We start from the raw sequence: 106,228 nt of genomic DNA on the forward strand, positions 1-106,228 counted from the left end.
AAAGAACATCATCAGAGTACTGGTGCAGGAGGAGACAGGCCCTTCAGCCCTCCCGATGGAAATGTTCTTCACTTCTGCCTTTTGTGCACTCCTTGAAGTGAGATGGGACACTTCCAGCTACTCTCCTGTTAGCTATCTGCTTGATAACAGAAAGCTCGTAAGGACTCATGTCAGAAAGACGCAAAAAGAATGAGCTTCCCTAGTCTTTTTTCCACAGGATTTCCTGTGAAACAATGTGCTCTTTTGCTTGGCTGATGAACCAAGAAGGCTATTAACGGGAGCATTAAAAAAATTAATTATGCATAAAATCTGCAGTCTTGATTTGTGCATGAAATATGGCAAGTTTAATATAATGTCACCAAAGAGTTTTGTTTTACATTAATAGATTTAATTAGATCTTTCTTAAATAATTGTGAAAGCAAGTGTGGTAAGTTAACTTGGCCAACTCACAGCTCCCCCCCCCCCAGCCTTTCTCTCACTTCTGTTCCTTATTGAGAGAGGAGGAGAAAGTGAGATGACAGAGCTTGTGGGTCAAGGATAGGAAGATCGCTCACCGGTTCCTATCACATGCAGAAATGACTCAGCTTGGAGAAGATTAATTTAATTTGCAGCCATTTAATAGCAGAACAGGATAACAAGAAACAAAAGGAAAACTAAAAGCACTTGCCCCATATCCACCTTCTTTCCAAGTTCAACTTCACTCTTTCACTTCCAGCTGTTCTAGCACTTCTCCCACCCTGACTGGTGCAGCTGAATAGTGAACGTGGGCTGCAGTCAGTCCATAATATTTGGTCTCTGCTGCTCCTTCTTCACACTATTCCCCTGCTTCAAGGTGGGCTCCATTCCATGGAATACAGTCCTTCATGAACTGGTGTAGCATGGGTCCATACCAAGGGTGCAGACTTTCAGGAATGGACTGTTCCAGCATGGATCCCCCATAGGCTGCTGTTCTGCCAGAAAACACGCTCCTGTGGGGGTGTCCATAGGCTGGGCCTCCTTCAGGCCTCATCCACTGCTGCACTGTGGGCTCCTCCATGGCTGCACGTGGAGATCTGCTCCGTTTGTTGCCCATGGGCTGCAGAGGGACAGCCTGCTCTTCCATGAGCCTCTCCTGGGCTGCAGGGAGCTGCTGCTGTGTGCCTGGAGCACCTCCTGCCCTCCTTCTGCACTGACCTTGGTACCTGCAGAGTTATGTCTATCACATTTTCTCACTCTCTCATGGCTGCTGCATTGTCTTTTTTAGCCTATCTGAACTATTCTATCACATAGATGCCACCAGCTGGGCGGGTGGGCTCAGCTTTGGCTGATGGCAGGTCCTTTTGTAGCCAGCTGTATGTGTCACAGAGATCACACGTGCAGCCCCCTTTCCTCCAAAATCTCACCAATACAGAGAGATCTCAGAAGAGGGGGATAAAGAAATTTAAAGAATTTTAATCTTTAAGATAATTTTTTTTCTACCAGTGTTGTGCTTTGATTTCATCAGTTGTGTTTCTTTTTATAATGCCTTAATGTTTTACAAAGTTTGGGCCATTTAGCATAGAAGAAAGGGAACAAAATTAAAATATAAAATGCCGTAAGTCTTTTTTCTGATGGGGGCATTTATTTTATGCATGGCTGACCATGGAAATCACCTACTGAATTGCTTTTGCCTCCTCAGATTAATTCCCAAGAATGGGGCCTTGACATTTTTCCTAGTCGTCCTTTTGAACTTTCATGTTATAATCCATAAAGGACTTTGCAATAAAATCCTAACATTTTCATAGTGCTTTTTTGCAAATTTTTAAAGAAGCCCCAACTGCTTTTGTGTCATCCCTCTGTTGTAGGGCTGAACACTTCCTGCTTCCATCTTGGCCTCTTTGATAAAGAAAACTAGCTGAAAAGAAGTATTTTCTCCTGGGCAGAAGATTACAGTTGCCCAGGTAGACGGCTTTGAGGATCAAAACTATCTAGTGGCCAGCTGTCTTAGGGTGACTTGTAGCTGGGGAGTGGGTTATGTCTGTCTACGTACATCTGTCTGTGTCCTCCTCTTATTGCTGCCTGAAGAAACCGCGCCAAGCACGTTTTATCCCATGGAAAAGAAGAATCATGCAAAAGAACTAACATAGCCTTGGCTGTATTCACTTTTCAGAGGACTTTCTGATGACTGTTAGTAAGGTTTCAATCCCTCTCCTTTTCCATCCTACCTCTTTGCAGGGGTTTCTTTTATGAGAAATCAAGGAATACATGAAAGGATGATGCTGTCGTTTTGGTGCTTGCTGGCCTTAAGGAGATACAGGAGCTCAACAAAAACAACAAATGGTGTTAAAAACGTTGACATTAAATAGCTTGTTCAGATGGAGAGAGTAAAGAACAAAAGCATCCAACCCAACATCCTCTGGGGAAGATTCTGGCACAGATGTTTAATGCAGGCTTCTTATAGCTCAGTCTTCTGACTGAAAAAAAGACAGAAAAAGCTAGAGTGTAGCTAACAACTAAATAGGAAGGGACAAACTTGGAAGTGCAACCTCTTCATTTTTTGAGCCCTTTCATGGTCACATGCTTTCCTCAGACCTGAAGGGCCAGTTAAAACCAAGGAATCACTTCATAATTCAATGCCATGAAAGAACATGAATGTATTTTCCAAAAACCGAAGCTTTCTGAGACTTGGAGAGCTTGTGGTTTGGCCCATACTGCCTTCTCATTATGGTTATTTGCTTAGGGTGGCTTTTGCATGATTCCAGACTGACAATCAGGTACAGTTTCTGCCTCACTTACAGCCAAGCAACCACTGCCCCCAAGTGCCCATTTGAGAGCTATTTTTTAAGTCACAGGTTCAGAAGGTTTCACATGTATTTGAAGATCAGGTTAGAATTGAGGCTATCTCTCAGGCTACTGGCTATGCAATCCCAACCTGGCTAGCCCTGGCAATGGTTTGCAAGGCTAAATCTTCAATATCCTTTATATCCCATGAGCTATTCTCTCCTCAATGAATATCTATCCTCTCTAGAAACCTTGCTATGTATTTTTTAATAAAACTGTCTCCTATGGCATTGCTTTTACACCATACACAGTGAAGAAACACTTCCTTGAAAGCCATGTAATTGTCAAGATCTATGCCAGACTACCTTGCAGTTTTGGTTTTCTTTATACTATAAAACTAGATTTCCTTCCATCTTCACCCAGAGTAACACCTCTATATCATCCACCTTAACTACCCCTTCCCTATAAATTTCAACTAAAATCAAATGCACCCTTTCTACCTAGACAATATCAGTTTTCAGTGTCTGTTTTACCAGGAAAAACACATTATCCTTATAAGGCTCAGGCTGCCTCTTACCTGAGCAATTATCTCCCCAGAGGTGCTTTGATGCCTTACAAGCAGTGATTCTTTTCAAAACTCTAGGTTTGCCAGACTTTTCTGTTTTCCTTTCCTTTTTTATGGAGGCCCCCTCCAAATTCTTGTCTTTGTGCCCTATGAGTTAGTGAAGTTTCTTTCCACACCTTCCTGCTTTCACCTGCCCTTCTTTCCCATACAGAAGCTACTACCTCTTCTGTCCTCTTAGTCTCCTCCATAAAATGTCTCCCCATTGCAAAAGTCACCCTTATTCTCTTATTCTTCCTGCCCTTGCCTGGCTCCCTCATGGTAGGACAGATTCTGAGTATCATGATGGCTCCCATGATGTCTTTGTCACCTCAGCCAGCTTGGAGATGGCCACTGTTGTAGTCACTGCTTTGGGAACTTCTTGAGCAGATGGCCAGGCTGAGAAGTATCTTGGAATCAGAGCAGAAGGTGGATAGGGAACAGTCTGGGCCAACACCCGCGGACTGACATCCCTGTCCTAAGTCCCTGCAAGGTGAAGAAGCTAACTCAGCTTCCCACTTTGAGGAAGAAGATCACAGTAACATTCAAGATGAAAGGGGAATGGACCCTCATTGCTGCGTGGAGCAGAAGGAGGCATCCACTACCACTGTAGTGCCCCTGAGCAACAGATATGAGGCTCTGGGGCTCGAAAAAGAAGTGAGGCTGGATAGCAGTGTGACCCCAGGAAATAACAAACATATTAAGCAAGACCGGCTGAGAAATCACATCAAAACTAGCACCAACAAAAAAGGGTAAAGAGTCCTAGTAACTGGGGACTCCTCACTGAGGAGCACTGAAATCCCCATTTGCCACCCAGATAACCTTTCCAGACAGATTTGCTGTCTGCAACAAGGAAATTGAATATTTAAAAGAGAATTTGCATGACTTGGAAAGACATCGAAGGTATCAAGAGAAAAAGTAGTGTTCTCCTCTTTTCTCCTGATTGGCAGCTGAGACCCAGAAAGAAGGAAGAGATCAGGTGAGGTAAATGACTGCTTGAATGGATGGCAGCACGATCAAGGTTTCTTGGACAGGTCTTTGAGAGACCAGGCATCAGATGAAGTACAACTGAGTAGATGGGACCAAAAAAAAAAAAAAATCTGGGAAAAATGCTGTCTGGATTGATTACCAGGACTTTGAACTGGATTTGCTAGGGGAAAGGGATGGAGTTCTATGTGACAGAGAAAGGCCGGAGAATGTTAGCAATTTAGGAAACAGTGAGGAAATACCTCTGAATTGTCCCAAAGGATCTTGCAAGGACTCCTCAGAAAAGGTAACCTTGCCAATAGCCTGGCTGAAGTGCCTCTACACCAGTGCGTGCAACCTGGGTAATAAGCAGGAGTAGCTGAAAGCCACAGCACAATTCTGACCTAATTGCAATCACAGATGTGGTGGGATGATTCTCATGACCGGTGCACAATGATTGAGGGCTACACACTTATCAGACAAGACAGGCAGTAAAAGAGGGGCAGAGGAGTTGTCCTCTATGTTAGGGGTTGGATAGAGTGTGAAGAACTGCCTCTGAGAAATAGCCACAACCAGGTTGAGAGCTTGTGGGTGAAAATCGGGGACCAGACCAGACGTGTCAAACCTGTGGCCCATGAGCTGCATGCAGTCCAGCAAAGCCTAATCCAAGCTGTTCAACAATTCTATGATTCTAAGTTTCTCCCCATGTCAGAGTTGCCCATTTGTGCTACACTGCTAATGAAGTCTGATGTGACTTGATTGAATCTGTGGATCAGTTTATTCTTCTTTCATTGCCATTTCTCCTCAACCACGAGAGAAAATACTTTGAAGAGGCTTCCCAGATCTTAATTGGAGCAAACTGGAGGTATTGGCAATATTCTTGTAAGTTCTCATTCTTGTCCATTACTGTCTCAAGTCACATTTCATAATCTCAAGGAGCTGTGACAGACAATGCACTTTTAGGTGATGGCTGGCTTTCCCAGTAGTTAGAAATTACGACCACAGCAGTGGTATTTCTTTATGTCATCCCCAGCATGTTCTGTGAGAACAGATAAAGTTGAAAGAGTGAGAAATTCATTGCCTGTCATGTGGTATTGCTTTATTCAGATTAGCTGAAGGTAATTAAACACATTAATTTAGAGTGCTTAATGTTTCCTTTGTATTTAGGATAACTATATATAAATGAATTGATAGTATCTGAATCTCAGGCATCTGATATCACAGTTACATAAAACCAGCCAAGAATAAACACTACAGTAATATTTTCTTGAAATGAAGAAAGGAAAGAAGAGAGACCACAACAATGCTTTCAAGTCTCAGTAGATTTGTTATTTGTGCTAACTTGGCTGTAATCATCTCCTTTATCTAGGTCTATGTGTCCATCAAAAATGTTGGCATAAAAACCAAGGAAAAAATTAGATGGGTAAGCTAAAAGACTTTTTTTTTCCTCCGTGACAGAGACAGCCTAATTCTGATCCCTTATCACTGTTAGAAATTCAAAGCATCTGATTTAAAAGTTCAGTTTGTAATGTGTACACACACATTATAAAAAACATATGGAAACACTTTCCATATTCAGGCCAGTGAGTAATGCAGCAGCGTCTGGATTTCTCTCCCACACACATGGAGTGATTGAGCAGAAACTCTACTAGTGGGCTGAGCAAAGGGAAAAAAAAAAAAAAAAGTCCTGTTTTGTTAATGTGATACTTTGCAATCAGGTCAGCAACACTTCTGAGGCTGCTCTACCAATGACTCCCCAGTGTATCATGGCTTTACAAAGCCTGTCTGGAAGCAGCAAATAATTGCCAGCAGGAAACAGAGGACTTTAAGAGGAAAGAAAACGTGAAATTGGGTACCTATCTGTTCTGCCCAAGAGGCAGCCAGGAACCCTGAAACATGAAGCACTCAGGGGAGGAGGAATTCGGGGTGGAAGCCTCTGGAGAAAAGCTCCTGAGGGAGTTGCAGGGTGCTGCTGAGCAGCTCTGGCCCCTCTCACAAAGCAGATGCTCCTTCCCATTTCTTCCTCCCATCCTTTGATTTCTTTTGAGTTTTACTTCTCAGCTTCCTAGTATGCAGAATAAACCCACTATCCATGGTGTTGTTTTTATCAAAGTTAATCTGAAAGTCGGAAGGGAACCCTGCATTTTACAAAGACTGGAGAAATAGAAGGCCATAATGCCACATATGGAACTCTCTCCTTCCTAAGACAGTGGGCATTTTATTCTGGAAGCTTCTGCAACATGTAGACAAAAGATCTGTATGGACTCAAGGTGCTCTTTAATTCCATATACACAGTGCAATATAGAAACTAGAGATAAATATTTTACAAGGTTTTGTAGTCTGCACTGCTGCTTTCCATAAGATCAGCATTTCCTGCTACTTCCACGCTAATTAGAGCTAACAAATGACTGAGTTTTACTCAGCATCTTTGAGAAAAAGATGCATCTGATGTGCCTGAGACATGACACAATGGTAAGACGCAGGGAGGAATGGGGCTGCTGGGAAGTGCTTTTCTAATGGACGGCTCTTTCACTGAGGTTGGTGAAGCAGGGAAAAATCCCTCACATGCTAAGGCAGCCAGGGCATGTTATGTTGCATAAGCGACTCTGACTGCCTTCTCCTAGCTAAAGCAGTGCTGTCCCAGTGCTGTCAGGAAGTGTTACTTCCAGAGCTGTGAGCCTGTTGGTTATCCATTTGTGTTTCACACATAGCTTGCCTCTCTAAACAGACAAGTCTATTTCCAAGCAGATAGAGTCTCATTAACTACACTGTCTGGAAAAGAAACAAGCATTTATAATTTACACATAGTTGAAAAAGCAATTGTAAACTCTTAAGTATTCAGCATTGCAGTTTGGTTTGGGTTATGTTACATGATGGTATAAACTTCAAAACAAATTCAATTGCAGTGTCTCTTTGTTTTGCAGTATTTGAGTATTTGATAGCATTAAAGATTTCCACCCTCTTTGCTAGATGTCAACCAACTACAGCAAACCAACTTTCTAATGCATTTACTGTCAAAATGAGAACTGAGCTGCGTTGCACATATTATGCGTTCCCTTTCTGTACTATAATGACTTATGTGCAGGCCAGACTTAACATGAATAACACAAGCAAGCTTTAAAGACAAAAAATAGATTGCAAAATGTAAGCCATGAATGAATGTTCTAATCTTCTAGCAGCAATACCGTAAATGGGATCATGTACTCCAATGTATCTTAATTATATTTGACTTTCCTTCAACTAATTACCAGCTAATTTACTCAGAGGTAATAGCTGATAGACAAAGAATAGTAAATTAAAAAGCACTTTCTTATTAGCATTCTCTTTCTCATTTAAAAACATGGAAGGACCTTTCTTCCAACCCACTGTCCTGGTTCTCTCTGTGCACCTCACAGTTTAACTGCTAGGTCCCTTGCTGCCTCCAAATTCTGGGAGTATGCACAAATACCTATGAAACATTTATCAAAAACCTCAGATGCACCTGTTTGAGTTCAGCTTCTGTTCAAAATGAGCTGCAGATCAGAGGGATGTTCCACGTGTTTCATTAACTTTTCATCAAATCTGGGCACTAGCTTTCTCCGCTAGGTTTTTACTTAATGAAAAACCTTACTATTCACAGCCAGCCTTTCCACTCCAAACTCTGCTCTGTGGAAACTGTTCCAGTGAGGAAACTGTATAGGTGCTTGTGGTAAGAACTGTGGTCTCCCTTCCCTTCTGGTGAAAGACAAAACCGTGCAAATGTGAACAGTGTGGAAACTGGAATTGTTGCTCTGGGATGTTAGCCAGGGAAATCTGGATTAACTCAAACCTGCATCTAGTATAAAAGGAAGAATGTGTGGTGTATCCACATAGAGGATGATGCACACAGAAAGGGAAACTCTTTTTGAACCTGAATTTGTAGGGCACATTTTGCTCTTAGGCCTTGTTTTGATTCAGGATTTAAAGGAAATCCAAGGTTGTTACTTAGTACTGTGAGGTCTTCTCTCCTTTGCATCTCAGGGCCACCGGTCCCATGAGGCCTTCGGTGTGCAGGTGAGGTGTGCAGTGTGCAGGTGACCTCTGGAGAGCAGTGAGCTCCATGGAAAATGCACTCGGGCATACTCACCCAGCCCAGAGACATCAGGGGTTGGAAATTATAATTTCCTCAATTTGTTTCTGATTCAATGTATCCTTCGTATTCCGACACGCTATAGCAGCCCTCAGCTGACTTGAAAGGCCTGCTCACAAACACATTTGTCATCAGTGTTATCCTCGGTGGTGAAAAAAAGAAAGAAAAGAAGAAAGAAAAAGAAAAGGGAAAGGAAAGAAAACAATAAGAGATTTTACTTGAAACCAGGAATATTTTTCTGCAGGTAAGAAAGACATCTAAAAATCATCATACCTGATGAAGAAAAAAATCTTGTCCAGTGAAAAGCAAAAACATCCAAAAGGAGTTAAGCTATTTCTGATTTGGCATGAATATCATTTGAACATGTCACTGCCCAGCATGAAACAACATATAGATAAGTTTGTCTGTTTTAGTTTTTATTACATGAATGGGACAGAAGACTGAAAGTCTCCATAGTGAAAGGACAAGGTAGAACGGTTTGAGACTAAAAGAAGCAAGATTTAGATTAGATGTCAGGGAAACTTTTTGCTGAGCATGCAGAGAGGCATGGGCCCAGGCTGCCCAGAGAAGCTGTGGTACTCCATCCCTGGAGGCTCAAGGCCAGGTTGGATGGGGCCCTGGGCAGCCTGAGCTGGTGGGGGGCAGCCCTGCCTGTGGCAGGGATTGGGGTGGATGGGCTTTCAGTTCCTTTCCATCTCAAGCTATTGTGTGATTCTATGAAGACCATAGATTATGATGTCTAATATAGAGACTGAAGGTGCAAACTATCATCTCTGAAAAAAACATCATAGAATCATATAATCATTTGAGTTGGAAGAGATCCTTAAAGGCCATCTAGCCCAACTCCCCTGCAGTGAACAGGGAGATCTACAGCTTAGTCAGGTTGCTCAGAGTCTGGTCCAGCCTGACTTTGAATGTCTCTCAGGATGGGGCTTCCATCATCTCTCTGGGCAAATTGTACGAGTGCCCCACTACCCTTATTGTAAAAAGCTTGTTCCTTAAATCCAGGCTAAATCTCCTCTCTTTTAGTTTGAAACCATTTACCTTTTTCCTGTCACAACAGACCCTGATAAAGAGTCTGTCTCCTTCTTTGTTACAGCCCCCCTTTAGATACTGAAAGGCCACTTCCAGAGCCTTCTCCTCTCCAGGCTGAACATCTTCAACTCTCTCAGCCTGACCTTGTAGGGGAGGTGTTCCATCCCTTGGATCATTTTTGTGGCCCTCCTCTGCATGGCTCTCCAACAGGTCTACATCTCTCCTGTACTGAGGACTCCAAATCTGGATGCAGTACTCCAGGTGAGGTCTCACCAGCACAGAACAGAGGGGCAGCATCACCTCCCTTGCTCTCCTGACCATGCTTCTTTGGATGCAGCCCAGGTCACAGTTGGTTTTCTGTGCTGCAAGGACACATTGCTGTCTCGTGTCCAGCTTGCCATCCACCAGTACCCCCAAAGTCCTTTTTGTCAGGACTATGCTCCATCCTTACATCCCCCAGCTTATACTGGTAGCAGGGATTAACACGACCCAGGTGCAGGATCATGCACTTGGCTTTGTTCAACCTCATGAAGTTCAACTGAGCCCACTGCTTGAGCCGGTCTGAATGGCAGTCAGTTTCTGATCCATCCAACAGTCCACCTTTAAATTCATATCATTCCAATTTGGAGGGAAGAATGCTGTGGGGGACAATGTCAAAAGCCTTACTGAAGTCCAGATAGATAGATCAGTAGCTCTTCCCTTGTCTACTGACACAGTTACAACATCATAAAGAGCAACAGTGTTGGTCAGGAAGGATCTGCCCTTGGTGAAGCCATGCTGGTTATTTCATATCTCCTCCCTGTCTTCCACATGCCTTATAAGCATAGCTTTCAGGAGGATCTGTTTCATGATCTTCCCCAGCACTGAGCCGAGGTTAACAGACTAGTAGTTCCCTGAGTAATCCTTTCTACCCTTCTTAAAAATGGGTATTAATTTGCTTTGTTTTTTTTGCAGTTACTAAGGGCTTCACCTGACTGCTATGACTTTTCAAGTATCATCGAGAGTGTTGTGGTGACTACATCAACCAGCTCCCTGAGAGTTCTGGGATTCATCTCATCAGGACGCACAGACTTATGAATGTTCAGGTTCCTCAGGTGGTCACAAACCTGATCTTCACTTACAGCAGGAAGGGTAGTGCTCCCCAAGTTCCCACCTTCCAAACTATCTGCTTGCAGGCTATATGTAGAGCAGACAATAGTAAAGATATTTCTGTAAGAAGATAACTTCACAGGGTCACAGTATTAGATCCATAGGGCAACATGGGCCAGTGACAGAAAAGGCAAGATGAGGTCTTCTGAGTATCAGGGAAAAGGAACCAAGAGTCGCTGGGATTTTCGTCATCTGCATTTGGCCAGGTCTTCTTCTGACCTGTTAGTCTGTGAAATCTGTGACTTTGGCAGTGACAAAGCTTCTTAAATGTAGGTAGTTAGGCATTGATTCAGCAAGGTCCTTAAAGCATGTGTGATTTATGTTCTGAAACTTATTTCACCAGGATGACAAATAAAAAAGAGAAGCTTGTCTCATTGGGATGCTCTACATTTAGGCTTTTGAGCAATCATAACACTTTGCAGAAAAGACATTTTTAGGCTATATCAATATTAGCTCTTTCAGAGAACAAAAGTTCTGGCAGCAGTTCCACTGAAAAACCTTTAATCAAAGTAAGTGACATGAAAAACATTGTCAAAGCTACTGTAAATGACATTTTGTTTGGCATGACCATAATTTCACTCTTTGTCATTATTGTGGCCATTAGAATAAAAGGCTTCACAGTGCATTACCTTTTTTTATATTCAGCCACATTAGTGAAGCAACTGTGCTTTTTGTGTCTAAATGTACAGTAACCTAATAAGGTATTGACTGGTTCCTGGAGTTTGCTGCTAAGCGTGGAGGAAAACTTCACAACAAATGAACTGGTAAACAGTTATCGGTGGAGTTCTTCGCAAGGAGCTTTTGGGTCAGCACTGCTAGACCATAATTACAGCATTTCACTGACACAACACTAATATTTAGAATGTGGAAGTTTTCTGGGTCTGTTTCTGAAAATACATTTGCTAGTGACTGGCAGCTTGGTAATGCACAAAATGACTACAGCTATCAACACATAGGGCAGCAAGAGAAACAGAGTCTATCACCCAGGCAGGAATAAGGACTCCCAGGCATCCCACCAAAGCTAGAGGTTGGATGAAGTGAATCCCCCTGGGAACAGGAGCAGCTCCCTCTGACAAAGCTCTTGCTCCATAGATGTGCTGGGATGCAGCTAAATATAAATCAGTATAACCTACCTGCTGCAGTGAGGATACTGTATATCTTCCTCCTGCTTACGCAAAACACACCTTTGTGTAGAAAAAGAAGCAAGGGGAGTGGAGCTGGCAGAAGGAAGAGATGTGGTAGTGCAGAAGCCCACCCTCAGCAATTCTTCTTTTACTGGTGGGGCTATGGATGAACGTTGGCAAAACTGTCCCTCAGAGTTTTTAGGTAGGCCCAATATGCATGGTGTATGGTTCTGCAAGTAGTTTCCTGATGCTTTCCTCCACCTCTCCTTCAGCTTTTTCTGACTTTGTGGACCTATCATTCAAAACACACTCTCCAATCCTTTGAAGTCAAGAAAGTTTTTTTCCTCTTTCTTGTGTATTCTACTCATGACTTACACAGCTATTTTATTTTCACATGCTTTTATTTCTACATCCTACCACTTTTTTACATTAGTCTGTACCTACATACTGTTCGTATGGCATCCCTAGTTGAGGAAGTAAATACTTGGGACTTATAAAAAACGGAAGTCAGCTTAGCTGTAGAGGATACAGAAGAACACACCCTGGCAGCAGGGACAGTTAAAGCTGAGAAAGAGAGGCAGCATTGGCAGGATCTGAAGATTTCACTAGCCACTGCTATACGTTTAGGTGTGAATGGTTAGGGACCTCAGCTAACATATTGAAAGAAGATAGCACTCCTCAGGTCTGTATTTCCTTTTCTTTCCCCTCTGATACTTGTTTGAGTGCATGCTGCTTGCCATGCAGTGCCCCAAGCATATCCAGCCCTCTTTCGTAGTGTAGAATCTCCTTTAATAATGCATTCTGTGCAAACTGCAGGCTTGAAAACTGCAGACTCATCACAATGGCAGAGGCACAACAGAAGTAGGTGTTTTCCTCTTGTAATCCTTTCCTATCAAACAAGCCAATACAAAATCTTCATTTGCTTTGAGACTCCCTTTGGCAAAGCAGATCACGCTGCCCTTTTCCTTAGTTACAGCTGCATCTTACACCTGCAAGATTAACAACAATACTGTGAACTGGGGGTGTCTGAACTGTTAAGGATTGCTTGCAGTCATTGCTAGCCAAAGTGCAGCAGTGCAGTGATAGCTGTAACAGTGTTTATTAAGAACAGCAACTTCCTCCTTGCCATTAAAACAATCAGTGTGCAGCCCTGGATCAGTCTGTGTCAGGGCCTGACACCCAATTCATGTATGATGCGGAAGGATGCGCTTCTAGGAAACCATTTCTTTTCTCCAGGGCAGACAAGGTGATGTGAGATAAAAGGAAAGTTTACTAGACAGCATTGATTTAATAATCTTAACAAACACAGCTATTAGTTCAATTACATAAAAGCAGGTTACCCTGACACCCCTAATACCAGGAGATGATAAATGCAGATTCATTTCAGCTTTTTCAGTCTTATTCCGTTCTCCTGATAGGGAATGAAATGTCTGAGTTGATCTTTTTGTAAATGTCTCATCGTTTAATTCTGACTTATAAATGGCTTCCTGGCCAGCAAAGGAAATTCTTTCCTCTCCTCTCAGTTTGCAGTTACCTATTGGTTGAGAACTTGATGCGGTCTTCCAAGTTTTTTGGAAGGTTCCTCCAAAACACAGCACTTAGCCTGTCTCACAAGCACTGCATTTTGTTTTGCTCTGTTTTGGAGCTTGGCAAAATGCTCAACTAGCTGCTCCAGCACAGGGGGATGGATACTCAGGGCCCAGCACATCCTCCACAGTGTTCTCGTTACTGTGAAGATGCACCTTTAATTAACTGCTTATAGCTAGTTTTGAGCCAGGAGTGAGAATGGAGAGGACATCCTGTCCCCTGTTTGCACTCTGCCTAGAGTTTAGATTAATTTCTTGCAGGTACACTTTGTCCCTTGATCCTGCCCCTCAGTCTTTGCAAAACAATAGTGGCCACCCCAAATTATGAATCTGGGAGTAACCAAAGCACTGAATGAATGGTACTAGAAAGCTAAGAATAGACAGGCCATATATGTTGATTGATCTCACAACCTTCCTGTTTGAAAAACCACATGCAAATGTGAGAGATGCAGTCCATACTTCCTCTTTAGTAGCTTTGATTAGATTTGACAGGACTTACTGAGTAGTTCAAAGCTGATTTGTTAGTGGATGTCCTAAGACTTGGTAAAAGAGCTTTAGGTCTTGAGCTGTGAGAAGGCAGTTGACAAATAACTTCTCCTGTATTTTTTTCTTTTATACCTCCTTCATTCCCATGCCAAGCTCTCTACTGTATTGTCTGTGCTTTAGCATTTCAGACCCCTAGCTGCCTCTCTAAAAGCAACAGTATTAGCCACAGACCCCCCTAATCATGATATCAAAACAAAAATTCCCACCATTTCACAGAATCACAGAATCACAGAATCACAGGGTGGGAAAGGACCTCAAGGATCATGAATCTCCAACCCCCTTGCCACAGGCAGGGCCACCAACCTCCCCATTTAATACCAGACCAGGCTGCCCAGGACCCCATCCAATCTGGCCTTGACCACCTCCAGGGACGGGGCATCCACAACCTCTCTGGGCAGCCTATTCCAGCACCTCACCACTCTTTCTGTAAAGAATTTCCCCCTGACATCCAATTTCATCCATTTCAACTGCCTTTAGGTCATGAGACCTTAGATGAGAGGAGGGACAACTAGAGACCATCTCCATCAGGACAGATATTAAGAGGAAGTTTTTCATTCAAAGGGTGGTGATACACTGGAACAGGTTGCCCAAGGAGGTTGTGGATGCCCCATCCCTGGAGGCATTCAAGGCCAGGCTGGATGTGGCTCTGGGCAGCCTGGTCTAGTGGTTGGCAACCCTGCACATAGCAGGGTTGTTGAAAGTAGATGATCTGTGAGGTCTTTTTCAAACTAGACCATTCTATGATTCTGTGATACGCATAATCTATCTCACACCCCAGTGCTCCCTTGTAACAACTCCACTCAAGGCAAGTGCAGGAAGCACAGCTAAGGCCAACAGCAGCCATGGCTCATGGAAGGGTCCTGTATTTTGGACAACTCAGAACTGTATAGATGGCAGACAGGACGGACTGTTGATTCATTAGCAAAAAAGTAATTTATTTTTAGGGTTTCCCTTGGTAAGGCTGCTTTATGCAACCTCTCCAGCCCATCAATAATTATACTGGGTCTGGCTGGGTTGGAATTCACTTTCTTTATAGCAGCCCATATTGTTCTGTGATTTGTACAAGGGCTAAAGCAACCTTGCTGACACAACAGTGTTTTGTCTATGACTGAACAGTACTTGCACTTGACAGGGCCAGGATGCCCTGTCAAAACCAAAGATGCCAAAGATGTCAAAAACCAAGACGCCACTCTGCTTCTGAAGGGGATCTTGTAAATAGTCTTGCTTAACAAAGTTACTAATTTGTTTGAGAGAATCAATTAGAATTTAGAAAAAGAAGTTTGACCAAGGCTGCCAGGGAGATAGTCACGCATAGGATGTACGATTGGGTAGGTGAACTGGGAAGGTCAGTGGGTAAAGAGGAGGGTCTCATGAGGGCAGGAGTTAGGAAATAAAAGGAGTTGTATCTTCTCGAATTTTCGAGGGATTCCATGGGAGTTTGTGTCTGTGGGTCCACTCTTTATTTGAATAAAGTTACTTTCGCAGAACTCTTCAGTCTCTTCTTTCAGCACCAACCTCTGGCAAACAAGATTTTCTTTTCACTCTGCATGAAGGCTTTCCCACTCTGGCCCCAACAAGTTCTATGATGGTAGGCAGGAGATCAGCAGGGGACACAGCCAGGAAGCTGACCTGAACTGGCCAAAGCAATATTCCATAACATAGAGCATCATGCTCAGCAATAAAACTATGTTAGAGGCAGACAAATTTCAGGTATTTTTTGCTTCAGATATGGCCATTCTAGACTGGCTAAGCATCATTTTGCTTGTGGGAATCAGTGAACAATGAACTGCTTTTTCTTTACTATTATTTTTCCTCTTTGCCTATTAAACTGTCTTCATCTCAACTCATGAGTTTTCTTGCTTTTACTTTTGCTGTTCTCTCCCTGTCCCACTGGGACTGGTAGAGTGGAGGAATGGCTGTACAGCTGCTTGGCTACGGGTTGGGTCAGCCCACATCAGTAGCAGAAGATTAAAACATGTAGCCTGACCACCAGCTGCTCCAAAACCTATCACAGCTTCCCTTCTGCCCGTCTGTCAGTGATCTCCAATGAGGAGGGCTGTTCATGGCCTGCGGTAGTACATATCTGGGGGTTAAAGGTGCAGGAAAGTGCACTCTGGATTTGTAATGCTTCATTCAGAAAATGGAAAATAAAAGATGCAATTGAATAAAATGATAAATCTTCACAGGTATCAAGTGCCCTTGCTCACATTTGCTTTTAAAGTAAGAGAACAGCCAAACTCCCCTCTGATTCAGGCTTTCACATAACCTCCTTGAAGAAGTTACTTAACATAATATCACATAGTTCATAAGTTTTTAATTAAATGAGCCAGTAAATACGAGGTGGCTGACCCACTTTACTCTCAGCAACTATGTGGAGTTTGCTTTTCATGTGCCCAAACTGCAGTAGTGTGCATTGGTTTGAACTCTGTTTATTGAGGTTTAAGCTAAAGGATGCTTTTGCACAGCTGCAAGATGATTAAGACCTCTGTGAAGATATTTAGAAGGACTGAGCTAAAGGAAGCTGACTCAGTGAGCATGGTCACATGCCTACATTTGGTCGAGAATATTATTCTCCTATCTTGCTCTGTGTTCAGCACAGCACTCTGGTATGAAGCAAATCTTGTCTTCTCCTCAGTATGGAGCTGGAGTACTCACCCTTTGGGATGAAAGGATTTTATTGAATTGGTGGAAATTTTCAGAAGTTTGCTGTTCTTAATACAAGGTTTAGTTCATATTATTATATTAAAATAGCATTTGTGACAGTATTTCTGTTTGGAAAGCTCCAGTAATTTTTCAGTAAGGTATAACCATTCTATACCTGACGCTGCAGAAAGGCATATTCTTTTAAGACAACCTGAAATCAAAAGTAAAGTTGTTGAAGGGCAGGAAATGTCCTAGAATCATGTTCCAAGGACAATATTTCTGCTTAGTGCAAAATCACTAACACTTTCAAAAGCAGTTACTAACTAGAGTTGCCTGAACAATATCACAGGTTGAAATGATCCTTGAGACTCAAAGCCTCTTTTTCTCACTGGATTTGATTTGTGAAATAAATGTGGTAAATTGATAACTGGCTACTGAAAGTTAAACATCACATGACACAGACTGTGCCTTTTTGGCTAAGAGAAAAAAGAAAAGTTGGATCGCACATAGGCTGAGGAAAGTATCCATGGAGAAGCACACAAATGGTTTGTGCGAATGAGGCCAGCGATGTACTCTTTTAAGTGTTATATACCCACAACTGATGTCACTAATAAGCATATATGTTGGTGCAATGTCCAGCCATTTCAACCTCATGAGAATCAGACCAAGATAATATAGTAAGTTCTCCATGAAGTGATGATATTCTGTGCTTTCGATTATCCTGGAATACTCAGTATATTTTTATTAAACTGGAATCCTTGATATGAATGATCTGCCTCTGGTTACATTTAGACCTTGTTTTCAGAAAGTTGAACTTTAAGATGTTTGCTAAGTAGAATGGATTTACTCATACATCAGTGATATTCAAAGTAAGCTTTTTGGATCATTCCTGTACTTTCTTATCCAATTGAGATGTATTCCCCAAGCCTTGTGAAACAGTGGGCTGATTTATTTCAGAGTTATTTCTTCCAGAAACCTTCTTCCTTCTCAAAAGTATTTATACTGTAATAATACACCAGTATTCTTCATTTCAACAGTCTGACAGAGTGAAATGCCATTATCTTCAGCTTTCCAAGCAGACTCAAACGAATACAGAAAAGGAATTTCTCTCTCTTAGCTTCAGCCATGTAGAAGGTAAGCATCTGGTCTATGCCTGTTTCATGTGGGCTCCTTCTGTACCTATTCTGGAAAGAGATCCCCTCAGAATTTATTAATCTCATCACTATGGCACTTCTCTTAGAGTGGCACAGTTTGCACCCTGGAGGTGCCTTGGGTGGGTGACATAAGAAAGATGTGAAAGAGCAGTGAATTAATTCAACATCTCTACCTTCCTATACAAGCACGCAAACAAGTGGTTCATGCTGACACTGTGGGTTTTGTACAATGGAATTTTGCGATTTTATGCAGCCTATTTGATTAATGTGTGGTTTTTCTGTTTTTTGTTTTGTTTTGTTTTGTTTTTTAAATGTACACCTTTAATTTTATTGTATTCAGTTTTAAATAGTGGAAACAGCACTCAGCAATCTTCACTGCAGTATTTTCAGGGAGTGACCAAGATGGGAGTGGATCTAGAATCTTGTATTTTTGTTAGAACTATGTGTGTTCAGAGGCTGCTTTGCAGCTCACAGTTCAATTCTCATTTTATTCTCTCTATGTACATATTAGAATTTACACAGGTATTATGCACTGGTAAACCGAACTGATAGAGCTCCTGTCTCAATATGCTGTGACTATGTGCACATTTACATGCACAGTAGTGTATGCACAACAACTACAAGACCATGTGATTGCAATCAGTGTCTGGATGCTGGGAGCCTTTCTTGTGCTCTTATGTTTGTAATTCCAGACCTGCAATGCAAGTAGCAATTGCATGCTAACATCTGTTTCACTATCTGTTGATAGTTAAAAAAAGTGGAATCCTGAAGCAGTTGCATGCCCAAACTTCCTTCTTTCCTGAACAAGAAAACTGTGTAATAAGGAGATACATATTTATATGCATCTCTATGATGGACTTAAATAGATGAAAGACATTTAAGGTTGTGGTAAAACTTTACAAAAGAACATGCTACTGCTACTCATCCATTGTTTTACAGATGTCCAACTTGCTGAAGTCCAGAAATAAGCACATTTTTTTTCTTTATATCAGTGAGTTCAAAATAATGAAATCAAAATTTGCTATGTCATTGCCCTACCTTGTTAACATTGCCACTGGAACTTTCCATCCATATTTTCACACTTCTGTTTATATATCAGGAAAGCAGTGAATATCTTGAGTTGGAAGGGACCCATGAAGATCACTGAATCCTGCTCTGGGTCCACACAGGGCCACCCAAAATCAGACCCTATGTCTGAGAGCACTGTCCAGTTGTTCCCAGAACTCCAGCACTGGTGGCCATGCCCACAGCCCTGTGCAGCCCATCCCATGCCCACCGCTCTGTGGTGCAGACCGTTTCCCTGACCCCCAGCTGCCCTTCCCCTGACACAGCTCCATGCCCTTCCCTCAGGCCCTGTTGCTCTCTAATGGTTTTATATCCTGTTGGAACTGTGGCACTAAAGACAAGTCTATCTATGCAACACAATTAATGGTCAAACTTATCTCCTTCGTTCTCAGAAAGTGACCCCTTGCTGAAAGGAGTGAGGCTCTGTGGAGAGAAAAGAATTGCACTAACTGAGCAAAAGGGAAAAGCAACTGCTGCAATTTCCCTGCTCTTTTTACAGTGCAAAAATATCCCTGACTGTACAGTTACATAAATGGATTGCCAAGGGTAAAGGGATTCATCAGCAAGGATCTTGTGCTGCAGTAGGAAACTGGAGGACCTAAACATATAGCTGTATACGCTCCTCAGCACCAGTCACAGTTAAGTAAAACGAGTCCCCTATGTAAGTGTTGTACTCTGACAAATGGCCTAACTTCCCTACCCCAGGTCCCACCCTGTGAATAATGGGAGAATTATGGCAGACATGCCAAGAGCAGCCTAGCAAAGCATGTTTGCTTTCAAAACACTGCTCCCTATGGATAAGCACTGAGCCTACTCGGCAGCTACGTGACGAAGTTTGCACTGATTATGATCTGACTAAACAAAATAATTTCGAGTTTAATGCATGCAAGGCAGTAACATTTCCCAGTGCTTGTTCAAACTGAACGAGAATGGGGGCAGCCCCAGTTAAGGTGTGACCACAGCTAGCCCCAAGTGGGACCTGCATGTGATTGATTGATTTCAACTCTTTGAAAGAGTAGATAACAGCAGGACAAGGGGAAATGGTTTTAAGTTGAGGGAGGAACGATTTAGGTTGGATGTCAGGGGGAAGTTCTTTACAGAGAGAGTGGTGAGGTGCTGGCACAGGCTGCCCAGAGAGGTTGTGGATGCCCCAACCCTGGAGGTATTCAAGGGCAGGTTGGATGGGGCCCTGGGCAGCCTGGTCTGGTATTAAATGGGGAGGTTGGTGGCCCTGCATGTGGCAGAGGAGTTGGAGATTCATGATCCTTGGTTCATGATCCAACCCAGGCCATTCTGTGATTCTATGATTGTTGCCACTTTAAGGAGGCCAGATAGAGAAAGTACAGCTTGCAGGGCTGGAAAGGCAGCAACCTTTCACTCTGTTCTGTTCAGATAAATAAATGTTGCCAGAGTTCAAGGGGAGGTGGCTGATACTTCACCTGTAACCATATTGACCTGGAGTAAAGAGAGCTATGACAGTGAATAGTAAATACGGGTCCATACAGGTGATATAACACCTATCCTGAGCAAGTGAAAAACAACAGAGGAAAGTCATAATCTTCTTGAGCAGTTTTTAAACAAAGCCCTGTTATAAGGAAAGCATTCATAAAGAACTGAATTTGGGCACTAAGTCTAGAACACATTTATTTGCAAGTATATACCAGGGTACTTTAACCACTGAAGTGTTTGGCTTGAGAAGAAGGGAATCAATGTCTGCTTAAGTCTATATAGTAGTAATATGGGCTGCCTTTGAAGATGGTTAGAGAAGCTCTTCTTGAGTGCATTCACATAAATACTTGTCTGGAAAAGCACACTTGTTTTTGATGAGCAGCTGCTAAATCCTTCTTCCAAAAAGGAAGTTACACATGTGTGGGTGTCCTGCAGAAGCACAAGAATGAAGTCTAAGCTGAATTCCATGAAAAAGCTATGCAGAACAATGCCCAGATTACAGCTTAAGATACAGGAGGTGGAGGTTAAGCCCAAGCTCTGCCGGATTTGAAGGACAGGTTTTTGTTACTGGGTGATCCAAATCATGGAGAGTAAAATTGAGTGCTTGGTTGAGACGAGGCATTATTTCACTGCATGTTAGAGAACTGCTGTCATAGAAACTATAGGAATGCAATTCTGAAAGCTTTCCTTTTCTGAAATTGCCACAACTGGCTCTAGTCTACATTTAACACATAATCGTGAGTGTGATTATCCAGTGTATTTGCTGTGTCCTCCTATGGAAACTAAGGCTCCTGTGTTAAACTGCTTTGCACAACATGTCGGAGAATGAGTCTAAATAATCCATAACGTCACTGAAGTCACGCCAGCCCACGATGAATGGCCAAAGAAGTGACACAGAACCTTCTGCTCCCCAGAAGTCAAGTCAAATCTGAGCTAATTCCATAGACTTTTGTTAGGAGAGTGAAGACTCTTTATCAGTGTAAGAGAGAATAACATAAATCTCCTGCCACCTGTGTTTTAATGGTGACAGAAGAGCTGATCTTTTGTAGGAAGTATCACAGAAATGACATATGCCCCCAAGAACAAGAAAAAATAAGAGTGAGGAGGTATGCCAAAATGTTTTGGTCAGAGTATTCATATTATGAGCGCTTTCACTGTGTAACAGCTTTTCTTCACTGCTAGCTTTCATATTTTGATGAAATAACACTTCATCATTATTATCTGTGAGATGAGTTTTGTGAGATGTTCAGAGCTGAAGTCTGTAGACCAAATCATTCAAGATTTTCTATGGGACTGATTCTGTACCAAGTAAATTAATGTGAATTTTATTGCTGACTTCTCTGGACATCCGATGCTTTTATCTTAGAAAGTGTTCTTATGAAACAAGGCTTGAAGTACTTTTAATATTACACTTTATTCTCCCAGTATGGTAATAGATTTAGATGTGTATTAGATGGTACAAAATTGTAGCCTCTGAGCAGTAGCCTGCAAGTTGCAAGCAAGAGTTGCAACAAGAGTAGAAATCTAAACTAATCTTTAAAAAAAATACACTTATTTTTATTGAAGAAAGGGCAGTTTGTACAAGTAACACATCAGACTCTTAGAATATGAGAAATAAACTAGGGAAATGTTCCCTGAAACTGTGGAAATACAAAAGGTATGGATGAACTCATTCTATCTTCCTTCCCTGTGCAAGAAATAGCAATAAATGGCACTGAGAATTTCTATACTATCATGGTCATAATGTAGCTTTCAGGTGACATTTTGAAGTGGTATACAAATTTTAAAGAGAGCATACTAGTCTCTTTATACTGATTGAATGGTAACTGTAAAAATAAAAAGATGTTTCCTCTAATTTTATATGTGTTGTTTCCTGTCATCAGCTGGTGTTGTTCTGCTGATTTCTAGGAAGACAAGTTGAGAAACCATTCACTGAGCTTTGCAAAATGAGCCAAGGTATTGCACTGTCTTCAAAGAGCATTCTTTTCTTCCTCTCTGTCACTGTTCATACGGTATCACATTAATAATATTGAGTAGAGTAGAGTAGAGTAGAGTAGAGTAGAGTAGAGTAGAGTAGAGTAGAGTAGAGTAGAATTCTGGTTCTGTATTTGTTAGAGTATTATGGACAAACTGAACAAGCCTTTATTGCCAGTGTTTGTGACAATGATTAAAACGACAAATCTCTGCTTTGCTCTAAATTGCATTTAAAAGGCTCCTGCTGTGTACAAAAAAAAAGGGAGACTTGTCATGGTGACATAAAGCCATAGAGCAGACTTACAGGTCCTTGCCACATGTGTGTGGGAAGGGCTGGAGGAGTGAACAGAGCATTGGAGCAGCAGTCCAGGGCTCCCCTAGGCACTGTCTGCTTGACTGGGCTTTGGCAGAGTTTCTATGGGCTCTGCATGGCTCCAGCAGCTCCAGCCTCCCTGGTGAGGTGAGACATTGAGGAAGAAAAGCCAAGTGTCAGCAGCTAGCTGGCTCTGGCCACTATTAATAAGCCCTCTGTAGACCATGGAGATGGATTTCAGCAGCTGTGAGTGTCCACTGTTGTGCACCAGAAAACCCCCTTAGAAGCCTTTGTAACTATAATATAGTGAGCACCACTGCTGAAATGCTAGCAACGCATATTGAGACTGACTGTGTTTCACATAAATGTTATATTTATTTTTTATATGGAGAGCTTTGGTTTGAACCAGGTGCCCATGGTATTCATTTCACATCTCAGGGTTTTCCACAGCAAATCTTCAGTCTCCTGGTAAAGGCAGTGCATGATTAAGGACTTTTTAAAACCAAAGAAAATACAGAAATACGGGAATTGCTCTTCATCTTTAGCATGCCCAGGCCTATTGTGATATGGCTTGATGAAAATAATATGGAGAGAATCAGGTCCTTAAACAACTAAAGGCTTTAAGTTTGAAAAACGGAATCTGACTGTTTTGACATGGTCCCTAGATACCTGCAGTTTGCCAGAAAGTCCCTAGATAGAGCTGTAATAGCCTCCAAAATGGATGCCGTCAGCAATCTCTGACAGATTTCCAGCACTGAACATGTTTAATGTTTCTCGAAGTATACCATTCAAGGAGTTTATGCCATTTGTGACTGGCACCGATATAACACAAAACCAGCATGTTTCACATGAGATTTGCAATGGTTTTGAAGTACTAGATTTCCAGCAACACCAACCATTTGTTTCTCAGACAAAAAATCCAATTTCAATTAAAAGAAGGACATTAAGCAGTTTAGTCTTTGTACGGACAGCACTGGGTAACAGCAATGGCAGTAGCGGGGTTTTCTAGTCTAGCTTGAGCTGTGTCAGTAACACTCCTTGCTAATGTAAGAAAACCCCAAGTGACAAAGCACAAAGTTCACGCAGATTGGAAGCAGCTGTCACTCCACTGATCACAGTCTTTAAACCAGCCTGTATCTTGCATCAGTCATCTCTTATAGGGTTGGATATTGTCAACAGATCACTTTGTGTCTCACTCTTTCTACGTGTAGAAGTTCCATTCTTTCTGCACACACAAGCATGTTTATCAAAATCAAGAAAATTATCCTGCCCAAGGTCTCTGGTTAGTTTGACTTCATTTCCCCAAATCATGGTACAGCACTAGAATTAAATCTTAGGTTTGCTGAAGCCCGGAGTCGCATACTGGGCTCAGCATCAGCCCAACACATCCCAACAGCCCAACACATCCACAGTCAGAGCATTCCCTCCTGCATCACTCTATTACCTCCAGTTCTCTAAGCAGGTGTCTCCAGCTTAGTGTTTGTGATCTGTGGAGAGGTTAAAGCAAGCTAATGCAATCTGGTTTCAGTTCAGCAGAGCTTGTAAGCACATAGCTTAATTTGATTGGAGTCCCTGGAACTATTACACTGTGTGTTATTAACCATGCGCTTACGTGCTTTGCTAGGCTGGGGAAAGACTTCCCAATTTTGAATAGTAGACAGTAATACTATCCAGACAATGCCCTAGAGCAATCATTACTTTTCAGTAGTTGTTTGGTTGAAACTTGCTTTCTTCATGTGTTTGCAAGAGACTGCCTGGATCTTGCAGTAAGCCTAATAGCCCAGAATGCACAGGGTTTACACAAGTTATATCACTGGATCTTGCAGTTCCAAGCCCTCTGCTCTGCCATCTCAGATGGAAGTTTCAGAGGAAGTTAATTATATAGCTATTTCAACTCTCCATCTGAGTTGGATTACCTTTTTCCTGCTCCATGTTTCATGACAATTCTGTGAGAAAAAATTGTGTTGTATATATGGTTTTACCAGATGGGTCAGTTGCTAACTTTTCTCAAGTCACAATGCAAAAACTGAAGATGGCCAATCCTTTAGTCCACAGATCTGCCTAAGGATTGTCCAGTGCAGGGTCACAAATATGATAAAGGGCCTGGACATCTCCTATATGAGGAAAGGCTGAGTAACCTGGGTCTGTTCAGTCTGGGGAAAAGAGACTGGAAGGGGATCTGATAAATGTTTATAAATATCTAAAGGAAGGTGGGAGGCAAGTGGATGAGGCCAGGCTCAGTGTTTGTAGTGATTGGACAAGGAGCAGGGGACTAAAAACTTGAACAAAGGAAGTTCCATACAAACATGTGGAAGATCTTCTTTATGGTAAGGATGATGGAGCACTGGAACAGGCTGCCCAGAGACATTTTGGAGTCTTCTTCTGTGGAGATATTCAAGAGCCAGCTTGGTGCCTACCTGTGCAATCCATTGTAGGGAACCTGCTTTAGCAGGGGAGTTGAACTTGATGATCTCTTGACATCCATTCCAATCCCTGCAATTCTGTGATTCAGTGATCTTGCATTCAGTTTACAAGTATTCCGTGCATTAAATAAACTGCAGAAGTGGAAAAACTGCTCTTGTAGTATTACATATAGTAGATTATAGTATTGAGTAGATGTGCTCATCTTCTTGATGGTCCTTGTTACCCACTTGTTGGGTGCTCTTCATCATGGATGCCTTGACTGCATCTTGAATGCCTCTTCATAAATGCCCGTGATGAGGTAGGTAGGTGCAACTATAAATACACACGTGCAATGAACATCCAAAATAACAAAGCACAAAAATAACAGCTCCTTCCTTGAAGTTTGCCACAGGCTTTTAAGATATGAAATCCTAACGCTAAGTCTTCCCATAAAAAATGAAATTTGTTCCAAGAGAACAAATATTAAGATTATGATTTAAAACAGATCAAAGTTACAAATCACCCTCAGAAAACCAAGTGACCTTGGATGTGCTGTGCTAGAACACTGTCCCATAAACTAGGAGAGGGATGTAGTTTTTAACAGCATTAGTTGTTGTATTTAGAAAAAGCAGTGCATTTTTTCTCTTCTGTGTACCAGAAATTGAACATTTCAGTGTGCATTTCCTGGTTGGTTGTGCAGTTTCAAAAGAGCAATTGCAATTAAAGCAACATATGATTTTATTTGTCCTTGAATGAGACATCTATAGTCCTCTGATGCAATGTTGCTGGGTATAGAAAGGAAAATCATGTAAGCCATTTATCTAAGGAAGATGGTGTCATACCAAATTAAAGAGCCTTCTAGCCATATGTGCTGATGCAAAACATGGGGTGAGAACTTCAGGTACCCATAACCAAACTCCTGTGATTCAGAACAAAAAGGGAAAGTACAGCAAAACTCTGGATATTTTTCTACCCTTTGAATCTTCATGATTCAGAATTGTCCCTTACATTGACCTACTTAGATTTTTGTGAATGTTTCACTCATTGTCAGTAGATACCAAAGCCTATAAAGCTTCCTACTTAGACCAGAAAACCAGTTGGCTACCAGAGATGTGAAGTGGAGCATATGGAAATGGCCTGGGGTATGGTTATGGGTATGCCTGGGTGTGTACACATGGAGTTGCGACAGAGACTGCCAAGTGATTCTTGCAGAAGGATCACACAGTTTATTTGGAAGGTCAAGGTTATTTTATGACTGATTTGAGAGGATGTGACTAGAAGAAATGAGAAGGAAGCAATACCAGAATGCTAGAAACTATAGATTTTAGATACATAGAAATTCAAGTAACTAAATTGTATTACATGCCTTTGAACTGATGCAGATGGATTGCATTTCCAAGAAGGCTGTAAACACAGAGCCATTTAAAGGGAGATGCCTTCAGAAAAAGGGTTCCCATCATATTTGAGTCCCTGGAGTGTGTCCAGAGAAGGACAATGAAGCTGTGAAGGGTCTGTAGCACAGGACTTAAGGGGAATGGCTGAGGGAACTGGGACTGTTCAGTCTGGAGAAAAGGAGGCTCAGGGGAGACGTTATTGCACTCCACAACCACCTGAAAGGAGGCTGTGGCGAGGTGGGGATCAGCCTCTTCTCCCACGTAACAGTGATAGGATGAGAGGGAATGGCCTCAAATTGTGCCTGGGAAGGTTCAAGTTGGATGTTAGGAACCACTTCTCGGAAGGAGCAATGAGGCAGTGGCACAAGTTGCCCCGGGAGGTGGTGGAGTGTTCCAAGAGCTGCGTGGGCAGTGGGCATGGTGGGAATGGGCTGGTGCTTGGACTACAAGGTCCTTCCAACTTCAATGATTCTATGATTCTATATTTCTTGAAGGAACAACGAAATAGGAATAGTTCCTTTCCAATTTCCTTACAAGAGAAAGGAAATAATAATAATACAAACAAAACACAATAAAGACAACAACAACAAAACAACAATAATATCACTAGAGTTTTCTAAGTGAAAGCGATACAGAGAAAACACCATTTGGCTTCCTTACACTTTATGGCAAATTCTGCATGTTTGCATTTGCAATTAGCTCACGGTGCAGCTGGATGGAGATAATGCGCCTCTCCTGCTGGTGGCGGCCAGCTGCAAGCAAACCCTGCCGCACGCTGACGGGTAGGGATGCGCAAAGCTGAGGATGCCACGGGGCTCTCCACCGCGGCGGATGGAATAAAGCCCTCCAGCAGGAGACGAGGTTGCCATGGGAGCTCGGGTGCTTCCAACGCAATCCGAGTACAAACGATGCTCTGCCCTTGCAGCCGGTTGGATCTTTTCTCTGCCATTGCGGACGACTTGACTGACTTTAAGGAATTCCCCATGTTTGTTCGAAAGGAGGATGGAAATTATTTCCTGCACGGATGTATCTATCTGTCTGTCCACCTATCTATTTATCTGGGGGAGGGTTTCAGCGTCCCCTGCTGAGGCAGTAAAAAATGGCTCAGCATTTGAGTTTACGCCCAAACGGTTTTGTAAACATCCCTGCTCAGTGCAAGTCGGGGATGCACACAGACTCACACCGCTGTCCAGAGCATTGCGCGGTGTGGTGCGGTGCGGGACAGCGCAGGATGGTGCGGGGCAGAGAGGAGCGGAGCGACTTTCCTGAGCCAATGCCGCCCCCTCGCGGGCTCCGCCGCCGTGGGGCCAGCGGGTGGTCCTTCCCAGGGCGGCGGAATTAAAAAAAAAAAAAAAAAAAAAAAAAAAAAAGAAAGAAAGAAAGAAAAAAGATATAAAATTAAATTCTAAAATAATAATAATTTATTTATTTGTTTATTTTTTAATCCCGGCTAGCCCTGATATCCAGTTATGGAGAGATATCCAGATATCCAGAGGCTCATGTGTGCAGACTTAGCAGAAGCAGCGTTTTGCTTTTCTGTTCTTTGATGAATTCGTGTCTGTATTTATGGGTTTAAGTGTATGCACCTCCCACCACTGGGATCTGCCGGTGTCATAACAATTGCCAGCACAGAGAGCTCCTGTCAGAGGCAACCAGAGCAGAAGATCCTACTGCAGATCAGCTGCAGTGTTTAATTAGAGGTCCGCCTGAACAGCCACTTTCTCCCTTCATTCTAACACCAGGCATTCACTGTCCTAGCTAGCTTGCTCTCACCGCAATGTGAGAGCTTTCCTATGACACCAAATTGTTACTGATTTCAGCCACCAAACGGCCCTGTAGATCCTGTGCCTTCTGGAGCAATTCTACAATAAACAAATTGTCCTTTTGGTAGCAAGGCTGTAAGAAGGGAAGCAGTCTGGGGCTGAGATTTCAAACTCTGGATATTTTGTCAAAGGAACAAGAAAGATCATGACCATGACAAAGATATTTTTGTGTTGCCTTATGCAGTGTCCATGTTGCTCTGACTTTACCTAGAATCCCAGACATGTCTGAGATGCTGAGCTGGGGCCTCAGACTCTCACCTGAAGAACAGGTGGAGTTATCGTAGAGTCACAGAAAGGTTTAGGTTGGAAGGGATCTCAAAGCCCATCCACCCTCAACCTCCAGCTGTGAGCAGGACTGCCTGCCCCTCACCAGATCAGGCTGCCCAGGGCCTATCCGACCTAGCCTTGAGCACGTCCAAGGAATTGAACACTTTACATGTACATTTTACATTTTCCTGATTGACCTGGGCAAAGATAATCCATTTCCATTGTCTTGGAATCTAGATTAAACACAAACTTTACTCAGTTTTACTTATGTACAAGTTGGATGGGCACATTTCAACAGCTTGCAGAGCTGCCCATTTCCATGCAGGTATCTGATTAATCCCCTTTCTCAGCTGGTTCCTCTCTCTTTCATCTGTCTGTCAGGGTAACGGCAAAGTAAAGACTGTGCAATAGAAGGACAGGTACTATGAAATGCCTCCAGTGATGATGCTACAGTCCATAACTTTTTCCCTATCTTTTCCACTGGTCAGTTATTGTACCCAGTACCAGTGATCCTGAAACCACCAGTTTATAGAAGAAATTCCCCTAGTGCTCCTTTGCTATTGAAGCCTGAGAATAGAAACAACATGGTCTTCACTCACTTGCTCTGCTGCCAAAGGTTCATGGCAACCAAAGTCAGTAGAGGCACATGTTTGACCAAATGAGCCTCTGAGGACATCTCCTACACATCAGTCACACCTCAGTTTGGGTGACCCCCTGCTAGGGCTGCATTCAGAGAATTTGCAGTGCCCTTCATAGAAGGCATTCTCTAGGGCTCGTCAGAATGGATTCTTCTGTGCCCTGTTTGGGTTTGACCCCAGTGTGCTCTCATTGGCCACTGAGGATTCAATCAAGCTTTCCCTGGAAATCTAATGCTGCAGCTTCTGAGGCTTCATCTTAAGAGCAAATCTTAAGAGCAATGCAACTCAGCTTTCCAGGACAAGCTCCCAGTATGTTGCTGGATCTGGACAGTACAACATGGCAGGATGACAGTAAACAAATGTGTCTTAGTATGAAAGGTCTGGAGGATATAGCCATGGCATTAAAAGGAATTTTGAATATTTTACACTGTATTATTTTTCCCCGGAATAAATTTAGCCCAAATGTAGTGTAGGAAGGATAGGAAGGCACCACAGAAATAACTCCAGTGTAAACAAACTCCCAATTGCCAGTGCTGAAAAAGCTCCACAAGTGTGGAGACTCTTCTCAGGGAGTTTATTGCTTAGCACAGGCAATAAGGATTTATTCCAATGTCTTCACTGTTAGATATAATAGCCAAATAGAGATGTGAAAGACCCAAGCTGACACTCTGGCTGAAATCTATTGCTCTACCTAAGCATTGTATAACAAGTCGTGGCTAAACAAGAAATCACCAGTGTGGCTATAAATTATATATTTGCATAAATAAATAAATAGGCAGCCTTATGCACTCAGCTTTTCCATTGCTATACGTGGTTTCCCTGAGATGCTTTTTGGGGCTTCCGACTACAGCTTCTTAAGCTACCAAATCTTCAATGACATCAGAACTGCCAGTTTTTCAACAGGTTGAAAAGCACCAACATTTTGTTTTGCTGAGTCCAGAGAAAATCTGTTTGCATTTGGGCACTTTGGAGAATTGGATCCAGACTACACATATGGGGAAAGAATTTTGATGAAATATAGAAGGGATGGCTTGGACATCGATGATCATAAAATAACCAAATATCCTCCTTTACAAAGACAGGAAAACTCATTACTGTGTTCCGGGTGCTGCCCAATCCCGCCCTACAAAATGAACCCCTCCACCCCCCCTTCTGCAGCTTTACTGTAATGTGTGGTTAAAAAGCTCCAGCTTTTCAGCCCACTGTGGAAGTAATTACTGATATATATTCTCATTTGCAGCACTCTTTGGTGTCTTTGGGGAACAAAAGATAGTAAATGCACACAGAATATGATGATTATCCATAGATTTCATATTTTCTGGATGAACGAAGGGAACAGCAGGTTACCAGTTACTGCTATATGAACCTTTACATTCTGTTTGCTCTATCCCTGTGCTGGTTTTGATTGATTTCCCTTTCTGCTGTTGCTTGATGCAGTGGACAATGTCGACTCTGATGCTTTGTAACTCCTTGTATAGGCTCAGTGCACTTTGGCTCAGGCATGCCTCTCTTCATTTCAAGGAGGAAAAGCAAAGTTAAGGGCATCTGCACTAGCGACTGACTCCTTCAAGTTTTGCTCTGAGTACTCGAGAATTTATTTAATGTAGGCCTGTAACCATCTCCTTGCTTTGGAAATGGCCCTTTGCCACAATTTATACCTACAGAATGAAGCATCTGTCCGTTTTTCCTACCTCCCTTCAAATTCAGCATATGAAAGTTCTAGGACCTATACTTTAAGTGGAAACGAAAAACAGCAGGAGAGAAATGGAGGCTTGAGAGGTCACTAAGGGAAAGATATTATAGCAAACAAATGAAAGATGGCAGATCTGGGTCCAGTTCATAGATACTTTCCGTTCTGGAGCTGCAGGACCACATACAAATATTTCAGTTCCACTTCAGTGCAATCACCTGCAAGTTTTCTAATGTCCTGATATGAGATACTTTCCGAAGTACACCAACACAGACTGTAGTCAATAATCAATTCTCAAGATGACAGGGCTTGGTTGCCCATCATACACTCTCAATCTGAATGTTTTGCCCCTGCTGCCTCATATCTACCTCAGTCCAGGACAAAGCCAACACTTTCTGCCTACAGCTCTTTGTCATCTTATGCCGACAGAGCATTCCATGTCCAGGCATCAACAAAAAACAAATGAAGGCATCAGATTCTCACCTTTATCACATTCCATCTTCCTGATGAACCCCACCAGTGCCAGCCATTTGATTTACAGACTACTTCATGCCTCTTTGCCAGCATGCTGTATAGCTCTGGATAGACACCAGCTGATTTTTCAAAAGCCAAACAGGTCTTCTCCTAACACAGATAAAATGTCTCTCCTCATTCCTTCTTATTTTAGCAAAGAAACTGACTAAATTACCAAGTCTGTCAGACTCTGTTTTCCCTTGACTTGGTTTATTTTTCCTGTTTCCAACCACATACCCACCAGATGCAGTCTGCTGCTAGTGGAAGGAAGTCAGGTGCTTTTTTACAGCATACATTGGCTTCTCCTTCCAGACCATCCTGTCAGGTAGATTTAGGTAAGATATACCAAAGAGAAAACTATTATCAGAAGCAGAATATTTTATTGATCACTGCATTCAGTTATGACATACACATTTGGGCTTTGAACAAAGGCAGTTAGACATTTAGATTGTTTTTTTTGTTTTGTTGTTGTTGTTGTTTGGTTTTTTTTTAGTGTTTTGTTTGTTCGTTTGTTTGTTTGTTTGTTTTTACCTTTACTCTCTTCTTTTCAGTAATCCAAGTAATGCATGTGAAATAAGGGTTAGGAATGTAATTTCATGCCTAATTAAGCTTGGAAATATTGGTGATATCCACTGACATATTACTAGTGGACGTTGATCCAATTCATGGAGTTCAAACATTTTTAGTTCAGCAGTTCATTAGCAACAGTTAGCACAAAGCATGTGAGACTTCAGGCTTTCTTCATTAAAGCGATTAGTTAACTTTCTGTATAGCCTACCAAGCAAGTCATCTCTGAATGTAGTTCTGACAGCATGGGCAGGAAGTGCTCCAAGTGTAGGCACAGAACAGAAGAGCTGAGGAGGAGAGAGCATACATAAGAACCTGTATTACTTAGAGCATTGCTACACAGCTGTCACTCATTGATGAGAACAACTTAGATTCACGGTCTTGTAGAATCATTGGAAAGATTGGAAAAGGCCTCTAAAAGCATCAGGTCGAGCTATCAGCCCATCATACTATGCCCACTGCCCACGTCCCTCAGTGCCACATCCACATGGATCTTGAACACCTCCAGGGATGGTAACTCCACCACCTCCCTGGGCAGCCTGTGCCACTGCCTCACCACTCCTTCTAAGAAGAAATTTTTCCTAACGTCTAATCTGAACCTCCCCTGGTGCAACTTAAGGCTATTGCCTTATTTCTAATCCGGGTCATCCTAGACATGTCCCTCCCTGTCCTTTCCTTCATGTTTGCTCTCACAAGCCATTAAGTAACTTCAAAGACATCCTGAAGATTAAAAGTGTGGGGACTCAATGCAGACAGCTGGTTGCACCTTGACCTTCAGCAGATGCATCTCCCCATGTTCACAGGACAGCACTGTCTAGTTTTCATGCCCCAGTGCTGAAGTTAAGAATATCACAGGACTAAGTATTTTTTCAATCAACAGTACCTTGACTTAGTATAGCCTAGTATAGCTACCTGGCCACTGTATGATGAAGTCATTTTGAAATATATATTAGAAAAATGCCCACTTCTAATTCTTATACCTTATAACCCCGAATAGGACCCTTCACACAAAACAAACATTACCAAAAACCTTAAAACATGATGTTAGACCACATAAGATAGTAGCATACACTGAATACAGACATCTGTGGAAAAAATTTCTCTGTTCCCTCCCCAAGGGAGCCACTAATCTCTGGAAGCCCTGAAAACTAAACAAGCAGAAGCGACCAACCAATTCCCATTGCCTGACTGCAATCCTTTCTCCAGACCCCTCTGCATCCCATTGCTTCCCTCTGCTCAATTCTCACATTGTGCCCTGGGCTACTCAGCTCTGCAGCAGCTGGAGCTTGACCATGCCTGTTCCCCTGCATGCCTGAATCCATGCATTTCCCTTGATGAGCACCTCTGCCCAAGCACAGTTAATGGTGCCATACATACTACTGGAGTATCAGTGGGAGGATAGAGATCTAATGGTATAAATCTAAAGTATCCCCAGACATTCTCTATCGGTATTAAACACGCTTTACAGTGCTCTTCTTAGGGCATTCTAAAGTGGTAAAATAATGTCCAATGCAGAAGAAGCTGTTTTAAAATACATATATATGTATCTGTGGGAATTAAATATTCAATTAAGATTGACTGGAGCTGAGTCAGTGATACTGGACGTTGTTCAGGCCCAGTACTTGAGAGAACGTTCAGATTCAGGGCATTGCTGGCCAAACTTTAGTTGGGATGCTGGACAAAGAATACCATCTGTGTTGCTTTTGCCATCTTTAAGGAGGCTTTCCAGGAGGTTTCTCAGAATCACAAGTTTACAGAGATTGTTGAAGAGAAAAAAAAAAAAATCACTAAATTTTTAGAAGTTATAAAAGCTTGCATAGTCTTTGTAGTATCAGAAATTGTCATATCTTTTGAAAGAGGTGATGGCATTTTGTCTTTCATTACAGTTTGTTCAATTCTTATTCTGTGCAGGAGCTCACTTGGGAAAGGAGTTTGAGTAACAGTATACACGGTATAAAAACAAACAAACAAACAAAAAAACAAAAAAACAACACCACAAGCCTTTTGTCCATTAATATCTGAAATCTTAATTTGAGTTTAAAGATCATCAGTGTTGTTAAAGATCTGGTACAACTCTGGAGTTTTGCTTTTCAGGCAGGCAGCCAACTGCGAAGGAAGATGCTGTCACCTTTACAGAATGATTTCTGAAGCTTTCAGAGAATTACACTTTGTGTCCTTAACACTTAAAAATGCCAGGTAATAAAATGTATTCCAGCAGCAGAGAGCAGTAGAATTTTTAAAAGCCTCACTATACAGCTCTTTATCCATCAGCCAAGGGGCCGTGTGCTCCTACACTGGAGCATGTCTTTCACAGCTGAGAAGTGACTCATTGGGAAAGCAAATGCCTTAACTTTTCCAGCCAGCTGATGAGGTGTGGCATGGGACCCAACAGCAGTCCATTCAGCAGCTGGATACTGTGGGATGTAGTGCCCCAAAACCCAACTTGTCTGCCTCCTTTCATGGGATAGAGGCAGAGTATGCAGAGCATCTCACAGACTGCCCTTCCATATGGGTCAGAGCCCTCCTTGTCCTGTGTTTAATAATTCATCCCTAAGGACACTTTAAGGTGTCTGCCCAGTAGAAGCAGGGACAGCATAATCTGTCCCTGTTCCAGTCTGTGAACACACACACTAACAAAAAGCATCAACCAAATAAAGCACCTGAAGTCAGTTTGACAAAAAGTGAGGGTAAGAAAAAAGAGAGAGAGAAAGCCAAAAGCACTGGTGCCAGCGGTGTCACGGTGAGCATGTTGCACATGGTCTCTGGGAAGATCAAGTATCCAGGATGGAAGGAAAGGTTTCTGAGGTGGAACAACTCCTTTTCCCTGTTGAAGTCCATTACACATGACAGACAGACAACATAAACTAGAAGGAAGCTCCAATGCAGCAGAAAGGTAGGATCAGAGAAGCACCAAGGCTGAGAAAATGGTTTAACATGTTTTTCAATTTTGTTTCTCAGACAGAATTCTCCCACAGAGTCACTAAGTGTTATAGGCTGGAAGGGACGTCTGGAGACCATCTGATCTAACCTCTGCTCAAGCAAGGATACCTGGAGCAAGTGGTTTAGGAACACATCCAGGTGACTTTTGAAGAACTTCAAGGAGGGAAACACCACAATCTATTCTATTGGTTAGTCACTCACACAAAAAGCGTTTCCTTATTTTCCCATGGAGCATCCTGTGTTTCAGTTTGTGCCCACTGCCTCTTGTCATAGCAGTGGACACTACTGATTCCACCTTTTCATCATCACTGTTTCAGGTAATTGTACTAACTGACAAGATTCCTTCAGCTTCTCCAGGCTGAGCAGTTTCAGCTCTTTCAGCCTTTCCATATTAGAGAAGTCATGGAATCATTGAATCTCTGAATCATCAAAAGGCTTGAGTTGGAAGGGACCATCGAGATGGGGCATGGCTGATCACCAACAAAATGCAAGCAACAGAATGGAGACTAATAGGTCAAGGACCAGGACAAGGAGCAAAAGAGGTGGAGAGTGACAGCCCATGATTCTGGATAACTATAATCACTGGTTTGGCTTAGATAGCTTCCTAGCTGTTAATTAGTAACTAGGGTCTACCACTACAATTTTTATTTATATTCTGGGAACACGAATGTTATTTTTCTTAGCTTGTGAGGTATTTATCATCCACTATTCAAAGTTTGTTACAGGGAGTATCTATAGCCCCTGATACTAAATCTGTAGGTTAAGCTGAACCAGCTTATAGTTTTATTTTTCAATGTCTACATATAAGTCACCAGTTCCTCCTTTGAGATAGTGGTTGTCATACAAGTACATACTCTTTTATTTCTCTTTCCAGATATAACTGAAATTGTAATATCCCCCAGGAAAGACTGTAATGCTGGCTAAATCTTTATAGAGACAACCTCTTTCTTGTATGTTTTACACTAGTAGTCTGTCACATACCTGCTCATTCCCATATTTTCAAAATGTCTTAGTTGCATGCCACTTAAGCCAAGGAGATGAACATCATTATTTGAATTAATAACTTCTGTGGAAGATCAGCAACATGCTCTGCTGCTGGTGAGATCTGAAACCTCACAAAACTTGTTCCACTTGTGTAAATCTTAGCATTGGTTGAATTTAAATAGAAAAGAAGATGTAGTTTCAGCTCTCACTCACTTTTCCAAGCAGCAGTTCTCATAGGTCTCTGTCACAGCCCAAACCCTAAGCACTGGAGCACTCTGAGGTAGGGAGCCAAGAGACTGTAGTAGCTTTCTTCTCAGGGCTCTTGAGGCTTTAGGACAATTTTCTTGGCATCATAGGATCCAACCCACTGCAACAGCCCTTCCATGAATATGGAAGGCCAGCATTATCCTCTACCTCAGCCCCATGGCTTTCTATTCCCACAGGACCACATCCCATCTTGGCCTCCACCACCATAGCAGTGGTGGGAAGGAGCATGGGATTTGACAAGAGAGGCTCTGGCAGGATCTACCCATCCAGGCTATGCAAGGGGCAGATAAAGGATGAGGAGGTAAATGAAAACAGTGCTGTAGTCAGTGTCCAGTTGGCCTGGGGGCCTGTTTTTGCTGTTGTCCCTGGGAGATAACTTGCTGTTTGGTTTCCCAGTTGTGTCTGCCCCTGTCTGGAAAGCAACACCTGCTTTATAGTACCTGTCTTGTAATACCAACACAAAACAGTAAATGGATCTTGAATAATGTATTTGCAAATATTGTATAAATATTTTATATGTCATTCAAACTGTGACATGGTTTGGAAAGAAAAAAGGAAAGCATTTATTACACTTGAGTATAAGTGCTGCAGATTAATGTGAAAGGAGATCTGTATTTTTAATTGTCATGAAACATCTTATTTCCAGAAGCTTGCTCCTGAGGGTGCCAGACATTTTTATATAAATGATTATGCTTGGGCAGAAATCATAATTGCATTACTGGAAACGCTGTATTTTTCTACCAGCTGCCTCAGGCTTGACTGTAGAGAAACAAGAATAAAGAAAGCAACACATGAAAGCTCAGGATTTCTCTTCTAAGAGGCATGCAAGAAATCTGGGGTATTTTCTCAAAGTTACTACAACTGCTCAATTGTCCAGAGGGGCATATGTCTGAGAGGCAGAGCAAGTACTGCCAGTTCTTGAGTCCACCAAAATTTCTGTGCTTTCTAGATTTTGCAATTAAACATTTAAAGCCTCTCCTCTCCTCTCCTCTCCTCTCCTCTCCTCTCCTCTCCTCTCCTCTCCCTTCTGCCTTTTCCCCCTTTCCCCTTCTCCTCCTTTCTCCTACCCTCCCCTTCCCTACTATATCTTTTCCCTTTTTCTTTTTCTTTTTTCTTTTTCTTTTTTCCCTCAGAAGTTTTAAGACCATTCCATGACTTTGCAATACTGTCCAATGGTGTTTGGATAGATGCAGTCTACACTACTGGAAACTGTGGGAAAGAAGCTTCATGTACCCAAATATTTGGGAGCACCTGATGCCCATGTGGATCCATTCTGCCACCTGCCCACATCTCTGGTCATCAGGCTTCACTCATCAACAGCTTTTTGCTGGGCACAACAGAGATACCTCCACAGCAAAAACCATTCCTTGTCCTGAGCTTCACCTTCAAGGGTATCTGGAAATGACTGCAAAGCCACAGAGAGATCCTTCCTCTCAGCAAACAAATTGTCATAGGGTCTGGAGCACTGAGGCAAGGAGAACATCGCATTCACAGGTTGCTGGGCTTCACAAATGCTCCCAATAATCCTTCCAGAGCACCAGCAGAGAAGAGGTATGAGTTAATGCAGACTCTCCATGAAAGGTGACTTCTCTGTTCTCCTCCTCCCCAGCATGCAGACCAAACATATTGCTTGGTGATGCTAAGCCTCTGGAATTAAACATGGTTGCAGATGCCTGCGAGATAAGCCATCTTTGTTTAATATCTCAGCATTTTATGTCCAAAATTTAAGGAGATGAAGCATGTCTAAAGGTGCATAAAAATGGAAAAATAACTGGGGAGAATTACTGTGTTTATAAACCTCAATTGACATTACCATGATATCTGGCTTTGTGGAAAGCCATTGGTTACCTCCAAATTGGGATTGTTCTGATGCCATAAGGTTTGTGCATGCTGAATTATAAAAGGAGAAGTGCCACCTTATGGCAGTGCATCATTAAATCACAGCTTTGAATCATCAGTTTGATTATTAGACATTAGTCCTGCCTGTTCAATACCTAAGATATTGTGTTTGCTACAGAAAACAGGAAGGGTAAGGAAAAATACATTTTTATTGCTTTTACAATAGTATGTATTGTGGGAACATATTCATGGAAATGAGAGAAAGGTTCAACTAAATGCTGCATTAATTGCTCTAAGAAAGGGTTTACAGCTTCTAACAAAAATTCAGAAATAATAACTTTTAAAAAATGAAATTATCAGTTAATCCAGAATTTAACAGGTACACCAGGATTTTGATGTTTTCTACCTTCATGCCATGACAGCTTCAAGACTAGACAGGAGAAAAACTTCTTTGCTACTTTCCTCTCCCTTACCTTTTTTTTAGTAGGTGCTTAAAAATATCTGCCTGAATAGATTTCTGCTAGATAGCAAGAAAAAAACATTAACTACCTGAAATTCTGTTTGTTAATGCATTGGCTTATTTATTATAGTCTTTTTCTTTTCTGAATCAACATTTTCATTTGACTTTTTCAGTTTCCGGTGTAACGGATTGTGGAACTCCTACAAGTACATGAGCATTGTATATCCTATATTTCTTTTAATGTGCCTTTGAACCCAGAGGCTTTGTGTGCACAAAGGCACACGTGAATAACTTTTTTTTTTTTTTAATGCACTTGCAGTCTCTCTGCTACAGGAATTCAGGAATAAGAATAAGATTTTGGCTTCAGTCATCACTGTCAAGTGTTCACTAGATATAATCTTTTCTCGCAGTTTGACAGTCTGATAGCTGGCAACTATCAAAACTCAGGTAAAACTAGAAGCATGGAAGTTGGAGAGCTACCTGAGCCGTCCACATATTTCAAACTAAAAACCAGTCCTACCTGATTTATTTAGACAAACATCAATGAAGAATTGTCGAGAGGAAGAACAATAAAGGCAGCCAATCTTTGTTGGGGACAATAGCGGGAAGGAAAATAATAGTAAGCAGGAAAATACAATATACAAAAATATACCTATCTCTCTGTGAAACGTAGACAGACAGCATGTCTTCTTGGTAGACAGGTAGTTGGGTGAGGTGGGTTTTATGCAGTCACTCTCTCTAATTTGACCAGACCATAAGGGAGGCTGTTGTTTATGGTTGTCCTAGAAATTAAGCAGTAATGCCTTTTCAGATATGGGTTTGTTGAAACTCTTTAGTCCATTCAGGTACTTTAGAAAAGAAAGCCATGCCAGCTGGAGATGTGAGGCAAGGTCATTGCAAAGTGCCAGAGAAGCAGTCAGCTGAATGACAATCCCCACATCAGCCTGATGGCTGAATGGATCCAGGTCTGTAGAGGTTTTCCTGAGACTCAGTGGCTCAGCCCCTATGCGATGGGGGAGGTGGGGAGGTTGTATGGCTGGGGAGAAGGAAATCACACTTGTCCTTACATGCGGGAGTGGCTCCTGGACTCAAGCTGTTTGGTGTTGCTTGTCCTTCTGCAGCCAGACAAGAATGACAGGGAGATCACAAATCCATAGCTGCTCTCTGGTGCTTGGCCACTGCAAGCTCCCGAAATATCAAGCTGGGGCTGCTCTGCCTAGGCAGCCATTTCTTTTCAGACAACCTTAATGTCAGCTCTACATTTGTACTGACTGCTGGCTACTAACCAGCAGGATAACCAAATCTTTGGTATCTAGAAAATTTTCATAGAATCGTATACTAGAATCACAGAACCACAGAATGGTTTGGGTTGGAGGGACCTCAAAGCCCATGCCCCCCAACCCCTGCCGTGGGCAGGGCTGCCTCCCACCTGCTCAGGCTGCCCAGGGCCCCATCCAACCTGGCCTTGAGCCTCCAGGGATGGGGCAACAAAGCTTCTCTGGGCAGCTGTGCCCTCTAGGGAAAGAATTTCTCCAACATCTAGCCCAAATCTCCCCTCTTTTAGTTTAAAGCCATTCCCCCTCATCCTACCTCTATCTACCCATGTATAGAGTTGAATTACCTCCTGTAAATTATCTCCCTTTAAATACTGGACAGTTGCAGTGAGGGCTCTGAGAAGAACTCTCTTCTCCAGGCTGAAGAAGCCCAATCCCTCAGCCTGTCTTCATAGGAAAGGTGTTGCAGCCCTCTGAGTATCTTCGTGACCTTCCTCAGGACCTGCTCCAACACATCCTACTTGTGCTTGGGGCCCCTACTAACATCCACCCTGTAAAACCAGGCTGCAGATGCCCTGTGTGTCCCTCCACAGGGCTGGCAATGTGGGGGCATAGCATTGTAGTCTCGCAGGTACCTTGTGCTCTTGGGCCACTGGAGAAGTGCATCTCAGCAGAGGAGAGGCCCAGGGCCCTCTGAACACTTCCTGCAGACTCACCAGCCTGTAATAATCTGGGGTGCCCACCTTGCAGCTGCTTGTCTCATGCAATACAACACTTTGGTGTGAAGACTACTTTTGCGTATCATTTGCTCAATGCTTTAGTAAGCATATACCTTATGAAATACCCTCTGGATTTTGCCTTCTGACCTTTTTCAATTTTTCTATCTTGAACACAATAGAGAGATTAAAACGATCCTACAGCAATAAACAGCATGGCATGTTTCCTCTTAGTGTGAAAATGCACTTTTTGAACTGCGGAATCATCACATATGTGAACTTTTATATCTGCCTGAACTTTTGACCTGCGGAGCATTTTATCTGCAGGCACTGCAAGTTACATAGCAGTAAATCAGAGTCTCTTGAAAGGAGAATTTTACCTCCTCTGCAATTGGTCTGGCTTTCAAACATATTTATAAGGAGCTGACACCCAGTTACAAACCTTTTCCTGAGAAAATATTCACGTAATGGTGGAACAGCTGCTGACAGGAGATTCATTCAGTAAAGACCAGAACAAGCAAAACTACAATAAATCTTGGGTTGTAAAACTCCTGTGTGTTTATGGGCTAGAACACTGGCATTAGTGTGAGCCACTCCCAGAAGATTCTGCTGCTTTTTTTCTGTGCCTGTTTGAACCACAACTCCATAAAAGACCTGGGCTTGTTTGCATTGTACTAGGAACTCTTTTCTAGTTTATACCTGGATCTCCCCAGGCTCTTTGTTTGTCTAAGGTGTGCTGATCACAGTTAGATCTCTTAGTGACTAATCTCATTGGAAATAATCCCATTTATTAAATATTTTTCTATCAGGTTTGTGCTAGACTTTCTATGCTGTTTTCCCCAGAAGAATAGCTTTTCATCTGTTATAACCTGTGATATCTATGGACTAAAACATGTAGATTACGTGCAGTGTTGAGTGAGGTTTTTTGGTATATATGTTGTCCAGTGCTATGCAATAAAGTGGGAAAGTGACTGTCCCTCTCTGCTCGCCCTTTGAGGCTCCATCTAGAGTACTATGTCCAGGACTAGGACCCCTAGAACAAGAAAGACATGCTGCTGTTGGAGTGGGTCAAGAGGAAGGCCATGAAGATGATCAAAGGCCTGAGTGCCTCTCGTATGAAGACAGCTTGAGTGGTCTGGGCTTGTTCAGCCTGGAGAACAGAAGGATCTGGGTAGACCTCACTGTGACTTTCCTGTCCTCAAAAGGAGCTTATAAAAGCAGCAGGGAGACCGACTTTTTTACATGGTCTGATAGTGACAAGACCAAGGGGAATGGCTTTAAACTAAAAGGGGAGATTTAGGTTAGATGTTAAGAAGAAATTCTTCATTGAGAGGGTGGTGAGGCGCTGCCCAGAGAAGCTGTGGTGCCCCATCCCTGGAGGCACTCAAGGCCAGGTTGGATGGGGCCCTGGCAGCATGAACTGGTGGGGGGCAGCCCTGCCCATGGCAGGGTTTGGGGTTGCTGGGTGCTGAGGCCTCTTTCAACCCAAACTATTCTGTGATTGTATGATTTGGTAACAGCAAAGTCTTTGCTGCCCAGACCAGATGCATGCCCTGGTATACACACATTGTGCCGCACGCCTGTGCTAAGGACAGCAGCAACACATAGATAAAGCTGCCTCCTGCTACTGCTGTACATACATTTCATGTGGCATTTAGCCCTAAGTAAATCAACATCCTAGAGGCAAACAGCTCCTATTTGAGAGCAGTTCTCTTGTCCTCCCTGTCACCTTGATGCTACAAATTGAACTTTGATTTCTCTGCTGCCTGTATCCTATGCAGCCCTCTGAGGCCCTGAAGACTCATGCTGCTTGCTGTGTATAATTGAATGCTGCAGGGCATCAGCACGGCTGCATACTTGTTTATTAATCACAAAGGTTTATGCAGCCAGCCACTTCCATTCACCTTCTGGGGCGATCCTTTTAAAGCTGGCAGAGGCTACTAGTCTGAGAAGCTACATAAAATCATGGTGTCAGTGGGTATCAGCATAGGATACACCCATGTTTTTTAGGTTTTTGTTCTTAGACTGGAAGCATGTTGCCAGGATTACCTTGATCAGAGATTCATTTCAGGTTATTTTTTTCTAGCTTTATTTCCCCTCCAATCTGCAGCCTTATCTGAGACACCTTTTCTCTGAAACAGGCAATAGGATTAATTGTTTACTAACTGGCATAGTGCAAAATAATTGATAATATTCTACAGCAGGTTTTGATATCACCAGATAAGTGATAGTAACCATCATAAGTACTGCTAAGGTCAAATATTTACACCAGAGGGCAATAACAATTACTAGAAATTTTTAGGAATTCAACCATTTTTTCATAATTTTCACTTACAGAATCTGCTAATTTTATGCTTTGGCCTAATAATTTATTATCTAAATTTCTAGGAAGAAAGTTAACTCTATCCCAGCCAAAACCAAGACAGAGTAATTTCGCCAGACACAAAGGATGTGCTTTTCTCTAAGTCAGCCTTACAAATGGGTATGATGTTATTCCCATTGTCTATTTTAACACCTCAAATTACTGTTTGGATGGATAACACTGTTTTAGGGTCTGGGATTTTCTATTTTGGTTTGCAAGCAGGAAAATAGACATTATTTATTCAATTAAAAAAATGTGATTCCTCACATCACACTAGAAAGAGTGACGAATCTACAGGATAACCTCCAGTCAAAAACTTGTTGAAAAAGCTGAAATGAGCCCTTTTGTCCATCTCGGTTCAGCTGCCTGACAGATCTGGGGGAACATGTCAGTGTGCTGGATTTCTACCTGTCAGTGCTTAGGGATGAGTCCAGCTAACCCATGCTGAGATCAATGTACAGGCCCAGGAGAAAGGGATATGATCCCCCCAAATCCCTGCAATGACTTTGTTTCCTGTGGGAGGTACTGGGAGTTTATGTGTTCAGTGAATTACTCACTAATCTAGAAGGGACACAGAGCTGTCCACATGGCTTCAGCTGACTAGTTCCTATACAGGATTTGCAGAGAACAGCCTTTATTTCTTTTTGGATGCCTTCTATATGTTTCCACCTCAATTTTATCTGCTAGGGAGTGTGAGGACATGACCAATTTCTCTGACCTACTTTAGCAGAAGTTTTTGATGTATTTTGTTGTCTCGAAGGCTAGAGTTCAGTTGCTGTAACTGGACTCATTATTCTGTCTAGTGCTTCCACCAGGCTTTTCCTTACTCTCAGATCAGATTTTATTGTACTTCTCTGCTTTTTAACTGTCTCCACTAATGATCTCCACTGATCTCCCTATATCCCTGTAATGGCTGTTCTGCTTCTAACATCCTGCTCAAACTGCAGCCAGGCTTTGTGATCTCTAACCAATTCTGCTTCAAATGGATTGTCACAGATTGTTGTTACATCTTATGCAACCTTTGATCTTATCTTGAATTATACCAGCAATCCATGAGCTGTATACAATCTACTTTTCTATGGAGCTGGTACTTGGAGGAACATTTTCTTAGTATCAGCAAAAGTGCATTGTAAAACTGATGTATAAGAACAATCTGATAGTGTGTTGGTAGTGAAGGGCACACAAAAAACTTCATACCAGCTGTGACCAGTATAAGTCTGCTTCACGTGCCCTAATGAACATGAGCAAAGTTCAGCTCTTCACACATAGCTATATCTGCTAGCTGGTGCATGCATTGGGTAATACTAGCACTCTCCCCTCCAAAGGTCAGAAAGCATGCATGTGGTGAATGTGCATGTGAAAAACAAATCTAGGCAATTCAGCAGTCTGAGCAGTGCCTGGACCCCAAAACTAACACTAAGTATCCTAGAGGACTTATTGAACTTCAACTTGTTGAAATCATTTCAGAGAGCTTCTTTTGTTTGAAAGCAAATAAAGACACATGTATACATGAAATTCTTGTAACTACGGTCAACAAATGCATTTTGTCTCAGAGTTATTAAATCTCTTTATAGACAAATGAGTTATAAAAATAAATTGGAGAGAAGGGGAAAGACTTCATGTCTGTCTTGACAGAACTAAGATAGAAAATTAAAGACAAAAGCTAGTGAGTTAAACAGATTAAAAAGGAGTTACCAGCATTATTTTTTGAATCATACCTACTAGCTTTAACTTGAATTGCTTCCATGTTTATTGTTAGCATGAATCAGCTCTCTTAAACAATATTTCTCTCCTGCCTTGTGTTAAAAATAAAGTTTATGTGGGATTTGCAAATTTTTAAAGGCATCAGTAATGCTTGGTGATTTTTAAAGGCATCAGTAAAGCTTGGTGATTGTACAGCCCCCACAAGATGTTTATCAAGAGGTTTTCTGAAATCTGTATCTTGCACTGTAATGGAACGTAACTAGTTATTACATTCTAAAGAGGCTTAAAAAAAATAGTTGTTTTCTTTCAGAGAAGCTGTAATAGGAGAAGACTCAGTCCTGGGAATGAAAAATGAGCTTATTACACTTCATATACTTCTTCCCAAGTACGGTATCTTCACTCTACTTACAACCATTTGGAAGAACCACTTCTTTGTGAGACAGCTGCCTAGGAATATTGGAGTTCTTCTGATGTATGTAGATTTTTGCTATGTGTCACCCAATGATGCAGCCTATCCAGTTCTTATAACATGTTGCTTGAATTTTCAAGACCTGTATCAGTTAACAATATTTGACAGTTTTAAAACTCACACAAAGACAAGAATTTGGTGCTGTTAAAAATCAATAACAACCTTAATTACATTGGACAACCACTCAGGAAGGCCACTTTTAACTTTTTTGATAAGTAGTTCAGTTTCCTGTCCAGATTATCTTATGAATGCTGATGCCCCATGTGTCTAGGTATGTTGTATTATAAACTGAAATATGGTGTTGGAAATATTTTACAGAATGAAATTATTGATAATATACTATCACTAAAAGAAAACATACACATAACTCTTTGGTGGTTAAAACTACCTAAAATCTCTAATTCTAGTCTACAGTTTTGAGGCAAAATATCTTTTGGTGAAGACTTTTTCCAGTCAGTATGTAAGAGTTTACTCTGGGCAACAGTGAACTTCAATGTGTGTGTCTGATGACTTTTCCCTTAGGGCATAAGCCTCAGCCAGCACTGTTATTCTATCCTTTCTGTCACAGAGCTGGACTTTTAAATTTGGATAAATGTTTTAAATATATTTGAGTAGGTTTCCTTGTGGACATTCAAGTCGACCTTTTGATCATGGCCTTAAGAAAATTCCTGACATCCAGTCACCTGTTCTCTCCATCCCTACCCAAATCTTCCAGCTTCACAAACACAGCACAGCCACATGAGTGGTTCATTCTGCATCCAGCACAGCAGATGGGGCCAGTGACTCTGAAGCAGAGCAGAAGATGGAAAGCAGATGATTTAAGTTGAGTACAGATCCATCCTTGAAGAGCAAAAACTCTGCCAATGGTGGGGACCGGCTTAAAGCCCCTCTCTTCCCACAGCCCTACTGCCATCCCCACTGTGCTGCATCCCACTGCCACTGCCTCGCACTTGGGATAGGCAGCACCTGGGAACAGAGAGGGTAAGAAATACACGTCAAGAAAAGGGTTAAGTACTAAATTTTTATTGCCTGCAATAATTGCCTGGGTTATTCTTCAGAAGGTTATGGTGATAAAGAAAAAAAAACCAAAAAAAAAACTAATCAAATTGTTAATAACCACGAGTGATGATAAATTGCTTCAAGATGCTTATTCATTGATTAAAGCTTAGTGCAGGGCTTGAAATAGTGATATTCAGGAAGCTGCAAGCCCCTATAATTGTTGAAAACATGCCAGTAAAGATGAATAATGGTGAATAAGCACGTCCCAGCCATGTCTGTGTGCAAAAGCCTTTTTCATAGCAGTTAAGACTATTTTACCATATGGGAATGGTGATTATTTCCTGATAGTTTTGAATACATGCCTAAGTAAGAAAGTGGACTTGAAAAGCCAGGAATATACAACTCAGTCAATAATCGTGTATTAATGCTCTACAATACTGTTCATATCTTGATTCTTCCCGGTTTTTCTTGCATAATCTCTTTATCATTCCCCTCCTAAGACTGTTCCAGTTGACTGAAATACTTATGTACCCAAAGAACCAGAGAGAGCCAAAGAGATGACAAACATCCCCCAGGATACTCAAAGAGGACATGGGAATATGAAGGTGTAAGTTCAAGCCCCACTATCTAGTGTAATGTTTTTAATAGTTCCCAAAATGCCTCCAACAGAAGAGTGCAAGAGACGTCTTTTCCAAAACAGCCAAGTAGACTGTTAATCAATACAGATCATTAAGTAATGGTAAAAATTTAAGCTGGTGGTAACACTGAAGATGGAACGTTCTAGGATATTTCAGCTGTCTCTGTTGACATTGTTAAGATACAGGAAATACTTGGCTTTAGAGGTAGCTAAGTGGCAGCTATTCTGATCTTAATGACAATCAGTCTTCAAGGCGTAATGCATTTTTGCCTTACAGCACTAAGTTTCTTTGTATTTATCTGTTGAAAGACACTGTTAAAAATAATTAATAAGTTATCCACATGAGTCTACAACAGAGAATTTTTTTTTTTTTTTTTACAAAAAAAAAAAAGAAGTTTATTTTAATGCCAGCATGTTTTGCCAGATTTGTGTTCTGATATTCAAATGCATTGGCGAAATACTGTAACTGACAACAGGAAGAAGTACAAAATATCTGTGCCTTCTCAAATGATTATGGCTGATTTTACTCATCATTCGAGGTAATAATCAGATAGAAAAATAACACGTGACCACAGCTACTGATAACGTAACCTGAGACATTTGACTTGCTCACATCAATTACTGATAGGCAAAACACACTTAGAACAACAAAGAACTTAATGACAGCATTTATTTTTGAATAATTTTCCTTGTTTGACTAGAAATTGGTGCATTTTGGCTCATTCTTACATGACCCTTTTCATTGCAGACATAGCTGTGATGTCAAGTGAAAGTCTTGCTCTGGATGTTCCACTGTACTACTCAATACCTCTATGTGTGGGTTGTTTTTTTTTATTTATTTGTTTTCTTGGTACATATGAACATCTATGTCAGTCTTGTCATACTGTATACCTTCATATTACCAATTATACATGTTCCCCAGGCTCAGTAAATAATTACTGCAACTCATTCACTGAAGCAGACAGGATATTTTGCTAGGTGTGATTTCAGCAGCAGTAGTTTTCTACACTCACCCTCCAGAGCTGCTTGCTGGTTTGTTATTTTATTTATTTTTTGGTAGTACAAAAGGAATGGGGGCCATTGGTGAGCATTTTTTTATTACTAATCTCTCTGTTCTAAGCAACAATTAACTTCTTTCTAAGTCAAATTTTACCTGCTTGGCTAACACAATGTGTGTATTTTGTACTTTGATGTCATTTCTCATCATTAGAGCTGCGGTAGGTAAAGCCATGTGAATCTCTACTGCTCTTAAACAAGCCAGCTGCAGCTGCATTCAGCAGCAGAGATTTTTTTGGCAACCTCATCTATCATCCAGTTATCTAGATGCACACAAGTTTCCTCATTAATGAAGAGGATGTTTTTGTTGCTTTTCACCAAACTTGGCTTCTGGATATCGAGGGAAGTGACACTTGGTGACACTTTTTGTTTGTTCAACTCCTGGTGACCCATTCAACAGGACCGGCAGAGCTATGAGAACAGTTCTCCATACCACTCTCCAGAAGCAGAGTTGTTTTCCCCCAGTAAGCACAAACTGTTGGTGTGTTGCATGTTCTGCTCCAAAATACCTATCAGTAACCATCCTGGGCTGTCCCCTCTGAGTTCACTTTACTCTGGCATGAAGCAGCAGCAGTCTCAGTGACAATGAGTGCTATATCAATTAGTGGTCTCCCTGAGAGCTGTCTGTCAGTTTTGCATTAATATCTGGCACTTGTGTGCCTTCACCTCATTGAACTAGCTCTGCACACCCTCCTTTTTATAGAATAGAATCACAGAATTGTTTAAGTTGGAAAGGACTCTTAAGGGTCATCTGGTCCAATTCCCCTGCAACAAACAGGGACACCTACAGCTGCATCAGGTTGCTCAGAGCCCAGTCCAGCCTGACCTGGAGTGTTTCCAGGGACAGAGCATCCACTGCCTCTCTGGGCAACCTGTGCCAGTGACTCACCACTTGTATTGTAAAAAAAAGTCTTCCTTTTTTTAGTTTGAAAGCATTTCCTCTTGTCCTATCATAACAGTCACTGCTAAAGAGTGTCTCCTTCTTTCTTATAGCCCCCCTTTAGATACTGGATACTTTTAGATAGCGAATACTTTTCCCAGTACCTATTTTTACTTTGAAAGAAGAACTATTATTCTGTGTCTCCTACTCTTGATCCTCATGAAGATTAGTGGTTTCATACATATTTTTGCCTCTGGTCACTGCTGTCTTGCTTTGGCATAATTAGAACAAATCAGAAGCCCTAACTGTCTCAGCTGTGGGAAAGCCAAAGCATTTCTGTGGGCACTGCCTGTGTAGCATCAAACTCCCATTCATTCCTTTGGTCCTTCTCAGGCATGGAGGTGATTGTGGAATCCAACATCTCTTGGAACTTATATCAGTATTTATCATGAAGTGGCATTGGGATTTCCTACAATTATGTGAATTTTAAAGGTCTTCTGTGCTTACCTGGAAGGCAATACACAGGCAGTCTGCCTATTTTTTTCTACTTAGCTGCCCGGAGATGACATTTACACTTCAGCAATAAAAGTGGGCAAGCTGCAGAATGCACCACGACCTCACCACCAGAGCATAGTAGTACAAGTACAAACAGAACCGGTATTTTACCAACGAGCTGTTATTGCGGGCATCCTCGTGGGGAATACGTGAAGGTTAACGCTTCATTCGGCGGCTCACGAGGGCTGTTTGATTCTAACAAATGCTCAGGCTTTGCTGCTGCCACCTGCAACCTCATTTCCACGCATCTCCAGGTATCCCATGCTTATTGTCAGCTCTGATCAGCACAGTGACAACAGAGCAGACGCTGCGTCACCCTCGACCCCCTCGCACCGCGCCCAAAGCGGGACCCGACCGCCCCGTCGGGCCGGGAGCGTGGCAAGCAGCGGGAGGGGCGTGGCTTATCGAGGCTCCGCCCCCTGGCGGCCTCCCATTGGCGGGCGGGGCGGGCGGGACGGCGCGGCTCCGTCCGTCCGCCGGGAGCCGGTCCCGAGCCGCCGCCGCGGAAGGGCGGGTTGAAGGCAACGACCGGAGCGAGCGGCAGCAGTATGGCCGAGCCGTACGACGTGGTGGTGGTCGGGGGCGGTATCTCAGGTGGGTTCGAGAGGGCGCGGCGTCGGTCTCTAGCGGGACATCCCCGCCGGGAGCGGTCCCGAAGCTCATCCAGTGCTGGAGGACGGTGCCTGGGGCTGCGGAGCGCCCGCCTGAATGCCCGGGATCTCCCTTTCCATGGGGGCATCTCGGGGGAATGAGCGGTCGTCCATGTGAGGTCAGGTCTGCGGTGGCTCCGGGTCCACTTGGATGGGAAAACCGGAAAAAAGAAAAGGAAAAAAATCCCATGTTGGCGCCTAGGATGTGTCCACTTCCAGTGTTGGTTTGCACATTTTGCTCGTCAGAGGGAAATCTGTAGGAAAAAGTGACTTTCTAACGTCTACAGGTGTGGAAGTGTGCAGGGATACATGCTGGCGGGCTTGCATCTCGAGAACGATGGTGTTTTTTATCGGTGCTTCTTTGGGTAGCTCGTGCAGTGCGGGTGCTGGTAATCTTTTGCTAAATGCCGCGGAAAGGCGGCTGGGAATACCCGCACTGACAGATCGGTCGCTACAGGTGGTGTTGCTGAGAGATGCGCCCTGCAGACGGCTGAGTTCCCCACAGCGATGGGTGCTTCATTCCTTACCAGAACAAAAGTGCGTCCCAAAATGCGGCTCAGATCCACTTTCCAGTGAAGCTGTGGTGCCCCATCCCTGGATGCGTTCAAGGCCAGGTTGGATGGGGTCCTGGGCAGCCTGAGCTGGTGGGGGGCAGCCCTGCCCACGGTAGAGGTTGGGGCTGAGTGGGCTCTGAGCTCCCTTCCAACCCAAACCATTCTGTGATTCTGTGATTAAACTGCAATGAATTTATAAGCAAAGCAGCATGGCTTTTTGGTTTTACCAGGTGCCTGGATATTTTCCTGGTAGCACAAGTCATTTGCTCTTCATCTTTAAAGTTCCTGTAAGGCATGCAGTTCACTTAGGGAATTACCACCCATAATGTGTGATCTGAATATGGTTTCTAGGACTCTGAAGCTTTTCATCCCTGGAGGGCACTTTGCTCCTCTGGCTTTCCAATCTACAGTAGTGTTTTAGAAATTACACTGGGCTTTTCTATTTCACATCTTGACTCATAGTGTGAGCATCAGTAAGTTAGTTCAGAACAGTTCATGGATTAAAGCCTACTGTCAATGGAGCCCAGCTGGAAATTTCAAGGTGTTGCAATCCATGAAAATTTGTCAGAGGAATTACAAGGACAAGTAAACATCACAACCCTCTTGAGGTACAGGAACACTTTCCTTGCCAATTGAAACCCTTATGTCATGCCAGTGGCATAGTTTACCTCTTAAGGATTAGGACATATATCACTTAAAGAAAGAGACTGTAGAAAGATGAACACTAAATGCCTTATTTCATAATTAATCCATCTCTAGTACAGAGTACCAATCGTAGCTGGGCACAGTAATTCCTATCAGCTCTTGATTTGTTTTAGTTTTCACACAGCTGCTCAGTCTGTACTAAAATACCTATACCTCAGCTACACATGAAGTGCTGATTTCTGCTCTTATAAGTGCATATCTAAGATTTCAGTTCTGGTGAGATAAACAGTAAAATATGGTCCAGTATGGGCAGGATTTCCCCTTCTACATCTCTCTTATCCCAGAACTGACTTGCTGCTGCTTGTTTCTCTGAAGATACATTTGCAGATGGCTCATCTGGTAAGGTTACTCTCTCCTCTGCTACTGTTACATCCTTAATACTCTTTACTTTATGCTTACCAGAAATGATAGGAAACATTAGGGTAAACCAGTTCTTTAATACATGAAATGTATATGAGGGACATGCTTGCTATATTGTGAGAGCTTCCCAGATGAGACAGTGGCTTTTTAAAGTATTCATACAGTGCCTAGCAAAACACATTTCAAATCCTGACTGGCACCTCTGGAGGTAACTGTCCCTTGGAGTGAGGAATGGTCTTGAGAGATAGTGTCTGTAAAAGCCAATGCAGTCTTCTTGCCCATCCTCCTCCTGGCCTCTGCATACACACATCCATATGCAGTCACTGCCAGGGTTATGAAATCAGCTCTGCACCTGTAGGAAGGGTGTAAGCTGGGCACCAGGAGTGCTTCTTGCATTGAGCCCTTTGTGGTGGGAAGAACTCTTATAAGAACTCTGTTTTGGTGGCTTCTATTACTGGGATCTTTCTGCTGTACTCTGTAGAGTTGTGTTCAAGCTGTCCCGACTGCCTGAACAAGTACCTCTGGACCCCTGCAAAGAGGGAGCTGCAGAGCTTGGGCTTAATGTGTGTGTGCACATTAGAAGGATGGTGGCCAGTAAAAGCCTCAGGAACATGTTTGCATCATGCTTAATGGATAGTGTCCACCTTTTACAGTTAATGGTAATTATTACATTTTATAATCAAGCATCTTACATAAATTAATACACGGAGTTACTTTCCTCATACCCATGGGGAATTCATCTGTATACACCTAGAATATTGTTCCCTTTTTCTCTTTAGAGGACTTTCTAATGAACTGAAGATGCTCTTCTGATTTGAACAGATTGTGACTCTTCAGTTGTGCATTTTGGTTTAGACTATGACACCCCGTCATTTGTCAAGGACAGTAAACTGACAGTGTTTGACCCACCATGAACTTGTATCTTATTAGCTAGCAGTATTCAGGTTAGAGATTAGGAAACATTTATTCTCGGGAAGAGTGATGAGGCAGTGGCACAGGCTGCCCACTGAGGTAGTGGAGTCACCATCCCTGGAGGTGTTCAAGGACCATGTGGATGTAGCACTGAGGGACGTGGGCAGTGGGCATGGTGAGGATAGGTTAGTGGTTGGGCTAGATGGTCTTAGAGGTCTTTTCTAATGTTAATGATTCTGATTCTTTAAGTTGTTGTCATACCTGACACACTTTCCCAATCCCATCTCCACTACTTGTTTCCCAAGCTAAGTCCACAATTACAGGGGTCTCAGTTTTCAGCTCTGTAGCCCTAGGATGAAGTGTACCCCATTCTTTTGATACATGAAGTGGATTGCAAGGAGCTTCAGCATACTTGCTCACTCCTTAAAGACTGCATGTTAATGGTTGAGCAGCCCTGAGCGCTCTGAGAGGTTACTGAACACTCAGATATTTCAGCTTTTAAGAGCTAGAAAATGATCCTCAGAGCTTTCTAACTAACCTAACTGGCACATATTTTCCTATGGATAACAAAATGCCTCATATTGACTCAAAGGCTACCTCCTTGCCAAATTTCAAGTTGCTGCTGCTAGTACTTCCAAAGTAGGAAAAAAAAGTAGAAAATACTTGTTTTAAAAACATTGGAAGGATGTTTCCTGAATATTTAGAAAGCCAATTTGACAAAGATTTTCCAGCCAAAAAAGAATCAGCATAAGAACCACACCCTGAAAGTTCAGGATTGAATTGAATTGAAGTAATCCCAGATATAAATACAGAGTGGGAGAAGAACGCCTTGAGAACTGCCCTATTGAGAAGGATTTAGGGGTTCTGGCTGATGAAAAACTGAACATGAGGCAGCAGTGTGCTCTTGCAGCCTGGAAGGCCAATGGTATTCTGGGTTCCATCAAAAGAGGGGTGGCCAGAAGGGTGAAGGCAGTGATTGTCCCCCTCTGCTCAGCTCTTATGAGGCCCCATCTGGAGTACTGCATCCAGGCTTGGGTTCCCCAGTACAAGAAGGACATGGAGTTCTTGGAATGGATCCAGAGGAGGGCCACATCAGAGAGATGAAGCATCTCTTCTATGAAGAAAGGTTGAGGGAACTGGGCTTATTTAGCTTGGAGAAGAGAAGGCTCCAAGAACATCTCAGAGTGGCCTTCCAATATTTGAAAAGAATGTATAAACTGGAGGGAGAACGACTGTTTACGGTGGTGGATAGTAATAAGGCAAGGGGGAATGGTCTTAAACTGAGACAGGGGAGATTTAGGTTAGATATTTGGAGGAAATTTTTCACTCAGAGGGTGGTGATGCACTGGAACAGGTTGCCCAAGGAGGTTGTGGATGCCCCATCCCTGGAAACATTCAAGGCCAGGCTGGATGTGGCTCTGGGCAGCCTGGTCTGGTGGTTGGTGATCCTGCACGTAGCAGGGGGGTTGAAGCTAGATGATCTTTGAGGTCCCAGGCCATTCTATGATTCTATGAAGACGGGCTGAAAGAGCTGGGCTTGTTCAGGCTGGAAAAGAGTAGGCTGTGGAAAGACCTTAGTGGGGCCTTCCAGTATTTAAAAGGAGTTTATAAGCATGAGGGAAATCAACTTTTTACAAGGGTAGATAGTGACAGGACAAGGGGGAATGATTTTAAACTAAAGGAGGGAAGATTTAGATTAGATGTTGGGGAAAGTTTTTTACTGAGGAAGTGGTGAGGTGCTGGCACAGGCTGCCCAGAGATGTTGTGGGTGCCCCATCCCTACAGGTATTCAAGGCCAGGTTGGATGGGGCCCTGAGCAATCTGTTCTAGTGCTTGATCTAGAGATTGGTGACTCTGCCTGTGGCAGGGGGGTTGGAAATTTAGGTTCCCTGAGGTCCCTTTCAACCCACGCTATTCTGTGATTTCTGTGATAAATAGTTCAAAATGGGGAAAAGAAGGATGTAAGCAAAATGTCCCAACTTTTTCACTAGGAAGTTTGGACTGTATTTACATGCCAGTCTCAGTTTACATATGAACTTTAAGACATTGGAAGCCCAGTTTATCAAACATATGGATAATTAAGGCTGATTATACACATAATGCAGAACAGGTATATCAGATATGGACAAATATAGCCAAAAGCAAGCAAGTTGAAGGCAACTAGCATGCAAATATTCTGGAAGTGTTTTCAGCACATTGCATTACGAGAACAAAGTACAAGGGAAACACTGCCACAATTGAAACTTGCACTGAGGACTGTCATTCTTTGACACAGATAGTTCTTATTTCCAAATAAAAACATGTTTGTTCCTAGCTAGAAACAAGGAGCTCTCATGGCTGACGAAAACAGATGCTTAGATTTGCCAGTCACAGGAAGGAATCAGCAGTGTTTTCTGTTGCATTTATAGAGGAGTCCAAGGGCCACGAATTGTAGGGGAAGCTGAAATGTAAAAATGCTAGTAATTAGTCTTTATATTGAAATAAAACATATGATATGCTATGTGATTGGTTTTATTATCCCTTCCGTGGAAGAATACTTTGGCATTTCCAGCTTCATGATTTGAGATCAACAACTCCATTACTTGAGCTACCTACGCCTTGGCTGTAGACTTGGAATGAACTACTGAATAATGAGATGCAGATTTTTCCTTTCTTGCTATATTGGCAGCACAATTTACACTGTATACTGCTCAAATTGTTTTGACAGCATACAAACCTGCTGGTGGGTGGTAGTGTCAGATAAACTGTCAAACACACAGTTACTGGTAGAAGATAAAATTCAGTTGCACCTGTGTAAATCTGGAGTAGTTTTCTATAGTTCTTTTTTCTAATGCTACCTCCAGAATTTGTCCTTGAAAGAATGCAGTACCTGCCTCCTAAAATGTGTTTCTCTTTTTACATGTGCCCTGTGCTGGGCTCTGGTTACATGATTTGTTCCTGCTTGCTTTCGATATCCAACAGAAAAAGCAGCAGTCAGTGATAATGTTGTCATTCGGAGTGAGACATTCCTCTGTGCCGTGTTTTTGGATGGAGGAGTAAATGTTGCACAGAGCTCTCTGCTCCCTGTGTACTGCTAGCAAGCTGAATGTCATTAAGTGAAGAATTTACTGCAGGAACAGAACAATGGACACCTCTCCGCCCATAAAAAAAAAAGTATTAAGGACATTATGTACACTGCTTACAAATAAGCAAAATACAAATTTCCATTTGTCTCTTTTCTTCATTATATGTTCCTATGTTTTGCTACCACAAATACAAAATCTTATGACTATGGGGCACGTTTTTTTTTTTTTTTTTTTTTTTTTTTTTTGTGAAGACATGCCTTTGTGTTATGCTCACTGCAAGATATTTAGTATTGGCCAAAACATATTTGGGATGCCAAGTACAGAAATATTAGAGAGTGGTGAGGCGCTGGCACAGCTGCCCAGAGAAGCTGTGGTGCCCCATTCCTGGAGGCTCAAGGCCAGGTTGGATGGGGCCCTGGGCAGCCTGAGCTGGTGGGGGGCAGCCCTGCCCACGGCTGGGGTTGGGGTGGGTGGGTTTTGAGGTCCCTTCCAACTTAAGACATTTTGTGGTTGTATGACTCTATTTTGTCTTTCATCACATTCTTGATGTGGTTTTCTATGGCAGATGTATCATTTATAAACTTCACCTAATGGAGGTGGTAACCTAAGTGATCACATCTGTTTCTGTTACTGAATGAAGCATGTGCTCCTTTGGTTTCTGGTAAAAATATAAAATAAAATAGTATATACAGCTGTGTGATTCATTGATTAGCAAATTCAGTGTTCCTAGAAGCATGCTATAAATCTACGGTTTGTCATTGGGAAGCAGGTTTTGCATCACGCTCTAGGCTTAGCTGCAAGTTGTTGAAAGGTGGCAAAGAATGCTCCTGTTAGCTCAGTTAAGACGCAGTCTTAAGAGCGTTATTTACTCCAGCAAGCGAAAGAAACAGCCAAGTTGTTAGGGCATATATGAAAATATGGTAGCATAATAAAAATAGGGATGGGACAGGCATTATGTCCCTCCCACGAATACTAGTGTTGATGTTTTCAGTATTTGTGGTAATGATATCAATCACGGTTTTGCAGCAATTTTTTTTTTCCACAGATTTATTTACCTGACAATTACTGTTTCACTGATAGAAATTTATTCTGCCTGCTGATCAAAGTAAAAAGAACTAAGGTGCATGAGCACCTTAGCTGTTTCCATAAACTAGGTGCTGCCAAACTATGAACATTTTCATGTGAGGAGGAGAATGCTCCCTTGTAAACTCTGTGCTAGCTAACCTTTTTCTGCCTCTATATTTGGGGCATACAGGAAGTTATATTGGGGAGATAAGTTTACTGCAGCCAGGTTTTGGACTTGAAAATTGCATGGGTATGTATGTAGGAGTGGAATCATCCTCTGAGTACAATTTGCTCTTCTTCATGTGCACTGTGTTTCTGTTAACATTGTCCATGAGAAACTGTCTTTGTACCCTCCAGGACACAGTTTGCATCTGTTAAAAGTATTTGGACAGTAGTGCTATTGAAACTAGCCAGAGTGGCTTGCTCTTAGTTAAGCAGTGTTCTCTGAGACAGAAAATACTTGTTCCTTTATGTGGAAATCTTAAGTGAATCAACTGGATTATGTTTGATGGAGGTTGAGGGGGAAAATTGATATATACGAAAATCAGAAAACAAGAAAATGCAGAAGTGCACCCTCATCCCCAGTGCCAAATACACTAAAACAGGGATAATGAAAAAGCTCACAGAAAGACCAAATGCAGTATCCAACAAACAGGAAGCTAGCAGTGGCATTCTGGTGTTAGGCAACGCTGAAAGGAGAAATGAATATAGGCATGTGATCAGTGCTGTGTATTCTTGCTGTTCTGTGCAAATTTAAGGGAGTGTAATTTAATTAATAAGATCTTTTACTCAATTTCAGTGGCAGTTTTAGATCAGACAGACTTGTAGTATGGAAACAATGCCTTCATTATCAGCCTTCTGTGTGTTGCTGTCCATTAGTGATTTCTCTGAAGCCAGTTTGATGCAATTGAGTACACTTTGCCTATATTTTAAAACTCAAGGTGTACCAAAAATTTTCTGCAAAATCTTGTGGGGAAGAAGGACAATAAGGAGAAAGGAAGAGAGATTTTACTCTATAATCATGATAAAATGTTTTGCATCTGTTATTGGCAAGTTCGTGTTTACTTGGCAAGGTGGCTTTGGGTTGAATAACAAGACATAATTCTTAGGTGGCTGTTGCCAGATTTAATTACTCAATTGTATCTTGAAAAAATTAGACTTTCCATTAGTGGAAGAGAAGCAACGATCTCAGTGTTAGCATGCTGTTACAGTGGAACTTTAATGAGGATATATTGACAATTGCTTTACATTACTGATGTAAATTAGAATAATGAGCAAAAAGGTCTATCCCACTGTTAAGATCAGGAAAATATTAAGACTTTCCATAATGATTTTGTCCTTAAGTTATTCAATTAAAGCTTGCTAGAAAACAACAACAGTGAGCTTGTAGCCTTTCATAGAAGATAATGATCTCACTTCATGTATGGAAGGGTAATGAAGAAAGATTTAAAGAAGGAATATTTTATTAAGTTGGTTTTGGTAAACTTTCACCCTGCCATTGGTTGCATAAAAGGCAAATACACTTTGTGTAAGAAACCAGCAAATAAATAATACATCCAGAAAAACAGCAGACAGTTGCCTTTTCCATGGTAACAGTTAATTTTCTCTTTGTTTTGGAGTGCTTGATGTGACACAGCTTGGCCTCAGTTTGAAAGGTTAAAAGCCCCTGAAAAATCAGGCTTCTTTAATACACTGAAATGCCTCATGTACTTAAGAGTGCCTTCCAGACTTCATGCCCATAGCATGATCTTTTTCACCAGGTATATGAGTGCCTGGAGGCAGTGTAAGAGGTTTTACAAGGCTGTGCTGTAGTGAACTTCACGCTGGCTGCAGCTAACCAAGGTAGAGCTCATGGTGAGCGAGCATGACTTGTAATAGGGAAGATGGAGCCTGGTGAGAGACACGCAGCCGTGCCTTGCAGGATATTTGTGATAGAGTGGAGTACCCATACTGTAGAGATCGGCCTCTTCTACCAGGTAACAGCGATAGGACAAGATGTAATGTTGTTAAGCTGTATCAGGAGAGCTTCTGGTTGGATATTGGGGAGAATTTCTTCTCAGAAAGAGTGGTGAGGCAGTGGCACAGGCTGCTCAGGGGGTGGTGGAGTCATCACACCCGGGAGGTGATCAAGAGCCATGTGGATGTGGCACTGAAGGACATGGGCAGTGGGCACGGTGAGGATAGGCTAATGGTTGGACTAGATGGTCTTAGAGGTCTTTTGTAACATTAATGATTCTATCATTCATGCATAGTGCTGGTGAGCTGGCTTTCAGTTTAAATATCTAGTTGTTACTCAGCTGATGCAAGTTATCTGAAGAGAAGGGAGAGGGATCCAAAACTTTTAGCCTTGGTGTTGTGATGGTCAGAACTGTTCTCTGCCTGGCTTGGTGACGTTTTCATGATTTTAGATTGCTCCCACTCCCTTTCATTGTGGACACTGCCCTCATATATTTTGCAAATGCTCAATATCCATCTTGTTAGAAGTGCTGTCTCTAGGACAGATGCTGGTAATTTTTGCCTCCTATCATGACATCATGGGATCTGTTTGGTGAACTGGATTTACAGACTACATATTTCGAAAAGTACAATTACTCTTCTGTACAATTCTATCACGTTTCCAATAAAGTAACATCTTTTTATGATTTTTTTTTTTTTTTTTTTTTTTATCTCACACCATTGGTGTCATAGAACTCTGTTTAGATGCCCCATATTAATCCTTATAATGAGGGAACTTGGAATGATTCTAATTAATGTTTCTCATACAAATGCTTCCCTATTTCATAGGGAAACACTTCCCATGTTACATGGCTCTGGTGGGAGTTGAGTTGAAGTCTCTTAAGCCCCAGCCTTGGACTCTATCTGTAGGGAGGATCTTTTCTCTCCTATCAGGTGCAGGCATGCTGTGTAGTATACCCATAGAATCATAGATTCATAGAATCCTTAGAGTTGGAAAGGACATTTATAGGTCATCTGTGGGAATACAAGAAAAACTATTCAGAGCAGCAGCTGTGAAGCAAGACAAATAGTAGTCATCTAGTCCAACTTTCCTGTCATGAACAGGGGCATCCACAGCTAGATCAGATTGCCCAGAGCCCAGTTCAGCCTGGCCTTAAGTCTCCAGGGATGGGGCATCCACCACATCTCTGGACAGCTGGTTCCAATGCTTCACCATTCTCACTGTAAAATACTTTTTCCTTCTATCTAAACTAAATCTACCCTCTTTAAGCTTGAAATCATTTCTCCTTATTCTGTTAGAACAGACCCTGCTGAAGAGTGTGTCCCCTTCTTTCCTGTAGCTCCCTTTTAGCTAATGAAAGGCTGATTTTCCTTCAGACCACATACAGAATCCAGTATTGTTCTCTGTTTCATCCATGGTGTATGCCTGATAGTCTGCAGATTGGCATGAAATCATCTAAAATCTTTTTTTTTTTTTTTAAACTGTATCCAGTGTTTTCATGTACTTGAAACCACTTTGCTTGATATCATTATGACAATTTTCTGAAATGAAGGCAGCAGCAGTATGATCTGTGACTGCAGCAATTCTGTGCCCTTAACAGCACTGCAGAATCAATTGGAGAAGAGCTTTCTTGTGTGGTGTCTTCAGACACAGAGAGCCTGGTATGAGATTGCCATAGAAACCCTTGTGGAGGATGTATAAGTCATCCGGCTTTGTTTATTCTGATCTAATAACAAGTGAATTTCTCCAGCCAGATACTTCAAATGAAGCATGGTTTTGGCAGGCTCTTTTCATCTTTCTGAAGCAGAGAGTATTTTGTACTTGTAGAGTGTACGGAATGAGCATGGCCAGCAATCTGGGGTCCTTTGCAGCTTTATCTCTAGGCCAGACTCAGAGGCTGTGGAGGAGTCAACCAGCACAACACCAGTCTAGGGTATTGGAAGCCATGATGATGACGGGAGGAATCACAGGGTGAGGAAAACATCTCCAAGTGCAGTGTGGTGAAAGGCTGTGAAACAGTGCACGCTGCAGTCACAGGAAGGGCCCTACGTGTGCTTGTCAGGGCATAGGTCTCCAGCTTAGGAAGAAGAAGGCACTCAGGTGGGGTGGCAGTGGTAGAAATATCTGTGCTCTGCTCGTACCAGCATACACAAGCGTATCAGTGAAGTGTCTTGCTTGAGTCCCGACTGTAGCCTGGGAGTTCACAGCCCACTGCTTGGCATGGCTTGGTGTGCCATGCTTGAAGGACAACTTGGATATTGCGTCTGGTTTCACAGCAACGTGTGGTGAGGGGGCATGGCAATCTCTTTTGAGGCTAGTTAGCCCATGTCTCAGAAGCACACAGGCTTTTTTGACCTGTGGGGTTCTTAAAACATGCGTGTGGAGGCACCTCTCTGTAGTGCACTTCAGTTCAAACTGGAAAGGAGCTGAAGAGTTGAGTTCAGTAGCTGTGTGTAGACATTGTCTGCATGTGAGTGTTCTTGCTAGTCCTCCATTCTCAAAGAAAATTGTGTCTGTGCTTCAAACAAACAAATGCACAGTAACACTCTTCAATCAGCATATTTTGTCTTCTCCCCAGCCCCTATCCCTGCCTACCTTTTTTTCTGGTTTTATTCTATTAAGAAAAGAAAACTATTTTAATTTGGGATTGCTCTATTTACTTATTTATTTTTTTATGTTCTGCATAAATATACATATTTTTATATTTGACCTTTTGAGTCTAATCTTCAGCTTTTAATTTTGGGGAGATAAAACTATCACCACCTCTGCTTATGCTGTGTCATTGGCCTTTTCAAGTTTCGTAAACCTGAATTTACAAATTGGCACTGTTTTTAATTCTCAGTCAGGCTCTCTGCCAACTGCCATTATCACTGTCCGGGTGTATCTCTTGTCCTTTTCCAGTCTCTATAGCTCTGAAGCTGGGCTTGTGTTGTTTTGTTTTGTTTTTTTCTTTTTTGCATTGGTCCACAGTGATTCTTAACAATAACAAATCTAAAAGTCTATTTGGCTGGAGTGCAAGATTAACGAATAAACAGGATAGAAGACCACAGTCATATTACCACGTGTTCTCCATACTTTAGCTGCCTTTCTTTATTAGGACACATCATATAATTAAGGTATGAACCAACATTCAAGTTAACTTTCAACCTAATTCACTGAAACCATTATTCTTTCTAAAGAACTGCTGTGTGGTTATAACTGTTGTATACAGTATGAAATAAGAGACAAGCATGTCAGTCTTCAACACTAATGAGGTTATTGGATTTGCATGCAGTCATTTTTTTTTAAACCTACACCAGATTTTCTGCCATTTCATGTTCCTATGCATAGTTTCAAAAAACATGCATCTATCCAATATCTATGCATCTTATGTATAGAGACCTTCTTGTAAAAGAATTACCATTTGTGCCTGAGTGTCTAATTCATGAAGAATATATAAATTCAAGTTTCCATTTTATGTGTTTAGGAAATCCAAGTTTTTGTGACAGTAACCAGTGCAAATTTTTGAAAAAAATCATTCTTCCAAATATAAAAATATTTATTTATAAGAAAATGCTGCAGTTTGCATTTCCAGCACTGAAGACTTATGTTGTCTATGTTTATGCTGAGGATGAGAACACTATCAGCAAAATGACTTAAGAAAGAACAATAACTATAATTAACTGTCTTGTCTGTAGTCTTTAATGCAAGAAAAGTTATTGAAAAAAATTATATCAATGAATAAGATGTTCACTTCTACTGAGAAATTTTTTGTCAGTGTAAGACATCTGAACTTCCTCTCTTCTTGCTTCCATTAAATCCTGTCCCACTACCATATTAAAAGATCACATACACAGAAGTTTATGGGCTGTTCTATATTGTCCTCAGTATAAATGAGTACTCTTGGCGCTGCTCAGAACCTTAGAATGATTCCTCTCATCTGACCTTTTAAGTCTTGTATTCTTTGTGGGCTCACAAACAGTTGCTTTTAATCAAATTTTGAAGTAGTGTAATATATATGAATATAATATTATTTTACTACAGGGTATGTTAGATGTTCTGATCAATAAGTCTGGCTTTTGTGTACTTAAGGAGGGGAAACAACTCCAGAGGAACAATGCTTCAGTGCCAAATTGCCCTACAGGACAATGGGATAATCTGATTTCAGAAACTCACGATTGCCTTTAACAATTTCATTTCTCATTTATAAAAAGCGAAAAGGACTTCTGTCCGATTGAATTTTTGGTTCTCTGTAGTGTGTCTATCACAAAATCCCATAATTAGATAATTTTTGCTGAGACGGTAATTCCTTTTATAAAGTACCTACATAGAGGCTATTTGATTGCCACGATCAAACTCTGTTGTTTAAAATTAATCTTGACAGTGAAGCAGACTTTATTTCTGTATATAAGTGAGGACAATGGACAGCAGCAGAATGGAGAGTTGGGTGAGAGAAGAAATGTGCTAGAACATATCTGTTTCGTATATTACTATTCCTATCACTCTAACCACACAAGCTCCATGTGGTAGACTCCCCCTTTCAATGCATTACACAAAAGAAAAATGAGATGCATGCCCGTAACAACAGAGATTAATTTCTTTAAAAAGCCAAAAATGCTAACCCAGAGGAGGCAACTGAAATCTCTGGAACGTTGTTTATACAGTTGCTTATCATATGCAACTAAGCAGCAGTCATGTGATTTCTGTGATAAGACACCGTGAAAAGTTTCAGAATTCTTGCAGGATTCTTTGAAAACATTGTTATGGTTCCTGACCATGAAGCCTTGATTCAGCTTTGGACTATTATATTTACTAGTTGCCACTTGGTTTAGAGCATGCTATCTCTTTTTTTTTTTTTTTTTTGCAGGCTTGTCGGCTGCCAAGTTGCTCTATGAGTTTGGACTCAATGTGGTAGTGCTCGAGGCCCGGGACAGAGTTGGAGGAAGGACATTCACCATCAGGGTAGGTGCTTCCTTAAATTTGTGACACTCTCGCTTGTGCTTGTCTATGGTACTGCAAATGTCACACCTGTCTTCCAGAAGGGCAAGAAAGAGGGCTCAGGGAACTACAGGCCTCAAGAGGATTCAGGGAACTACAAGTCAATCAATTTCTAGACATATGGACAAGAAATTTACCAGTCTGCACGGATTCAGGAAGGGGAAGTCATACTTGATAACTTATGATGAAATGACTATCATGATAGACAGTGGGAGAGCAGTGGATGCTGTCTGCCTGGACCTCAGCAATTTAGCAGTGTCTTCCATAACGTCCTCATAGAGAAAATATGAAATAAGGGTAGTTAAGCCAATAGTGTTATTGAAAACTATCTAAATGGAAGGTCCCAAAGGTTGGTGAGCACTTCTATGAAGTGTGGAGTGAGACGTGTACCTAATGGTGGATCTGAGGGGTCCCATCCTGTTCAATGTATTCATTAATTTTGCTAGGAACATTTAGATTGGAAAAGATCCATAAGATCCTGAAGTTCAACCATAACTTAATACTAATTCCTGTCCTCCAGCACCACCATCTACACAGCTCTTAAATACCTGTGAGGATGGCACCTCTATCACTTCCCTGGACAGCCTGTTCCTATGCCAAACCATCCTTTCCATATAGAAATTCTTCTTGATATCCAGTCTAAACCTCTTGTAACACAACTTGAGACTAGTTCCTTGTGTCCTATTGCTTCTTACTTTAGAAATCAACTCTCACATTGCTACATGCTCCTATCAGGTGGTTGTAGAGAGCACTGAGGTATCCTCTCAGCCTCCTTTTCCTCAGACTAAACAGCTGCTGCTCCTTCTGCTGCTCCTCATAGGTCTTGCTTTCTTGTCTCTTCACTAGCTTTTCCAAACATGTTTCAATGACTCAGTATCTTTCTCATAGTGAGGGGCCTAAAACTGAACATTGGTTGAGGTGCTATCATATCTATGTCATGATCTGAATGGTGGGGTAAAGTGTATCCTCAGCAAGTTGGCTGATGATACAGAAGTGAAATAAGTTGTTGGTACACCAGATGGTCATACTGCCATCCACACGGACCTGGACAGGCTGGAGAAATGGTTTGATGGGAACCTCATGAAGTTTTGCAAGGGAAAGTACAAAGTCCCGTACCTGACGAAGAACAGCCCTAGGCGTGAATGCATGCTGAGGGCCACCCAGCTGGAAAGCAGATTGGCAATGAAGGACCTGAGAGATTCTAGTGTACACCAAGTTGAATGTGAGCCAGCCATGTGCCACAAAGAAATCTCATGTTTTTTGGGAGGATTGCATTAGGCAAAGTATTGGCAGCAGGAGGAGGGAAGTGATCTACTCGGCACTAGTGAGGCTACATTTGGAGGACTGTGTCCAGTTCTGGGATCACAGTTCAAGAGAGGCGAGTTCAAGAGAGGAAGGAACCTTCAAAGATGATCTCCTCCAAGCAGCAACCACACACTGCTATCTCATGTCCAATTTTTCATCCACAAGTACCCTGAAGTCCTTCTTCACGTGGCTGCTTTCCATCCATTCCTCCCCTAGTCTGTACTGATACCAGATGTTTGACATTGCACTTGGCCTTGTTGAACTTCACAAGGCTCATATGGTTTCTTTTCTCAAGCCTGTCCAGGTCCGTTTCACAGAGTCACAGAATTACCAAGGTTGGGAAAGACCCATGAGATCATCCAGTCCAACCATCCACCTATCACCGTTAGTACTCACTAAACCATGTCCCTCAACACACAATCCAAACGTTCCTTGAACACCTCCAAGGTCGGTGACTCCACCACCTCCCTGGGCAGCCCATTCCACTGCCTGACCACTCTTTCAGAGAAATAGTATTTCTTAACATACAGCCTAAATCTCCCCTGGCGCAGATTGAAGCCATTTCCTCTATTTCTAGCACTGTTTATATGAGAATACAACCTCCCTTCAGGTAGTTACAGAGAGCAATGAGGTCTCCCCTGTTCTCCAGACTGATAAATCCCAGCTCCTTCAGCCACTCCTCATAAGGCCTGTGTTCCAGACCACTCACCAGCTTTGTTACCCTTCTTTGAACATTCTTCAGGGCTTCAGTGCAGTGAGGGACCCAAAACTGGACACAGTACTCGAGGTGTGGCATCACCAGAGCTGAGTACAGGGAACAATCACTTCCCTGTTCCTTCTTGGCCACTGCTGGCTCATGTTCAGATGCCCTTTGGAAGGCATCTTTTATTTCTGTCATATCACTGCATCATGGTGCTTTGTGTTTCTGCAAACTTGCTGAGGATTCACTCAGTCCTACCATGTGTGTTTTTAGTAAAGATATTAAATAGTACGAGTCCCAGTATCAAACACACTGGAGAGAATCTAACAAAGGGCCCTACTAAGGTAATGAAGGAACTTGAGCATTCTCCTATGAGGAAAGGCAGAGAGAGATGAGTCTGGTTGGCCTGGAGAAGAAAAGGCTCAGGGGAGGACTTTATCAGTGGCTATAAATATATGAAAGGAGGATGAAAAGAGGACAGAGATATGTTCTTCTCACTGGTGCCAAGTGACAGGACAAGAGGCAATGGGCATAAACTGGCACAAAGAAGGTCCCGTTTGAAAAACAGGAAATGTTTTTTTTTTCTCTAGGATTGACTGAGCACTGGTACAGATTGCCCAGAGGTGTTCCTCCTTGGTGATACTCAAAAACAATCTGAGCATGGTCTTGAGCAAGCAGCTCTTGGTGGCCCTGCTTGAACACAAGTTGCATCACATATATGCCAGTGGGCTCCTCTGACAGGAGGCACTTTAAAATTGATCTGGATGTGGCACTGAAAGTTATGAAATGGAATTTGGATTCCTAAGAATGTTATGCATGTAGTGCCATTTTAGCTGAACTGTGATACCTTGCCTGGCCTCTGGTAGCAGGTTTTCTGTAGGTGCACTGAAGTGTTGGATACCTTAGGCTGTCTAAAACATTGTTAATCATCCTTACTAAGGTAACTGAACTCTTCCCGCACTGCCCGTATCCTTTGTCCATGGCAGGATCTGCTCTGCATGTAACCAGTGGTAAGACAAGAGAGAATGGCCTCATGTTGCACCAGGGGAGGTTCAGGTTGGGTATTAGGAGGAGTGATGAGGGAGGTGCTGGAGTCACTGTCCCTGGAGCTGTTTAAGGAAAGGCTGTAGATGTAGTAGTTAGGGACACAATTTAGTGGGCAATATTGATGGTAGATGGATGGTTGGACTAGATGATCGTAGAGGTCTTTTCCAACCTCAGTGATTTTGTGATTATAGAGAGAAACCATCATCTGAGACTGTGAATGTCAAAATATTTCTCCTCCCATTCCCCTCTCACTTTGCAAACTGTAGCAGGCATGATAGAATGTAGAAAGCAGCCTGAGCAGGGCCAGACATCACTACAGCACAGGCATATGTTTTAGCATGGCTTAACATTATCCTGCTTTTAAAAACTGACTGCATCTTGGCTGCCATTGAAAAGAAAATGAAAGAAATGATGAGTCACCTGAGGCACAGGGTAATGTAATACAGATGTTACCTCTGCCTCCCAGTCTAAAAATGGGAGAGATTTAAATTAGATCAGATGCCATTGCTTGGGAAACAGTGGTAAACAGTGGTGTTTCAGTGGAAATAATTGTACATGAAACATAAACAGCATCCCTCTGTGATGCTGAAAATGCCTGGCTTCAAATGCATGCTATAAACAGCCTTAAAAAAGTTAACTATCCTGAGTGTTACTGCCTTGGAAAATCAGCCCTCTTTTAACAGCATGTATCTTAAACTTCTTACTTTCTGCCTGCTTCCCAAGTGAGCGTGATGCTGGTCCAAGTGTTGTATGCAGAGTGCCTTTGCTGGCAGGCATGGCTAGAGGCTGCTAGCTCAGGTGCAGTGGGGTAGATCCACAGTGTGCTATGCTGCAAAGGAGCTTACATCCTTTGAATACTGCACTGCAGTGCTCAGCAGCTACAGCATTAAATGTAAGCAGGTGTCTGCAGAGAGAGAGGAAAAAAGAAAACAACCCTGGTGCTTGAGATAGTTTTGATTTGAGCAGTTTTGCAATGGCAATTAAAGTATTATGAGTGCTGAGAGAGTGAGGTTAGACTTCTTACCAATGTATTTAATTGGATATTTCTTATATTCTCATGCCTTTCGTATCAAGAAAAAGCCAGTACTGAAAACTATAATGAAATTTAAACAAGTTAAGCCCTGTTGAACATGTGCATGGTAAAGACACTAATCTTTTGTGTGTCTGTCATTACAGGGCTCACTGTTGCTTATGTTAGTATGCCTTGTCTCCTCTTCATATGGTTGCAGTGCTACTCAGCATGGAATATTTTTTCTTGGTTATAGGTGTTTGTACTGAGGAGTTTCCTACAGAGCTTTTGATTCCTGTATTATTTCTTTTGACAGAACAAGCAAGTTAATTATGTGGATGTTGGTGGAGCATACGTGGGACCTACACAAAATCGTGTTCTCCGGCTGGCAAAAGAGCTGGGTATTGAGACCTATAAAGTGAATGTAGATGGCTATTTCATCCATTATAAGTGGGCAAGTATTACATCTTTCATTTTCAGATACTTAAAGATAACGCTGAATTTTGGAAACTGCTGGCAGTCATTCAAGGGGTTTCATTTAAAGCTTGCTCTTGGGAATCCCATTAACACCTGTTTGAAGTGTTGTTACTCTCCTATAACTTCCTGGCAGTTAGATAAATGATTCTTGTTTTCTTTTGAAAAGTCCTCAAAAAATTAGACATGTGGCATTCTAAAATTTGATACATTCAGCACCTGATTATCTTTTCACATATTCTCTAAAGGATTGTTGCCTGAAAATTCTCTTTCTGAAATACAAGCCCAGTTCAATACTGGAAAAAGAATAATCCTATTGGATAATATTGAATAATGATATCAAACAACAGTATTATGGGACTAGCCTTGGAGTATTGTAATGACTGTGGCCCACTTATGTAGCTAGCTTCACATGAGGTATCTCCCGGTCCCTTAGAGTGGGATTCATCTTACTTAAAACTGGATGTCTAGAAATTGCACACTTGCTGAGATTCTCTGGCTCATGGTGAGGAATAGGCACTTCCAAGGCTCATCATAAACTTGTCTGAGATGTGAGACTGAGGGAGTTCAAATAACTCCTTCTGGTTAGGTTAAATGGTTAAATGGCTAAAGTGAACTGAAATGGAAACTGTCTTTAAAGCAGTTTATCAGCTCTTGTTTTAGTTCTTTAGCCCACCAGTTTTTTACTCAGGTCCTGCTCAGGGCCAGTACAGAGGGAGAGTGGTCAGAGAGAGAGAGGGACAAAGGTATAAGGTGCTAAGTGTCCATCTTCATAACTCACAAATTACTTTCCATTATTATTATTAATATTTTTTAATATCTTTTTGTTTTGGTACTTCCCAGACAAGGCTTGAAGCCTGTGTGAGGCAGAATTGACCTGCTTGATAGAGGCAGGTCTATGTGGTGGATCCTTAACTGATTTGATTTTTATTATCTTCCCACTTTTTCTTCCTACTTTTAGAGCAATAAGCTCCTGCTGGAAAGTTCAATGGCCTACTTCTGTAGTTTCTCCTTACGGGGGAGATTCATGCCATGCTCACAGAATAGTCACATCTTAAATAATTGTGTAGTCAATCCACTCAAAATATTAACTGCACCACCTGGTATAAAGTGGACATAGTTCTATGGCAAGTGAGGTAGGCTGGTTTTACAGCTGTATGCTTGGCCCACTGTATTTAATTTGAGCACACACATGGAACTCTTTGCTTCTTAAAAGGCACTTATCTTCTGTGTGTTAAATAAAAGGCTCTAACAGGTTTCATGAATTTGAGTCCTTAATCCATTTTGACGCTGAAAATACATCTTTTTCTGTCCCTTATTACATTATGCATGTCCTTGCTAATGACCAAGTAATTTTGTAAGTTTTCTTTGAAGTGGAATCATGTTCCTAAGCAAGAGGTGGAATTATGAGCTGTTAGCTGGATCACAGGCTGTGGATCAATTCTAGACTGGGCATTGTGGTCATGCCAATAAAACCAAGGTTCCCAAGAGAGGCGTAGCTGTTGAACAGGAGGACAGCAAAGAGAATCTGAAGTCTCCCTGTGTGGAAAGACTTAAACACGGAATAAATAATAATTATGCTTTTCCTGCAGTAGGTCTCATTCCTCCCACAACCTCTTCCCATGAATTGCAGGCTTTTTGTTTTCTTTTCTTTCCCTAAGGTTTTTCACTTTTTTTTCTCCTCCTTCTCTGAGAGCTCATGTAGTCACCATGTCCTTTGTTTCAGGGATTTGTTATTGATCTATCTCTACATCCCACTTCTGCTTGAAACTTTTTGAAAACAAACTGTGCAGTCCAGGCTGTTGGCTAGGTTGATGAGTGCTCAGTGATCTTAGGGTTTGTACTTTTTATCGTGCACTGACAGTGAGTGTTCCTGGTGGGGATTTGTGCTTTCTTTGCTGTAGGTGTACATTTCATATGTATCAGAGGTGCTTAGGGAACCCAAAGGAGTATTTTGTAGAAGATAAAAAATGTGCTACTGAAGAAGTAAATTGATATTAGAGGACACTGCCCCAGAAATTTAATATTAGTCTAGAAGAGGGATGTGTGCAGCTTCTTGGATACTGCCAGCCTTCGAGTTTGAGAAGTCAGCCTGAAGGCTTTTCCCCTTGCATCTCATGTACTGTTTCTGTCCCTTAGTGGCTGTGGAGGCAGGGTCAGAAAGGAGGGGCTCTTCCCAAGAGCCTATCTGTGGACTCTGCAGTCTTGCAGCAGTTTTGTCAGAGGTGAGAGGGAGAGCTGTACTGAGGAAAGGCCAAACATTTCTTTAGATGTAGGTCTGACAATCATTCATTCGATCATATGTGATCCTCACCATGCCCGGATGAAGAGATTTTTGGCTGTTTGTTTACCACAGTTGTCGGTTCAGTTTGGCTCCTTCTGCAGGTTTCCAGGATACAGCTTGGGCTGGGTTAGGGAAAAGTAGGAAAGAGATTTATCCAGAAGGGGAAGCTGCCAAGGGAAAGTGGAAGTCCCCCTGAGGGATTTCATGAGCTGCTGTGCTCTAGATGGAATTTTTCCAGTATGTTTGTGGAAAAATCCCACATGCTAGATGCTTTAGAAACTGTGTTGCTTGTTGTGGGCAGGTTTGCTTTGTAGTCTTGGTTTATTTGAAATTCCAAATTTATAATTAAAGTTTATCTTTTCTTTTATATATTCATTCTCTCCCATCAGTTAGCATGGTAAAATGAGCTGCTTTGGTATCAATCAGAAACTTGTTTGTATCCTGTCACTGAAAATCTGTAACTTCTGGGTGTAGTTTTTTTTGCCAGACTTTCTTTCCAGCCAGATTGCTCCATGGCTGCTCTCCCATAGTTCATAAAGAGCATTTTTTGGATGAGAAAAGGCAGATGTGCTGAGGTTCTGTCTTTCCAGAAGGGGCAGATAGCTTTGCTTTTTCACACAGGTCCTTGAAATTTTCTGTGCTTCATTTTCACCTTCTTTTTAGCAGAAGACCTTAGAATGTAAAGGCGTTCATGCTTTGGTATAGTATTGACCTCCTCATATGACAGCAGTCCTCTAGGTGCATGGCTGAAGCACTCAACTCCACCTGACAGCAGTAAATAAGGACTGGTTTTGCTTATTTGTTTGCTTACCATTTTCAGAGCAAGGTAACGTGTGACAAAAGATGAGCATTTTTTTAATGCGGTGCTTCACATTCACCATTCTAGTCTTCTCTTTCCTTCATCTAGCTTTAAGGTTAAGAGATTAACGTTGTCACAGTATGTCTCTGCAGGTCACTGTATATCTGCAGTCCAGGCATGGGAATCAAAGGCAACCCCAGGTACTGCAGAGCTTGCTAGGTTAGACCTGCTGGAGGTATTTAGCATGGAGAGGTGCACACCAGAGACTCATACCTTAAGGAGCTGCTGCTACAACTGTGCATGCTGTATATGGCCCAGGAGCAATAGGAGTTTTGTTCTTGAAGCATAAGAAATGTTTTTTCTGCTTCTGATGCATGGATGGTCTCAGTACAGAGGCCAGGAGCCAGGCTTTTTCCACAAGCTGACAAAACCAAGGTACTTGTAGATGATAGTTCTACATAACTTTATTTTTCAAAGTAATTTGATTTCTTCATGGCTTCATAAACATGAAGAACACCATTGAGGTTTAAATACCCTATTTATTTCATAGATATCATCAAAGATATTAATAGTTAAATCAAAAAGTCCGTAAGGTTGGAGAAGGCTGAGCCATCTAGTCTGACCATCCACCGATCACCATCATGCCCACTAAACAATGTTCCTAAGCAAAATTTTCCATTCATGCAGTGGTGTTACCACTTGTGCTATATTTTTGTAGCAATGGCTACAAACTGCAGCTTAACTCTGGGCAGAGAGAAGACAGATCTTGGACAGCACAGCATCTTTCTGAGGCCTTGCTAGTCGTGGAACTACAGTGCCTGGGGATATAATTTCTTTGGATTGATGTGGGATAACTAATCCAGGCAGGCAGCAGGATGCAACTCTGAGGTCTGCAGGAAAGTATTCAACATGCCAGGAAATGGGAAAAAACAATTAGATAAACTCTGTGAGGCGATCAAGCAACCTTGTGTTTGCATGGGAACAAAGCCAGGAGGCTGTTTGCCTTTCAGTTAAGAAAACAGTAGTTCCCAAAATAATCTACCCAGAACACTGTAAACTTGCTTAAAAATGGACTGTTGCAAGATCTTGGCTGTTTGCAGCAACCTTCTCTGTGAAGCATGTGACCAGAGCTCCTGTGCCTAGCTGGAAGCTGATATTAAAAACCAATGAATAATTCACCAACCCCATGCCATATGGGCTGGATTAGTCCCTGCTATGGAGGAATTTATGTGAACAAAGAGATTTGGCTGTCTGTCTGGTGGACAGTGGGAATTTCTCTCCTGGAACTTACAAGAATGGGGCTTTTGTCCAATTGGCTCTGACCTGTTACAGGTCCAGTCCCCTGCACAAGGAGTTAGTGAGCCTGTGAACTGTTCCAGGCTCTATAAATTCTGTCTCAGCCCCTTCCAGGTCAGTTTATATTGCATTTTTCCAGGTTTTCCTCCCCTTGTCTTGAATCTTACTAGAGTTATGAATTTTGCATGCATAAGAGAACAGAAAATAACATTGATTTAGACTGTATTCATTGTCATTTGGCAGTTGGTAGTTCTGAGAGGGTTAAAATACACTTTCCTATTGATCTTCTCGACCTTTGCCATTGACCAAAGATCAGATCAGTGAAATGATCATTCTTTTTTTTTTTTTTTCAAATAGCAGTTAAGTGAATATCCATTGTGACATACCAGTGGCCTAGACTATAAGATTTCTTGATTAGTTCTCAATGGATTGTGGTCATGGTGATTCAGAGCTAGTGTAGTGTTGGACAATTTGCAGGAAGACATGAGGCAGGCAGGCAGTGAGCAGGTTCTCTCTGCCCCAGCAATCATTCCATCTGCAGCCATCTGCAGGATAGGTTTGAGAGTTTCTGAACCTGGAACTGTTTATCATGGTAAAGTCAATACTGGGAGTTGGAAAAGTTATGGCACAAACCCCATCACAGAATTACCTAGTGATACTTTTCTTGGGCTGTTGTTTCAAGAAATGTAAGGGATATGTTTCACTGAGGAGAAGAAAAAAAGAAAAAAAAAAAAAAGAAAAAAGGAAAGAAGCCTTAAAAGTTATTTATTTTACTTTCTTTTAAAAATAAGTGCAGCTGCTTTCTTGTTGTTGTTGTTTTCTCTTTTTGAGTTATGTGAGCCAAGGACAGGGCAAGTGTTTTCAAATTACATCACTCCATTCAAACACTCTCTTGAAAGACTTAGAACATCTTTACTCAACAGTGAAAAACCGTGGGAAATTTTTCAAACTAAACAAAACAGCCCTGAACTGAGGGCATTTTTTTTTCTCTTACAGTATCGCCATGACAAGATTTCAGTAATAACTCATACTTACCTGTTAACATTGCTCTTCACCTCTTCTTAAGGTCAGAATTATTAGTTTTAAAGCACGTAGAGGAAGACACGTTGATGCCACCTGCGTTCCTGACCAGCATTAAATAAACTCTGACAGAGTGCTGTGCGATAATCTTTAGAAAAACAAAATGTTGTGCAGTAAGAAGAAAATAATTACTTAAGTATTACTGCTTTGCATAAGGATTACCATGCTTGATACAGCATCAGTTTGATACAGTAGAAGCTAGAGCATGCAGTTGGCCACATTGAATACATTTTTTTGATCCATTTTTCTGTGTCTGAACATGCAGTGAGGAATAGGCTGCCCAGAGAAGCTGTGGTGCCCCATTCCTGGAGGTGCTCAAGGCCAGGTTGGATGGAGCCCTGGGCAGCCTGAGCTGGTGGGGGGTAGCCCTGCCCACAGCAGGGGTTGGGGTGGGTGGGCTTTATGTTTGAATACTGCTTAGGGAAAAGGAAAGGAGCATTCCCTTACTGGTAGTTTGTAGGAGCATTTTCTCTGTTCTGGCTGTGGCAGAAGTTTGTTTTGCATGCACACACATACCTGGAGAAGGCTGGAGCAACCTCCCTAGCCAATTTGTACATATATCCAGACCTCCTCATGACTTGGTCCCCTGCCCAAGTACTCCTCTTTCCGCTGTTGCATCTGCTCTGGGGATGGCGAAAGTTGACCAAAATGTGAGAGTTTGGCTTTTCTTACTTCTTTTCTCAAGTCTGAAACTTCAGTATGCTCTCTAAATTTCATATTGAGCCATTTATTTTTGTTAAGATCTTTGCAAAGAAATGGTCTGGAAAATATCAGAAATCTGCATACAGTTATCAGTGGGGAAGACTTTGGTGGGTTGGTATGGCATACGCATTGCACAAGAAGCATATTAAACACAGCATAGCGCCACAGCTCCTACCTGCTATGGTCCAGCATGTTCCCTGTATACTGCCATGTGACCTGTGCAATCTTTTGACACACCTGGAAAAGCAAATATTTAAAAGTTCTGGTGAGACATTTGCACTTGAGTTACATGGGAAATGGTTCAAAGCAATTTAATGAGAGAAAATGCTGCCTGCTCATCCAATCCTCTTTCAGATTAATATTATCAGAAAGAACCAGCTGCTGTTAGATTGTTTTGCTTATCTTTATATCACAGAATTATCTGTAAATGGTCTGTATTCCTGTTGCAACTGTGTGTCTTGAGCATTGTAAGTATTGATAATATTTTTGCAAGTGTGCAGAGTTTTTCTTTCTGCAGCCTAAAATCTTCCTTTTTGGCAAAATAATTTTTGGGGGTCTATTTTTCTCACTAGACACTTGGAATAATAGAGATATGTTTATTTTATAAAGGTGGAGTGTGTCATAAAGGCACTTAGATAGTTAGAAAGTTTAAAATGTGTGCAGTTTTAAACGTGCAAATTGTCCAGCAGGCAGGTAAGCATATTCTATGGTGTAAAGATATGTTAATATGTGGTAATGAAGAATGCATAGGAACAAGGAATATCACCTCCTTGGCCATTGCCTGACTTTCCAAAGCCCAGAATTTGACAATCTGTCCGGGACAAAATAAAAAAACAATAGCTGTAATATCAGCCCAACATTTTTTTTTTCTTCATACTTAGCTTTATGCATTCAATTGTTAGCACTTTGGGGGCCAAAAGTTTGACTAAGTGATGACTTTGGGAATTCTGTGTTCATGATTAATGTGGGTAGGCTTTTTTGGTGTCTCTGTTACTTATGTTACTTATATTCTTATTTTAGGGAAAGTCACGTCAGTTCACGGGTATTAACCCTCCAACATGGAATCCCTTAGTGTATCTGGATTACAATAACTTCTGGAGGACCATGGACAAGATGGGAAAAGAGGTAGGCTGTGTTAATTCCACCTGTTTTTTGTAATGCCTACGTCACCATAAGGAAATCTGCCTTGTTTATATTTTTTTCTCTGGCAGACTTTTTATTGCTTCTTTAATATTAAAAAAAAAAAAACAAAAAAAAAAACAAAAAAAAAAAACAGTAACTCTCATCAGGAAAGAAATCTAGATAGAGCTTTCTCACCAAGAAGGTAGAAAAAGATCTGATTGTCTAAGTTATCTGAAAAAAAAAAAAGTACTTTCAATGTATGTAGTTAATGTTTGTACTTTCTCATGTCAGGGAAAAGCACTACACAAACTAGGAGATGAGAATTGCAACTGGAGGTCTTCCTGTGTACAAAAGAGTATCCCTTGGAGAGTTGTACTGTTTTTCAAATATTTATCAGATGCTTTATGGTTTATCCAGGGGCCCCACCATAAAATGACCTACAAGCATAGTGTATATTTGAAAAGTCATTGCAGTCAGGTGAATTTCCCAGTGACTGGAATAAAGGCAGTATCACATCCATTTTTAAGAAGGGTAGAAAAGACCACCCAGGAAACTACCAAACTGTCACCCTCACCTTTGTGCTGGGGAAGGTCATAGAATAGATCCTTCTGGAAGCTATGCTAAGGCACATAGAAGAATGGGATGTGATACAAGACAACCAGCTTGCCTTCACCAAGGGCAGACCTGCATGACGAACCAGGTGGCCTTCTGAGATGGTGTAACTGCATCAATGGACAAGAGAAGAACCACTGATGTCATTTATCTGAACTTGAGTACGGTCTTTGACACAGTACCCCACAAATCTTTCTTTTAAATTGTAAAGATAAAGATTTGGTGGGCGGACTATTCAATGAACAAGAAATTGATTATGAGACTGTACCCAGAGAGTGGTGGTCAATAGATAATGTCAAATGGAGATCAATGACAAATGCTGTCCCTTGGGGTTCAGTACTGGAACCAATGTTCTTTAATATCTTCATTAGTGACATTGGCACTGAGATTGAGCTCACCTTCAGCAAGTTTACAGATGATGCCAAACTGTGTGGTGCAGCTGACACATCTGAGGGAGAGGATGCAACCCAGAGAGACCTAGACAGGCTCCAGCAGTGGGCCTCCATGAACCTCATGAGTTCAGTAAATCCAAGTGCAGGGTCTTGCACCTGGGTCATGTCAACCCCTGCTAGCAGTACAAGCTAGGGGATGTAATGATGGAGCACAGCCATGACAGAAAGGACTTTGGGGTACTGGTGAATGGCAAGCTGAACGTGAGCCAGCAACGTGCCCTCACAGCCCAGAAAGCCAACTATGTGGGCTGCATCCAAAGAAGCCAGCCATTTGGGCTGCATCCAAAGAAGAGTGGCCAGCAGACAGGTTTATCCTGCCCCTCTGCTCTGCTCTGGTGAGACCTCACCTGGAGTACTGCATCCGGATGGGGAGTCTGCAGTATAGGAGAGGCATGGACCTGTTGGAGCATGTCTAGAGGAGGATCACAAAAATGATCCAAGGAATGGAACAGCTCCCCTATGAGGACAGGCTGAGAGAGCTGGGGCTGTTCAGCCTGGAGAAGAGAAGGCTCCGGAGAGACCTGATAGAGACCTTTCAATATCTAAAGGAAAAAGGAAGGGGACAGACTGTTTAGCAGAGTTTTGTTGTTGTTGGGTTTTTTTTGTTTTTTTTTTTTTTTGCAATAAGACAAGGGAAAATAGTTTCAAAGCAAAAGGGGGAAGATTAAGACTGAATATAAGAAAAAAGTGTTTTATGATAAGGGTAGTAAAGCACTGGCACAGACTGCGCAGAGATGTGGTGGATGCCCTGTCCCTGGAGACTTTCAGACTGGATGGGGCCCTGAGCAACCTGATTGAGCTGTCGGTGTCCCTGTATGATGCAGGGAGTGTTACCCGGGTCCCTTCAGGGGTCCCTTCCTACTTAAACAATTCTATGATTCTATGAAGTTACTGTTACCACAGCAAAGTTCATTTGTTGTATGGGGTTTAGCACAATCAAATTTGTACACTATACTATACGTATTTTTGTAAAATAATATGTATTTTAAAAACATTAAAATGTACAATAGTGAACTCAAATGTCATGGATTTAAAGACAAATAACAAAGAATTTAACTGTGTAAACATCATTTAATAGTATCTAGACATTTTTTATCTGTCTGTAGTTAACAGAGAGACATAAGGGTCTTCAGATATCTGTCTTATAACTCTGTGAATGTCTGGAGAAGGAATTTTTTTTGCTTTGCTTTTAGAGGAAACCAAGACAATTAAATTAGAATACACGCCTCCCTCCTAGATCACTAAAGGCCAGGTGAGTCCCAACATAAGGATATAATTCATTAATCAAAGTCAGATTTAGTTCTCATGATACAATTCATATCCAAGGGTATGAAATATAAAAGCTACTCCATTCAGTGCACTTGTTTCAAACTTACAGCCATGAACAGAGAACAAAAACAAATCTTGGGGCCAGCAAAACAGTCAACTTTGTGCCACAAACTAGCTACGACCTGGCAATGATACAGTACTGAATTATTTCTTCAATAAGTTGCTTCTGTCTTTAGATTCCTCCTGAAGCACCATGGGACGCTCCACATGCTGAAAAGTGGGACAAAATGACCATGAAAGAGCTGATAAATAAGATTTGTTGGACCAAGTAAGTAACTCCTTGCTTCAAAATCAAGCCTAGAATGGCAGCTGGCCCCTAGCAAATTCTGGAATACAGTTGCATGAAGGACCTGCTTGTGCTTTCCTTGACTTCAGATGGGGCACAATCAAATCTCTAGTGGGCCATGCACGCATGGGATGGAGGGGTAGCAAAAGCCTTTGGGAATTGAAAGGACAGATTAAGCCCAAGAAGATGTAAGTGTGTCAAGCAGATGAGATGTAGTTCATACCAACAAAGGCAAGGATGGTAGTATAAGACAGTGACAATGTAGAAAAAGAAAGGTAATATGGACAGTACATTGAAGCATTAACAGTTCACACTGCTGTAACACACAGTAGCTCAAATAAAACAAGATTAACATTTGTTCCTTTTTATTCAGTGCTATGGAGGAAATTAAAATGATGTTTCTTTTCTTAGTGTGACAAAAAAATAAAAAAAAGGGTACTGGAAAAATAGGACTGACTCAAAGAGGTATGAAACTTACCAGGAATTTGGAAGAAGTCTTTGTAGAGGAGTTGAGAAGTATTACTGTATGATGTGAAGCCTTGTAGAAAAATTCCTGTGGTCTTCAGTGCAGTTAGTGGTTTAGCTATAGGGAACAGACAGAGAAGATGAGATATAAACATCTATGATAAGCATGCAGACAGCTGGAACTGACATAAAACAGTAGCTATTTAAACAAGTCTTTTGAAACTCTTTTGAGAAGTTAAGGGTGTGCCATCCACAAACAATTAAGAAGTAATTGCCAGTCATTTGAGCAGGCTAAGCTTTATTATCAACATCTGTTTTTATGATTTTAGTGCCTTTGAGCTCTATTCACAGACCAGATACTTACAGAGTACAATGCTTTGCGAACACAATAGAAATATATTGGCATTTCATCCCAAGTGCTTACAGTTTAGTCTGAGAGACAGCAGGTGTATACACAGGCAATGAGAGGGCAGGAGATATTTGAGATGAGACTGATCTTATTGTACTGTTATGTGCTGAATGAGGATGTGTGGATGACAGGGTAGTACGCAGTGCTTGTGTTGGCTGGCAGATATGATTAAAGATGCTAGAGGAACTTGAGGTTTTCTTCTGCAGACCCACGTGGGAGTGATAGCATGTGCTCTTTTTAATATTTCCACTTAACTCAGTTAGAGAACATACTTTTCTTTGTCTTTAGAAAAAGCAAAGTGTAAATAACTCCACTTTGTAAGTATGAATGAAGGTCACTGGCTGGCGTAGAAATGGAGCTAGAAAAAGTGAAGAGTTTTTACCCAGCCCCATGGCAGACTAGGAGAATGATGCTAGCTGTGATATCTCATACTTAGTTATAATGTGTGTCTGCTTTAGCCCTTGAAATGAAACAAGGTGGTCTTGTTGCCTTTTACATTCCTTGCTGTGTTGTGCCTGAGCTGGGCCAGGAGCTCTGTCTTCATCCCTGCTGGCCTCTTGCCATACTTGTCCAACTCTCTGCCCATTGCAAAGCATTCTTCTGCTCCAAGGAGCTGTCCTTGAGCATCCGCAAGTTCTGTTGGGTTCCTTTGCCCTACCGGGTAGTTTCCCATGGGATCCTGCCAGTCGATTCTTTGAGGAAGCTAAAATCTGCCCTTCCAAAATCCAGGGTTGTAATTCTGCTGTTTGTCTTACTTCTGCCAAGGTCTTAGACTCCACAGTCTCATGCTTACTGCAGCTAAGGATGCCTTTCACCTATGCCTCATCCAACAGGTCTTCCTTGTCTATGAGTAGCAGATCCAACAGTGCATCTCCCTAGTTTGTAGGATCATGGCCCAAGTTAATATATTGCTTAGAAGATGTGCGGTGCATTTTATATGTCTATGAAGGACAACGCTGTATGAATAGAAAAAGGAACAATGTTCAATGTGGAATGATAACAGCTGGAAATACTTTTTTCTTCCTATCCTTTTCAATTAATTCTATTTATTAGGCAAAGAGAAACATGCTTATGCTAGCACCTGTATCCCTGCATGCTTTGCTGGCCCTATGCTACTCTGTACTACTCTCTTGCCTTGCATTCAGTACTTTTTATTTGTTTGACTGTGCTCTGTTTACTTTTTCATGCTGACTGTGGTTTAGCGCTGTGCCTGCAGCTTCCGGGCCAAAACTTTCCATTTGAAATTATTTCACTGTGTTAAATCTTGGTCTGGCTGCATGTGATACAAGATACAGTGATTTCGACTTTTTCTTGCTCTCTGTTGCATCATAGTTTTCTTTACAATAAATTTCATGAGCTGTTTCTCTGCAAAGTCAGTCCCCTTGAGCCACCCTTTCTGTTCCAAGTGCACTGGCTCTTCCTCTTCTTTTTTTTACTGTTCCTCTTAGTCAGGAAGTCAGTGAAGTGTAAGCAAAACTGGGTTTATAGTGATCTCTGTGGGAAAGTGCTCCTCTGCAAGGCTGTTTCTACTTTCAGTGGCTATCTGACTCTGCAGTATTAATAGATGTGCACAGTGGGAACATACTGAAAAACCTCTTTTAGATCTTCAAGATAAAACAGATTTTTTTAAATAGTTAAAAACTGTACTGCCCTAAACAGAAAAGCTCTTTCACAGCATTTTCTGTATAACTTTGGTCAAGATTGTAACATAAGAATAATTTGTTATGTGTCATATGTCAGCATGTACTGAACCTGGAGACTCTCTACACATTTTTCAGGTTACAGCATTTTGTACGTCAGTGTTTTCAGGATGGTTACAGAGGGCTCTTGCATACATGGTGTCTTCATATCCTTGCTAATGGACTAGAGGTGACTGGACTTCATGTCCAGAGAAATTGGGTTATAAAAGTTTGTAAGTTATGTATTGGATTTCTTTGAGCTACTTACAGTGTTTAACTCTTAGTCGCACAAAAGCAGTGTGCAGCACAGTCGTGTGGAAGATGGGGAATGTCTTGGCAGTGTGTCTAGTTGAGGTCCTAAAGGCCAATTAGGCCTTGGAAACAATGTGCCTGATGAGTACCCTGTGGAGGAGAAATGCAGAAGATTTTCACTAGCATGTTACCAAATGCATTCTACTGTTGAGAAAAGTATATGTTTTTATGAAAGAAACAGTGAATGAAAAACTAGTTAAGAAATAACTGAGGTAAAATGAGTGGGATTTAAAATTGCATGGGTGAATGTTTTGGGAGAAAGGGAAGGAGATCTTGATATAACCATTGAGGCCAGTCAGCCTCACCTACATCTCTGCAAAGGTGATGGTACAACTTGTTCTGGATGCCATCTCCACGCAATTGAAAGAGAAGATTATCAGGAGTAGTCAACGTGGATTCACCAAGGGCAAATCATGCTTGACCAACCTGATAGCCTTCTGTGATGTCATCACTGGCTGGGTAGATGCAGGGAGAGCAGTGAATGTTGTGTACTTGACTTCAGCAAGGTGTTTGACACTGTCTCCCACAACAACTTGGGAAACTTAGAAAATGTGGGATAAATGAGTGGATGGTGAGGTGGATTGAGAACTGGCTGTCTGAAAGAGGTCAGAGGGTGGTCATCAGCGATCAGAGTCTGGTTGGAGGCCTGTGACTAGTGGTGTTCCCCATGGGTTGGTACTGGTACTGGACTGTTCAACATCTTCATCAGCGACCTGGATGAAAGGATAGACTCTACCCTCAGCAAGTTTGCTCAAGATATAAAACTGGGAGGAGTGTCTGACACACCTGAAGGCTTTGTTGCCCTTCAGCAGAACCTGTACAGACTGGAGAGTTGGGCAGGGAGGAACCTGATGGGGTTTAACAAGAGCAGGTGCAGTCTTGCACTTGGAGAGAAATAACCACATGCATCAGTACAATTTAGGGGCTGACCTGCTGGAGAGGAGCTCTGCAGAGAAGGAACTGGATGTCCTGGTGGACAACAGGTTGGCCATGAGCCAGCAACGTAGCCAAGAAGGCCAGTGGTATCCTGGGGTGCATGAAAAAGAGCTAGGCCAGCAGAACAAGGGAGGTGATCCTCTGCCTCTACTATGCCCTGGTGAGGTTACATGTAGACTACTACTGGGCTCCCCAGTTAAAAAAAGACAGGGGTCTCCTAGAAGGAGTCCAGTGGAGAACTACAAAGATGATAAGGGGCCTGGAGCACCTCCTGTATGAGGAAAGGCTGAGTAATCTCGGTCTGTTCAGCCTTGAGAAAAAAAGACTTGAGAAGGGATCTGATAAATGTTAATAAATATCTGAAGGGAGGTGGGAGGCAAATGGATGAGGCCAGGCTCTTCTCAGTGGCAACAGGACAAGGAACAATGGCCTAAAACTTGAACATAAGAAGCTCCGTACTAACGTGCAGAAGAACTTCTTTATAAGGGTTACAGAGCACTGGAGCAGGTTGCCCAAAGAGGTTGTGGAGTCTCCTTCAATATTCAATACCTGTCTGGATGCCTACATGTGTGAGCTATTGTAGGGAACCTGCTCTGCAGGGGGTTGGACTTGGTGATCTCTTGAGGTCCCTTCCAACCCTTACAATTCTGTGATTCTGTGAAATATTCAAGCTTCAGGCTAAAAATGAGACACATACACACCATTTTCGATTTTTTTGACTGTAGGATAGCAACCCTTCTAAATAAGTAATAATGAAAGCCACCAGCATGTCACATTTATTCACTATCTGATTCTGCTCCTGTGTTTCATGCAGAGCTGTTAAAGACTTTGCCACCCTCTTCGTGAATGTCAACGTTACGTCTGAGCCTCATGAAGTCTCTGCTCTCTGGTTCCTGTGGTATGTGAGGCAGTGTGGTGGCACAGCCAGGATATTCTCTGTCACCAATGGGGGCCAGGTACGAAATGTCTCATGTTCTTTCCCCCTTGAAACCAAAAAGAGCAAGTGGAGTGTTGTATCTGTCCAGCTGTGCAGTTAATGGAAGAAGGACAAAACATCAAGTTTATGTGGCAGTTATGTTCTCACAGGGCTGAGCAGCCCTCTCAGCTCTGTGCAGTGAGATTTTTTGTTAGCAAAGCTTTGGGATAAACTGGGACAGTTTAATTAATTCTTCCTTCCTGCATTCAGTGCATCACAGTCCTTCAGTTACAGTTCTGTTGCTTTTCTTTATCTGCCAATTTGTTTTCCATGAGATAGTAATCACATTTGAATGTTCAAAGCAAGCGTGCTTCAATCTGAAATACCTATTTATTTTTTGTGAAAGTCTCTAATGACAAGAATTGGAAACAGCTTGTAAAATGACCCTCCATCTTGAGACAGCTTACATGGCAGCATGTTTTTTGAGTCCTTGAGACTTTTTCATCTTGTTTCTATCAGGATGCAGAACCTCATGTTTTTTATGTGATTGTTCTTGATGAAGTTTCAGAAAAGGGAAGAGGGAATCTGTCAAAATAATTGGGATATGGTATGTTAACACCCTTCTTTAGCCTACTTCAGTTAACACTGCCTCACAAGATATGTGCAGTATTTCAGACTTAAGCCATGAACTGCAAAAGCAGAGAGAGGTCCATGCTTCCTAGCACTAAAGGTAGGGAAACATAGAAAGAAGTTGCCTGGAGAGATGTGAAGTCCCCATCAACGTCTGTCCATTGTGGTGAGAATAGACAACTATGTGTTGGGAAGGAAATAACCAAAGCTAATGCTGCCCTCAAATAAGAGCAAGAGTCTTCCTGCCCAGTGGCCTCTCAGCTACAGTTGCTGTTCCATGTCAGCAAGTGCTAGATGTTGAGGTAAGAGTTAAAAGCAAGATGAATTCCAGGACACTCCTAGCTAGACAAGGCGTGGAGAAAGGAAAACAAGACTGAAAACAGTGCTTCGTGTTCCTTGTGCCTGGATCTATCAAGCTGTCTTGGTTTCTACCTGCCTTCCCTCATCCTGATCAAAATCAGCTGAACAACAGCAGCGAGTGTTTCTGACTTAACAGCCAAGATGAGTCTTACAAAAATAACCTCCCTGCCAGTACCTGTATCCAGCATATAAAAGTGAGCTGCTTGATATCACTACAGTGACCGGCAGATAAAAGAGGGTCAGTGATTCCAATGACACTCTACACAGACATCCCAAAAACAAGTGTTGCAAATTGTGCTGTCTTCCCAGGGGTGAATAAAGCTCATTGCATTCCACACTCGTGGCCTAATTTGGTTCAAGATCTGTATTGCTCCTGCATTTGTAAATAAATACTTCAGCTGTGTGGATGCACGCTGGTAGTTTTGTCACACTTAAGGGTTATGCTATCACATATCACTGTGACAGGCAAAATACTAAAAACCTCTTTAAAATTAAGTGATTTGTTTAAAGTAGGTAAATTACCTGTTTCATGTTTCTTTGTTCTGTTGGCTTCATGAGCCTCCAAACTGGCTAGCTGGGAGAGCCATTGCAAAAATGCTTTTGGTATCATTCTCCATTGAGTTCAAGGCTTAGGGATTAGCTCTTCTGAAAGTCTGCTGATTTGATCTGCAGTTTCTTCATTATGAACAGAAGTCTTTTTCAATGTCACTGTGACTAATGATGGTGAATTTTTGTTTTGTTGTGTTCTTCCTGTTTTTTTTTTTTTAGGAGAGGAAGTTTGTTGGGGGTTCTGGTCAGATATCGGAGAAAATAATGGAGCGCCTCAAAGGCAGGGTTAAACTGGAGAGACCTGTGGTCTGTATTGATCAGACAGGTGATAATGTCATTGTGGAGACTCTAAACCGTGAGACATATGAGGTAATTTGATCAGAATAAAAGAAGAATATGCATTTAGTGGGGAATACATCTGCTGTAGCTCTTAGCCAGATGTAATCAGGAAGTACTCATTTGTGAGTGTCTGTTCCTCAGACTGTCCTGACAGACAATCTGTGAAACCTGCTTTATAGATTTATTTATGGCTCAGTCAGTCTTGGTGTTTTGCAAATTGCTCATTATTCTGCCTTGTCCGTCTTAACATTTTCTAGACTATATGATTTTACACTTTAAACATTGAGACTATTTCAAATGAAGAAAAATAAGGTTCCTGTTTGTATCTAAACTTGTGGTTTGCGGGGGATGGGAGGGGAGGGGAAGGAAGAGGCATTTTATACTCATTTACTAAGATTTGAAAGATCAGCTGGTCACAAACTAAGGAAGACCAAAGGTCAGCCCCCTCACGCAGGGAGGTGCTGTCAGTGCAATGATGACATGCAGTGCTACATACAGAGCCAAGCCTGGGTGTAATGATTCAGTGTCATCCTGAGCCCTGAAGCAGAGCATCCTTCATCACTCTGGTCAGAGACAGAACTGTGGGAAGGATGGAGCATGTTCAGGAAGGCTGAAATCACCATTGCTATTGCTTATCCTGAAGTAGTATCATGTGAATATGCACAGAAATTATGATGATTATTTTTTTAACAGTTTGTCATTTGGGTAAATGTGGATCATATTTCCTTGGGAGGAGTAAAAGACACTTTTAACTATGCTTGTCGCATTCCCCAACTTGTATTCTGCCAGATTTCATCTCTGGTCCTGTAATATTCAAAAAGCTGTCAAGAATCACCTAATCACAAAATAATGTATTTTTCCCTAAATATTTATATTTATGTATATTCCATAAATATGGGGAAAATTCTTTTTCCCAAATGGCAGAATTCTTCTGGTCACCTGGAAATACCTGTGTGGGAAAGCCAAGTACTAATGTCAAGCGTGGGAAAGTTGTTAACAGTGAATAAGAGCATCTTTAAAATCATAGAATAGAATCACAGAATGATTTGGGTTGGAAGGGATCTCAAAGCCCACACCACCCCAACCCCTGCTGTGAGCAGGCCTGCCCCCCACCAGCTCAGGCTGCCTTGAGCACCTCCAGGGATCGGGCACGGCAGCTCCTCTAGGCAGCCTATTCCAATGCATGTGTCCTGCAGGACAACTTCAGTAAGAGGCAGTGCCTTGTTTCTACTGACTGTGTTTTACCTTTCAGGGCAAGTATGTAATCTCTGCTATCCCTCCTATCCTGACAACAAAGATTCACTTCAAACCAGAACTGCCACCAAAGAGAAACCAGTTAATACAGCGTTTGCCTATGGGATCTGTCATAAAATGCATGATGTACTACAAGGAAGCCTTCTGGCAGAGGAAGGGTATGTGAGGAAGGTGAAGGACTTGGGAGTCCAGTGCTCTGCTAATTTTGAAGCTCTGCTGTCTGTCAGGGAATAAATCCAAGGAGGGATTAAATGCGAAAAAAAAACTACATTAAACACACGGAAAAACAAAAAGTAAAGCTCTTTGGGAAGGAGAGCTGTTTTTCTAAGCTTAAGCATGCACTTCATCTCAAAGCAGAATTCAGACCCAAGCAGGGTCCCAAAGCTCTGAGCTGATGACTGATAGAAGCCAGATTTCACAGTGAACTAAAGCTGAAAGCTGCCAAGCCACCTGAAGCACACAGAAACAGAGGCCTGCAGTAGGAAGTCCTTGCTGGGACAGTTAGGGCAGCCAGAGAGAATTTATAGCAAATCACAGTGAGAGCTTTAGGTGCGAGCAAGGCCCTTCCTTGGTTACATGCCCATTCTAGGAACTTGATATCTCAGAGGAATGGAAAAAGTAGGTTACCTTTTTGTTCAATTTGGGACGTATTTTTCCCACCATTTGCAACATCACACATTTCTCAGCTTTAACTGTTAATAAATGATAAAAAAATCAGTTACCGTTTCCAGAAACATTTATATGGACAGATTAGTTTCACAGAATCATAGATTGGCTTCTGTTGGAAGAGACCTTAAAGATCATCTAATTCCAACCTCTCTGTTTCCACTTCCTGTACAATGATGTGCCCTGGTCAGGAATGTTTCTCAATTGAAAGAATATAATTTTGCATGTTTAAAGACATAAACCAGTAATTGAATGGGAATAAAAAGAAGTGTATGCAGGTTTATGCGTTGCCATCTCTACAGGATTTTTTGCATGGTCATCTGAAACACGTCGCTTGGAATGGGGATGTGATACTTGATTAGATTGACCATTACTGTTACTGGACTCCAGTAACAGTACACTGTCTGTGTACAGAATTTCCCAGGGCCAGGTGGAAAAGAGAAGGAGGAACTGTTGTAAGAATGCTTCAGACTTGTAGATCTTTTTGGTGACTGGGGATCTACTGTACAATTCTTTTACTGATAGTTTCCCCTGTTCGCTGCTGTCAGAAGTAGTGATCATCACTGAGTCTTTCTGACAATCATTTTGTTTTCCTTTCTCCCCTTAGGTTGCTGTGCTTCTCTCTTCATTGATGATGAAGAATGTCCAATTGGAATTACCTTGGATGACACGAAACCTGATGGATCTTTTCCTGCCATTATGGGGTTAGGAGCTCTAGCACATGTGTATTTCTTTTGTATAAGGAAGCCAGTGAAAGAGGAAGAGATGGGAATAAGATTCAAATCAGTTATGCCCACTCCCACATAATTCATAGATAGGGTACTTCCTACATCTCCCTTGTGCCCCTCTAGCCTATGTAAGCTTTTATGTGAGAAAAAAAAAACAATAAACTGCTACAAATATCCCCATACAGAGACAGTTGTGGGGAAAGGGATGCTGAATTAATCTTTGCTCATTTTAAGCAATCAGATAGCATTTTGCTGGTGAGTAGATTTAGAAATAAATCCTTCCTTACCTAGTTTTGTGAGCTTGTATTCTGCTCACGTTGGTCCTCTTATTTAGCACCTGGACCAAAATGAAAATGCAGTTGTTCAAGACATCATCCTTTGCCTCCTTTCCTCATCAGACTGAGGAGGGACGAAGGGGATTGGCTTGTGGTTAAGTTCGGCAGCAGCTGTTCAGTGAGGAAATCAGCATTCTGAAGAAACTGCCAAATAGAGGAGCTGTAGTTTAGACAAACAGATGAGAAAATATGTAGCAGCATTTATTGGCTTTTAAAATAAGGTTAAGCTAATATGAACAAACAGTTTTTACAAATATTTCCACTGTAAAGTGAGGAGAGCTTCCCCCCCTGCCCCCGCCCAAAAAGCCAATATAAATGTCAGGCAACTAAATGTGGAATATTTGGCAAAACAGCTTGCCAGTTCTACAGAACTGCACGTGTTTATGGGCATATTCAAAGCTTAACAATTTCTGCCCTGAGAGCAAAAAACCTCCTCCAGACCTCAAAAGGCAAATGATTTCATGCTTTTTTCTTGTGGACTTCTCTGAGCAACTTTGGTGTAGAAACTTCATCTCCTTGTACTTCATCTCCTGCATATCTCCACTGAAGTCAGAGAAACTAATCACCAAATCTGTTTCTTTCAAATTGAGAGAATATCAGTCCCAGTTCTTACAAAATCGGCCATGGTCATGCCAGAGCAGCAGGCATTTAACAGAGCCAGTCAGCAGGGGCAGTGGTATGGCAAACTGCCTGTAAGGCACCGAAATCACGAGAAAACTCAGTCTGAGACCTTTTGGATGAGAACTAGGTGTAAGAAGGGAGCTGGTGCAAGCTGGCTTGTTAAATGCTGTCATTTCTCTCTGCTCAGTTTGTGGATAACTTTGCTCTCCTGAATCAGTGGGGATGAAGAGCTCATTCCAGACGAGAATGAGACCAGCGCTGGCAGCTTTGCAAACACGCCTACAATCTGCAGCTTTCTCAGCTGGTAGCTGCCAGGCCGTCCTTTCTGCATGCCCCCTGGGAACACTTGCCCTCCATTCAATTAACTCGGCAGGGTATCCCACATAGGCGTTTCACCCCTGTGACCTGTAATTACTAACTGATGTCATACAGTGAAAAGCTCTCAAGCCCATTACATACCATTAGAATGCTTGACCCATCTTTTTTTAGAGTCATTTCAAGCAAAAGCTTACAAATCAGCTGGAGTGCTGACACTGTGATATTTATATGCCATATTTTTCTTTTTCAGTTTCATCCTTACCAGAAAGGCTGTTAAACTGGCCAGCCTCAGTAAGGAGGAGAGGTAAGAGTTCAGAAACAGTAAATACTTCAGATATGGGATACTTCTTGGAGAGACTTCATTGTGACCTTCTAGTACTTGAAGGGAGCTTACAAGCAGGAGGGGGGACCAACTTTTTACACCATCTGGTAGTGATAGGATGACGGGTAATGGCTTTAAACTAAAAGAGGGGAGGTTTGGACTAGATGTTGAGGAAATTCTTTCCCAAGTAGGCAGTGAGGCACTGGCACAGCTGCCCAGAGAAGCTGTGGTGCCCCATCCCTGGAGGCTCAAGGCCAGGTTGGATGGGGCCCTGGGCAGCCTGAGCTGGTTTGGGGCAGCCCTGCCCACAGCAGGGGTTGGGGTGGGTGGGCTTTGAGGTCCCCTCCAGTCCAAACCATTCTGTGATTCTATAATATGATTCTATGATGCTTCTCCACAGAAGTGTATGTGGTTCGTGTGTGCATGTGATTTGTGCATATACACACATGATCAGTGCAACTGCCAATACTGGAAACTGGAGTGAAAATTTAGCTTTTAGGTCTAGACAGGATCACTGATATCATCCAATTGTGGATATTTCTGTGTTTCCACATCCTGCTCCTCCATGTTCCTCGGACTGCATCCCCACTGGGTAATGTTTCACCCCAGGGATAAATGGAGCTCTGATGTACACAGTGCTGCTTATCCTTCACATTTAGATTGTGCGCCAGAAGTTTTAAACCTCCATGTTTACAGTATGATTTCTTCATTAATCTCTGAAGTGAACACAGTATGTTCTAAATGCAATTTTAGTATACGTGCAAAAAAAGAGGAATTCTGCTTAGGAGTGTGAGTAGTACTCTCCAGCTCATATTTTGTTCTCAGCTATAGTAGATCTGTAAGGATTTCATTGATTTATATTATGTCTCTTCTGGTCTTACACCAGTGAACATGAGAACAAATTGTCTCTGCATCCTAGAATAACTGTACCAAGATTTATTTTTTAGAGTTCTTTGCCAAAATTGGCCTTCATTTTCCATTCCAGGGTTCACTTTGGATGTCACATTTATGCATCAGTATTTGAATATGCACACTAACATAAGAACTGGAAATCAGACTTAAAAGCAAAGCAAAACCCAGCTTTCTTTCCAGTGTATTGCAATGTGTACAATTTTTTTTTTTTTTTTTAATAACAAGAGCAATAGCTGAGAGGTTTTTATCTCCCTCTTTTCTTTTCCCAAATGCTTTTATTTTCATATAGGAGGAAGAAAATCTGTGAGTCATATGCCAAGGCAATGCAGATGGAAGAGGCTTTACATGTAAGAAATTAGTACCCATTTTCACCTCCGTTTGTAGAATAATGTTGCTATTTTGTTCTGGAGGATGAAGTTAAAATTCCTGGTACCCAAAATTCTGTGTTGTGCTATAGAATCTACAATGCCAAGGGGAGGGCAGCAGCATCTACTGCAGGAAAAAAAGACCTGGCAAATCTCATTCTTTGCAAGAATGAGAAAGAGTGTGGTTTGATTTGCCCTATCATTTCCACATGGGAAACTACTGCTTCTCTAAAGATGCAAATGTTTGTTGTGTGTACATGGATAGCATTAATCAGAGGACATGACATGGCATCCTTAACCTGTTCTTTTCCCTTCTTCAAAGGAAACTTGTTTTTTATTTTTATTTCCAATTTCTTTGCCACTGTTTCACTGTCTAATGTTTGGTAATACTTACAGCCAGTGCATTATGAAGAGAAGAACTGGACTATGGAGCAGTATTCAGGGGGCTGTTACACAGCCTACTTCCCACCTGGCATAATGTATTCATATGGAAGGTAAAACAGAATACTTTTGTAGCTCACATGCAATGATCTGTTTTATGCAAAAAACTTAGGGCATATTTAGCACAGTGGGGGACTTCCAACCCTCTTTGCACTCCCTTACATGCCAGCTAATGAGTCTTGCTTTTGACTTTTAATAAGAGCCAAGTTTCTCTTGTGATTTTCAAGGCAGCAAAACACAGTCACGAAAAGACCTGCCGGAGCTATAAAACCTCTCCAAAGTAGTCTAGTTACAGTATCGACCTCTGTGCACTATTTGCCTATTTGCATTATAATTTTTAATGCTTTCTAAGGCCTCAAGAGCATGAGGCCTCCTCCTTAAGACAGAGGAGGAGTCTCCGCTGACTGTGCTGGTGGAGCATCGAGTTCTAGCAGAGCCTATTGAGTTGCATCACCAGGGAAAAGACACAAAACCCTTACAGAAAAACTCATTCTCTCTTCCCATTCAGCAAAGCCTGCAGTGCTCTCCCCACACAGAACTGCTGTATTCATAAAGGGTCATAGTAGATAACAGTGATTAACATTTGGTGTATCACTGAAAAGCTTATGGAAAGCACAATTCAGCACCTATTAGAAACAACCAGGCAAATTGCATATTCATTACCAAGCACCAAACGACAGTGTGGGCTCTTGCATGTTTTCCTCAAACTGACTGTCCATTGTGGAGCTATATCTGACCTCTGTCCAAGATGTGAGTGGGAAGGAGTCATCTCATGCACAGACTCTTCTGTAGCAATTTATCTGATCGCTTTGTGTTCAGATGTAGCAGTGGCTGAGGTCTCTTATCCACAGCTGGATGGGAAAGGAAGTTCATTCTCTTTATCTGGGTTGAGCAAGATGCTTGTGCAGCTTTGCATGGCTGATAAGCTGGCTTATGGCTCTGTTCAGGGTCAGATGCAACTCACTGAATGCAGAGGCCTTCAGCAGCAAGCCTCTTTTGGCAAGCAACCAGGCAAGTCCAAAGAGTAGCTGATATTGGTGACCCACCACAGCAAAAACATAATTCACACCCCATTGTAATAGCAGGATAACAGCAAAGCTGTCAGGCACCTGCCAGCTGCACTACATTTTGGGAGGCCATTAAGATTATTTCTTATCCTAGCACTAAAATAAGGCTGATATTATTTTGCACAGAAGCTGGGCATACTGATTTATGCATTGGTTTTTCTCTCTCAGCTCTTGAGCGTTGTTTACAGAAACAAGTTGGTGGTCCTGCAGGAACAGCTTATTTCACCATGCCTCCCAGCCCTGCTCTGCAGGAATGATGGAGAAACAAAGTCGAATGCTTCATCAAAGCCAACAAATTGCTTTTAGAAGGATCATCGCCTTCTTATGACTTGTCATCTGACATTCTCCATTTGTTTTGAAGGATCATTCGCCAGCCCGTTGACAGAATCTACTTTGCTGGCACAGAGACAGCTACCCAATGGAGTGGGTACATGGAGGGGGCTGTACAGGCAGGAGAAAGAGCAGCCAGAGAGGTACAGCCACTGGTTTGCTTTGGTCATCTCTTTTAAAGGCTAAAAAGGATTAAGTATGGCTTAGAGGGGTCTGACTTGGTGCCTCACACACTGTGATTGTGCTGAGGTCGGTGGGGAAGAATCAGATAATCCTAGAAAAGAAAGTGAAACAAAGGCTTTAAGAATAAAAATAAAAAAGCCAAAACAACACTTTTTGAACTTAATTATTGAATAAAGTGCAACAATATGAACATTACACAGCATGTGTAATGTTGCCACACCAGAGATTTAAACTGAAGTTCATGCTCTATACCCCATGCCTACAAAAACAAACCCTCCAACCTGTTACGGCCCTTAGATATACCACCATGCTTGCTATCTAATTAATTGTGGCAGGCTTTGCAATCAGTTTCAGTCTCAGAAATGCTTGCAGTTATTTCCTATGAATCTGGAAACATGAGCATTTTTCTGAGTTTTGATTCATCCTTTCTTCTTCTCCTTCCACCAGAGAGAACAGTGAGCTTGGCTTTATGAATCCATAATGGGTGCCTCTGATAATGTTTAAATCTCTTCAGAATGACACACACTGGGCTGGGTTCCCAGTCGGTAAAATCTCTACAACTGTCTGGAAAGAGGGGAAAAATGCACATTAAATGATATGTATTACAGTTACAGCTGCTATATGGTAGAGACACAGTTCTGTTAAATAATGGAAAATCAACCACTTGTTTCCCTTTGACAGAGTCATATTCACCTTATAATCTTCATTATGTGCTTGAGTCTCTTCATTTCTCATTTCTCTTCTCCATGGCTGAGTAGCTGTTATAACAACAGTTAGCTCTCTCTTCTGGAGACATTCACTCGCCCCCAAGAGCCTCCATGATTGTTAAAATCAATTTGTTGTAAAAAAAAAAAGATCCATGATGAACTTCATACTACCTGGGTGTAGCCAGGAGGTAATTTCATAATGGCGCACTTTGAAAGCCCCAGACTTAAATCTCTCATTTTCCTCATTTGTGATTCAAGAAGCATCATTCCCAGCAGCCTTTCTGTCCTGAGTTCGTGGCACCGTGCTATTTCTCAAGCTGCCGTGTAAGAGAGCACTCGTAGTCAGAAAAAGAAGAACAAAGCCAAAACACAACATCTGGGAGAACTATAGGTCTTTTAGATTGCTCTACTTCTTGCAGATGGTACAAGAGACTCTGTGGAACTTTCCTTTTATCCTTAAAACATTGGTAGGCACATAATCATTTGATGAATAGCTATCCTGTTTTTACACAAACTATCAAAACTGCCTCTTTCTCTCATTACTGATATGAACAGAGAAATCACTATTCATTTTCTGGTTCAACCACTATTCAGTTTTATGGTCACAATTTTGCTTTTTATCAGTGTCATATTGCTCTGTTTTCCTGAAACAGAAAGTAGTTGGTGCTTTTTTCATTTTTCTCATGTGGTACCAATGTTTATCTTTTCTAGATATTATATCATATGGGGAAGATCCCCAAGAATGAAATTTGGATGCCAGAGCCAGAGTCAAAGGTAAGCCTGACTTTCTTGTTGTAATCAGAGAGTTCAGCCCCTTGATTGATCTGCAGGCTCTCTTTGGTGGCTTCTCTGCTAGGTTTTAATTCACAGAATCACAGATTCACAGAATGGCTCAGGTTGGAAGGGACCTCAAGGATCATGAATCTCCAACCCCTCCACCACAGGCAGGGCCACCAACCTCCCCATTTAATACTAGACCAGGCTGCCCAGGGCCCCATCCAATCTCGCCTTGAACACCTCCAGGGACAGGGCATCCACAACCTCTCTGGGCAGCCTGTGCCAGCACCTCACCACTCTCATAGTAAAGAATTTCCCCCTGACATCCAACATAAATCTTCCCTTCTCCCCTTACTTCACTTGCTGATGGTATCCATTTATTCAACTTGTCCAAGGAATATCATTATCCCCTTGTAAGAGATGGGCAACCATGACCCATAAATAGCTCTGCCTTTGCTGTCCTGTGGCCATGTGGTTCAGCAGATTTTTTTCAGAACCCTGACCCACCCTCACTTTATTTGGTCCTCAGGAAAAACTTGTGACATCCCTTGCCTGGGGGGGGTGGGGGGGAGGATGAGTTGATGGTTGGACGGATGGATGATCAGAGTGTTTTTTCCAATCTTAATGATTCTGTGATTCTATGATTTGCTGTGACAGCTTGCATAGTGAGTGAGAGCTTGTGATCATACAAATTTCTCTCTCCTCCAGGATGTCCCATCCCGACCATTCATCACCACCTTCTGGGAGAGGAACCTGCCATCTGCGCCAGGACTGCTCTGTCTACTTGGGTCTACTGTGCTCTTCACCTCTGTGGCTGCTGCAGTGCTGTTTGCATCGAAAAAGGGACTGTTAATTCGAAACTAGTGCAAAGTAAATGTCCAGCCAAATGTGCATACTTGCTCTTCTTCCCTTTTATCAGGTGAGGGTTATTTTTGAAGAGAAGGGACATGGACAATTGGAAAGGGCCAGAGGTGTTCTCCTTGTGATTTTCTTTTTAGAACTGTAATTAATGCATTAAATCTACTGCAGTGGCTACCAGCAAAACAAAACTAAATCAACTGTGGAGGTATTTTTGAAAATGGCCTCTTGTCCATTTGTTTTGATTGGACATCTTTATATCAGTGTTGTATTCCTAATATAGGGAAGGCAAAGGAAAATCTTTCCCAAAAAGTGAAGAGCTCTTGTAATATGCATTCATTTCCACTTGCTGCTTTATTTTTGGTCACATGAGTTAGTAAGTACCCTTGCGTATTCACCTTAGTAGTTCAGAATATTGGAGGTTTCTTCTGTAGCATCCCTGCTGTGCAGCAGAGATTAGCATGCCAATCAGGCACAGAATTGTTAAATTAACTTCCAAAGGCATTTGATTAATTATTAATCATCACAATGTGAAACTTTACTATCAGCTGTATGAAAGAAGATAATTAGCATGAAGTGGATCATTAAAGAGCAAGAGTAGAAGCACACGTGGACATCGTTCTGCCCACAGCTGAGCAAGTTGCAACACTGTGTGGCTGCAAAAGCCATGTAGGGCAGTGAGCCTCACGCTTTGCAATTCTTCCATGGAGCAGCTCTCGGCTGCTTCCTGGCCCGAGTGCAATTGATCCATCCTGGCCACTGGCTGTTAATGTGGAGTGAAGTGAAATAGCAAAGCTGAAGCCCCTCTGACTTGCAGCACATGCTCGCTGTTATGTTCAGAACATCAGCAGTTTCCTGGCTCCCTATCAATTTGCTCTCCCTCGTATTGCTCGTAATCTGTACTGTCTTCCTACAATAAGGAGAAATATATTTGGGGCTTGAATTACTGCCTTGTAAATTACAGTAATTGAATGCATCTGCCTGTTCCGCTCTTATTATGTACATGACACTCTTAAAATAATCACTTTAGTGTTAACTGAAGTCTGGAATATAGGTTTCACAACATACCATCATTATGCGATCTTTTTGCCGTGAAATGTGAGCATTGTATGTGTCCATGAACTCCATTGTCATTCAACATCAGTGAAATGTGCCTTTCAATAATCCTGAAATCTTGATAAGAGGATCTCTTCTATAAACTTTTCTTCATATTCTTTTTCTCGTGTCATTTTTGCTGAGTTTGTGGAAGGTGGTGTTTCCCTGTGTCTTTATTAAATCTCAGGTCATATCAAGTGCAGTAGCCACACACGGGAACACCTACCAAGCAAGATGACTTCACTCCTCGCCACCTTGTCCATCATATTCAAATGTCCTCTTACTTTTTTTTTTTTTTTTTTTTGGGGGGGGGGGGGGGGCGGGTGGGGGGAAGGATAAGAGTTAGGGCAAAAGCTTTGCAGACCCCATAATTTATGTGGACCAATCTCAGCCCAGCGCTGGTGGGCTCAACAGAAGCTCTTCGCAGAGGGAAGGTGTTGCTTTGGTGGCCCCTTGTCATCACGCCCCTTTCCGATTGGAGCAGATGTTTTTAGTGACAGTGTTGAGCACAACACCCATTCCAAAATACTCACCCACATTTGTATTTATGGTAGTTAGAGCCAGTCGCTTTGTTGCTGATTCAAAACTTCTAATTTTGCAGCTATAAACATCCTCTTTGCACATGTACAAAGGAGACCCAGAGTAATCTACCATATACCTGTGAGCCAACACCATTCAACTTCACTCTTCACCTTGCTCATGCACGTTTCCATTGCAATTTGCTTGTATTTTGAAGAGCAAGGGCAAGCCACCTGAACAAGTAGAAGACGAGGCCGTGTTGCTCACCGCTTGGGGAAGGGACACATTTCACTGCAAGTGGGAGCAACAATCAGCAAACAAAAGAGGGTGATTAAAAGCGTTATTTCTGAAACTTGTGCGGCACCCAGGCACTGTGCTTCTACAGGAGAGGGCGGTGTTTGTGGCTGTCAGAAATCACCGACCAGTTTCCATTCTGCTTCTATGCCTCTTTTGATTATCAGAACAATTGCCCAGTTTAAACATTAAATGTTTGGCTTAAATATTAAACATCCAGGCATCTTTCTTAAACCAGTTTTGAAAGAGTATGGAACAGAGTTTATTACCACTGACAGCTCTCAAAGAAACAAGCCGCTGCCATCATGAAAAAGGCTGAAAACAGTGGGAACACCTCTTTCCACTAGAAACAGTGCAGAGTTCTCACCAGGCCACAGGGTGGAAGAGCCTTTGTTTTGCTGCGTTGGAGGTTGGGGTCCAGCTTCATGGACTGTAGTCAGAGAGCCCTGCATCCCCTAGCAGAAGTAGGGGATGCTCTGTTTTCTCAAAGTGAGGGGTGAAGTGGGAGAGGTGGGCACCAATGAGGTGGCCAAGGCCCACACTAAGTCCATCCACACCTCGATGGGAACTGAACTGCATTTACAAATTTTTAAGAGCAGGTGTAGGCAGCATCCTTCTATCTGTGCTCCCTGTACTGAGCAAGGAGGAGGTCTGACCAGGTTCCAGGATGCTAATGGCAGAACATCCAGTCTTAGAGACCACGCTGAGCAAACAAATGGTTGCAACCTTCAGTCTGGTCCATTAATGATCATTCATCAGCAATACTTTCCAGTCCATGTTTGATTCAACCTCCAGTTTCATGCTGTTTTATCTCCTTTTTTCCAGAACCAAGCATACCTCCAACCATAGGCACAAATTAGCATCACATACTTGAGCAACAATACCACACAGAGGGATGTACTAGTTAACTTTTCACAACGTGTAGGTTTCTCCCCTGCTGGTGCCCACGTGCTATTGATCAGGTATGCTGCCTAACAGCATGTGCTTTTCTCTGGCAAGAAATAATGCCATGGGCAAGCTGGATCCTGGTTTTATGTTCTTTATACAGAGTACAGCTTCCATTTCTTATCAGCAGCACCAACAAATAGAAAAGTGGACAAATCCAGTGAGTCCATTGCTATGGGAAGACAAAAAAAAAAAAATGATGTTGGCTATCCTATTTTACTTCTAGGCTTTTCCACAGAGATGTTTACAACAACCGTTTTTGCTCTCTAAATGTTCCCTGCTTAGTTGCTTCCTACAAGTGCACAGAAAGCAAATTTCACCTTGGTGAAAACCCAGAAAGGGAAATTAAATGTGTGCATTGATAGTGAACCACAACTTTTTCTTTGCCTGCTGAGCTCCCACACTTGGCAATCAACATTTCATTTCCAGTTTTATTTGCTGTTTTGCTCTTTATTTGTAGCGCTTGGCATCTGAGTTTCTGTTCTCTGTGTGCCTCTCTTTAAATTTTTTTTTCCCTATCTTATGTAGCAGAGAGAGAAAAACCTGGGATACATAAGAGTAGCAGGGAATCATAGAATTATAGAATGGCTTAAGTGGGAAGGGAGCTTAAACACCGTCCAGTTCCAACCCCTCTAAGCCATAAGCTTCTCGGGCAGCCTATGCCAGGGCCCCACTGCCCTCTGAGTAAAGAATTTCCTCCTAATATCTGACCTAAACCTCCCCTTTTTTAGTTGAAAACCATTCTCACGTCCTATTACTATTAGACCATGTAAAAAATCAGCCCCCTCCTGGTTATTTTCTTTGGAAAAAAAGTTTCCTAAGAATGAGCACATTTCTTGTTAAAGAAAAAAGCTCCACTGCTATTCACAGTGAAAAAAGATAGCTATTTCTCCGTCTGGGACAGAAAATGAAGGAAAGGATGTAATTATTACTTTTGCTAGGATTTTAACTTCTATGGCCACACAACTCACTTGAAAACTCAGTTATAGCCTGAGCACCATCATTTTCATCTAAATATGAGGTAAATCCAGTCTGACTGAGGTTAGAATATGTGGGAAACAATTCCTCATACATAGCAGCTTCTGACAGCAGTGCCGAAGCCTATGGCTGCCCTCTGTACAACAGTACAGCGTGATGGGGAGTGGCACTGAAGTAAAGGCTGCCATCTTCTGGCTGCATGATTTTATCATCTCAGACAAAAGCTGAACACTTGGACTTGCAGGTCTCTGGATTTTTCTGTACTGGTTCTTAACAGTCCTTATGGGTAACCAAAATGTATAATTCCAGAATCAAAACACTGATACAAGTTTCCAGCTTCAAAACTTCCCCAAAAGGGACAGCTTAAGTCTTGGCTGATGCTTGGCAGCATGACAAGCCTGAAATAAAAATGTGAGCATAGACCTCAATATTCCTGAACAACTCCCTCCTCTGAAAAAGGATTTCTGTGAGGCATTTTGGTTTATCGAGATTGATAAATCTCTCTACAATGACGGTATGGAGGCTGTAGTGAGATGGGGGGCTAGCTTCTTCTTCCAAGTAACAGTGATAAGATGAGAGCTAATGGTCTCAAATTGCACCAGGGAGAGTCCAGGAGGGATGTTAGGAACCATTTCTTCTCTGAAAGAGCAGGAAGGCAGTGGCACAGGCTGCCCATTGAGGTGGTGGAGTCACCATCCCTGGAGGTGTTCAAGAGCTGTGTGGATGTGGCACTGAGGAACGTGGGCAGTGGGCATGGTGTGATGGATTGGTGGTGGATCTTGGTGATCTTAGAGGTCTTTTCCAACCTTAATGATTCTATTATTCTATAGAAGCATTAATTCAAATACACTATCTCCAAGAAAGCACTCTGGCCAAGCTCCAGCTCATAAAGAAACAATTGGAAAATAACAGACTTTTTAATTTAGTTTAATATTCTCATTCCATTTGGGGCCGAACATGCTGAAGTAACATTTCTCCTTAATTTTGATTAGATACAAGCACACATTTCGATTGTTTCAGATAATGACTGCACAGCGCGATGGAACTCAGCTCTGGAATAGTAGTTTCCACATCTGAAATTATAATGTAATTTCTGTTAAATGCAACACTGCTGTGCAAAGTGTTTTGTTACAACCTGGAGCATATGCAGATTGTTAGTAAGCAGCCTGAGAGCTGACAAGGATGCCTCAATGCATTACTAATGCCCTTTCCTCCCTTCCTTCCCACCTAAGCATTAGAGAATATACAAATGTGGGGTTGAGTGCCACGAGATGGTAGTGCAAGAGCAGACTGAGCTGTCTACAAACCCAACCAAAGGTCAGTGATTCTGCTGGATACTGCTTTATATAATCATGGAATCATTTGAGTTGGAAGGAACATTTAAAAGCCATCTGGTCCAACTCCCCTAGAATGAACAAGGATACCTACGGCTACATCAAGTTGCTCAGTGCCTGGTTCAGTTTGACTTTTAATGTCTCCAGGGATGGGGCATTCATCACCTCCCTGAGCAACCTGTGCCAGTGCTTCACCACCCTCACTGTAAAAAAACTTCCTTTTATCCAGTCTAAATCTCCCTTGTTCTACTTTAAAACTATTTTCCCATGTCCTATCACAACAGACCCTGCTAGAGAGTCTGTCCCCTTCTTTCTTACAGCCCCCTTTAGATACTGAAAGGCTGCTCTCAGGTCTCCCTGAAGCCTTTTCTTCTTCAGGATGAACAGCCCCAGGTCTCTCAGAGGTGTTCCATCCATTGGATCATTTTTATGACTCTCCTCAGGATGTGCTTCAACAAGTCCATGTTTCTCTTGTACTGAGGACTCCCCATCTGGACGCAGTACTCCAGGTGAGGTATCGCCAGTCCGAGGCAGATAGGCAGGATCACATCCCTCACCCTGCTGGCCACACTTCTTTGGATGCAGCCCAGCATATGGTTGGCTTTCTGTGCTGCAAGGGCACATTTCTGGCTTGTGTCCCACCTGCCATCCACCAGTTTACCCCTCGAGTACTTTTTGTCAGGGCTGTGCTCCATCCTTACATTCCCCAGCTTGAATGCTTCATCAAGTCTTGCTGTTCTACAGAAATGGAATCAATTAGACCCCACAAAGATACAATTGGCTTTCAATGACCAATTGCATCCATATGCAGATGAGACTGGGCTGTATGACTCTGTCCCACTCTGCCATAGGTCAGGTAAACAGATCACTTGAAGATGGATGAGACTTTTTCCCCTGCAAAGCTGGGGTCTGGAGTCTACAGAACTTGCTGATGACAGATGAAATGGAGCTGGATAGGTGGCAATTATTTCACTAGAGCCTTTCCACTACTGGGTGATTATAAAAATTCCTAACAGAAAACTGTTGCTTACCAAAATCAAAACCTGAGTGAAAGTTTAATAGCCCATCACTTCTAAAGTAGTAGAGGTCTCCGTCACATTCAGTGAAAGCACAGCAAGGCTAACTTTGATCTACAACGGATGTAAGAGCTGAAAACAATTTTGCTTGCCCCTTTTGGCAATGCAAGGAAGAATGGAAAAGCAGTGATGAGCACTGGGTAAGAACCCAACGGACAAGACCTTTAATGTGTATTTTGCAATTTATCACAGTTATTTAAAATTCTTTTTTGAGATTTTCCTAGCCCAGCTTCAGAATATATTATTGCTGGTGTCCATATAAATCATGCAAATGAACATCAGCTTGCAAGCCCTCTTACACAGTTGTATTTTTGTACAGCTTAACTTAGCACTCAGCTGCTCACTGACTGCTTTTCCAGCAAGCACAAGTACCCAAACTTACTAGAATACCACGCCTTTGTTTTCCTTTGCAATGACCAACAAAATCATTGCATAACCTTTCTGTGTGAAGGACAGCCATGTGCTAATATCCTATATGTGTAGCTACCTCTTAGCACACAGTACATTAACTCGCATCATGGAAGATTTACAGGACCCACAGTACGCCTGTTTGCGTTTCTCCAAGGCTAAATATCCCAACAAAGCAGTTTAGTGCCTAACTGTCATCAGCATTTAGAGGGAGGTAGAAGCTGCCTTATTTTATATACACAGCACATCTGTGCCATCTGCATGAGGTTGTTTGGTGACAGTCTCAGAAAGACCTCTGGCCTTCTGACTCGGCATCTGGAGGTGAGACAAGTTGCCCTCAAGTGTCTGAGTGGCACCAGACAACAGTTTCAGTGCCCAAATTACTCTCTAGGTGGGTAGTTATCACCTGTTCATTGAAAATACCTAACTTGGCTGCTATTAAAGTCTTTGCAGAAGATATGAGACCTCCACAGGCCTCCTGCGGTCTGGCATAGGCTGAAGCTTCACCCCATCAAGCTGTGATGCATTGCTGGTTCTGATACATTTCTTCAGGGATATATATATGCTTTATAGTGCATACAGTGGATTAGTGGAGTTTATTTGCTTTCACAGTACATAACTTGCTTGTAATTCTGGTGGTTCAGCCTGCAGAAGGAGCACTGCGTGCTTTCAATACGTTTCTCACATAGATGGTTAAGCTTTCTCCAGTACTCACAGACTACCTCTCTGTAGCACTGATACAGAGCTGCTGGATAAAATTACACCATTGTTTTAGCCTCTCTTTTCTTCCATTTATTTAGTTAGTTAGTTAGTTACATTTATGCCATGCAGTATTTTGCATAAGGACTGTTTCTTCCCACGTTCAGATGGAGACACCCTAAATCCACCTGTAGCAATACAAAATACTTCTGAACTGTGAGATAGCTGGCTACCTATATGTCAGGAAGAATTACAGACAAATGTCATTCTCTTTCTTTACAGAGAAAAATTAAAGATATCTCACATGAAATGTTATGTTAGTAAGTAATACCCTCCATCACAGCCAAATCTACAGGGAGGTTCTGGGTCTGCAAAAGAAAAGCCTTAAACATTTATGTGACATGACGATATTTATTGATTCTAATTAAGGTTAAAAAAAAGGTTCACAGCTGTCAGATAAAAATATCTGCAGAGCCTACTGAAAAGGGAACTTAAGAAGGAAACCAAGGGAGACAGTCACCACAGAGGCACTTGAGAAAATGCTACAGTTATAAAAGGCACAGACTCATCACGCACACAGCATACATATTCCTGCAAAGCAGAGTCACTTTTTTTTCCTTTTTTTTTCCAAAACGCAGAGGCAAGCATCACTTCACATCGACCTGCACATGGTCACAAGAGACACACTAGAAGCAGCAGTTTATGACAGAGCCTAAACAATTTCACTGTAGAGATGCTCTGAAAGCAAGTCTGCTTTGGCCATCTCATTTTTATCTCTATTTAAGAATGGATGGTTAGATCAAGGTGATCTTAAGGTGGAGAAGTGAGAGAGAATGTGAATATATTTAAACACAGGTCAGGTTTATTCATGAGCATTTGTAATCTGCAATTTAAGTGGATTTGCTTCGTGCCTGAGAGCAGTGGCAGTTTTGTTGTCATTTAATTCTTGGTCCCTTTTGCATCCAAGTACTTCTGTAGCACACACAATTCCTTCTTCCTCAAAAACATTTTGCTTTCATGTCTCAATAAAATAAAATAAAATAAGATCATAAACACCGGACATTTGTAAAATCAACCTAAAGGAGAAATAGTCCCATTGAGGAAAGAGGGAGACTATTTTAATAGAAACCTCAGGCTTCTCCACCAGGTCTTGGGATCCAGTCATGGACAGTGCTTAGACATATACTTAAATGTGATTAATGTATTCGTCTTACTGACAGCAGATACGCTAATTGCAATCAAGAATTGCGTTGAGAAGAAAAATGTACTAGTTAAAGGAAAGACAAGGGGGTACCTCAGACTGCTCACTTCCTAGTTACTATTGAAGAGCCTGTACAATTAACTTCCCAGTGCTCTGGTTAACACAGATTTTTATGCCACATCTTGATGTCCTGTGCAGTAAGCAGTTATTATTACAACAGTTGACAAGCAAGTAAACCTTTTTTTTTTTTGTTTTTTTGTAGCAAACTCTAAAGATCCTTAAAATATATACAATTACACAAATTAGTTTATAAGAGACAAATACAGTTATTTCCATAGCTGTGCCCATATGCATCTTACTAAACTGGTAAACTCTGGAACCTTCATGATTAACAGATTTCTCATCAAACGTGTTAACAAGTAAAGAATATAGCATAGCACTACCAGCTGCCTATTAAATGAGACACAATCCCTCTCTTTGAGGGCTGGCATGAAAGAACTTTCAAGGGTACGCTAGTGCTAACGGTTCCCTCTAGCCGTGCAAAAGCAGCTTCATTCTCTACCTGTATTTGTCATCAGTGAGTTTTCTCATCACACTGACGTACACAAGGTGCCACATTCATTTTACATGAAAGATGTTGAGGAAACAACAGCAAACACTTCTTATCACACAGTGGCAACAAGTTCCACAGCACAATAGGAAGACGTGGCTATGGAGACAAAGAGACCAGTCCTAATACTTTGGTAGTCTGGGAGGAAGAAATCAAAGACTTTGCTGTGCTAATACACATGCAGCAAAACAGACCTGCCAGCTCTGTAAGTAATGGCTAGAAACCTCATGGGATCCAAACTTTCAATTTCATGTCAATCCATCTGAAATGCTTTGTGGTTTCTTTTGATGGTGTTTTGTTTTTTGCATTTGTGTTTCATTTTAAAACTAAGAATGAGAAAGCTTTATACCAATACATACTTTTTTTTTTAATGATCAACCTCATGAAAAGCTTTTGTTGTTGTATAATTCAGTTCAAACTACACCTAAATTTGTTTTTTCTTTGACTTTTCTGCTCCTATGGCAGATACAGAGCAATTTCTTGTTAGACTAGAAAAAAAAGTAACAGATTCAGGAGAAAAAAAAAAAAAGCACATTTTGCACATAAATAAAAACAATTTGTCCTCATTAATCTCATAGATTTGCTCCCCTTTCCAGCCACGCAGACTATTTCTAGGGCAGAAATAGGACTTGAACTCCAGTGCTGGCAGTGAAATGATCTGCAAAGGTAACTGTTCTTTATATGTTACGCATTTGTTCACTATACAACGCTTAGAAATATTGGCCAAGACTTCAAGAACATCTCCCCAGATTTAGGTTTCCACACTTATTTTCAGCCCGATAATCATCTGAGTTGCAAAAGCTCTGAACTCACACAGCTCCCATTCTCTGGGTTTCTAATTCATTTCGTAAATAATTCACAGAGAAAGAAAGCCCATGCAGAAACACTCTGTGGTAGGCAAATGTCCTCGCCAATTAGTGCTCGGTGCGATACAATGAGGAAGGCCGTACGTACAGTGCTGCACTGTTCTTCTGACTTAAAGATCTTTATGTCTGAAAAGTTCCCCCGTGTATTTTAAAAGGCTGTTATGAGGATATTCATTTGTGATAAAATCCAAGTTGCTGCTACAAGAAGATTTTTAACTGGCACATCAAGATAAAAAGAATGAAACCTAAGGGCCAGAAACCGATGCACCGCTCACAACTATTATAGCTTTATAGGTAGTTCGGTGGATTTCCATGGGACTATTTGGAGAGCAAAGTACTACTCAGCACAAGCAAGGACATCAGATGCTGGCCCAGAAAGTCTGTGTGAGACTGATGGTAAATTTCCTCTACTGTCTGTTCATTCCCCTTTGCTGAGTATATCATTATACTTTATACTTCTCTTCACATCTTTTTACTGAAATGCAATTGGACTTTTTTTTTTTTTTTTTTTTGGCAAATAAATTACCATTGATTGAACGCAGAAGTGCAGCATGGACTCAGAAGAATTCCATCCAATTTTTCTCATGTACCATGCCAAATCCTTTTCTTAATTATACCTCTGACTTCCTCTTTTGTCATGCACAGATGTTAAACAGTAGAAATAGTAGAAATGTTTGTTCCCCTATATTCAGCACTAGTGAGGCCGCACCTCGAGTACTGTGTCCAGTTTTGGGCCCCTCACTGCAAGAAAGATATTGAGGCCCTGGAACGTGTTCAAAGGAGGGCAACAAAGCTGGTGAGGGGTCTGGAACACAGGCCATATGAGGAGAGGCTGAAGGAGCTGGGAATGTTCAGCCTGGAGAAGAGGAGGCTCAGGGGAGACCTCATTGCTTTCTATAACTTCCTGAAGGGAGGTTGTAGTGAGATGGGGGTCGGCCTCTTCTCTCGTGTCATTAGTGATAGGACCAGGGGGAATGGCTTCAAGCTACGGCAGGGGAGATTCAGGCTGGACATGAGGAAGTATTACTTTTCAGAAAGGGTGGTCAGGCACTGGAATGGACTGCCCAGGGAGGTGGTGGAGTCACCGAGCCTGGGGGTGTTCAAGGAAAGACTGGATGTTGTGTTGAGGGACATGGTTTAATGGGAGCTATTGGGAATAGGTGAACGGTTGGACTGGATGATCTCTTAGGTCTTTTCCAACCTTGGTGATTCTATGATTCTAAATACTGAGATGGCAGGTTGGCATCTAAGGTATTGCTGGGGTTGATGGGTTTGTTTCTCTTCTGGCTTTTTTTTTCCACTTGTTTCTTGCCCTTCTTGCCCCCTTTCTTTTTGTTTCGCATTGTTTGAAAGGTATCAAGCTAGGAAGGGCAGAAGCACTAGTATGTGACTGTCTTACCCATGGTTCCCTTTGATCTTTTCATCATTGAGATCCCTGATTAGTCACCAGCAGCGCGCAGTCAGTACAACACTGCACAGCAGGCAGAAATGGAAGTGCTAATCATGTCAACATGGTTGTTAGGAGAGACTGGAACTCTGAATCAGCTGAGCTGTGTTTAGCATGAAGCAGTGCTGAGGGACAGATAAGGGTATTATTTGTTATGCTAAAACTACATTTCTGAACCCATTGTGCCCTACTAGGCAAGAGCTACCTTCAACGTGTTCGAAGTATAAATTTAAGCAGTTGAAAGAAAAGAAGGAGATAAGAAAAGTGGTAAAAGTGTTGTATGGACAGCTCTACAGCTTTCAGGGATAAGCAGAAGTTGCTTGCTGTCTTGCAGTTCCCTTTAGGGAGCTGAAAAGGTAGGGGAGGCTTGGAGTCAGAAAGAAGTCAGATGGTGACAAAGGTTCAAAATGCTTTGTCTGTACTATCACATTTAACCTAAGGCCCCTGGTTCACACTCAGGCCCAACAGCCTGACCAGCCATGCTGCTCACTACATCGGGTGTTGTCTGGAGTCTGTTGGTTTTCCAGGCAAACAAGGTCTGATCCTGGACAGGGATGAACTCAGACACAGATAGGAAGCCTGAAATTCATCTTTACTACAAGAGGCAGTAGAAACATTCTCCTTCAACTTACTATAGGACAGTGAC

At 42.0% G+C, this 106,228-nt stretch overlaps 1 protein-coding gene across 1 annotated transcript; it reads left to right on the plus strand.

Moving 5' to 3' along the window:
- Nucleotides 1-49,437: 49,437 nt before the first annotated feature.
- LOC306955671 (amine oxidase [flavin-containing] A-like) lies at nucleotides 49,438-94,116 on the plus strand (the record flags this gene model as incomplete). Its single annotated transcript, XM_079547008.1, has 15 exons — nucleotides 49,438-49,483; nucleotides 63,004-63,098; nucleotides 67,512-67,649; nucleotides 74,851-74,955; nucleotides 77,522-77,613; nucleotides 82,247-82,388; nucleotides 84,107-84,256; nucleotides 85,479-85,638; nucleotides 86,754-86,850; nucleotides 88,399-88,452; nucleotides 89,672-89,729; nucleotides 90,144-90,241; nucleotides 91,617-91,728; nucleotides 93,187-93,249; nucleotides 93,961-94,116. The coding sequence occupies 15 exons, from the start codon at nucleotides 49,438-49,440 to the stop codon at nucleotides 94,114-94,116; spliced, it is 1,566 nt and encodes a 521-aa protein (XP_079403134.1).
- Between the last annotated feature and the right edge of the window lie 12,112 nt (nucleotides 94,117-106,228).

The sequence above is a fragment of the Tetrao urogallus genome (assembly GCF_951394365.1).
Source record: "Tetrao urogallus genome assembly, chromosome: 1".
Taxonomy (NCBI): domain Eukaryota; kingdom Metazoa; phylum Chordata; class Aves; order Galliformes; family Phasianidae; genus Tetrao; species Tetrao urogallus.